The sequence below is a fragment of the Molossus molossus genome, unplaced genomic scaffold, assembly GCF_014108415.1.
Source record: "Molossus molossus isolate mMolMol1 unplaced genomic scaffold, mMolMol1.p scaffold_m16_p_4, whole genome shotgun sequence".
In the NCBI taxonomy this organism is placed as follows: Eukaryota; Metazoa; Chordata; class Mammalia; order Chiroptera; family Molossidae; genus Molossus; species Molossus molossus.
In genome coordinates, this window is record NW_023425377.1 from 67,062,007 (window position 1) to 67,190,190 (window position 128,184).

Below are 128,184 nucleotides of genomic sequence, written 5' to 3' on the forward strand. Positions count from 1 at the left end.
CACCTATCTTTTGTTGCCCAGTGCCCTGGTACTCGGCCCTTCCCCTGTCTATGGGGAAAGACAAATACAATTGCCTCCATTTTTCTCTTTCAGTTGTGAAATCGTTCATAAGTCTACATCACTGGATTAAACAAAACCCTAACAGCCCCCACCCCATGTACCACAAGAGGGGATCAAACCCAAAACCTGGGTATGTGTCCTGACCAGGATTGGAACCTGTGACCCTTTGTGACCTCAGTTGGGTGGTGCTTCAACCAACTGAGCTGCACCAGCCAGGGCTGTGTTGATGTTTTTATTGATTTCATAATACATGTAGGGAACTGTAGGGGGCTGCAGATTGTTATAACAAGCCTTCCAGAACAATCTGGCTCTTTAAACTTAATATTGTGTGATAGAAAGCAACGACAAAAGCCACATTTTAAACAATCGAGATAAATAAGATTTATAATTACTACCCAGGAAACATTTCTATGATTTACTCTTAATGAAAAAATTAAATTTCAGAGCAATGTGAATAGTAATTTTTTAAAAAAGAAAATCTTTCCCTCTCTAGATCCTTTTTCTTATTTCATGATGTGGGGACGCTGCATTACTGGGCCAACCATGGGTTTGACCTACTCTTTGCATGACCCATTGCCAGGATTGGAGAAAGAGATGTGGATGATGCAGAGAGGGGCAGTGACTGGCGGCAGGACACAGTTTTCCATCGGGAGTCTGTACTGCCTGAGAGGGTGGTTGTAGGGGAGGTGCCTCCTGAGGGAACCCCAGATCCCAGCCCCAGTCTGAGACCAGGCTGCAATGAGGACAGGATGTAGGCTAGATCCTTCCTTCTTGCACCTCAGTGCCCCTGGAGCCACTGGAGCCTGAAGCTGACACAAGCTGTGAACCTGGGGAGAGGCAGTTGGGGGGTACCAGTGCAAAGTGTCCTGCTTCCTGCCAAGTCCTGTGCTCTGCTCAGTCTGGCTCCTTGACAACTGTCCCACAGAATCAAAAGGAACAAGAATTTGTGGGCCGTGGCTGGGTAGCTCAGGAGGCTAGAGCATCATCCCAATACTCCAAGATTGTGGGTCTGATCCCCAGTCAGGGCATATACAAGAATCAACCAATGAATGCATGTTCTCTCTTCTCTCTCTCTCTCTCTCTCTCTCTCGCTCTCGCTCTCTCTCTATTTCTCTCCTTCCTGCCCTATCTGAAGATAAATGCAAAACTGTCCTTGGGTGAGGGTAAAAAAAGAAAAGACAAAACTAACAAAATGGATTGAAGTAATTTAGGGGTTGAAGGCAAGACCAATATAGGTGTAACACGGGATTTTTAAGGCAGTAAAACTATTCCGTATGAGAGTATAATCGGTGGACAGTATGCATTTGTCAAAATCCACAGAATGTACAACACACAGTGATTTCTAATATAAACTGTGGACTTCAGTTAATACTAATGTATCTCCCGGCTGGTGTGGGTCAGTGAATTGAGTGCTGTCCCATGGCCTGAGAGGTCTCGGTTTGATTCCTGGTCAGAGCACAGGCCCAGGTTCAGGCTTGATCCCCAGTAGGGTGAGTGCAGGAGGCAGCCAATCTCATGGATGTTTCTAGCTCTCTCTAAAAAGTCAATAAAAACATCTTTAAAATAATGTATCAATATTAACTCATCAATTATAACAAATGTATCACTCTAATGGACATGTTAATGAGAGGGAAACTGGTGCCCTGGCTGTTTTGGCTCAGCAGTAGAGCGTCGGCCCGCCGACCAATGAGTCGTCGGTTCGATTCCAGCCAAGGGCAGGAACCTCAGTTGCAGTTTGTCTCCCGCTCTGGTTGGGGTCGTGCAGGAGGCAACCAGTCGTTGTGTCCCTCTCACATCAATGCTTCTCTCTCTCTCCCTTCCTCTCCCTCTCTCTCTACCTGAAGATAAATAGAAAAATATTTTCCTGTGAGGATTAAAAGCTTTTAAAAAAAGCCCTAGCATGTGTGGTCGAGAGAGAACTGTGTTCAGTTCCCGCTAAGGCCACGTACCTTCGTTAAAGTCTGTCCCTGGCGCTGGTTGGGTTGTGCGGGTGGCAGCCACTCAATGTGTCCCTTTCACATCGATGTTTCTCTCTCTCTCTCTCCCTCCCACTCTATCTGAACAAAATATAGATAAGTGTCCGTGGGTGAGGATAAAAAAAAATAAAAAAATAAAAAAACCCTGGCCTCTTTGGCTCAGCAGTTAGAGCGTCGGCCTGCTGTCCAGAGAGACCCAGATTCGGTTCCCGCTAAGGGCACGTACCTCGGTTGCAGTTTGTCCCCAGCCCTAGTTAGTCCTGTGGGTGGCAGCCACTCATTGTGTCCCTTTCACATCGATGTTTTTTTTTCTCTCTCTCTCTTCCTCTCTCTCCCTCCCACTCTACCTGAACAAAAAATGGAAAAAAGTCCTCGGGTGAGGATAAAAAAAAAAAAAAAATGGCTCAGAATTCCTGGTCTTTGGTAATGCTGAGAAGTTTACTATAAACATATGGGAGTCGAGACAGGTTGGTACTTGTATAGGCATAGTCCAGTGGTCCTTGCCCAGGGGCAGTTTTGCCCCCAGAGGACATTGGACAAAATCTGGAGACATTTTTGGTCGTCACACAGGCAGGGTACTACTGTCTTCTAGTGAGTTGAGGTCTAAAATCAAGAATGTTCAGCCCTGGCCAATTTTCTCAGTGGGTAGAACATTGGCCCATAAACTGAAGGGTCTTGGGTTTGATTCCCAGTCAATGGCACATACCTGGTTTGCAGGTTTGATCCCTAGCCTGGTTGGGGTCAAGTGGGAGATGTGTCTCTCTCACATTGATGTTTCTCTCTCTCTCTCTCCCCCCCTACCCTCTCTGTCCCTCCTTCCACTCTTTCTAAAACTCAATGGAAAAAATATCCTGAGGTGAGGATTACATAAAAAAGAATGTCTGCTTCTTTTTTTTTTTTCCTTTCTTGATTTTAGAGAGAGAGGAAGGGAGAGGGAGAGAGAGAAACATCAACGAGAGAGAACATCGATTGGCCACCTCCTGCATGGCCCCCACCGGGGATCTGACCCACAACCTGGGCATGTGCCCTGATTGGGAATTGCACCAGCGACCTCTTGGTGCATGGGTCGACACTCAACTCCTGAACCACACAGGCTGGGCAAAGCACCAGGTAATTAAATATGTGGAGACTGCTGGTGTCTGCAACTTCAAACTACCTTTCTAACCAACTGAAAGGGGCAGGAAAGAATATTAGAATTAATAGAAAATATTTGAAGACTAAGAAAACTAATCATAGTGGGGCACTAGCCACAGTTAGAAAACTGTTAGTCATCCTTTCCAGTGTTGGTTGTGATTGCTTTGTTCTGATTGAGGTAAAGCCCGTTCTGACCTGGCTGGGACGTGGGCGCCTCGGCCGGTTACCCCGGGAATGCTGTCCATTCTCCTAATCTGAGAACAAGGGGGCCACCTGACATCATGGAAAGAGTAACAACCTGATTATTGGAACACTGGACCCATGACTGCGACTCACTGGTGACCAGCCCTGCAGCCCCCAGCTCCCCCCTTGCCTGTAACCATTTTATCCATTTCTTTCTCTTCCTTTTTGCCTAACTGCCCTTCCTCATGTAGTCACTGTCTCTTCACCCTTTGAAAGCAGCTGGCAAGCTCGGCAGGTGTGGCTCAGTGGTTGAGCGTCGACCCAGGCATCAAGAGGTCACAGGTTGATTCCCAGTCGGAGCACATGCCCAGTTTGTGCGCCAAATCCCCAGTGGGGTGCACGCAGGAGGGGGCCAGTCCATGTTCTCTCTCATTGATGTTTCTATCTCTCTCTCTCAAACCAATATAGAAAAATAAATAAAGAAAAGCAGCTGGCAAGTGAGGGGAGCAGAGCAGATGTATCGGGATGACCCACTGCTGTCCCATACTGCTGGCAAGACTGGAATAAACGCTCTAAGATTCAATCTGGTTTCTGCTTAATTGACTCAAGTAGTGACAGGCAGTCCAGGCCATTCATTCGCTGTCCAGTTTCACAACCAGTGAAATAGATAAGGCTGGGCCCTTTCCCCACTGTTTTTAGCCTCTTTTGAATTCTTTGCAACCCTTTCAGGTGAAAGTCTTTCTTCCCAAGCATACTTTGCAGGCTGAAGAAGATATGATAAGAAATCCCCAGATGTGTGGGCCAGACTGACTCTGGAAGAGTCCACAAACCGAAACTCCTCAAGGCCACCAACCCTTGGCATCTGTGTGACTTAAAATATGGCCCTTCCAATAAAAGGGCGACGCACCTATCTTTTGTTGCCCAGTGCCCTGGTACTCGGCCCTTCCCCTGTCTATGGGGAAAGACAAATACAATTGCCTCCATTTTTCTCTTTCAGTTGTGAAATCTTTCATAAGTCCACATCACTGGATTAAATAAAACCCTAACAGCCCCCACCCCATGTACCACAAGAGGGGATCAAACCCAAAACCTGGGTATGTGTCCTGACCAGGATTGGAACCTGTGACCCTTTGTGACCTCAGTTGGGTGGTGCTTCAACCAACTGAGCTGCACCAGCCAGGGCTGTGTTGATGTTTTTATTGATTTCATAATACATGTAGGGAACTGTAGGGGGCTGCAGATTGTTATAACAAGCCTTCCAGAACAATCTGGCTCTTTAAACTTAATATTGTGTGATAGAAAGCAACGACAAAAGCCACATTTTAAACAATCAAGAGATAAATAAGATTTATAATTACTACCCAGGAAACATTTCTATGATTTACTCTTAATGAAAAAATTAAATTTCAGAGCAATGTGAATAGTAATTTTTTGAAAAAGAAAACCTTTCCCTCTCTAGATCCTTTTTCTATTTTCATGATGTGGGGACGCTGCATCACTGGGCCAACCATGGGTTTGACCTACTCTTTGCATGACCCATTGCCAGGATTGGAGAAAGAGATGTGGATGATGCAGAGAGGGGCAGTGACTGGCGGCAGGACACAGTTTTCCATCGGGAGTCTGTACTGCCTGATAGGGTGGTGGTAGGGGAGGTGCCTCCTGAGGGAACCCCAGATCCCAGCCCCAGTCTGAGACCAGGCTGCAATGAGGACAGGATGTAGGCTAGATCCTTCCTTCTTGCACCTCAGTGCCCCTGGAGCCAGTGGAGCCTGAAGCTGACACAAGCTGTGAACCTGGGGAGAGGCAGTTGGGGGGTACCAGTGCAAAGTGTCCTGCTTCCTGCCAAGTTCTATGCTCTGCTCAGTCTGGCTCCTTGACAACTGTCCCACAGAATCAAAAGGAACAGGAATTTGTGGGCCGTGGCTGGGTAGCTCAGGAGGCTAGAGCATCATCCCAATACTCCAAGATTGTGGGTTTGATCCCCAGTCAGGGCATATACAAGAATCAACCAATGAATGCATGTTCTCCTCTTCTCTTCTCTTCTCTTCTCTTCTCTTCTCTTCTCTTCTCTTCTCTTCTCTTCTCTTCTCTTCTCTTCTCTTCTCTTCTCTCCTCTCCTCTCCTCTCCTCTCCTCTCCTCTCCTCTCCTCCTCTCCTCTCCTCTCCTCTCCTCCTCCTCTCCTCTCCTCTCCTCTCCTCTTCTCTTCTCTTCTCTTCTCTTCTCTTCTCTTTTCTCTCTCTCTCTCTCTCTCTCTCTCTCTCTCTCTCCTCCTCCTCTTCCTCCTCCTCCTCCTCCCCCCTCCCTGTATCTAAATCAATCAATCAATAAATAAATAAAATTAAGAGAAAAGAATTTGTGGACTTTGTCTTGGCTTCAGCTAAGGATACCAAGATCAGCAGGGGAGACTGGACAAGTCACTGCCCCAGGGTGTGTGTGTGTGTGAGGGCAGCTATGTGGCTGACTCCTTCCCCCATCTAGGAGAATGAGCCAATAGGACTGGGGATGTGGTGTAGAGGACCAGTGAAATAAGAAGGCGAGGAGGCAGCCCAGGGTGCGGGGTGAGCCAGCAGAGTCTCCTGGAGGAGAAGCAGTTCTGGGAAGGGTCATGCAGTGTTTTATTCCAAGGAAGCAGGAAAAGTTCAGCATCAGAAAGCCTCCTGTACCCAATGAAGAGATAAAAGAAGAAAAATACCATTTGATTATCTCACTGTGCTAGAAAACATCAAATAACATTCAGCAACCACTCCTGATTTCTAAGTTCTTAGTAAAAGGGGAATAGGAAGAAATTAGTCTGGTCAAAGACTGTGCTGAGCCCTGGCCGGTTTGGCTCAGCGGTTAGAGCGTCGGCCTGCGGTTCGGAGAGACCCGGGTTCGGTTCCCGCTAAGGGCACGTACCTCGGTTGCAGTTTGTCCCCGGCCCTGGTTGGTCGTGCGGGTGGCAGCCGCTCGATGTGTCCCTTCACGTCGATGTTTCTCTCTCTCCCTTCCTCTCTCTCCCTCCCTCTCTATCTGTACAAAAAATGGAAAAATATCCTCGGGTGAGGATAAAAAATAAAAATTAAAAAAAAAGACTGTGCTGAATAAGGAACCATCTGGCCCCGTCGGTGTGGCTCAGTGGTTGAGCATCAACCCATGCACCAAGAGGTCACCAGTTCGATTCCCGGTGAGGCCACATGCCCAGGTTGTGGGCCAAATCCCCAGTGGGGTGCATGCAGGAGGTGGCCAGTTGATGTTTTCTCTCATCAATGTTTCTATCTCTCTCTCCCTCTCCCTTTCTCTCTCTCTCAAAAACAATAAAGAAGAACAAAAATTTTTTTTATTATTATTTATTTTATTTATTATGATTTTTTTTTTTTTATCCTCACCCGAGGATATTTTTCAATTTTTTTTGTACAAAAATTTTTTTTTAAAGGAACTATCTGACCCTGGTGGGTTTGACTCAATGGTTAGAGCACCAGCCCTCAGATTGAAGGGTCTCAGGTTCAATTCCTGGTTAAGGGCATGTACCTGGGTTGCAGGTTTGATCCTCTGCCTGGTTGGGCTTGCAGGAGGCAACCAATCAATGTGTCTCTCACATTAACTTTTCTCCTCTCTCTCTCTCTCTCTCTCTCTGTCCCACTCTCTCCCTTTCACTCTCTCTAAAATAAATAAATGGGAAAAAATATATTCGGGTGAGGATTAACAACAACAACAATAAAGGAAACATCTGCATTGCATTGGATGTTAAAACAAGAGAGAACATATTCCAGGATGGGGCAGGAATGCCAACAATCATAGCTCATACTCAATGCTTAATATTTAAGTGCTGCCCAATGAAATAAGATAAGAAAAAGAATTATTACCTGCCCTGGCTTGGTAGCTCACTTGATTAGAGTATCAGCCGAATACCTCAAGGTTTCAGGTTCGATCCTGGTCAGGGCACATACAAGAAGCAACCAATGGGTACATGGATAGGTGGAACGACAAATTCAGGACACAACTCTCTCTCAAATCAATATATAAAATAAAATTTAAGAAAATAAAATAAAATGTAAAGAATTGACACCAGATACTATCATCAATAGAAAATCAAAAAGAGCCCTGGCCAGTCTGGCTCAGTGGTTAGAGCATTGGCCGCAGACCAGAGAGTCCTAGGTTCGGTTCCCACTAAGGGCATGTACCTCGGTTGCAGTTCATCCCTGGCCCTGGTTGGGGTCCCGTGGGTGGCAACAAGTAGATCTCTCTCTCTCTCTCTCTCTCTCTCTCTCTCTCTCTCTCTCTCTCTCTCCTTCCTGCCCTATCTGAAGATAAATGCAAAATTTTCTTTGGGTGAGGGAAAAAAAAGAAAGGACAAAACTAACAAAATGGATTGAAGTGATTTAGGGGTTGAAGGCAAGACCAATATAGGTGTAACATGGGATTTTTAAGGCAGTAAAACTATTCCGTATGAGAGTGTAATGGGTGGAGAGTATGCATTTGTCAAAATGCACAGAATGTACAACACAGAGTGATTTCTAATATAAACTGTGGACTTCGGTTAATACTAATGTATCTCCCGGCTGGTGTGGGTCAGTGAATTGAGTGTTGTCCCATGGCCTGAGAGGTCTCGGTTTGATTCCTGGTCAGAGCACAGGCCCAGGTTCAGGCTTGATCCCCAGTAGGGTGAGTGCAGGAGGCAGCCAATCTCATGGATGTTTCTAGCTCTCTCTAAAAAGTCAATAAAAACATCTTTAAAATAATGTATCAATATTAACTCATCAATTATAACAAATGTATCACTCTAATGGAGATGTTAATGAGAGGGAAACTGGTGCCCTGGCTGTTTTGGCTCAGCAGTAGAGCGTCGGCCCGCCGACCAGTGAGTACTCGGTTTGATTCCAGCCAAGGGCACATACCTCAGTTGCAGTTTGTCTCCCACTCTGGTTGGGGTCGTGCAGGAGGCAACCAGTCGTTGTGTCCCTCTCACATCGATGCTTCTCTCTCTCTCCCTTCCTCTCCCTCTCTCCCTACCTGAGGATTAATAGCAAAATATTTTCGGGTAAGGATTAAAAAATTTTTTCAAAAAAGTGGGAAAGTGGGTTGAGGGAAGAACGGTGCCTATGGGAGCTCTCTGAACTTTCTGCTCAATTCTTCTGTAACCCCAAAACTGCTCTAAAATGTATATTAATTACAAATTAACCAAAATAATTACCAAAAGTGCTTGCTACTGAGTCATATCTTAATAAACATCAATACTTCTATATGAGTCAGCCACTTGACCCATAGTATATGATCAATAAATGTCAAACATTTCATAATATTTTCCTGATTATAAAAATCACTTAAAAAATGAAATAACACTATGGAAAAGGGAACCGTACTCTTTTTGCACATAGAAGAGTGGTGCTCAACTGGGGATGACTCTGCCCTGCCCCCCTTACCCCCAGTCCCCACACTGGTCATTAATGCTGGAGACATTTCTGATGGTCATAACTGGGGAAGGGGAGAGTGCTCAGTATTGAGTGAGTACTGGTGCGTGGAGGCCAGGGATGCTGCTCAACACTCTACAATCCACAGACTAGCCCTCACAAAAGAGGAGTATTCAGCCCAAAATGTCAAACCAAGGCTGAGAAATTCTGGCATGAACGTGACTATAGGTATTACTGAGCAACTTGCTTTTACACCTTGTCCCTTAGAGTCTTCTGAAGCCCCCCCCCCCACAGAATTTTTTTTTTAATCACCATCCTGGTTTGCTGTCCTATATCCCAGGCTCTCAAGATGGACCTAAGGATTTTTCCCCCCTCCAGTCCTTTGCTTCTCTGAACTCCAGTGTGTTCCATGTATACATCAGCCCATTTCCTTGGACCAGGGTCAGGCAGCATCATTCAAAGGCTCAGAATTCCTGGTCTTTGGTAATGCTGAGAAGTCTTAGTATAAACATATGGGAGTCGAGACAGGTTGGTACTTGTATAGGCATAGTCTAGTGGTTCTTGCCCAGGGGCAGTTTTGCCCCCAGAGGACATTGGACAAAATCTGGAGACATTTTTTTTTTTTTTTATCCTCATCCGAGGACATTTTTCTATTTTTTATTCAGATAGAGCGGGAGGAAGAGAGAGAGAGAGAAACATCGATGTGAAAGGGACACATCGAGTGGCTGCCTCCCGCATGACCCAACCAGGCCCGGGGACAAACTGCAACCAAGGTACATGCCCTTAGCGGGAACCGAATCCGAGTCTCTCTGGACCGCAGGCCGACGCTCTAACCGCTGAGCCAAACCGGCCAGGGCTGGAGACATTTTTGGTCGTCACACAGGCAGGGTGCTACTGGCATCTAGTGAGTTGAGGTCTAAAATCAAGAATGTTCAGCCCTGGCCAGTTTTCTCAGTGGTTAGAGCATTGGCCCATAAACTGAAGGGTCTTGGGTTTGATTCCCAGTCAATGGCACATACCTGGTTTGCAGGTTTGATCCCTAGCCCTGGTTGGGGTCAAGTGGGAGATGTGTCTCTCTCACATTGATGTTTCTTTCTCTCTCTCTCCTCCTCCCCTCTCTGTCCCTTCTTCCACTCTTTCTAAAACTCAATGGAAAAAATATCCTGAGGTAAGGATTACAAGAAAAAGAATGTCTGCTTTTTTTTTTCTTTATTGATTTTAGAGAGAGGAAGGAAGAGGGAGAGAGAGATAGAAACATCGACGAGAGAGAACATCGATTGGCCACCTCCTGCATACCCCCCATGGGGATCGGGCCCACCTCCTGGGCATGTGTTCTGACAGGGGAATCAAACCAGTGACCTCTTGTGGGTCAGTACTCAACACCTGAGCCACACCGGCTGGGCAAAGAATGGCTGCTTTTTAAAATTTTCAATCAACATAGCATTGGAAGTTCCAGCCAAAGCAATTAGGCATGAAAAAGAACTTAACAGATATTCAAATTAGATATATATGCATAGCCAATGAACACAGACAATAATGTGGCAAAGGTGGGGGTGGGCAGGGGCAAATGCAGGGGCAAAAGGGGGAAAATGGAGGACATCTGTAACAGTGTCAACAATAAAAAAATATATATATTAATTTTTTAAAAGATATCTAAATTGGATGGCCAAGTTCAGACCAAGCAGGACAGCAGATATCTCATAATGCTACTCAAAACTGTGTGTAATTTAAAACTTATAAATTGTTTATTTCTGAAATTTTCCATGTAACATTTTCAGACCTCAGTTGACCATGGGTAACTGAAACCTTGGAAGTAAAACTGTGGATAAGGGGGGACCATTGTATTAGTTTGCTGTTGCTGCCATAGCTTAAAATCAATAAAAATGTATTCTCTCACAGTCCTGGAGGTCAGAAATTCAAAATCAAGGGGTCGGCATGCCATGTTCCCTCTGAAGGCTCTAGAGGAGGATTCTTTCTTGCCTCTTTCCTTTCTGGTGCCCCAGGTGTTCTGAGGCTTGTGGTAGCATCACTTCAATCTCTGCGTCCATATCCACACAACTTTCTCCTTATCTATCTATGTCCCTGAGCCTCTTTTCCTCTTCTTATAAGGACACAGTCATTGGCCTGGCCGGTGTGTCTCAGTGGTTGAGTGTTGACCCATGCACCAGGAGGTCATCAGTTTGATTCCTGGTCAGGGCACATGCCCAGGTTATGGGCCCAATCCCCAGTAGGGGGCATGCAGGAGGCACCCAATTGATGTTCTCTCTCATTGAAGTTTCTATCTCTCTCTCTAAAAGCAATAAAGAAGGAAAAATAAATAAGTAAAAAAAAAAAAAAAAAGACACAGTCATTGCATTCAGGGCCCATCCTAATTCAGTATGACCTTATCTTAATTTAACTAAGTACACCTGCCAAGACTTTATTTATTTATTTAATCCTCACCCAATAACATTTTTCCATTGATTTTGAGAGAGAGAGAGAGAGAGAGAAACATTGATGTGAGAGAGACACATCAATTGGTTGCCTCCCTCATGACCCTGACCAGGGCAGGGAATCCAACTGCAACCAAGGTAGGTGCCCTTGACCAGAATTGAACCTGCAAATCTTTAGTCCTCAGGCTGATGCTTTAACTGCTGAGCCAAACAGGCCAGGGAAGACATTATTTCTAAATAAACATACATTCTGCCTTGTCCAGTTTGGCTCAGCTGTTGGAGCATCAGCCCACAGATCCATGGATTTTATTCCCAGTCAAGGATAGGTAACTGGGTTGCAGGTTCAATCCCAGGCCCAGGTTGGGGTCATATGGGAGGCAACCAATTGATGTTTCTCTCTCTCACCCACTACCCCCCACCTCCCTCCCTTCCACTCTATCTAAAAAATGAATGGAAAAATATCCTTGGGTGAGGATTAACAAAAAATTTAAAAAATAGTACAGCCAGTGTGGCTCAGTGGATTGAGCGTTGTCCCAGGGACTGAGAGGTCTCAGTTCAATTCCTGGTCAGGGCATATGCCTGGGTTTTAGGCTTAATCCCCAGTAGGGGGTGTGCAGGAGGCAGCCAATCAATGTTTCTTACATGGATGTTTCTATCTCTCTCTCCCTAAAAATTCAATAAAAACATAATTTAAAAAAATAAACTCACATTCTGAGATTCCAGGTGGACATGAATTGGCATGGGGTGGGGGCGGGGGGGCTCTACTGAACCTGGCAGCCCTGTGAAGTGAGCAGGGGGCCATGGGAGCCATGGAAGGTGTGTGGGCAGAGGCAAGTGCAGCCAGCTTTCATGGTCACAGAGAACCCAGGGGCTGGTGCAGGAACATTGTGGAAGCTATCCAGGTGCAAAGGGCAGCAAGGAGGGAGTGCTTCAGGAGAAAGTTTAGGAGGGGCAACAAGTTGCGTGTCTGGGAGGGCATTACAATCACCTTGATGTGGGAGTGGTCACCTCTCTCTGATTATTTAAATACTCAGGTTTATTCACTTGTAGGCTTGGACAAGAGACACAGAAATTTGTACTCAGATCTCACTGAGGCCAGAATAATTTTTCAGAGAGCCAAGGATATCAAGCTTCAGAGTCCATTTATTTGATGTGTGTGGATGAATTCTCTAGCCAAGAGTCAGGAATGTGCACCTGGTTGATTGGACCCTGTACACCACTGATGTGTCCTCAATAGAGCCCCAGCATCATGTAGCACCCAGGCCCATCCCTGATCGACCAGACTTGCTGAATGACCTCAGGCAACCTCATTGAGCTTCAGTTTCTTCCTCTGCAAAATGGGCTCACAGTCCTTAATGAATGAGATGGGGAAAGTGTCCAGACACAGGAGGAAAGCTGAAACGTTATTTCTCCTTCCTCCTCCCAACCTGCTTCCAATGTCAGAGGCCATGTACTGTCTGACTCTTCAAAGAGATGAAAACAAGGAAGGGGTGAAGGAGGAAAAGCTGGTGTCCAACTCTCAATGCACCTCTGGTTTGTTCTGTGACCTCGGCAAAATCCCTGCCCCTCTCTAGTTCTCAGTTTTCCCGCGTGTGAAGTGAGGTACAGGGGACTGGGCCTGAGAACCTCCAAAATCCTTGCTAAGATTCAGACGCCTCTCAGAAAGAGCTGGGGTCTTTCTCAGACCCTAACATTGAACCTGGAGGTTTCCCATGTTGTGCAAAGAGGACTCCAACATCTTTTTATTGTAGGTATGGAAAAATCCGGCCTCATTTTGGGGATGCTGACGGGGGTGCAGCAGCTAAGAGTAGCAGCTGGCTGGTTGGAAGCAGGAATCTGGAAAAAAAACCTCCCGGAGGCGGGGCTTCACCTCTTCCCATAGAGCGGGGACATGCAGTCTGAGCTCATTTGCATATGACATCATCCAGCCGATCAGAGCCGAGGCCGTCTTCCCCTTGCCTGGGATTGGCTCGTAGCCTAGGATTGCCACACCCTGAAGTTCCATTCCAGGTGGTCAGTCCCAGGCTGGCTCAGAGGTCTGTCTCTCGCAGGTCAAGACCACCCTCATGTCCACTGCTGGGGTTCCAGGACCCAGAGCCTGTTCCATTCACCTCCTTCTGCCTCAGGAAGAGCAGCTGGTCCTCGTTGGTGGGCAGGATATTAGAAGGCCTCTTGGCTCTGGGGGGCAGTTCCTCAGCCCCCTGGGGGGAGGAGAGAAGAAAGACTCTTCAGAGACCACTTTTTCTGTGTTAGCTCATCTCCCAGATGGCGACACTGAGGGCCTGGGAGGACAGAACCCTGGGCAGGGTTGCACAATATCCTCTTGTCCAGTGCATCAGCCAGTCCCTTCTGTTTCCAAAAATCTCCATTCACTTCTCTTCCCCATGCCCATGTCACCTACAGTCCAGGCCATCAGAGCTTGAAGGTATGCCTGCCTCCATTCTCTCTCTGACTCTCTGCCTGTTCCCCTTCAAGAAAATAAGTATTTCCCCACAGCTTCTGGAGGGAGCTTTAAAACATTTCAGCCAAATCAATTTCCACCCCCAGGCACCCCCAACCCCAGTCAAACCTGTTCCAGCCTCAGGGCCTTTACACCTGCTGTCCCCTCCACCGAGACTGCCCTTCTTCTTCTGGGAATTCTGGGACTCTATCAATGTCCCTTCTTCCAGGGGGACACCCCCATCATAGTATCCTGTTTTACTGTCTTCCTAACACTCACCCCCTGCCAAGATCCTACTCATTTCTCAGTTTAGTTTTTATCTGCTCGTACTAGACTGTGGGCTTGGACCCCAGCCCAGAGCAGTGCTAGGTATACAGTAAGTGCTTAATAAATGAGAAAACAGCCAGTCCGGTGTGGCTCAGTGGTTGAGTTTCTACCCATGCACCAAGAGGTCACTGGTTCAATTCCTGGTCAGGGCACATGCCCAGGTTGTGGGCCAAATCCCCAGTGGGGGGCATGCAGGAGGCGGCCAGTCAATGTTCTCTCTCATCAATGTTTCTATCTCTCTTTCCCTCTCCCTCCTCTCTCTCTTAAATCAATAAAGAAGAAAAATAAATAAATAAATGAGGAAACAAAAGAAGGAGTCCAAAGCAGGGGCAGGCCTGAATTAGACCCCTCAGGGACAGCATTCCCCAAACTCAAGGCATTCACATAGCAACCACAAGGCTTTGAACAAAACCTGTCTAGCCTGTCACATTTCTTACATAAGATTATCTCTATGTTGATTCACTTTTTTTGTTTGTTAATCCTCACTAGTAGATACTTTTTCCATTGATTTTTTTTTTAGAAAGAGTGGAAGGGAGGGAGGAAGGGGAGAGAGTGAGAGAGAGAAACATCGATGTGAGAGAGACACACTGATTGGTTGCCTCCCACAAGCACCCTAACCAGGGCTGGGGATGAAACCTGCAACCCAGGTATGCGCTGACAGGGAATCTAACCCATGACGCTTTAGTGTGCAGGCCAATGCTCTAACCACTGAGCTGGTGCAATGACTCACTTTTGAATTAAGTAATTCTATTTTCAGGAGAAACTTTTTATTATAATAATAATAATTATTATTATTATTTGTTCAGATAGAGTGGGAGGGGGAGAGAGAGAGAAACATCGACGTGAAAGGGACACATCGAGCGGGCCACACACATGACCCAACCAGGGCCGGGGACAAACTGCAACGGAGGTATATGCCCTTAGCGGGAACCGAACCTGGGTCTCTCTGGACCGCAGGCCGACACTCTTACCACTGAGCCAAACCAGCTAGGGCTCAGGAGAGACTTTAAATCAACACCCTAAAGGCAAACCAGTTTCACCTACCATAGATTGGAAGTAAGTGTAAAAACAGATACAATGAAAATGAAAATATCAACTTCTGCTTAATCTTTGTTAAAGGGGATAATAAAAAGTGTTGAAGACACATCAGCTCCCAACTGAGTCTTTCCACTGGACGTAACAAGAAGCTGAGAAAGACAGTGACTCATCATGTCATTTCTTAAGTTGTGGCCATGCCCAGAGCATCCCAAACTACTTTATAGCTACTTTACTGTCCCTTCTCCCACTCTGGGAGCCCAGCCCTGAGACTGACCTTCACCAAGCTGTCATCCTGGGAGGACATTTCTTCCTTGGGCACCACTGATGCTGTCTGCCATGTGAGGTCCCACCACAGCAGACCAGGACCCAGGGCACTGCGCTTGGTCGGCCCTGGGGGTCAGAGAGAATGGAAGTAATTTAGTGAGGGATGGTGGAAACTGGAGATTGGGAAGGCAAGGGAGAGCTCAAATAGGTTTCAATCCCAGATCTGATAGTGACCCACTGGGGGAATGCTGGCAAGCCTCTGCCCCACTCTGGGAGGTTTCAGTATGTGATTTTGTTCAAAACACAGAGACAGATTCAATAAAGGCCTGTTAAATGTAAAGTCTACACTCAGAAAGCGAGGACAGGTGCTGTTATTCTATTGATTTCTCTTGATCTCTTTCTGCTTCTTTGTGGGGTTCACAATTCCCTGAGGGATGTGGAGTGGTCAAGGCCCTGATGAGAAGCTATTTCAGCACCGTGGACAGCACCCGTGACACACTCCCCCCTTACATTCTCTAGCAAGGACTTAATCTTTGGGGATGTTTCAGTTTCTGTCTTTGTGAAATAGAACAAGCCCTGCAAGGTGCAGGATTCTCCTGAAGGTGATACAGCATAAAGGGAGAAAGATGTGTCCACTGTACAGTGGCTGCTTGACCAATGGGAGCATCCTTTCTCTTCTTCCTGCCCAGTGGGTCTTGGAGGCAGAGGGAGGCACAGGGTAACCTCTGAGGAAGACACAAGCCCTGCTTACCTGTCAGGTAGCTGATAAGAGCTCCACACAGCACAGTGCTCAGTGTGCCCAGGGCACCATAATAAAGATAAGAAATGGCATAGAAGCTATCAGCCAAGGTGGGTCGATCAGGGTCCATTCTGGGGGTGGGAGAGGTGAATATGAATCTAGGAGTCACTCTCAATCCATTCCCTTCCTTTCAATTTCACTGCCATGGCCTAGCCTGGTCCTCCATTAATGGTCACCCAGATGTGTGCAGTAACCAATACTCCTCTCTTGCTATCCTTCCCTCACCCCCAGGTTTTCTCCATACAACCAGAGGGGGTTTTACTAAAATGTAACTCAGATAACCTCCTGCCTCTGCTTATTATCCTTCATGGCTCACTACTGTTCTCAGAATAAAACCAAACTGAACTCGTAGAAGAAAACATAGGTGTGAATCTTTATGACTTTGGGCTTGGCAATCGTTACTTAAATATAACACCAAAAGCACAAGCAACCAAAGAAAACAGATAAATTGGACGTCATCAAAATTAAAAATTCCACTCCTAGGTATAGACAGAGAGAAATGAAACATATGTCCACACCAAAACTTGTACATAAATGTTCATAGCAGCACTAGTCACAATCACCAAATAAGTAGAAACAACGAAAATATCCATCTACTGTTAAATGGACAAACAGAACGTGGTCAGTCCACACAAGAAAATGTTACTCAGCCATAAAGAGAAATGCAGCACTGACAGCACTACAATATGGATGAACCTGGAAAACACCAAGCTGAGTGAGAAGTCAAACAGAAGGCCACACACTGTATGATTCCATTTATATAAAGTGTCTAGAACAGGCAAACACATAGTGACAGAAAGATTAGTGTTTGTTAGGAGCTGGGGGATGTGCAATGGGGAGTGACTGCCAATTAATACAGGGTTTCCTTTTGAAGTGATGAAAATTTTCTAAAGTTAGATAGTGATGATGGTTGTATAACCATGTGAATATACTAAAATCTACTTTTAAAAGACTAATTTATGGTCTGAAAATTATATCACAATTAAAAACAAAACAAAAACAGACCAAATTCCTCTGGTTGGACCTCATCTCCCATCTTTTCTTCTTCCTTTAAATCCACCCCAACCTCATCATAGCCAGCGCACTAATTTGAACCTGGCCTTCGCATTTTCCTATCCCTCCATCCCTCAGCTAGAAATGCCCTTCCCTCACCTCTTCCCAAACCCTGCTCCTCCTCCTCATCTGGGACTCAGTTTAAGAGTCCTGTCCTGATCACATTCCCTCATGCCAAGACTCTCACGCTCACCTGGTGGGCCCACTGGAGTCGTTGGCAATGAGGAGCGGGCCCAGGAAGCCAGAGGCATTGGCTGAGGGCCCTGCACAGCCGGCAGCTGAGGATGGCAGGACCCCCATGGACTTTGCTTTGGGCGGGTACAGAGTGGCGCCCACGGCCACCCACAGTGAGAACAACAAGCCTGCTAACAGCCCAGAGAGGACGCCCTGGGAGAGGAGCCAGAGTCAGCCCACTGGAGAGTCTGGCCACGCCCCCAGCCCCTCGGCAGCCTGCCCCCACTCACCGGTGTGTTGCAGGCCGGGAGGAATATTCCCAGAGTGAAGGCTCCAAGGAGGGGGCCACTGAGGACACCCATGACAGTGAAGGAGCCCTGAGGGAGGGGGTGGGGCTGTGACTGAAGGCAGAGCCACCCCACCTCTCTAGGCCTCAGTTTATCCACTGGGAAAGCAAGACCTGAGGAATCCTACTGTGGACCTGAGACTCCTCCATGCCTCAGCTTCCCTAAAGCAGATAGGATGCCCTGTTTCTGTCTCTCTCCCCTGGGTTGGAGGCAAAGATGTCCATTCTCTCTCCTAACTGATGCGATTCCATATCCCACATCCATGATTCTCTTCCTGCTCTCAGGCCACCCTCCCCCACCTCCCCTCACCTTTACCTAGATGGCTGCAGGAAGTATCCATTCGCTGGTGGCAGACGGAACCCAGAGAGTATATGAACCTCTCTAACCTCAGTGCAAGGTAGAAGATGCCCCACCTCTTGGGGAGATGGAGCAGGGTTGGGGAGAGGGCTCACCTGGAGAACACCGCCCCCCAACAGTGAGGACAGAGCTGCCACGGTGATACAGGCCAAGCCATATATGAGCGCTGTAGTGATGGGGACGGCACTGTCAGTGAGGAGAGGCTGCTCTGGCCCTCCACCCAGGTCCCCCAAACTCACAGAGGCCCTTGGAGATGATTATGAGTCTCCGGGGCGCCAGGCTGGGCAGCCATGGTTTGATGAGGTCCTCCACAGTGACCGCAGCCATGGCATTGATGCTGGTGGAGGCGGTGCTGGGGGGCACGAGGGGGTGGGAGAGGGGTGTGGTCAGGCCACATCCAGAGATTGGCCACAACATCTCTGGGGCCCACCTGCTGGGGAGGCCCCCAGCTGCCCACACCATCTGACCTGCCAAGACTCACCTAGTCCAAGGGCAGAGGCATGGGTGTCAAACTCCCTCAAGAGTGGAGGAAATGACCACACCCCCATCCCTACATCAGACTCGAGACCCCCCCCCCTCACACACACACACACACACACACAGGAGTAGGGATACCCACAACCAGGGACACGAATGACAAAAGTCTTGCTACAGAGCAATAATGGGGTGCAGAGAACTGCCACATGGGACCCTGGTCACCCTATGGCCAGAAGTCATGGGAGATTTGAAACCACCAGAATGTGCGGCCCATGAGGGCAGGAGTAGGGGATCACTTGGTCACAGCTGTGCTTCAGGATTTAAAACAGCAGGTTTAGAACATAGTAAGTGCTCAATAAACATTTGTTTGGGGAAGAAGGACAGAGAGAAGGAAGAAAGAAAGAGGGGCCTGGAGTGGCTGCCAGGTGCTAAGAAGCTGAAGACCCCACAGTTGAGGTCTTTGTGCCCAGAGTGTGCCCTTTGACAGAACCACCTGAGCTGCCTGCTAGGAACCAAGCAGGAACTGCAAATGGTAGACACGTCCAGAGCATTGTATCCTTAAGGGGTAGGGGTGAGGAGGCTGGTAGGGACAAGACCCTGAGGGGCTGGGACATGACTGAGTGAACAATCAGGGCCACTCACCTAAGGGTGCCACTGTAGGCACAGGCCAGAAAGAGCCCAGGGACCCCAGGCAGGTTCCTGAAGATGTCCAGCACGAGCAGGGGCATGTACTGAGGGGAGGTGGGGATCAGACATCAGGACAAGAGCTGGAGGCTGGGGCTTCTGTCTGTCCTCACCCTGCCTGTACCCAGCGCCCAGACTGGGCTCACAGTGGGCATTTTGTGTGTTTGTTGATGAGCTGCATGCACCTGTGATTGTCGCTGAGCCCCACCATGCATAAAGCCCTGGGATCCACCTGAGGCAGGGTCCTGTGTCACCTCCATTTATTGACAAGGACAGTGAGGCTGAGAGGTGCAACCCTGCCTGAGGTTGCATCAGGTGGTTGGGATTCTGATCCCAGAGGACAGTAGATGTAATAGCCTTGCAGCCTCTGCCCACTCCGAACCCCATGGCTAGAGAGCTCCAGCTGGGGTGTGACCCAGGCAGGGGTCCTGGCCCTGGCACTGCCCTTGACTTGCCTGTAGACCTTAGGCAGTGCCTTCTACCCCCCACCTCAGTCTCAGTTTGCTTATCTGTAAAGAAGGCACCATGACATCCTTGGCCTCATTGTATGCTGAAGGCTTTGATGGGAAACTGTTTGCGAAGGGAACAGCATGAGGCATAGAGTCGGGTTTGGGACATGGGAGCTGGTCATTATTATTAATTTTAACACCATCACTGTGTGCTGGACCATGGTTTCATCTTCTCCATGATACCCCTCAGAGAGTCTGACTCTACATCTGAGTGTGCTCCTCTCCTGCTCACATCCACCATGGCTCCTCATTGACTCTCAACTTCATCTTCCCCATTCCTCCTAGATTCTCCTCTGAGCCTAGTTCTCTCCTGCCTCTGGACCTTTGCATAGGCTGCTAGGAAGGCTTTTCAACCTCATCCATATTGAGGTTCAGAGTGTGGATGGGTCAGGAGTGGCCTAGAAGGCTGGACCAAACTCACCTGGTCGGGGGCTGAAATACGCCCTGTGAGGATTGGGTCGCAGTCCATATAGAATGTGAACATGACAATGCCACAGCCAGCAGCAGTGGATACAATCAGGAACAGGCCCACCTGGTTGATGAGCAGGGCCCTGTGGGGAGGTGTGCCTCAGGCTAGGGGTGGAGGACAGCTCATGCTAGAGGCCCCCACCCTGCCTCCTCAAACACTCACAGCTTGGCTTGCTTCTCTGTGTGGCAGGCCACGTAGCGCTGAACCTGTGCTTGGTTCACGCCATACATTGAGAGCCACACCAATGTGCCGCCCACCACGAAAGTCCAGAATGTGTAGCGACTCCGTGGGTCTGGGTCAAAGCTGAATGAAGACAGGGCAAGTCATCCATGTGGGGATGCCACACTGAATTCTTTCTCCCAAGGGCCCAAGATGGTCATTTTCCTTAAGGGCCTTAGGGGACATTTGGGGTGGGTTTAGAAGTGTGATTAGGAGTTTGACAGATTGAAAATTCATTTGTTTGTTCACTGAGTCATCTCTGTATGCATTTTAAAACCATTCTTTCTGTGCCCAGCTGGAACCTCAGAGAGACTTCAGTTCCCAGTCTGGCCTGGAGGGTAGGATAGGGCAGAGGTCTGGGCCAGGTGAAGGGGTAGGGAGTAGGGGAGTACAGAGAGAAGAGCCAGGGTACTATCTGTGGGGAGTCTGTGGAAGAAATCAGGGAGGGTTTCCTGGAGCCAGAGGCATTGGCTGGCTTGTCCTAGGGCAGAGGGATGCCAGCTCCATCATTTTACAGTATGCCCCTCTACATTTTTACTCACTCCATCAGGTTGATCCTTGAGTGGTTCTGGGCAAGCTTGAATACCTGCCTAGGCCCACCCACAAGCATGGTTCCACGAACCAGGACAACACAAAAACCAGCCAGCATCACCACAACCTGGAACACATCAGTCCAGATCACAGCCTTCATGCCACCCTGCAGGATGTAACAGAGAGGAAGGGGATGGAGTCAGACAGGGACCTGTCTGGGGCCGGCAGAACAGGACAGAATGAGGCAAAAAGGGGTCAGACGGGAGACCTGGCTGGGGCCAATCTGGCCTGGCCTCCAGCAGTAGCTAGGACCAATGCCCCTCTCTGCCTCAGTTTCCTTATCTGTAAAGTAGGGTTAATAACAGTATTCTCAAAAAAATAAAATAACAGTATTTTCCTGCCCTCACCGGTGTGGCTCATTTGGTTGGAGCCTTGCCCTGTACACGGAAAGGTGGCAGGTTTAATTCCAAGTCGGGTCACATACCCAGGTTAAGGGTTTGAGTCCCTGTCAGGGCAAGTGTAGGAGGCAACTGAATGATGTTTCTCTCTCACATCAGTGTTTCTCCCCCTTTCTTTCTCTTTCTCTCTCTCTCTCTCTCTCTCTCTCTCTCTCTTTCCCTCTCTAGAATCAATTAAAAAAATAACAGTACTCCCCTTATTATGATGTAAGAATTCAAAGAGTTAATATGAGAAAATATTTGGAATGGCACATAGCACATATAAGTGTTCAATGAGTGATAAATGCTACTATTATTATTACTACCATTATTATCAGCTGCTGTTTTTACCCTTCCAGCCTCCATGCCTTTACATTTGCATGGCAGCCCCTGGATTTTCTTTTGGAGAAGCCCCTTCTCCGCTCACAGGCTGTTCAGGTGAAACCAATAAGCTCCCAACTCCAGGAATAGTCAATTAGAATATCCCAACCCAAAAAGGTGAAGGGATTAAGCAAGAAACAAAATACAAACAAACAAACAAACTCAGACACAGAAAACAGCATGGTAATTACCAGAGAGGATGGGGGATTGAAGTGGTAGAAGAGGGTATAGGGAAGATAAATGGTGATGGAAGGAGACAACTTGGGGTGGTGAACACACAATACAACATATAGATGATTTATTATAGAACTGTACACTTGAAACCTATATTATTCTATTAACCAATATCACCCCAATAAATTCAATTTAAAAAATTCCAACCCCCCCAAAATCCCAGTCCCCCATACTTCTGCTCATTCTGCACACAAGACCAGAGCCAGCCAAACAGAGCCCTCCTGGACTTTAGCCAGCCCATCCTGAGATAGGAACTCACTTTCTGCCCAAAGGGGTGGATGCATGAAGCAGATGGAACCCCTAGAGATGGGAGAAGTACACAGAGGACACTCTGGATCCAGCCAGGCCTGAAGCTACCTTATCCCTGGACTCTAACCAATAAGTCTTTAAATATTCTTTCATTATGAAGATGAGGAAACAGGCCCAGCTGGGACGGGGCTTCCTCAGGAGGAAGGAAATGTAGAGAGTGTGGACAGCCAGACCAGGGTCTTCCCTACCCAGCGGGCATGGAGCCCCAAGTGGGGTGAGGAGGGTCACTCACCACAGTGGTGTAGAAGGTGCAGATGGCTCCAGTGGACAGGAGTGATGCCCAGATATCCAGCCCGGTCACTGTCCAAGGAGACCCCCCCACCCCGCATTAGGCCACCGAGTGGGATGCAAACTTGGCCTTCAGTGTCTTGGGCTCTCCTCTCTCCAGGAGGAGCCTTCCCTCCCATGTGTCTCTTGGGACAGCCCCTGCCCCCTTCTCTGGTATAGCCTGTAAGCCTTTGCTCCCTCACAGACACCCTCCCCTGATCTCCCAGAGTCAAACCTTGGTTCAGGATGAGCGCAGGGGCGTAGATCACGATGCCAGTGTATAGCACCTGCAGGTGGGAAGGGGAGGTAGGGTAGTGGTATCGGTGACTGGGTGAGGAATAAATCCAGAGATGGGAGAAGGGTGTTTGCGGTAGGGAGGAGGCAGGTGCGTGGGGCCATGCATGTGGGTGCTGGGTAAGGTTGGGCATAAGAGGGAGGCTAGTTGGCCAAACCTGTAGACCTGACTGCAATGGGAGGGCCTTGCAGGGTAAAAGCGGGGTCATGAAGGATGGGGTAGGGTTGTGGGTGGGGCAGATGAAAGCAGGACCCTGCAGGAGAGGGTAGGGCCCAGGCCACTTACTGTGGCCACCAGGTACTGCAAGGTTCCACAGAGCTGCACAGTGCGGCTGAAACGCAGCTCCAAGTACTGCAAAGAGGAGCCGAGGGCTTGTAGTTACCTAGACAGATCCTACCCAGGGGCTGGAGATCTCTGGGTTCCTTTACCTGCTCTCTTAGTTTCTGCCCTCCCTCGGGAGGCCAACTTTGCTCTCTGTACTCTTGCCTGTGGAAGCATCTGCCAAGCACACACACTCTGACCAGTCTTCACACACCTGTGTACACACACTATCCCCATGCCTGTCCTCACAGCGTGTGCCCAGGAGGACTGTCAATAAATGTGTACATGTCTCCCCTCACTCATGTCTGATTGCTGGGGCTTTGGACTGCTGTGCAGGGGTACACAAACGGGCTTCTTCGTGCTTTCGTGCCCCCCCCCCGCCGCCGCCCCAGGGCATACAAGTGGGCAGAGTTCTGGGAAGAAGCCCCAGGCATTGAGGCGAGGGACAGGAAGGAGCCGAGGAGCCCTGTAGCCACAGTTTTAGTCACTTCACCCACGGACTGAAGGATGGTCCTGTGATTAGCAGTGATGGACATTTGGGACATCTGAGCAGAGGCCTGCCCCTTGCCAAAAGTAGAAGAGGGGAAGTCGGGTTTGGAATCACAAGCCTACAGCCCCTCAAGCACTCAGGTGTCCCTACGCTGAGGCATATGAGGGAGGAGGACAGGTGTGAGCCTGTCCACACATGAGTGCAAACCTGGTGGCCCCACACCCTGCGGGCTTCCACCAAGAGAACCAAGACACCTGCTCCTCTTCCTCCTTCCTGTCCCTCGCCTCAATGCCTGGGTCTTCTTCCCAGAACTCTGCCCACTTGTATGCCCTGGGGCGGCGGGGGGGTGGGGGCGGGCAGCACGAAGAAGCCCGTTTGTGTACCCCTGCACAGCAGTCCAAAGCCCCAGGCTCCCCCCATCGCGTCCCTACGTTCCCAGCCAGGCTGGTCCCACTCCCGGCCCCTTCCCGTTACCTGGTAGGTGCTGGTGAGGCCCAGGCGGTAGAAAACTGGCAGGTAGAAGGCGGCGGTCAGTAGGGAGTTGAGCAGCTGGCCCAGGCACATCCAGAGGAACTTGAGGCCATAGCGGTAGGCCTCAGAGGGTACGCCCAGCACTTGCACGGCTGACATGAAGCTGGCGGACAGTGAGAGGCCAACTGGCAGGGCCGTCAGGCGCCGGCCCCCTGTAAAGAAGTCCTCAGCGCTGCGCTGCCCGCCCCGCGCCAGCCCCACCCACAGCCCGATGCCCGTGGACACGAGGAGCATGAGCGCAAAGACCCCATAATCCCAGGCTCCAAACGTGGCGGGTGCCCCTGCCCCAGCGGAAGCCATGAAGCGCAGGTGCAGGGGCCAGGTGCGACCCCGCCCACCCCGTGCGCCCGGCCTGGGGAGGTTGGTGGTGGAGGAGAAGGCAAGGACCGAGAGAGGTAGGAGGATGCTCAGCCTCCGCACGAGGCGCACGCCTGTTCCCTTTGGTTCCCGGCGGCCCTAGCTGAGGCTGCCTGCTTCCCTGTCTCTCCTCTCTGTCTACACGGTTGCCTCCGCTGTCAGTCTGTCCACGTCGCTTCCCTCTCCGTCGGCTGCCCCTTGAAGTCGTGTGTCTGCCACCCGGGCTCTGTCCCTCTCCCTGGGAACCGCGTTCCGCGCTGACTCAGAAGGTCTCGGTGGGGCTTAAAGAGGTGGCCCAAGGCGGCGGGCTGCGGCTTTATTGGGCTTCCGCGGGGTCAGCGAAACTCCTCCCCCAGACTTGCCCGCACTCTTTTCCTCCCTGGACTGGATTGGTCACGTGAATGGCTGCTGGAGGTTGTGTCGAGGAGGCTTCGTGTGGCACTTTCCCCTGACCACGGGCTGTTAATGTCTCCCTTTAGCTGGTGGGGAAACTGAGGCTCAGAGAGGGCATGTCACTCACCCAGGCCACACAAGCTGGCAGCTGTGGCTCCAGCATTGAACTCCGGCTGTGCTATAGTACCTTGGAGCCACCAGGAGTTCACTCTCCCACAGGGCTGAAGTTCACTTTCAAGTGTGCGGGGTCCTCTAAGGAAAACTGGACCCTCCTTTCTCTAGACCCTAGTGGGAGTGCATCACCAAACCCCTCACTCTGGCTAAACCGGATGGAAGACATTGGGGTTCAAGTCCTTAGTGCATATGTACTAGAGAAGGTGTGCTTTCTGGGCCTCAGTTTCCCCATCTGTAAATAGGGAAAAAAGAGCTCTGGTCTCAGAGGAATAAATTGAACACTCCTAACACAAACCTGGCACAGACAAAGTAACTTTCATTCTTTTCTTCATTTATTCGTTGGCTCCTTGTCAAACATGCACAGAGCATCTGCCCTGTGCTGGGCATACTGTACAATGAAGGTCATGGGGAGGGGCTGTCAGTGGCAATGAACCCGAATAAATGGTGGACCCATGAGTACCTGGGGAGGTAGCATCTAGCACATGACTATCACACAAATGAGGAGACTGAGAGGGGAAGTCGCTTGTCTGGGATCATGCGATCAAAGGACCCAGACACTGTCATCTTGAGGCCCTTTGATGGGGGACCCGGAGGGATTTTGGCCTCTGGAGGCTCTAACCTCTGGTGCGCCCTCCAAAAGCTGGGTACCCTCCTCTGTAAGCGGGCGGGATCTGAGCATCCGCTAGAGCACTGTCTCGTCCTCTCCAGCCTCTGTCGCCCCCTGGTGGTCCCCTCTAGCATACACGCGCTGCCCCAGCTGAGTCCCGTGTACCCCGGGCCTTCACGAGTGTCCCCGAGACTCTCTTCTTTATATATGCAATGTGTAGGCCGTCCTCCTAGGGCTCCGACACCACTACTGTCACAGAGCCCTATCTGTTGCCCGCTGGCTTGCACCCTCCACCCACACCAGGAGGGTGTAGAAGACACCAACTTCCTCTTTCTTCCACCTCTATTATTTTTCCGGGTTCGGGTTCGGGCGCCGCACCCTCCTGTAAAACCTACTGGGGCAGGGGAAATCCCGGCGGGGGATCTCTTCCTGCAAAGCCATGAAAACACATGCAAATTGCTATCAGCAAACCTGCTCTGTCTCCCCAGGGAGGTTCTTGGAGGGAGTACTGTTTAGTGCCAGCACCGGTCTTCCTCTACTCTACCCTGGAGTGGGGGTCCAGGTCACAGACTGACACCTGGGTTGAGGTCCGTTCATTGAACACCTACTGTGGGAGATGCCCTGCACCAAGTGCTGGGGACAAAAGTGGGCCCCTTGGGCACACAGAATCATGATACTGACCCAGCCAGCAGATGAATACCTACCTCAGAAGCTGATAGATGACAGGAGTGATGATCTGGGGACAACCATATGTAGGGCTTCTGATTAGGGTACTCCCCTGGGGTGGAGATTTACAAGAGAATGAGCAGAGGATGAGCTACATGGGAAGGGCCCTGAGGTGGAAAGGAGCTGGGCAGGGAGGGCCGCCAGGGGAACTTGAGCCTTGGTGATGGATGTGGATTTTATTCCAAGGGCACTGGGGAGCCACTGGAGAGTCTGGAAGGAAGGAGGGATCTAATTAGTGAGGCCTAATGAAGTGGACCTAATAATAGGCCTAATGAGATGGGGAGAAATGCGTGGATTCACATTCCAGAATTCTGGGATGTGAGAGGAGGCGAGTTGGGAGCCCTGAGGGATAGGCAAGACCATCTCCTGTGCCTGCTGGGGAGTGGGGGCCAGGAAGTAGGGTGGGATGAAGTAGCACCTTAATGGGAAGGGAAAAGGGGGCAAGACAATCCTGAAGACCCAGCTGCTGCAGTCTGAGAAGGGGCAGGAATGTTGGGGTGACACTTGTGTATCTGCCACCCTCATCGCTGCCCAGTGCTTGGGCATCCCCAGTGCTCCCATGGCTCCCTGGAGACATGGCAAGGGTCAGGGATGAGAGGTTGTGAGCTACTCTGGCTCCAGCATGGTCTACTGGGTCCCTAAACTTGTATCCTGCACTCAGTAAAAGCAAAACTTTATTACCCCTGGTGCCATCACTGTGAGATTCCAGGAGTCTAGTCTTTTTCTTTTTAAATGTATTCGTTTTAGATACAGAGAAGGGGAGAGAAACATCAATTTGTTCCACTTATTTATGCATTCACTAGTTGATCCTTTCGTGCCAGCAGAGAATTGAACCTGCAACCTTATATACTGGGAATGCTCTAACCATCTAAGCTACCTGGCCAGGACCCAGGAGTCTAGTCTTGAGGACTCTATGATCCTGAATCTTAAGTCTCTCTGGGTTTCAGGATGTGTTGGGTCTACTGGGGCCCCCACTCTTCTTGCTTTGGTACCTGCTCTGAAGGTTCTAAGAAGCTGGGTGCAGGGTGGGTCAAGGAGGAGAGGTGTGTGTCTCTCCTCCAGGGATCCCTGTCTTGCCCAGGTGTGTCACCTAGACATGCCCAGCAATGGGTCCTGGGATGCCTCAGCACCTGAGGCAGTGGGAAAGGTGCCCTGGGTTCCTGCCCTATCATTTCTGGGCGGACCAGAGTGGCATCAGCAATCTAAGTGCCACTCTGTCTCACATGCCCCACCTCCTAATTCTGGCCTTCACTCTGGGCGGTCCCAGCACACACAGTGGAGACTGGGCTCAGTTCAGTGGCCTCCAGCCCCAGCCAGTGTCCCACCAGCTGCTCTCTGCAGGGTTTGTAGGGAATTGCCAGGTGGGTGGTTACATGGTAGAGGAGTCTGGGCAAAGTGGTAATGAGGATGAGCAGATGGCAGGGTGGGTGGCTGAAGAGGGTGAAATTAGAGCTGAGCTTACTATTCTCAGTTTAAGGACCCTCAATAATGGGAATGACCCCACGCCTTGCCTGGCAGGGCCAGAGTTCTCCCAACTGGCTTCCAGGCTGGAATATGGATGACGCCTCAATGGAGCCCTAAAGGGATGAGGTGCCTGGGCCTTTGTGGGGTCTTGGACTTGCACATTCCTGGTAGTACATCCTGGACTCCCTGTCTCTAGCCTATCTGAAGCTTCCCCACCCCCAGAACTAAGCAATCACTACTCCCACTTTACATAAAAGAAACTAGAGCGGTGACTTGCCCCAGAGACAGCCATCAGGGCCCACCTCCAGGCCACATCATGACTTTGCAGCCACACAGGGTTAAGAACCCAAACTCTTTCCACCTCTTTGCTGGTGTGTGGCTTTTCATGGCCTAGGATGGTCGCTGGAGCACTGGCCATTATGGCTATATTCCAAATAACGGATATTCCCTGGAAATGAAACACATCACTACTGTGATCACATGGCCACCCCTAATTGCAAGGTAGGCTGGGAAACTTTCTGGGTGGTATTTAGACATGTAGATCCTATTACTGAGGAAAAACATTATTTGGGGGAACTAGTTTCTGCCAGAAACCACAATAGATTAACAAAATCCACAAGCACTTATTTGCAACATGGGGGAAATTTTCTCCCAAGTTTTTACAAATCAATAGAGACAACCAGCAGCTAGGCAATCAACCAAAGTCATACAAATAATCTTAATTTGGGCTGGGGGAGAAAAAGCACCAGCTTCATAAAAGCAAATCCAAAATGTTTTTTTTCAGTGCCAAAAATCAATTACCTGACACTGTAACACGGACTTTAGCATAGTTGCCCATTAAGACACAGATGGCGGGATATCCACTGGCCATCACTGCCCTTTTCTGGGTCCCACAAACTTACCAAAGTTCTGCTGGGGACAGTGACATATGTAGTCCCAGCCCTCAGTCTGGTGAGGGACAGAAAACCTAGTGATATGAATAGATGTATGGTTCAGAAACATTAGAGGCAAAACTAGTGGTGACCTGAGGAGAGCAGCCCAGGTAGTAGGCTCAGCTAGTGCACAAGCCCAGAGGCTAGGAGTCAACTGTGCTGGAACAGCAGCCAAAGCAGCTACGAGAGCCCTGGAAACCTGGGGACCCACTCGAGCATCTTTCCTGTGAGAATGGCTGGCTGTGCACAAGTTGTGCTCTGGGCCACTGGCCTCTCCAAACACAGGTGGGTTTGAAGTTGTTTTTTTTTGGTAAACCAGGGATGTCATACTATATCCCTCCCTGTGGGGTAGCTGTTTTCCCTACTCAGGACACCCCAGGCCTGGCTGTATGCTTTTTGTGACTGGTCTTCCTGATCCATGGTGGGTCCTGCACAGCCTGTGCCCCCCAGTGCATGCACCCCAAGCACTGTTGACTGAGTAAATGTGGTAGGTAGCCTGGACACCAATGCTCAGAGGAGCAGGTACTCCCAAGGCCTGTGCCTCAATCTCCTTGTTGAAGGCTCAGCCAAGGTAGGATTAACTTCTTGAAGTGGTTTTCTGGAAACAGATGACCTCAAACACCTTGGACAGAATCAGAGCAGCTTCATTCAAGGTGCCCTAAGTGGGGAAGCAGCAGAACCTTAGCACAGCAGGCTCATGTCCCTCTTGAGCACCACCTCCTGTCTACTCTGAGGACCTTGGAACCAGAAACCAAGTTTTAGGCCAGGAGAGGCCCCAGGCAGAATGAATCAGTCCCAGTATCCTGATTCCCTGAGTGTCCAGCTGCCACATCTCACCACCAGAAGAATGGGGGGGGGGGGGGGATGGAGGCCTGTGTTTAATGAGGCAGAAGGCACAGATTTGGGGGCCAGACCTGTGGCCTACAATGCACCTCCAAGCTCACAGCAGAGGGCTGCCTGATAGGGCTGCAAATGCAGCTCTCCCAGGACCCCACCCATGACAGTGTCTCACTAAACAAAGCCTCAGAGAACTGAGTGGGCAGGAGAGATTGGGGGTGAGACCCTCAACATTCCTGCCCCTCACCCCACCCCACCTCTACAGATCTCACTGTCTGAGCCCTACTTGAGGAATAAGACTCCTCTCAGAGCAGAGAACTCATAACTTGGCTGCACCCTTTTGAGTTCTGCAGGGTGTGCAAACAAAATAAGTGAGTACCCAAGTTTTCCCAAGGAGTTTATTTGGACAGACCAGGGGATGGGGGCACCCTGTGTCTAAAAGAAGGTGTTGGGCCTCTTGGTGGTGAAGCGTGGTTTGTGCTGGCGACGAAGAACCCGGTGGGGCAACGGAAACTTGATCTTGGAGTCCTATGACAAAGAGAGGCAGGTGAGGGGGGTGGAAGCCTCTTAACCTTATCATTCAAAAGGTCTACACAGGTGTGGACTCGCCCCACTGGGCTCCTGCGTCAGACCCAAGGCTGGAGGGAGCCCCCCCCCAGACCAGCCTGCCCAGCAGGGGCCCCAGCGCACTCACATGGAACTGCTTGACTGCTGGTCGGCGGCACTTGCTGGCTGCAATCTCTTCCACCTTCATGATCTGGATTGAGTGGGCGCGGGCACGGTGCCGGGCCCCCATGTCTCGGTCTGCAGGAGGGAGCAGGGTGAACATGCACTAGGGTTTCTGGGTGTTCACCCAAACCCCCATTAGGTGCCTGCCTAGGAATCTCAGTCTCTGGCCACCAGGAATGTAGAACCTCCTAATTCACTTTGAGGGGCACAGCCACAGCCCCCAAAGGCGACAAGGTTCACTTGTTGTCAGCACCTGTTTAAACTACTGCTATGAGAAACAGCAGTTTTGGGTTTAGGTGCTTAGGTTTTGGCCCTGGTAGGTGGCCCATCCTGGGAGCACTTTGGGCCCCTACAGGTCCCAACATTGGGCTGGGGCTAGACTTGGCTTTGGGTGGGAAGCTACTTCTACACTAGAGGTTGACCCCAAAGGTCCACTTGCTGCCAGGTCTCGGAAAAAAGGTGTTCCCAGAATATCCTCTCCAATTCTGCCCCCTAAGCAAACACCTCCCTTGCACCAAACACCCCCATAAGCCTCTTGCACTTGTCCTTCGTTGTTGGCAGATTGGGAAGGGGGGTGACAAACTGAGCTGCAGATGTCAATGTCAACTATAAGAGGAAGGATCTGGCTGTGGGACACTGTAGCTTACAACATTGGGTGACGGCGCCCGCGGTGGTCAGGTCCCGATACTCCCGGTACATGTTGTGGGTGCCACTGCGGGAATCATAGCGCAGCCAGATGCCGAAGTTCTTTACCCGAAGTGGGGATTTTTCGAACACCTGCCAAAAAAAGAGAATGGCTGAGGGGAGAACAGAAAGTGGGCCCCCACCAGGCCCCTACCCTCTTCTACCCTTGCTGCTCCATGGACAGTCCCTGAACCATCAGGCACCTGAGGGCAATCTGCCACCCACAGAAATTTCCATGGCAAAAGTGGGAGTGCAATAGCCCAGGCAACTTCCCTTATGGAGACCAGCCTAGGCCCTGACTCCAATAGCTGGGCTGAAAACTAGCTGCTGCCCAGTGGAGCCTCATGGTGCAGTCTAGTACCCATCATGGCAATGTACCCAGATGACAGCACCTCTTCCCCTTTCACAGATGAGTCCCAGGTTAAGGTGATGGCCTCAGCCAAGGTGTCCCAGTGCACCAGACACACCATCCCCAGACCTTTAAGAGAAGAGCACTGAGCCCTGGCCAGTGTAGTACCGTGGTTAGAGTGGTGTGTGTGTGTGGGGTGTGTGTGTGTGTGTGTGTGTGTGTGTCCTGCTCCCTTCCTTCCTTCCACTCTCCCTACAAAAAAAAAAAAAAAAAAAATCAATGGAAAAAATATCCTTTGGTGAGGATTAAAAAAAAGAGAGAGAAAAGAGCACTGAGACACCCATTCATCCTGATCTAGGGCCTGAACTACACCTGTGAACAGAACCAGGGGCTCTGAAGAATGGTAACCCTGTGCGGCCAGGCCTGCCCCTTGGAAGATGTAAACCTACTCCAGACCCCACCCTGTCTTGGACACTCCATACCTGCCCACAGTAGACGATTTCCCCTGAAGATTTCTTCATCTTCTTCAGTTGAGACACAAAGTACCAGAAGCGGGACTTGGCAACAACATGGTTAGGTGCAAAGATGCGCATGCGATAGAGGGGTGGTGTGCGACACTTGGGGGTGGGTAGGCAGCGCCCCACCACCTTGTACTCTCGAAGCTGAAACAGAATCAAGGGTGAGGAGGGACTGGCACCCAGGCAACTGTGGAGATTCCCCGCTCTCTTTCCCAAGCCTGGTGAGGACGATTAAGGGATAGAGGAAAAAGTCCCACCCCTGGGCTTCCATGTGAAATCCAGTTGATCATGGGTCACACAACTGTCCAGCCTTCCCTGTAAATGTAAGGGCAGTGTCCCCTTTGCCCTGACTCTGGAAAGCTGGGCAGGGCTATCACCCCACACTGTTCCTCCCCCTCCCTTTATGCTTGTGGGATAAGTGGAGGCCTAGATTTGCAGCCTCAAGCTCCAGTCAGGCAACCTTCTCAAGTCCTTTTACTCTGGAGTTCAGAAACAGTGACCAGCCTGGGATCTCACATCCCACTCCAGGCAGCACTAGGGCAAGAATCCAGTTCCCACTCTAGCCCTGGGCTCCCTGTACTGCTGCCAGGCAACTTGCCGCTGCCTGAATTTTCCTGCCTGAATTTTCCCAGGTGCCCAAAGAAATTTGGGTTACCGAGCAGATAGATGCTCCCTGTTCACACGGATGTGAAAGTGAGGATGTCTGCCAAATCTAAGCCCTGCGATATAGTGGGAAAGAGCCACCTACCTAAATGATTCGCAATCATTTTATCAAAACCAGTAAGAGACAGCCTCAGATAACGCAAACTCGGCTCCTATTTCCACATCTGAGTCGAAATCATTGACCTCGCGAATCACCCGTTCTGAAAGGAACCAATGGGGTCCCTTTCCCAGCGTGGAAACTGAGGCGGGAGAGCTGTACCTGACACTTCCCGCCCTGTATTCCCCCAGGGCTCACTCTTCCATCTATGCATCAGTGTGCTGTGATGCCCAGCACTTGTCTCAGCGATAAGGCTCGCAATCTCTTCGTCAACTCACATTTATAACTTTCTTCTACTTCTCACAGCCATACTGGGGAAAATGGGAATACCATTGCCTCCCCTCACCAAGTTCATTGGGCAATTGAAATTCGGAGACTCAACAAAGTCTGATAGCACGAGCTTACACATCGTGCAACGTGTCCCTTCCCCTGAAAAGGAGACCCGGCTTCCCCGATCCCGCGATCCCCGAGTGGTCCCGGATCAAGAACCGGCCTCCCCACGAGGCTCCCACAGTGGCCGCCATGTTGGCTGCACTTCGAAGCAGCCGCACACGACAGCACGGGTCCCATCCAGCAGTGCGCACCACCGACTCGGCCCACAAACCCTCCTGAGTCTCCCACTTGACCCGCGCCGCATTCTCCGGTCCCCTTTCCTGTCGCGGGCACCTTACCGTGCCCGAAGCCTTCATAGCGTTCTCTCCGCGTTCGCCACTACCCACAAAAGGAAGTGTCTGCCCTTGCGCAGCCGCTCACCACGACTTCGATGCCGGAAGTCCCGCCCTCTCTAAGCCGCGCGTCCATTGGCTCCTTGGCCCTGCGCTCAACCAGATCTGTTTCTTTATTGGTTCTAGATACACCCAACCTCTTTACAGCCTCACCTTCCTTCGAGGCTAGACTACAACCCCCAACAGGCAACGCGGATAGTCCCTCCTGTTCCGCCACGGCCGTAGAGGTGCGTCGGCGCGCGCGGCACGTCGGGAGTAGTAGGCACCCGGAGAGACCTCAATGGCTGGTTCGAGCGTTCTCGCTTTGCCTCAAGCCTATATATAAATAGAACCAGATCTCCAGTGGGCGCGGTTTTTAAAATGCGATCGGGGTGCTTTGAGGTGTTTCGGGGGTCTCGAGCCACGGACCTGAAAGGTCTTATCTGTAAAATGGGAGTAATACTACTGTTTTTCTCCTAGAAATGTGACAATTATTAGATGTCAAAACCCATGTAAAACGCCAGACACAGCGCAATTAACAGGTGATAACATTCGTTAAGCGCTAGAATGCTAGTTATTATTATAGAGATAAGGTTTGTATTTTGTAGTAGCAGAGAGTCAAACCCCATCCACTTGCCTACAGTATAGCTCTTGGGGCTTAGCGTACGGGGTGTGGGAGGGCACGCTAGAACTAATTTAGATGCAGCCCCCATCTTTGTGGGGCTCAGGCAAGATGCTCCTCTGGAGGAGGGACCGAAGATGAAAAAAGAAAGAACCACAAACAGTTCACGATTTCAGTCTGTGAAGAAAAACAAAGAGGATAAATTGGAGGGTTTATTTGGTGTGGGGGAGAGTGGGGGGGGGGGGCACTTAACCCCAGTTAGCATTTTTCTTTTAAATTAAATAATTAATACCTTCATTCACACCCCTTATAATTCACTCATTTAAATTGTACAGGTCGCCCTGGCCAGTTTGGCTCAGCGGTTAGAGCGTGGCTGCGGTCCAGAGAGACACAGGTTCGGTTCCCTCTAAGGGCAGTTTGCCCCTGGCCCTGGTTGGGTCCTGTGGGCCCTGGTTCAGTCAAGCAGGTGGCAGCCACTCGATATGTCCCTTTCACATGGATGTTTATCTTTCACATCGATGTTTCTCTTTCTCTCTCTCCCTCCCACTCTATCTGAACAAAAAATGAAACCCTACCAGGTGTTTTGGGCCAGGGTTTTATTTTGGGAACTGTGAGCCTTGGCATTGCCAATTCCAGTGTTTCAGGGGGAGACAGCTCACTGGTTAACTGGTTGTGACACATTAGGGTTTCACTGGCAAATGCCAGTGTTGGATCTGACCAGTCTCACTTGTACAGGGATTAAATATGGAGGATGCTCCTATTTTTCCCTAGCTACTGGGAACTGATTCAGTCCAACCTGAACCTTTTCTAGTAATGGGACGCCTCCTAGAATCAGTTTCGGCACAAAGAAAGAGGCAGTAACAAGGTTGGGATGCCAGGTCTTGGTTTCTCCCTCTCACAAGGTATTTGCTACTCTCCCCTCTGTAATCGCCTTTTTCATAATACCACCATGGGCAACTCAATGTCTACCCCTCCCAAGAACTCACCTCTGGCCTGCCTTTTAAAACAATACAGCATGAAAAACCTACAGCCAACATCATACTCAATGGGCAAAAACTAAAAGCATTTCTCTTAAGAACGGGAACAAGACATGCCCACTTTCGCCACTCTTATTTAACATAGTACTAGAAGTCTTAGCTACAGCAATTAGACATGAAGAGAAAATAAAAGGGATCCAATTTGGAAAAGAGGAAGTGAAACTGTCATTATTTTTTAATCCTCACCGGAGGACATTTTTACATTTATCTTCAGATAGATCAGGAGGGAGAGAGAGAGAGAAACATCGATGTGAGAGAGACACATCGAGTGGTTGCCATCCACACGACCCCAACCAGGGCCAGGGACAAACTGCAACTGAGGTACATGCCCTTAGCGGGAACTGAACCTGGGACTCTTAGGTCCGTGGGCCAACGCTCTAGCCGCTGAGCCAAACCAGCCAGGGTGAAACTGTCATTATTTGCAGATGACATGATATTGTACATAGAAAACCCTAAAGACTCCATCAAAAATCTACTAGACTTAATAAGTGAATTTAGCAAAGTAGCAGGATACACAATTAACATAAAAAAATCAACAGCATTCCTTTTTTGTTTGTTTTTGTTTTTTGGTACATGCCCCTAGCAGGAACCAAACCCGGGACTCTCTGGTCCACAGGCCAATGTTCCAACCACTGAGCTAAATGCCAGTGCTCAATGGCATTCTTATACAACAATGATGATGAACTCACAGAAAGAGAAACTGAAAAAACAATCCCATTTACTATCACAGCAAAAAAAAAATTAAGATACGTAGGAATAAACTTAACCAAAGAAGTAAAGGACCTCTTCCCAGAAAACTACAGGTAATTGAAAAAAGAAATAGAGGAAGATATAAAAAAGTGGAAGCACACACCATGTTCATGGATTGGAAGAATTAACATCATTAAAATGTCCATACTACCCAAAGCAATCTATAGATTCAATGCAATCCCCATCAAAATACCAGCGACATATTTCACAGAACTAGAACAAACACTCCAAAAGTTCACATGGAACCAAAAAACACCCCAAATAGCCACAGCAATGTTGAAAAAGAAGAACAAAATAGGAGGGTTCACAATACCAGATATCAGGTTATACTGCAAAGCCACTGTAATCAAAACAGCCTGGTACTGGTATAAGAACAGGCAGATAGATCAATGGAACAGAACAGAGAACCCAAAAATTGACCCAAGACAATATGCTCAATTAATATTTGACAAAGGTGGCAAGAGCATACAGTGGAGTTAAGACAGCCTCTTCAATAAATGGTGTTGGGAAAACTGGACAGCTACATGCCAAAAAAAAAATCAAGTTAGACCACCAACTTACACCATACACAAGAATAAACTCAAAATGGATAAAAGACTTAAATGTGACTCGTGAATCCATAAAAATCCTAAAGAAAATGTAGGCAACAAAATTTCAGACATCATACACAGCAGAATTTTCACTGATACAACACCTAAGGCAAGAGAAACAAAGGAAAAAATGAACACATGGGACTACATCAAACTAAAAAGCTTCTGCACAGCAAAAGAAACAACCAGCAAAATGGAAAGGGAATCCACTATATGGGAGATCATAATTGTCAATGATACATCAAATAAGGGGTTAATTATTCCAAAATATATACAGCACTCATACAACTCAATAAAAAGAAGACAAAGAACCCAATTAAAAAATGGGCAGAGGATCTAAAGAAACACCTCTCCAAACAGGACATACAAATGGCCAAGAGACATATGAAAAAATGCTCAATATTACTAATCATCAGAGAGATGCAAATTAAAATAACAATGAGGTATCACCTCACACCTGTCAGAATGGTCGCCATCAACAAATCATCAAACAACAAGCGCTGGCGAGGGTGTGGAGAAAAGAGGACTCCAGTACACTGCTGGTGGGAATGCAGACTGGTGCAGTCACTATGGAAAACACTATGGTGTTATGTACCTCAAAAAATTAAAAATTGAACTGCCATTTGACCCAGTGATCCCACTTCTAGGAATATACCCTAAGAAGCCTGAAGCACCAATCAGAAAGAATGTATGTACTTCTATGTTTCATAGCAGCACTATTTACAATAGTTAAGATCTGGAAACAGCCCAAGTGTCCACCAGTAGATGAGTGGATAAAAAAGCTGTGGTACATATACATAATGGAATACTACGCAGCTGTAAGAAAGATCTCTTATTCTTTGAGATGACATGGAGGGAACTGGAGAGTATTAGGCTAAGTGAAACAAGCCAAGCAGAGAAAGACAAATATCACATGATCTCACTTATTTGTGAAATAAACTGACGAACAAAACAGACCCAGAGACACAGAACTAGGGTACAGACTGACAAACCTCAGAAGGGGGATGGGGAGATAAACCACAGAACTTATATGCATATATGCATAACCAATGGACATAGACAACAAAGCTGGGGATGGGGTGGGGGGGATGGGGAGGAGGGTGTCAATGGTGGAAAAAGGAGAAACATCTGTAACAAAAATAAATTAATAAAACAATACAGCATGGCCACAATGTAATTTAGACAATCAGGAGATCTGGCCCCAAAATGGTACTCTCAAATATAACACCATTCTCCATTTGGATTTATACTGCCACCACCTAGCCAAATGGACCAAGATTCCCTGTGTTCAGGCCTTCTCTGAAGTCTGCCATCACCCTGAACTTTGTTCCTCCTGTCACATCCTCTATGCCTCCACCCCTTGGCCTCCAAAACCAAGAGAAACTCACCTCTAACCCCTCACCACTCTTGGCCCCTTTACCTCCATATCCCACCCTTTCATCTCCAGCTTAAATCTCAGGCATTCTTAGGTAACTGCTGAATCTTTGTGGAGTCGGGGAGGGAAGACCAAGACATGAGGGAAGTTTTGAAATGATTTGGAGCTCAGCACACAGGCTGTGCGCTTTACCTTGGTACACAGTATATCTGGAGGTTTTTCAAACTCTGCAGATCTCAAAATAAAACTAAAATCAACATGGGAAATTGTGCCTCCAAGTCCAGAAACTCCCAGGCCCTAGCCTCATTAACATTCCAGACTTACAAAGATGGGATGATTTAACTTGAAGTGATATCAACTTAAGATGGCTAAAATGTAACTTTTGATGCCTAAATCAATTTTTTTTTTTGCATGCAAATTAGAAAAAGTGGCTTTCGAATGAAAACTTAATGCATAGGAAACTTATCTTGATTGCAAATTAGAAGCTCCTGGGTGGAACACTGGTCAATTAGATTTAAAAAAAAGAAAGAAGGGCTGGTTTCAGGCAAGAGAGGAACAATGATTGTATCCATTTCTTTCTCCAGGACCCTGATGGGTTTGCAAATGAATTTTCTTTTCTGTTAAACAATACAGTGCTGGTTATTCTGACCTATTCCAATTGATATATCTACTGGTTTCTGGGAGCAAGGCAACAGGATTGCTAAATGAAGTCTGCTGAAAAACTATAGTCTGTTTCTATTGCAGAAAGCCAGGTGACATTAAAAAGGATTGTAGAGCCCTGGCCAGTTTGGCTCAGCAGTTAGAGCGTTGGCCCGTGGACCAAAGAGTCACGGGTTTGATTCCAGTCAAGGGCACGTACCTCAGTTGCGGTTTGGTCCCTGGCCCTGGTCGAGGTTGTGCAGGAGGCACCCAGTCAATGTGTCTCTCACATCAATGTGTTTTTTTTTTTTCTCTCTCCTCTCCCCCTCCTTCCCACTCTATCTGAGGATAAAAGGAAAAATATCCTCGGGTGAGGATTTAAAAAAAAAAAAAAGGGCCCTGGCCAGTTTGGCTCAGCAGTTAGAGCGTCGGCCTGCGGTCCGGAGAGACCCGGGTTCGGTTCCCACTAGGGGCATGTACTTCGGTTGCAGTTTGTCCCCGGCCCTGGTTGGTCGTGCAGGTGGCAGCCACTGGATGTGTCCCTTCACATCGATGTTTCTCTCTCTCTCTCCCTTCCTCTCTCTCCCTCCCACTCTATCTGTACAAAAAATGGAAAAATATCCTCGGGTGAGGATAAAAAATAAAAAAGGATTGTAGAAAACCAAAATTGGACTTAGAGAAGAAACCAAAAGTAAGCATAGGGTTGTTCCAAGGGTGTTTTGCCTCCTTCTCACTGATTGGGAGGAATTGAAATTATCATAAAAAGGGAAACCACGAATGCCCCTATGAGTACCTGGGGCTACTTGATTTGTTCTTAACCACACTCAACTAAGTTGTCTCTTCCCTGGGAGTAAAGCTTCTGAAAAAATGTCAAGAATTGCTAATCACTGTGGTACATATACACAATGGAGTACTATGCAGCTGTAAGAAAGAAAGATCTCTTATCCTTTGAGGTGACATGGAGGGACCTAGAAAGTATTATCCTAAGCGAAACAAGCCAAGCAGAAAAAGACAAATACCACATGATCTCACTTATATACGAAATATAATGAACATTACAGTCTGAGGAATTCGGTAGACCCAGAGACATGGAAGTAGGGTACAGACTGACAACCTTCAGAAGAGAGGGTGGTGGGAGTAGGAAGAGATAAACCACAGAACTTATATGCATGTACGCATAACCAATGGACATGGACAACAAAGCCAGGGAGGGGCGGGGGAAATGGGGAGGAGAGTGCCAATGGGGTAAAAAAGGAGAAACATCTGTAACAAAAATAAAATAAAATAAAAAGAATTGCTAATCAATGTCCTTTTTTTTTTTTTTTTTTTTTGGTATGTGCCCCTAGCGGGAACTGAACCCAGGACTCTCTGATCCACATGCCAATACTCCAACCGCTGAGCCAAACCAGAAAGGGCGCTAATCATTGTCTTAAAATCAGAACCTGTCCCCTTCCAACTAGGGAATGTTATAGGACAATATATATCTTTGATAATCAAATCTGCCCCAGTTCACCTGATAGGGTGAGGTTTTGTTTGTTTTATTTTCATTTCATTTCATTTTATTTATTTTTTTGGTACAAGCCCTTAGTGGGAACCAAACTCGAGACTCTATGGTCCGCAGGCCTTCGCTCCAACCGCTGAGCCAAACCAGCCAGAGCTTGTTTGTTTGTTTTAAATCAGTGATGCCCACATATGGTTTTTCCAGAAGAATAATATGAATTTAGAGCTAAATGAATCAGATTGAACCAAAGGGGAAAATGATGATTTAAAGAAACCTCCCAGCCCAGCTGGTGTGGCTCAGTGGTTGAGAGTTGACCTATGAACCAAGAGGTCACCAGTTCAATTCCTGGTCAGGGTATATGCACAGGTTGTGGACCTGATCCCCAGTGGAGGGCATGCAGGAGGCGACTGGTTGATGTTCTCTCTCATTGATGTTTCTATTTCTCTCTCCCTCTCCCTTCTTCTCTCTCTAAAAATCAATAAAGAAAAAAAAAATTTTTTTTAATAAATTAATTTAATTTAATTTAAAAATCTCCCAAAGAGGAAACTAATCTTGAGACTGACTGAATGTTTGCTAACCATCTTTTCTTCATTAATTACTTCCATGAGAGCTTCAGGGACGGCTTAACAGGGCCTGCTCAGAATGACCCAAAACAGCTCAGAGACTTGCAGAGATGCCTCTAACTCTCTGCTTGCTACATATCTGTTTCTCCATAGATGCCGAACCAGTCCACAGTGCTTTGAGAATACCTCTTTGGGATACATGCTCACCTTCTGGGAGAAATTTGAACCTGAGTCCCTCAAGAAAAAGGCTAATCTTTTGTAATACCATTGATTTTATTTTATTTATTTTCTTATCCTCACCCAAGGACATTTTTTTTTTTGCATTTATCTTCAAATAAAGCCGGAGGGAGACAGGGAGGAATAGAGAAATATCGATGTGAGAGGGAAACATCGACTGGCTGCCACCCACACAACCTCATCAGAGGTCAGGGACAAACTGCAACCAAGGTACATGCCCTTAGTGGGAACCAAACCCAGGACTTTCTGGTCCTCGGGCTGACGCTCTAACCACTGAGCAACACTGGCCAGGGCAATACCATTCATTTTAATACTATCTTGCAGCTAGGACCTGTTTTGCCATTCCCAAGGGGAATGGGCAGAGGTTCCATATATCCACACCTTTATGACTCTCAGGTAACCCTAAGCCGTATGCTGCCTAGAAAAACTAGAAAAATGTACCTAAATGTGAAGAAACATTTGAAAAATGGATAGACTTGTCAGTTCGTTACCAACACTTGGGTAGCAACCTAGTCCCTGAGGTATTGGAAATGACTGTCCTGGCCCTGGCCAGTTTGGCTCAGTGGTTGAGCGTCGACCTGTAGACCAGAGAGTCCCGGGTTCGGTTCCCGCTAGGGGCACATACCACCAAAAAAAAAAAAAAAAAAGAAAGAAAGAAAAGAAAAGAAAATGACTGTCTTTGCCTGCCTGGTTTGCTCAGTGGTTAGAGCGACAGCCATCAACCAAAGAGTCGTGGGCCCTGGAATACCTCAAGGATTTATTCTCTCTCTTTTTTTATCCTCACCCGAGGACATTTTTGCATTCATCTTCAGAGCAGGAGGGAAAGAGAGAGAGAGAAACATTGATGTGAGAGAGACACATCGAGTGGTTGCCACCCACATGACCCCAGCCAGGGCCGGGGACAAACTGCAACCGAAGTACGTGCCCTTAGCGGGAACCCGAGACACTCCGGTCCGCAGGCCGATGCACTAACTGCTGAGCCAAACTGGCCAGGGCTATTCTCTGTCATTATAGGTTTTTCAAACTAATACACTGAAATTACAATGGAAGCTTTGCCAATCTAATCCCTACTTTTATGTCTCTGGGTCTATTTTGTTCATCAGCTTATTTTGTTCATTATTTGTTCTTTATATATTGAAATTGTGTATTGAATCTGAAAATGTAAGCTTTATATTGTTCTTTTTATATCATTTCATAATTATTATTTACCAAAAAATTGTTATCTTGGAATGTTATATCTCATACAAAAGCAAAGTTCTTTACCAATTGTATTAACCATGTCATTTTAAGTTTTGTCATTTATAGGCAGTCATTGTTTTACTGTGATGCATTGACAAATATGTTACATCTTTTAAAAGGTTCGTGAAAAGGACTTTGACTTACTCTAAATTACAAGTTCTAAGCAGGTCATCTCTTTGAAATAAATAAATATTTATAAAACTTTAAGAAATGACTATTGCCCTGGCCAGTTTGGCTCAGCGGTTAGAGCGTCCGCCTGCGGTCCGGAGAGACCCAGGTTCGGTTCCTGCTAAGGGCATGTACCTCGGTTGCAGTTTGTCCCCGGCCCTGGTTGGTCGTGCGGGTGGCAGCCACTCGATGTGTCCCTTTCACATCGATGTTTCCCTCTCTCTCTCTTCCTCTCTCTCCCTCCCACACTGTCTGTACAAAAAATGGAAAAATGTCCTTGGATGAGGATTAAAAAAAAAAAAAAAAATGACTGTATTGCCTGGCTGGTGTGGCTCAGTGGACTGGCCAGACAAGAAATGCTGGACACCAGGAATCGAACCATATAAAGAACTAAAACTGTCAAAGAAACACCCAGTTGCACATCCAAATTACTATAGACCCAACCCCGTGCCAAACCCATCTACCAAGATCCCACAACCCACTGATTACAAAGGCTTCCTGCCAGTGGATGCATATAAGGACAAAACTCCAGCCCAGCCAGTGTGGCTCAGTGGTTGAACATCAACCCATGCACCAAGAGGTTGCCAGTTTGATTCCAGGTCAGGGCACATGCCCAGGTTGTGGGCCAAATTCCCAGTGTGGGGCATGCAGGAGGTGACCAGTAGATGTTCTCTTTCCTCGATGTTTCTCTCTCTCCCTCTCCCTTCCTCACTCTCTAAAATCAATAAAGAAAAAAAAATTTACCCTGGCCAGTTTGGCTCAGCGGTTGGAACGTCGGCCTGCGGACCAGAGAGTCCCGGGTTTGGTTCCTGCTAGGGGCACATATCAAAAAGAAAAAAAAATTTAAGGACAAAACTCTAGGTCCTAGGTGCTGCCATCATTGACCTAGTACCCCATGGCTCTGTGCTGTGTAGCACTTTTTTCTTGCATATCCCCATTCCCCATCCCCTTTTCTTTAAAAAATTTTAAAATTTTTTATCTGTATTGTTGAATGTATTACAGATGTTCCTCATTTTCCCCCCATTGACCCCCTCCTCCCCACTCCTGCCCCTCTCCTGCCTTTTCCCACACTGTTGTCTGTGTCCATTGGTTATACATATATACATATAAGTTCTTTGGTTTATTTCTTCCCTCCCGCCAACCCCCTTCCTTTTGAGGTTTGTCAGTTTAGCAACCAATTTGTACTTCTTAATCCCTTCACCTTTTTCACCCATTCCCCCAACTCCCCTCCCATCTGGCAACCAACAAAATGTTCTCTGTATCTATGAGAATGTTTCTGTTCTGACTGTTCATTTTGTTTATAGATTCCCTTGTTAATAGATATGTATTCATTGACATTTTGTTTGTTCATATATTTTATCTTTTTCTTCAAAAAGACCCTTCAACATTTCATATAATAATGGTTTGGTGGTGATGAACTCCTTTAATTTCTTCTTGTCTGGGAAACTCTTTATATGGCCATCGATTCTAAATGACAGCTTTGCAGGGTAGAGTAATCTTGGTTGCAGGTTCTTGCTTTTCATCATTCTGAATATTTCTTGCCACTCCCTTCTGGCCTGCAAAGTTTCTTTTGAGAAATCAGCTGACAGTCTTATGGGAACTCCCTTGTAGGTAACCAACTGCTTTTCTCTTGCTGCTTTAAGATTCTCTCTTTGTCTTGAACCTTTTGCATTTTGATGATGATGTGTCTTGGTGTGGGCCTCTTGGGGTTCATCTTGTTTGGGACTCTCTGTGCTTCCTGGACTTGTATGTCTGTTTCCTTCACCAAGTTAGGGAAGTTTTCTGCCATTATTGTTTCAAATAGGTTTTCCATTTCTTGTTCTCTCTCTTCTCCTTCTGGCACCCCGAAGATGCGAATTTTGGCACGCTTGAAGTTGTCCCAGAGGCTCCTTACACTATCCTCATTTTTTTGAAAATTTTTTTTTCTTTTTGCTGTTATGATTGGGCGTTTTTTGCTTCCTTATATTCCAAATTGATGGTTTGCTTCTTGGCTTTACCTACTCTACTATTGAATCTGTGTAAATTATTCTTTATTTCAGTTAGTGCCTCCTTCATTTCTGACTGTGCATCCATCCTTTCTGACTGGTCCTTTTTTATGTTCTTGAGGCCCTCACTAAGTTCACTGAGGTTCTCACTAAGTTCATTGAGCATCCTCATAAGCAGTATTTTGAACTCAGCATCTGTTAGGTTGCTTATCTCCATTTCGCTTAGTTCTTTTCTTGGGGTTTTGTTCTGTTCTTTCATTTGGGACCTGTTTCTTTGTCTCCTCATTTTGGCTGCCTCCCTGTGTTTGTTTCTATGTATTACTTAACGAGAGATATGGGGCTAGCTGAGACCAGATGCTGCTTGTTTGAAAGAATTTAGGAAAACCTGAAGCAGGATCCAAGACAGGCCAATTCTATGGTAAAGCAACTGGCAACAGCTTGGGTGGACCTGAAAGTTGGGTGGGGCGGGGCCTCAGGGAATCACTAGAGCGGGGCAAACAGTGTGAGCCAGGTTGCTGGAGTCCCAGATAAGGCGGCTGTCTGCTGCCCCAGGGAAGGGCTCACCAAAGGAACAAAGGCCTCTGACAACACGTGTGTTCCGGAGAAAGCCCCCTCTCCAGCCCTCGCTCCAATGCCAAACAGCTCAGTTCTTCCCTGTATGTCTCTGGCGCCTCTCAAGCTGCCTCCCCTCTGAGCTTAGAGGGAGCAAGTCCAAGTAAGCCCATGCACAGGCCTTTTAAGAGGAGCTGCCTGGGGCTCCAGCCGCCTCAGCCTCCCTCCCTGAGCCTCAGTTCCCGCTGTTTTTTTTAGCCAGAAATTATGGGACTTCTCTTCCTGGCACTGGAACCCTGAGTGGAGTGCCTGGTGTGGGACAGGGACCCCCCAGTCCTCAGGGAGGACCTTCCCAGCCGAGGTGTCCTCCTGATTTTTATCTGCCACACGTGGGTCCGCCCCTCCTACCAGTCTTCATGCAGCTGCTTCTTTAATTCCGTAGTTGTAGGACTTCCATTCAGCTTGATGTCAGGCAGTTTTGAATGATGGTTGTTCTGTAGTTTAGTTGTAACTTTGACGTGGTTGTGGGAGGACGCGATACCGTGTTTACCTACCCGCCATCTTGACCAGAAGTCCAAAAAATTTTTTTTCTTTATTGATTTTAGAGAGAGAGGAAGGAGAGGGAGAGAGAGATGGAAACATCATTGAGAGAGAACACCGATTGGCCGCCTCCTGCATGTCCCTCACTGGGGATTTGGCCCACAACCTGGGCATGTGCCCTGACAGGGAATTGAACTGGCGGCGACCTCCTGGTGTATGGGTTGCCACTCAGCCACTGAGCCACACGGGCAGGGGCCCATTCCCTTTTCTTTTTTTTGGTACGTGCCCCTAGCGGGAACTAAACCCGGGACTCTCTGGTCCGCAGGCCAACACTACAACCGCTGAGCCAAACCGGCCAGGGCCCATCCCCTTTTTTAAAAATAAATTCAGTTTTGCCCTGACCCGTTTGGCTCAGTGGTTAGAGCGTCGAGCGTCAACCTGCGGTCCGGAGAGTGCCGGGTTCAGTTCCCGCCAAGGGCACATACCTCGGCTGCAGTTTGTCCCTGGCCCTGCAGGAAGCAGCCACTCAATGTGTTCCTTTCACAGTGAGTTTTTTTCTCTCTCTCTCTTTCTCTCTCTCCTTCCCACTCTATCTGAACAAAAAAATGGAAATGTGTCCTCAGGTGAAATTAAGAAAAAAAAGGAAAAATAAATAAATTCAGTTTTGCTTTTTTTAAATATGTGCTTTTATTGTTTTGTTTTTTTTGAGAGAGTGATACACTGAAGGGCTGCCTCCTGCATGCCCCCCATTGGGGATTGAGCCCACAACCTGGACGTGTACCCCGACACGGAATTGAACTGGGACCTCTCAGTCCATGGGACGAGGCTCAATCCCCTGAGCCACACTGACCAAGCTAAATAAAGTTTTTAAAAATTATTGACTTGGCCTGGCCAGTGTGGCTCAGCGGTTAGAGCGCTGGCCCGCAGACGAGAGAGTCCCGGGTTTGGTTCTCGCTAAGGGCATGTACCTCAGTTACAGTTTGTCCCTGCCCCAGTTGATGTTGTGTGGGTGGCAGCCACTCGATGTGTCTCTTTCGCATCGATGTTTCTCTCTCTCTCTCTTCCCCCCCTCTCCCTCCCGCTCTATATGAAGATAAATGCAAAAATGTCCTTGAACCGTGGCTTGTTTGGCTCAGCCGTTGGAGCGTCGGGGACCAGAGAGTTCTGGGTTCGGCTCCCACTAGGCGCATGTACAAAAAAAAAAAAAATGTCCTCAGGTGAGGAAAAAAAAAAATTATTGACTTGTGAGTTCTTTATTTTACATAGGTACATAGTTCCTTATCAGAGAAATGATTTGCAAACTATTTTCATTCTGTGATAACCTTTTTACTTTCTTTTTAAAAAATTAATTAACTAATTTATTTTCCTTTATTGATTTTATTTTATTATTATTTTTTATTTAATTAATTCATTAATTTTTTTACAAATGTTTCTCCTTTTCCCCCCACTGATATCCTCCTCCATCCCCCTCCCCGCCCTGTCTGCAGCTTTGTTGTCCATGTCCATTGTTCATGCATACAAGCATATAAGTTCTGTGGTTTATCTCCCCCCCCTTCCTTTATTGATTTTAGAGAGAGAGGAAGGGAGAGGGAGAGGGAGATAGAAACATCAATGAGAGAGAACATCAACTGGCTGTCTCCACTGGGGATCTGGCCCACAATCTGGGCATGTGTCCTGACCGGGAATCAAACCAGTGACCTCTTGGTGCATGGGCCAACATTCAATCACTGAGCCACACTGGCCAGGGCTATTTCTGAATATTTAATTCTATTATATTGATCTGTATGTATCGATTTATGCCAATACCACTCTGTTTTGATTACTGCGGCTTTGTAGTCAGGTTTAAATTGAAAAGTGTGAATTCTCCAATTTTGATCTTCTTTTTTAAGATCAAAGAGGCTCGTCTGTGTCCCTTGAATTTTCGTATGAATTTTAGGATCAGCTTGTCAGTTTTTACAAAGAAGCCAGCTGGGATTCTGATAAGGACTGCATTAAATCTTTAGGTCAATTTGGGGAAGGCTGTCATTTTAACAACATGATATCTGCCATTTTACTTTTGTTTTTCTACATCTCATGTCTTTTTGTTGTTTCTCTATTCTTTCTTTGCTGCTTGTATTGCATGAAGTGACTGTTTTCTAGTGTAACATTTTAATTCCTTTAATGATTTTTCAGTACATTTTTTTTGTTATTTCCTTAGTGGTTCCTCTAGGACTAAACATAGATATATTAACTTAGAATCTACTTGGGATTTAGGCAGCCTTAATTTTAATGACATATAGAAATGTGACTCCTATATAGCTCATTTCCTCTTCCTCTTTTGTGCAATTATTGTTATTGTTGTCCTATTATTGTTATATATTCTTCATATGTTATAATACCCACAATACATTGCTATAATTATTACTCCATACAATTATATGTCTGGTGAAGAAGCAGACAATATAAGAGGGCAAGTATGTATTTATAGAGTTTGTTATATTAATTTTCTCCTTTTGAATTTCTGGTTTCCTTCATTCGTTTTTGTGGATTAGTTACTACCTGGTGTCATTTCCTTATCCAATATAGCTTTGCTCCCCCCACTTCCTTTGTGCTGTTATTGTCAAATATACACAGTATAAGCCCAATAATACAATTAATAATACTTATATATGTTTATACAACTGCTTTTTGAATAAGTTAAGAGACAAAAGGAGAAGCAATGCATTTATGCTCTTTTTTATAATTACAGAATTACCGTTATTTGTGGTCTTGCTCTGGTCCCCTCCCTGCACCCAATGCCAGGCGAGAGACTATTGTGAGGATCCACTAGGTGGCAGAGGATCCCTTTCCTGTCTCTGCCCAGCCCAGGCAGGTAGCCTGGACACTGACTAATGTGAATCCTACTAATAGTTTTGTGGTACATCGACGCTCTAGGCCTCAGTCTCCTCGCCTGTAAGATGAGGCTAATAATAGTTCCCAGCTGGTAGGGTTGTGGTGAGATTTAAATGGGGTATAACTGTTAGGACTTGGGGGGGCCGGAGTACTGCTCTTGCTGGTTGTGCCCCTCCCTTTGTGTGTGAAGTCAGGGCTCTGGGCCTCAGTTTCCTCAGAGTATTTGGAGTAAAGGGCAGGTCTAAGGAGGTCCTGAAAAACTCAGGTCTGGGCCTGGGGCACAAATTAAGTGCCCTAGAGAGGGCAGGAGAGGGGCCAAAGGAGGGTAAGTAGTGAGGACAGGAAAGTAGAAAGGAGAGGGGAGGAGGAGGAGGAAGTGGGAAGGGAGGGAAGCAGCCTAGGGGCCTCGTGCTTTTATCTCCAAGGTCTCGCTTAAGGTGACTTGACTTGCCAAGTCACTGGACGTGTTTGTGTTTTGCCTAATGTTTGTTTTAAAAGCTTTGTTTTTCTAGCCCAGCTGGTGTGGCTCAGTGGTTGAGCATTGACCCGTGTACCAGGAGGTCACCAGTTCGATTCCCGGTCAGAGCACATGCCCAGGTTGTGGGCCTGATCCCCAGTGGGGGCATGCAGGAGGCGGCCAATCAATGTCCTCTCTCATTGATATTTCTGTCTCTCTCTCCCTCTCTCTCTAAAAATCAATAAGGAAAAGAAGAATTAAAAGCTTTTTAAAAATTCCTCACCTGAGGATATTTCTCTACTTATTATCAGATAGAGTGGGAGGGAGGGAGAGAGAAAGACAGAGAGAAACATGGTCTCTCTGTGATAGAGCCACTCTGCTGGTTGCCTCCTACAGGGCCCAACCAGGGCTGGGGACAAATCGCAACCGAGGTATGTACCCTTGACCAGAATCGAACCCAAGACTCATTGATCCACAGGCCAATGCTCTAACTGCTGAGCCAAACCAGCCAGGGTTTACAAGCTTTTTAAAAAAATATTTATCTTCCTGCTGTACTTCTGACCCACTGTGTTGCTCCTTTCTGCTCCACCCAGCCTCCAGCCCCATAGGAATCCAAGCTCAGGAAGCTGATCCTGGGCCTTAGACCACAGGCCAAGCCCTCCTATTCTGCTCACCCCCCTTTTCCATTGTGGCACCTCCATCCTCCCAGGGCTCACCTGGCTGGAGTTGTGCGCCAGTCCATTTGTCCTCAAAATGCCCCCAAGCCACCCACTCCCCTGTGCCCTAGATTCCAACCCACCTAGACTCTGGTCTCTTGTTCTCAATTGTCTTTGCTCCCAACCCTCCCAAATTCATTCAAGTCATTCATTACTTTATTCATTTATTCAATAGCTACCTTGTGCCATGCACTGAAAACACAGCCCTGATCAGGACAACCAAAAACTCCAGCTTCAGGGGAACTGACAAATGAATGGGGTAGATGAACAGAAACAAGATAAATAAGAAAAATATATATCAGGGCAGAGTGATATGTGTCAGGGAGAAAAATAAAGTAAAGAAAGGGTTCATGAGAGCTCCAAACAGTGTTTCTCCCCACCCCAGCCAGGGGCCAGACCTCTTTCCCCTTTGCTCAGTCTAATCAGAGGTGTCCCAGGCCATTGTCAGAAGGGAGAGCAAAGCATGCTGGAACCTCTTCTTTCCTGTCACTTTATCTTCCAGCCTCAATTTCCCCCTCTGTAAATGGGGATCACAGCACACTCCTCTGAGATCGTTTCAGAATTATATGAATTGCTACATGTAAGTAAAAGGTCTGAGCAGGCGGGAGATCATGTCCACAACATAAGGCCAATGTAGAGCAAAACGGCTTTATTACATGCACCCGGGTGCAGGCAGGCTGAGCTGAAAAGGGTTCAGCATCAAATAACTGTTGGGGTGTAGGTTATATACTCCACTTTTAGCTTCCGGCAGTTCCTGCAATGTACGCTGCCTGGCCCATTGTCCACTTTGCAGTTGGACTGGTCTGGTATCTCATCCTGCATTTGTTGGGTGATTCATTGTCTTTTGAACAATCCAGATAATCCTTATCCGGACTCAAAAGAAGGCTGAGCAAAGGTCATGCAAGCAACACATTTTTCACAGTTTCTGCTTTTTGCAAGCTTTTACTTTTACCCTTTAAAATGTTACTAGCCCGTTCAGTAAGAACTTGTAGGGGCTGCCTGGTGCTCTGCTGAGCACTTGATACATGTTTGCTGTTGTCATTAACAACAATACAATTGTTTTGGTTCATGGTCAGCCTCCAAACAACAGCTCCAATAGTTCCTATTTTCTCTCCCATCTGATGTGGTTACATATATTTTCTTTTTTGATGAAACACTTACCTTTAAACACTATTAATAAATAAAGAATTCAACAGGCACAAAAGGTAAAAGATATAAACTAAGCTTCCTTTTTTTTGCTGATCATGGCTCCCCAGTACCTCTTCCCAGTGGCCACGAGAAGAACAAGTTATTCGTGTTTTGATGCAATGAGAGTACACAGGAAATTGTAATCAACTCTTCTTCAATACAAACTAAACCTTCCTGCCCAGGTTGGATTTGCACCTTGCTTTTTCCTTCACAAAGTCTTCCCACTTTGTCAGCATGGTGCTGCCTTATTCTTTTGCACAGCTACCTACTATTTCATGCTGAGAATGGCCATAGTTTATCCAGCAAATCCCCAGCTAGGCATTTAGGTCATTTCCAGCTGGTTGCTGTTACAGAGTGCCAAGGTGAATAAACAACCCAGTATAGGTGACATTCCTAGGACTTGCTGGGTCCTAAGGCAATTTCTTCAGCTCCCAACTGACTGATCCACTCTGTAGAGCTGAGCCATTTCCACTCCTGACAACAGCAAATGAGAATTTGTTTCTACACGCCCTTGAGAATACATTGAGTTCTCACACTTTTTATCTGTGTCAATGTGACAGGTAGAAAATAGTCCCTTGTTATTTCCTCTCCCTCCTACCCATCTTTTCAACTTTACTGAAGTATAATTGGAGTACACTAAATTGCACATTAGAGTTTTAAATTTATTTTTCAATTTCAGTTGACATACAATATTATATTAGTTTCATCAGTTCAGCACAGTGATTAGACATTTATATAACTTATGAAGTGATCCCCCAGACACCATACATAGTTATGACAATATTATTATTATTATTTATTAATTAATTAAAGAATCCAACAACTGTCCGGTCAGTATGGCTCAGTAGTTGAGTGTTGACCCATGCACCAAGAGGTTGCCAGTTCGATTCCTGGTCGGGTCACATGCCCAGGTTGTGGGCCTAATCCCCAGTGTGGGGCATGCAGGAGGTGGCCAGTCTATGTTCTCTCTCATCGATGTTTCTGTCTCTCTCTCCTTCTCACTTTCTGTCTCTCTAAAATCAATAAAAGAACCCTGGCCGGTTTTTCTCAGTGGTTAGAGCGTTGGCCTGTGGTCCAGAGAGACCCAGGTTCGGTTCCCACTAAGGGCATGTACCACGGTTGCAGTTTGTCCCCGGCTCTGGATGGGTCGTGTAGGTGGCAGCCATTCCATGTGTCCCCTTCATGTCGATGTTTCTCTCTCTCTCTCTTCCTCTCTCTCCCTCCCACTCTATCTGAACAAAAAACAAAAAAAAATGTCCTGGGGTGAGGATAAAAATAAATTAATTAATTGCCCTGGCCAATTTGGCTCAGCGGTTGAGTGTTAGCCTGCGGACCAGAGAGCCCCGGGTTCAGTTCCTGCTAGGGGCATGTACCACACACACACACAAAAATATGAATCCAACAACTTCCTGTGGCCTTTTTTTTCTTTATTGATTTGAGAGCAAGAAAAGGGTGAGGGAGAGAGAGATAGAAACATTGATGAAAGAGAACATCGATTGGCCACCACCTGCACACCCCCTACTGGGAATCAGTCTCACAACCAGGGCATATGCTCTGACTGGGAATTGAACTGGCAACCTTTTGGTGTATGGGATGATGCTCAACCAACTGAGCCACTCTGCCTGGAGATATATATATATATATATATATACATATATATATGTATATATATATGTATATATATATATAATATACACACACATATAATATATATACACATGTGTATATATATTATATATGAATATATGTATATATGTGCATATATATATGAATATAAAATTTTCTTTCCTTGGATGAGCCAAGCATTTTATTTAATTACAACAAGGAAGCGCTCACCTATTCTCTACTTAAAACAACATTCAGGCCTATACTGAAAACACTGCCTCGATGGTTTCCGGATCATTTGCACCCAATCCTGGAGCTGCCGAGCTCTGAAATCACGGCTGTCCCCTCACTGCAGGAAGCTAAAGGAGACTCCACCTGACCTGGGCCCCGAGGCTAAGGCGACTAGATTCCATTGTCATGTAGGCCTCTTGGCTACAGCGACTAAATAACTCCATTTTTATCATCAATGGACCTTCAATATTTTTCCATCAATAGGTTAATTACCCCCAGAAGTAAAGGAATTTTGCCTAAGATTATAGTTGCCCTATGTGTTGGGAGGCATTTGCAGTTTCCAGTATTGGTAATTGCAGGCGTTTGCAGGTATTGGTGAGCCTGGTGATTATTGCTAATTTTGACTTCTGTAATCGCTGTCACGCCCACTATTGTACCAGTCCTGGGGTGGGTGAGGAGGATGGGGCTTCTGTCTTTAAAATCCGACAAGCAAGAAGAATCCTGGCTGCTCATCTGAGGGGAGACTATGCCCTCTGCAGTCCGCCGGCGAGAATAAAGCGCTCCTTTACAATTTGGCTGTGCGTCTCTGGTTATCTCGCTGACACATTGTAACACACCCACGTCACTGCATTTCTTGATCCCTGTTTTCCATCATCACCCATCGGGACAGTGAGTCCAACTTCGCAGACAAACATTTGAAAAATCAACCTTTGTCCAACAACCCAGCACCCTCCAGGGTTTTAAGAGTGAAGAATGTTATTTGTGCAAGTCAGAATCTGATACCAATTAAATGGTGACCGCTTTGCCAATAAACAAGAAAATGCTCTTCCATGGCTAGGAAGGGAGACTGCCACAGTTGGCAGGTCCCAAAGACACATGGAGTATAAATATAATTTTTTTTTTAATCCTCACCCGAAGACATTTTTTTTTTTGCATTCATCTTCAGATAGAGCAGGACGAAAGGGAGAGAGAGAAAAACATCGACGTGAAAGAGACACATCGACTGGTCGCTACCCACACGACTCCAACCAGAGCCGGGGACAAACCGCAACCGAGGTTCGTGCCCTTAGCAGGAATTCGGGTCTCTCTGGACCGAAGGCCGATGCTCTAACCGTTGAGCCAAACCAACCAGAGCTATATAAATATAAATTTTAAAGTCAGTGCCAGTTTCTTTTAAAAAAAGTCCTGCTGAATTTAGATGTGAATTTCATTGACTGTAGATCAGTTTGGGGAGAACTGACATCTTAACAGTGAATTTTCCAATCCATGAATGTGATATATCTTTTAATTTATTTAGGTCTTCATGAATTTATCTCAGCAGTATCTGTAGTTCTTAATGTAGGAGTCCTAGACTTATTTTTTTTTTTTTTATCCTCACCAGAGGACATTTTTCCATTTTTTGTTCAGGTAGAGTGGGAGGTGTAAGGAATCGGAGGCGCCGCAGAATAAAACAGAGAAAGACTGGAGAGCCCATCAGCCGAATAAACAGGGATCAGGCTTTATTGGGTGCACTCCGGGCGGGTTCACAGACTCCGGGGGTCGAGTCCTAGAAGCCGCGCTCAATGTAGGGGCTTGTGTCTTTTATATCTGCCTGTTGCAGCTGGAATTTGTCCCTTAGGGTTTGGCCCTGCGGGGGCTATGCATGGAGCCTCTGGAATGTGAATAGATAAGATGGGAGTTAATCTATAGCCTAGAGGCAGGCCGTTCAGGGTGGGAGACAAGGCTGACCAAGGAGACAATGGTCGAGCACTTTGCCTGGTGCCAGTCCCCAGGCCATGGGACATTCCCGACTCTGTGATAATGACAAAGGGGCGCAGGTATCTTTCTGGCTACTTCGAGCTGGACAGGGGCGGCGTAAGGGGAGGGGGCCCATGTCGGCATGATCCGGGCCTGGGGATCTGGTGAGAGGTTGATAATGGCTTAGCATCATGATCTCGTGCACCGTCTGGCTGGTGAAGGCCTTCAGTCGGTTTTGTAGTAGGGAGGAGAGTAGTCGCAGGAGACAGGGTCCGAAGGCTAGGGCTAGAAAAAGGAGAGTTAGGGGACCCATAAGCGGCAAAACCCAGTGTGCCCAGTTGGAATTGAGCCAGGTGCTCCAAGATTGATCTCGCCTTTCCCGAATGCGTTGTGCTATTAATCAGGGTGATGTCGGGAACAGGCAGGGAGGCGTCCTGGGGGACTATATTGATGTTGGGGGTGATATACCAAGGTGCAGGTGCCGGTCCAGTTAGTGGGGAGACACATATAGGTGGTGGACCCACACGTATGGCAGAGTAGGCTGAGGAGGACAGGGATAGGCAGACCCAACAGTCAGGCGCAAATGTGGAGTTGGTCTTATAGAGGAGGCATTGGGTCAAATTCAGGGTACGGAACAGATGGGAGGATTCCAGAAGCGAAGGAGAGAAGGCGGCAAGAATGAGTGGGCAACCAGGGGCAAGGCCCAGAGTCAGAAAGATGTATAGCAGAATCATGACTTATCGTGGATGATCCAATTAGGGCGTCTGGAAGAATTAGGAGGTCGTCTTGAAAGGCCCATCCATCCTTGAAGTGGACCCTGGGAGAAGACTGGAGAGACTTTAATTCTGTGGCTGAGTATTGGGGAGTATAGGAGCCTGAAAGAAAACAGATAGCAGGAGCCCGCCCCAGGCGAGCGGTGGATCGGGCCGTTTTATCAGCGAAAGCATTTCCCTTAGCTACAGGAGAGTTCGAAGTCTGGTGGCCCTGGCAGTGAATAACAGCTACCTGCAGGGGGAGCTGGATGGCTCGGATGAGTTTTTCGATGAGTTTTCCATTTAGGACCGGGGTGCCTTTGGTGGTGAGGAAGCCTCGTTCCTTCCAGATCATACAGTGGGAATGTGTGATCAGAAAGGAAAATTTGGAGTCAGTGTAGATGTTGACTATTTTATCTTTAGCCCATATGAGAGCACGGGTTAAAGCAATCAGTTCAGCCTGCTGTGAGGTGGTCCCCGTGGGGAGCTGTCGGGCTTCAATGATGTTAGAGTCAGTAACTACAGCATAGGCCGCCTGTCTGGTCCCGGAGGGGTCCAGGATGGAGCTGCCATCAATATAGAGAATGTGGTGGGCGTTAGGTAAGGGATGGTCAGCCAGGTCAGGCCGGGGAGACTGATGATGTTCCAGGATTTCTAAGCAGGAGTGTGTGGGGACTTGCTGGTCTGAGGCAGGCAGAAGGGTTGCTGGGTTGAGGGAGCCACAGCTTGAAAGAGAGATTGAAGGGTTTTCTATAAAGAGGAGATGGTATAATTGAAGTCTAGAGGGCCCAAGGTGGGCCAAGGCCTGATGCGAGAGGAGGTCGGTAAGGCGGTGGGGGGAGAAAACCTGGAGAGGCTGTTGCAGGTTGATCTTCAGAGCCTCCGTGGTGAGTTCTGCCGCTGCTGCGAGGGCCCGGAGGCAAGGCTGCCATCCACGAACAGTGGGGTCCAGCTGCTTTGAGAGGTAAGCAACAGGGACCAGGGTGGGGCCAAGTGGCTGAACCAGGACCCCTATGGCTAAGTGATGTTTTTCGTCTGTATAGAGGAGAAAAGGTCGTTGGGGATTGGGGAGAGCAAGAGCTGAGGCAGAGCACAAACCTCAAGGAGGGTCTGGAAAACCCGGCAGACCTCCTTAGGGGAGGTCAGGGGTCCCTCGGGGGTGTCTCTGGCTGCCTGGTAGAGTGGTCTGGCTAGGAGGGCAAAATTGGGGATCCAGTGCCTGAAGAACCCCATAAGCCCAAGAAAGGACTGAATTTCTATTGCTGAGGTCGGGGGTTGTAAGTCCCTAAGTGCCTGCAACCTGTCAGAGGTGATTGCCCGGTGTGTCGGAGTGACAAGGAGCCCTAGATAGGTCACCAAGGGAGTCGCGATCTGGGCTTTCTGTGCAGAAACCCGGTAACCCTTGGTGTAAAGAAAATTGAGGAGAGCGGTGGTGGCTGAGATATTATCTCCTTCAGAGGGGGAGCAGATGAGAAGATCGTCTACATATTGGAGAAGAGTGGATGGGGACAGATCACATTCCCTTAAGTCCTGAGCAAGAGCCTGACCAAAGAGGTGCGGACTGTCTCGGAATCCTTGAGGGAGGACAGTCCATGTTAACTGTTGGGAAATATTGGAGACCGGATCTTCCCAGGTGAAAGCAAAGAGAAAATAGGAATCAGGATGTAGCGGGATGGTAAAGAAAGCATCCTTTAGGTCAAGAACCGAGAAATGAGTAGTATGGGGGGGAATATGAGAGAGAAGGGTGTAGGGGTTTGGGACTACAGGGGAGATGGGTATGACCACTGAATTAATTATGCGAAGGTCTTGGACAAGGCGGTACTGCCCCGGGGGTTTCTTAACAGGCAGAATGGGGGAGTTACAGGGGGAGTTGGTAGGAATGAGGAGGCCCTGGCTTCTGAGTTTAGATACAATGGGGTGGAGTCCTAGTCGGTGAGCCTGAGAGATGGGAAATTGGGGGCGATTGGGGTAAGATGATGGGTTTTTTAATTTGATGAGGATGGGGGCGTGATGTGAGGCAACCGAGGGGGTGTTTGTGTCCCAGAACCCAGGGTGGACTGCCGGTAAGAGCTGGACCGCGGAAGCTGAGACAGTAGCCTGGGTAGGGCCAGAGAGTAAAGCTATTAGATGCGGCTGCTGGGGGAGGAAAGAGATGGTAGTATGGAGTTTAGATAAGATATCTCTCCCCAAGAGTGGAACTGGGCAGGCAGGCATTACTAAAAAGGAATGGGAGAATGGGTGGCCTTTGAAGATGCAGTTAAGTAGGGCCGTTCGATTGGGGGTTGTAGGGAGCCCATCAATTCCCATAACCGAGACCTGGGAAGGAAAAGTGAGGCCCAAATGGGAGGGGAGGACAGAGTAGGTAGCCCCCGTGTCTATTAAGAAGGAAATAGACTTACCCGCTACCTGGAGCGTGACCCTGGGCTCGGCGAGGGTGACTGGAGTCGCAGAACCAGGGCCGCCTCAGTCGTCCATGAGCCCTAGTAGCTCCAATGCTGGGAAATCCTGGGTCTCATTTCCCCAGCATCGAGGTGCTGAGGATTGAGGCAGGGTCGGGTAGTCTGACTTCCAGTGTCCCATTTGTTTGCATTGGGGGCAGGGCTTGGTAGGTGGCCTGGGCTGTGGGCAGGCTCTGGCCCAGTGGCCTTCCTTGCCGCATTTGAAACAGGCGCCTGGAGGCAAGCGAGGTCCCCCTTTTGGGGCCTGGTGTCTTTTCGGGTCCCCTGCCCGCCTTAGGACAGCTACCAGAGCCTGGGTTTGGAGGCTTACCTTCTGCTGGAGCCTCGCCTGGCGGGCTGCTTCAGCCGTCTCCTCCCGGGCATTAAAAACTTTAAAGGCCATTTTTACCAGGTCTTGGATGGGAGTTTCAGGGCTCTCCTCAACCTTCTGGAGCTTCTTTCTGATATCAGGGGCGGACTGGGAAATGAAGTGGGAGGCAAGGACAGTGGCCCCGTGGGTGTGTGGGACTGGGTGTGGGCAGCGACAGGGGAATTGAGGGGATTATCTGGGGGGGGGGGCGGGCAGAGTGTATCCAACAAAGCCTGAATATAAGGGACTTCAGAATCTTTTCTGGTGCCTTGTGTAGACTCTGAGAATATCCCAATTTGGAAAAATTTTCGAGGAGACACCCGAGGGGGGTCTTACGGTCGAGTCTGGATTCGGAATTGCCCATGGTGACAGATTAGAGGGGCTTTGAGTGTCGGGAGAGCGGACATCCGAAAGGCGTCCCTTTTGAATGCCCGTCCCCGGACGGATGTCTGTCCTGGATGGACAGGGTGGTCGTGAAGGAGCCTCAGGCGTCCCTTGAAGCAGCTTCAGACCGGGAGTTCCTGGAACTCCGGCGGAGAGGCGGGGGCGTCCCGACTTGGCCAAGGTTTGGACGGGAGACCCGAGCCCCGGACGGACGACAGATCAAAACCCCAGAAAAAAGCAAAACGGTTTTAGAGAAACGACTTACGGTTTGGGAGCCTGGCTCCGAAGTCGGTGCTGGGTCGAGGGAGATTCTGAATCCAGAAGACGGGTGGCAGCGCAGGGAGAGGAGGGGGACTCTCGTCCCGACCAGAAAGGCCGGGCGCGGTCACAAAACCCTCCTCCCGGGTTTCGGCACCAGATGTAAGGAATCGGGGGCGCCGCCGAATAAAACAGAGAAGAGACTGGAGAGCCAATCAGCCGAATAAAGAGGGATCAGGCTTTATTGGGTGCACTCCGGGCGGGTTCACAGACTCCGGGGGTCGGGTTCACAGACTCCGGGGGTCGAGTCCTAGAAACCGCGCTCAATGTAGGGGCTTGTGTCTTTTATATCTGCCTGTTGCAGCTGGAATTTGTCCCTTAGGGTTTGGCCCTGCGGGGGCTATGCATGGAGCCTCTGGAATGTGAATAGATAAGATGGAAGTTAATCTATAGCCTAGAGGCAGGCCGTTCAGGGTGGGAGACAAGGCTGACCAAGGAGACAATGGTCGAGCACTTTGCCTGGTGCCAGTCCCCAGGCCATGGGACAGGAGGGAGAGAGAGGAAGAGAGAGAGAGAAACATCGATGTGAAAGGAACACATCGAGTGGCCGCCACCCGCACGACCGACCAGGGCCGGGGACAAACTGCAACCGAGGTACGCGCCCCTAGTGGGAACCGAACCCGGGTCTCTCCGGACCGCAGGCCGACGCTCCAACCGCTGAGCCAAACCGGCCAGGGCATTAGACTTATTTTGTTAGATTTATCCCTAGGTATTTTATCTTTTTTGCTGCTGCTGAAAATGAGCTTTTATTTTATTTATTTATTTTTTAATTTTTAAAATATGTTTTTATTGATTTTTAGGGAGAATAAAAGATAGAAACATCGATGAGAGAGAAACATCGATAGGCTGCCTCCTGCATGACCCCTACTGAGGGTTGAGCTTGCAATTTGGGCATGTGTCCTGACCAGGAATTAACCAGTGACCTCTTGGTGCATGGGACGACGCTCAATCCACTGAGCCATATTGGCCAAGCATGAAAATGAAATTTAAAAAATATTTTTTCAGTCATTCACTGTTAGTACACGGGGAGGGGGGGGGGGAATGCAAAAGTAGGTTTACAGTGAAACAGAGTTTATTCCTGTATTATTATTGATTATTGTATTATTTTCCATATAAACAACTTAAACCTACTTTTACCCTGTATAAGAATTTAAAGTGTAACCCTGGCCAGTGTGGCTCATTTGGTTGGGCGTCGTTCCATGCACTGAAAGATTGCTGGTTTGATTCCTGGTCAGGGCATGTGCCCAGGTTGCAGGCTTGATCGCTGGTGGTCTCATATTGATGTTTCTCCCTTCTTCCTTCCTCTTTCTCTAAAAATCAATAAACTATTCTTGAAAAAAATATAAAGAATATAGAGTGTATAAGAATGCACTAGATATGCATAACCAATGGACACAGACAACAATGCTGGGGGGGTGGGGGGAAGAAACATCTGTAACAAAAATAAATTAATAAAAATTGGAAACAAATAGAATGCACTAGAATTTTGTATATTAACTTTTTAACCTGTGAACTTGCTAAATTCATTTATTAGTTCTAGTACTTGTCAAAGATTTCCTGGGTTTTTTAGATCTGCAAATAGTCACAGTTTTCCTTCCTCTTTGTCAACCTTTATGTCTTTTATTTATTTTTCTTGCCTTATGACAATGGCAATGACCTCCAAAACAATGTTGAATACAGGAGGTGAGAATGAATATCTTTGTCTTATTATTAGTCTCAGGACACAATTTAGCATTCCACATTAAGTGTAATATTACCTGTATATTTTTTTGGTAGATGTTCCTTATCAGTTTGATAAAGTTCCCATTTATATCTAGTTTGCTAAGAATTTTTTTTTCATAAATTGAATTTTGTCAGATCTTTCCTGCATCCATTGAAATTATCATATGGTTTCCTGATACTTTTTGTAAGGACAGAAAACAGGCCTCTCCTTTTCTTTGCTGTAGCCTTTCCACAATTTATGAGAAGCACCTGGTAATTAACCACTGAGACTGTTGGCTCCTCTTATTCAAATAGCTCCTCTGTTCAAAGAGAACAGTGGGACCACATAAGAAAACACTTAAGGCTGTACTCTTCTTCCACCCCCTCCTCCCTGTAGTTTTTTTTATTTATTTTTATCCTAACCCAAGGACAGTTTTCCATTTTTGGTTCAGACAGAGTGGGAGGGAGAAAGAGAGAGAGAGAGAGAGAGAGAGAGAGAGAGAGAAACATTGATGTGAAAGGGACACATAAAGTGGCTGCCACCCGCATTACCAACCAGGGCTGGGGACAAACCACAACCTAGGTATGTGCCCTTTTTTTTTTTTTTTTTCCATTTTTTGTTCCGATAGAGCGGGAGGGAGAGAGAGGAAGAGAGAGAGAGAGAGAAACATCGATGTGAAAGGGACACATCGAGTGGTTGCCACCCTCACGACCAACCAGGGCCAGGGACAAACTGCAACGGAGGTACGTGCCCTTAGCGGGAACCGAACCCGGGTCTCTCTGTACCGCAGGCCGACGCTACAACCACTGAGCCAAACCGGCCAGGGCAGTATGTGCCCTTAATAGGAACCATGTCTCTTTGGACCGCAGGCCGACGCTCTAACCACTGAGCCAAACCAGCAAGGGCTTTATAGGCTTTTTTGCTAGGAGAATTGGGATGTTTTATTTTATTTTATTTTTATCCTTACCTGAGGACATTTTTTGCATTTATCTTGAGAGAGAGAGGAGGGAGAGAGAGAGAGAAACATCGACATGTGAGAGACAATGCACATCAAGTGGTTGACACCCACACAACCCCAACCAGGGCCAGGGACAAACTGCAACCGAGGTACATGCCCTTAGCGGGAACCAAACCCGGGTCTCTCTGGTCCATGGGCCTACGATTCAACTGCTGAGCCAAACCGGCCAGGGCAAAAAAAACTGGGATGTTTGTATCACTGGTTTTCAAGTTGTTCTTGGACGAGTCCTGGGCTTTGCCTCCTCAGAAAGTCCTCATGGAGCCTTCATGTGCCCGTCTCTGGAACTGAGGGTGCCACCTTTGTCTTGACCCTGTTCCCTTCCTGATCATTTAAAAAATTGCAGTTGCCCTTCCAGTGTGGCTCAGGGGATTGAGCGTGGTCCCATGGACTCAGAGGTCCTGGTTGGATTCCCCTTCAGGGCACATGCCCAGGTTGTGGGCTTAATCTCCAGTAGGGGCCGCAGAGGAGGCAGCCCATTGATGTTTCTCTCGCCCTTCCTCTCTAAAAAAAAGTCAATAAAAGTATATTAAAATAACAAAAAATAATAATAATAAATAAAAATATCGCAGTGACCATCACATCAGAGTTGTCAGGGGCCTAAAGACTCCCTCTCAGGGCATGGGATGGGAATATGTATATATTTGCATGCCTCTCTGCTGAAGCCACTCAGGAAGTGAAAGCAAAATACTAAGCCCCCACATAGCACTTCCTGCCACAAATCTGCTGTGGCTCCCATTGTGCTAAGGACAAAATCCAAACCACTTTCTTCACCACGAGCCCCACTGATGCCACTAAACACGTCTTAACACATTGTGTCTCTGCCACCCTGCCCTCCTCAGAAGCACTGTGACCTTACCCAGCCTCCCTGACTCCCTGTTGCGCACAAGAGAACCAAGAGACCACCAGAGCCAAATTAAAGCCAAATAGAGAGCAAAGCCGGCCGGTGACTGATCCCGAGTTCTTGGAGACCAGCCTGGGGACTCCAAATGTTGTGGTGCGACAGAGTCAAAGAAAGGCCACTAGAGAATTGAAGTCCAAATAAGAGCCATTTATTAGCCGGCTGGCGTCTGATTCTGAGCACCCCTGTGACAGAGTCTTCGGAATCAGCCCCAATGTGCTTTATTACATGCCGTTTATACCTTACAGAAAATAGGATCTTCTTGATATAATGCCCAGGGCCACAGCAATGCTGTATAGAATTAGTTTGCCTTACGGATAACAGGAACACCCAGGCATTTCAAGGTCCACTGGGTCACACTTAGCCCCAAGCTGCACAAACACAATGCAAGCCTAATTCCTTGAGATTTGGGAGGAGGTCGAGTCTCTGACTCAAGACCTCCAGGCTCCGTGGACTCTGTCAGACACCTAGCCAGCTCCCAACAATTTCTTGGTTCAGGGGGTCTTTACAAAACAGGTTAAGCTAGAGGGCATACAATGACTTTCCCAATCATCAATTATGGAGCAGCACAATAATTTACCTATCATCAATTATGGGGTTATAAACATGCCAGCACATCCCCACTTCTCCACATCACTCTCTGGATAGTCTTACCTGTCCTTGGATTTTAGTATCAAAGTCGCTTCCTCCAGAAAGCCCTCCCAGACTCAGGGGTCTCTCCCAGCAGCCTGCCACTGCAACAATCCAGGGGTAATGGACTGTCAGCTCACCAGTCAGAGGGTGTGTCTGCTATGCTCCCTGCTATGTCCTCACAGCACACAGGTACCTTGCACACAGGAGGTGCCCAATAAGTGTCTGTGGATGGTTGAATTCAAGTCAACAAAATACATAACCAAGCCATTTTTGGGCCAGGACTTGTGATGGAATTAGAGAGATAAAAGAATCCTCTAAAATATCTCCCCAAATTTCTTTCTGGGGTTCATATCCTATTAAGGACAATGGCCCAGGTCTCACCTGGATGCTGCCCTGGTCTCCGGCTTTCTTCACTCAAGACAATATCAGGGGTGTTAAACAAACAAACAAACACCCTGGCCGGTTTGGCTCAGCTGTTAGAGCATCGTCCCGTGGACCAGAGAGACCCGGGTTCGGTTCCCGTTAAGGGCATGTACCTCGGTTGCAGTTTGTCCCTGGTCCTGGTTGGGGTCATGTGGGTGGCAACCAGTCTCTCTCACGTTGATGTTTCTCTCTCTTCCCCCCTCTCTCCCTCCCGCTTTATCTGAAGATAAATGCAAAAAAAAAAAAAATGTCCTCGGGTGAGGATAAAAAAACAAAACCAAATGATCAGAACTGCCCCTGCTGCCCACCCTCTGTCCCCCTCCCTCCTCATCTCCTCCTGCCTTATGGGCCTCCTCTGCTCCTTAAACTGCTCAGCTCATTCCCATCTCAGGGCTTTGACCTTGAGGTGCCCTCTGCAGAGAGCTATTTTGTCCTGCCTCAGCTGGGTGGATCCTGGCCTTTGCACCGAGTCCCACTGAGCCCTGGCCTGGCCCAGTCCTGTCAGCTAGTTTTCTTTGCTCTCCATACTGATTAATTACCTCCCTGCCAGACAGATGGTGAGGTGTGCCCTCCGGCAGGGCCAGTTGCCTGGTTTACACGTTGCTAAGACAGGGCACAGGCACCATGCACTGAGTGGGGCAGAGGCAGGGTCTCCTGGGAGAAAGACCTGGAAGGAGAACTTAACCTTTGTCGGGAAGTTAAACTTCCTGGGAAGATCCAGCCCAGTTCCCTTCCCTGGATGTAAAATTAGTTCCTCTGGGTGCTCAACCCACACATGCCACTGATGAGGAAACAGAGAGTGGGTCTGGGGCCTGCTAAGAGCCCTGTGTGACCTGAGCCCTCCCCTCTGCTCTCAGCCCTTAGGTCTGGAGCCTCCAGCAGCCCTGCTCTGTGCAGGCTTCCGGAGGAACGTTCTGGCCCTCCCCTACTGGGCTCTCTCACCTCCCCGCCCCATCCCCCACAAGGCCATGACTTTCGGTAAGTGACAGCCACTCAGGAAGCAGAGGGGCCCACACAGGAAAGAGCCCAGTGGGACTTTCCTTCCACTGCCACTAGGCTCTGCCCTCCTATCATTGGCCCAGGATCCCCACCTGTCAGGTAAGATCTGGTGGTGCCACACGACTCTGGCCAGGCACAGGGAGGGTGGACCAAGGTGTCTGGGAATGTCAGGGCAGGTAAAGGGTAGGGTGACAGCAAAGGCAAGTTTGCCTTTCAGACCTCCAAGGAAAGCTGCTAGGCTGATGGGAGCTTGGAGTGCTGGCTGTGTGGTCTCTGGGCCTCAGCTTCGGTCCGGCATAAAGTGAGGCCTTCACATTCTCAGCTCTGGGGACCTGAATGAATCACTGTGCATTTGCCTGCGGGGAGTTCAGCACCCCTGGGGAAACAGTTTCCACCTTCCCAGCGCCCCTCGCCCCCCCCATCCTAGGGTGACCAACCATTCCAGGATGTGGGAATTTTGGTGTTAAAACAGAGGCATTTTCCAGGCCCCAAACTGGGTTTTCACCTCTGATTTTTCCTTTTTTTACTTTCGATATTTAAACAATCGTGTTTTCTCTTTTTTTATTAATTTATTTTTGTTACAGATGTTTTTCCGTTTCCCCAACAGACACCCTCCTCCTTATCCTGCCTCCCCCCTCCCCGCCCCAGCATTGTTGTCTATGTTCATGGGTTACCCATACATGCATATAAGTTCTTCAGTTTATCTCATCCCTACCCCCACCCTCTTCCTCTGAGGTTTGTCTGTCTGAACCATACTTCTTTCTGTGTCTCTGGGTCTGTTTTGTTCAGCTCTTTTTGTTCATTATATTCCACAAATAAGTGAGAGCATGTGGTTTTTGTCTCTCTCTGACTGGCTTATTTTGCTTAGCATAATACTCTCCAGGTCCCTCCATGTCATCTCAAAGGATAAGATCTTTTCTTTCTTACAGCTGCATAGTATTATTCTATTATGTATATATACCACAGCTTTTTTATCCATTCATCTATTGATGGAAACTCAGGCTGTTTCCAGATCTTAGCTAATGTAAATAGTGCTGCTATGAACATGGGGGTACATATATTCTTTCTGATTGGTGTTTCAGGCTTCTTAGGATATATTCCTAGAAGTGGGATCACTGGGTCAAATGGCAGTTCAATTTTTAATTTTTTGAGGAAACACTATATTGTTTTCCACTGTGGCTGCACCAGTCTGCATTCCCACCAGCAGTGTAGTAGAGTCCCCTTTTTTCTGCACCCTTGCCAGCACTTGTTTGATGATTTGTTGATGGGACAATAATGTTTTTCTGAACGATTTATTTTAAAGAGAAGACATGCTGTGTGATTCTATTTTTATAAAAGTGCAAAGATGGACAAGGCCAGGTTGGCTGTTAGAAATAGGACAGTGGTCCCCTCTGTGGGGAGTAACAGGGGTCCCAGGACTCTTGAGGCTGTGAATGTTCCCATTATTGGTCTGGGAGCTAGTGACAGAGGTGGCCCTAGGGAAATGTTCTCTCTCTACCACACCCTTCCTCCCTGACAGTAACCACTAAACCACCTTGTCAGGGGACCTTCCTGTCTGGTTTAGCTGGCATCTGTTGAGTGCTCACTCGCTAAGGACTGGGTCAGTTACTGCAGATTAAATGCGTTGACAGCTCTGGCTGGTCTCAGGAGACCACCTCACTGAGGTGGTGGGGAGCTAGCCCATTTTACAACTGACAGAGCGAGGACATGATGGGGCTGGGATTTGAACCCAAAGCCTGGGGTCTTCACCTAGCCCAGCCCCAGGCTTATATTCTGGGTGCGTTAAAAATGCATTAATGTTGTCATCTTCCACTCCCATCTACTATTACTTTGTAACGCAGTTTTTTACCCAACATTCTCTTTGTATCTTCTTAATTTAAGTCAGTTTAAGTGAATCTTGTCCAATTCCCCGGCTTTTCCTTTTTGGGTTCAAAGGCCAACCCAGCCAGTGGCCCTGAGCCCTGGGGTTTCCCAGGGGGTGACTCTGAGAGAGAGAACTGGAGGTTGGCATGTATCAAACACTGTGAATAAAGTGGGTATTTTCCTCCTGGGCTTCCTGTTCTGGAGCCTGAGATGGTCTGAGGGGCTCCATGATGGGAGTGGTAGAGACAGAGATGGTGGTGGTGGGCGGGAGTGGGGGAGACAGACACAGAGCTCCCTGTGGGCAGAGTCATCAGACTGGGTCCACCTCCGGAGCATGAATCACATCAGATGCAGAAGCTTCCAGCGGAAGTGCTTGAGTGACGGACACGCTTACTCCTGCAAACCCTGTGCAAAAGCCAGGACCAATCTGCTTCCTGGCTGGCAAGTCTATACATCTGTTATTAATTGCTCCTGCCTTCCAGGGGCAGGGGCTGGGCTGGAGGGGTAAGTGAAGAAGTTGCAGATTGACTGGAGATGTCTACCTTGGGCACTAACAAGAGTGTTTGGTGTGAGTTCACACAAATCTGGGTGTAGTGCATCTTCCAGCCGCTGGCACAGCCCTCAACTGGGGACTTATGGCTCCTCACCCACCTTGCACACTCAGAACCTTCTCTTTCTTCCTCTCTTTGTCTCTTCTCATCTCTTTCTCTTTCTCTCTGTGTATCTCTGTCCCTCTCTTCTCTCTCTTTCTTCAGCTGAATCCTTACCTCACCCAACAGTGTCCCTGTTCCTCCCCACACCTTCCCAATCCAGGAGCTTTGTACAGTAAATGCTTCATTTTTTGGACCTCGATTTAATGGACTTCAAATTTAATGAACAAAATTTCAAGTCGTATGTGAAAATTAACACCCTGTTAATTTTAAAATGCTTTTAACCAAGATTTGCTTATAATTAAATTAGCAGGTTATTTTTTTTGTTATTAATTCCCTGTTATTTTTAGCAAATTTTAGCGAATAGGCCTTATGTTGGAAAAAACACTGTAATAATTTCGCCGACATAAATAAATATTACATATCTACAACTATAGTCTACATATTTATTTATTTACTACTATTTTTTTTAACCTCGCCGGAGGACATTTTGCTATTTTTTGTTCAGATATAGTGGGAGTGAGAGAGAAGAAGAGAGAGAAACATTGATGTGAAAGGGACACACGCATGCCACACGCATGACCAACCAGGGCCAGGGACAAACTGCAACTGAGGTATATGCCCCTAGCGGGAACCGAACCCAGGTCTCTCTGGACTGCAGGTTGACGTTCTAACCGCTGAGCCAAACTGGCCAGGCCTATAGTCTACATATTTAAATCCAAGAGTCACTGCTCACAAACAGTGTTTGGGAATGATTAGCACATGATCACACCATATTGCTGCCACAGGAATTGATTCCATTGTCACATGGTTGACTTTCTGCAGCAGTTTTAACAGGTGCCTGCCGATGTTCTGATGTGTGCCATGCCACGCCCCAGCCGTGTGCCTTTGTTTACTCATGGTGATTGGTGATTGCACACATTCAGTAGACCTATTCAGTATAAATTTAAAATTACAGTAATACAGCCCTGACCGTTTTGCTCAGTGGTTAGAGTGTCGGCCAGTGGTCCAGAGAGACCCTCTAAGGGTGCGTAACTCGGTTGCAATTTGTCCCAGGCTCCGGTTGGGGTTGTATGGGTGGCAGCCAGTTAATATGTCTCTTTCACATCAATGTTTCTCTCTCTCTCTCTCTCCTTTCCTTCCCACTCTATCTAAAGATAAATGCAAAAAAAAAAAAAAATGTCCTCGGGTGAGGATAAAAAATAAATAAAATAAAAAAATATAATTACAGTAATACATATAAAACTTTTCTGTGAAATTAAACTTTTCATACATACTTAATTTTAATGACACAAACGTGTCTACAAAAGTAAAAACAGGTAAACTAACTAATTTGTCAATTTTTTTAAAGAAGCAAAGTTCGTCCAGTCAGTGTGGCTCAGTGGTTGAGCATCGACCCATGCACCAGGAGGTCACCAGTTCGATTCCCGGTCAGGGCACATGCCCAGGTTGTGGGCCAAATCCCTAGTGGGAGACAGGTAGGGGGCAGCCAATTGATATTCTCTCTCGTTGATGTTTCCATCTCTTTCTCCCTTTCCCTTCCTCTCTCTCTAAAATCAGTAAAGAAAAAAAAAAGGAACAAAGGTCGATTTTAATGTTTTGTTGTTGCTAATCCTCATCAGAGGATATTTTTCCACTGATTTTTAGAGAGTGAAAGGGAGGGAGCGAGAGAGAGAGAGAGAGAGAAAGAGAAACATCGATGTGAGAGAGACACACAATTGGTTGCCTCCTGCACGTGCCCTGACTGGGGTTGGGGATTGAACCTGCAACCTAGGTATGTGCCCTTGACCAAGAATTGAACCTGAGACCCTTTGGTCTATGGGCTGATGCGCTAATTACTGAGCCACACTGGTCAGGGCTTAATATCTTGTTTTGTTTTTGTTTTTTTAATTGATTTTTAGAGCTCTGGCCAGTTTTGCCCAGTGGTTAGAGCATTGGCCTGCAGCCCCGAGAGACCCAGGTTTGGTTCCCGCTAAGGGCGTGTACCTTGGTTGCAGTTTGTCCCCGGCCCTTGTTGGTCGTGCGGGTGGCAGCCACTCGATGTGTCCCTTTCACATCGATGTTTCTCTCTCCCTCTCTCTCTTCCTCTATCTCCCTCCCACTCTACCTGAACAAAAAATGGAAAAATGTTCTCCAGTGAGGATAAAAAAAATGATTTTTAGAGAGAGATAGAAACATCAATGTGAGAGAGATACATTGATCGTCTGCCTCCTGCACACCCCCTACTGGGGATTGAGCCTACATCCTGGGTATGTGCCCTGACTGGGAATCAAACATGAGACCTGTTGGTGCATGGGTTTACACTCAGCCACTGAGCCACACAATTTGTCAAATTTTTAACATACTTATTTGGAAAACCCACTATATTATATAAGGGACCGTTGGCTTTAATGGACCCCACCCCCCTTGCCTGAATTAGTCAGTTATATTCAGGTTTTACTGTAGTCTTGTCCCCTCTGCCCTATACTCAGGGGCTGCCTCTCTCTGTCCAGGCAGGCTGCACTGATGGCACCTCCCAGTGAAGAGATGCCCCTGATCCCTCAGCGCTCTTGCAGCCTCTCGTCTTCAGAGGCTGGTGCTTTGCATGTGCTGCTGCCCTCTCGGGGCCCTGGGCCCCCTCAACGCCTATCCTTCTCCTTTGGGGACCACTCGGCCGAAGAGCTGTGTGTTCGGGCTGCAAAGGCCAGTGGTGAGTGGGTCCTAAAAATGCTGGGCCAGAGGGATGGGTAGGAGTGGGGCCTGGGTTGGGAGCTAGAATAGCATTGGAGCTGGGGCTTTGAGGGATGAGTAGGAGTTTGGTAAGGGAGGAGGGTGCAGAGAGAATGGCATGTGCAGAGACTCAGAATTGTGATAGCACAGGAGGGAAAGCAGGTAATCATCCCTTCAGGTAAAGTGTACAGTGGGAAGAGGTATTCTGGGAAGAGGGGTATGGAGTCCTGAGAAGATGGTGAGTGTGTAGCTTCTCTCCTGAGGGCAATGGGGAGCCCTGGAGTGTGTGTGAGCAGGGGTGGGACACAGTGTTGTAGCTAAAGGTGACAAAGAGCCCTGTGTACTGTGTGGGGGCTGCAGAGGACAGACAAAGACCAGGAGGGAGCTGATGGGGGCATCTTCTCAGGCATCCTGCCCGTGTACCACTCCCTCTTTGCTCTGGCCATGGAGGACCTGTCCTGCTGGTTTCCCCCAAGCCACATCTTCTCTGTGGAGGATGCAGGCACCCAGGTCCTCGTCTACAGGCTCCGGTAGGAAGCACTTCCCTCCCTACCCCTGCAGGTGTGGGTTAGAGGATACCAGAGGGGGATGCCTCTTGCTGAGGGCTAGGAAATGGTAGTTTGAAACAGTGATCCTACAATATATCATTTCCCTGTACCTCCCAGTGAGTGCCCCAAGGAGGGTGTGATCACTGCCATTTCACAGATAAGGAAACTGAGGGTAGGTTGCTTGCCCAAGGTCATAGAGCAATTCATTGGCACACCCTGGGCTCTGGGAGGTCTTGGCACGGTCATCTTCCCCCTATAACCCACACTCCAGGGTTCTCTCCTCCCTTACACAGATTTTACTTCCCCAACTGGTTTGGGCTAGAGAATTGTCACCGCTTCGGGCTTCGAAAGGACTTGGCCAGTGCCATCCTTGACCTGCCAGTGCTGGAGCACCTATTTGCCCAGGTAGTCTGCGTGGGGCTTGGATCAGGACTGGGGGTCCGCAGAGCAACCTCAGGGGTGGCCTTGGCTGACCCTCCTGTGGCAATCCAGGGGTGGGTCAACCCGGGGGTGGGGGTCCACAGGGCAACCTCAGGGCTTACAATTGGGCTATGATCGGCCCCCAGCACCGCACCGACTTGGTGAGTGGCCGCCTCCCCGTGGGCCTTGGCCTCAAGGAGCAGGGCGAATGTCTCAGTCTGGCTGTGCTGGACCTGGCCCGGATGGCCTGTGAGCAGGCTCAGAGGCCGGAGGAGCTGCTAAAGACTGTCAGGTGAGAGACTCCAGGCTGTGAGTGAGCAATCTACCAGGACATCCCAGAGCCCAGGAACCCCATAAGGCTCCCCACCTACAAGCCTGCAGTGTGTCCTTGTGACCCAGGCTTCTCAACCCAGTCCCACACCCCACTGAAGGAAGGCTCCAGGGCCCTGCCTCCTGCCCTATAAGGCCTGCCTGTGTCCCTGTCTGTCCTGTAGGCTCCAATGACCCTCCCCACACTGAGGTCCTGCTTCCAAGCATGCCCTTGAATGTGTCTCCGTGTGCACCCCATTCCCCCCAGGGAGGCCGCATTACAGCTCCTCAATAAAGCCTGGGTTGTTGTGTGTCCCTGTCAGTCCCTGCGGTGACTCCTTCCCACACTGAGAGTCCACTCTCCCCACTTGCAGCTACAAGTCCTGCCTGCCCCCAAGCTTGCGGGACCTGATCCAGGGCCTGAGCTTCGTTACACGGAGGCGCATCCGGAGGAGGGTACGCCAGGCCCTACGCCGTGTGGACGCCTGCCAGGCTGACAGGCACTCACTCATGGCCAAGTACATCATGGACCTGGAGCGACTGGACCTAGCCAGGGCAACTGAGACTTTCCTCGTGGGCCTCCCCGGGTCTGCTGGTGGTCAAGATGCCTCGGGCCTGCTCCATGTGGCTGGTGGCAGCGGCATTGCCTGGAGTTCAGGAGCACAGGAGGTGCAAGCCCATGCTGGGTGGGGCCAACGGTGGGGGCGGGGCATAGGAGGAAGGGGCAGGAAAGTGGGCAGAGCTCTTGGGCGCGGGGCCTAAGGCAGTGCTCAGGCAGTGGCTGGCTGAGTGAGAGGTGGGGCTGAGCGAGGAGGCGGGAATGACAATGGGCAGGACTGAGAGGGAGGGGACTGAGCGGGCGGAGCTCAGGGTACTGAGCTGATGCTACCCGGAGGAGACAGGACTAAGAGAAGGGGCGGGGTTTCCGACTCGACTAAGGTAAGAGTTGAGGATATAAAGTGGAGTTAAGTGAGGGAGGGGCTGAGGGAGGGTACCCGCTGAGAGATGGAGGAGGGTTTTGTCATGTGGGGTGTGGGAGAAATTTGGGGATGGGTAGAGGAGGGGTCGAGAGGGGTGGGATTAATAGAAGAGGTGGGGCTTAGCAAGGGCCAGGTGGGAAAGGAATGGATTGGGCCAGTCTGAGAGGGGTGGGGCTCATCGTCGTGGGTTGGTGGGGTCCAGGCTCCGTGAGGGTTTGGGGACTCTGAGGAAGCAAACTCACACCCTCAAACCTCCGCCTCCCTCCCAGGTCTTCCAGCCATTCTGCGACTTTCCAGAAATTGTGGACATCAGCATCAAGCAGGCCCCACGCGTTGGCCCGGCTGGGGAGCATCGCCTGGTCACTGTCACCAGGACCGACAACCAGATCCTGGTGGGTGTTGAATGCCCCTCCTCTTCCGACTTCGCCGAGGGCAGGGACCACAACGGGCGCTAATGCACCCCCTCACAGGAGGCTGAATTCCCGGGGCTGCCAGCTGCGTTGTCCTTCGTGGCGCTCGTGGACGGCTACTTCCGGCTGACCACGGACTCCCAGCACTACTTCTGCAAGGAGGTGGCGCCGCCGCGGCTGCTGGAGGAGGTGGCACAGCAGTGCCACGGCCCCATCACGTAAGGACTGGCCTCCCTTGCCTGCCCTCCGCAGCCAGATCCCACCAGGTCCAAATCCTGGTCACTCCCCTTCTTGGTGCCTCAGTGTCCTTGCCTCCCAGCACTGGACAAAAGGTCCAGTGCTGGAACAGTGACTGGAGCATAGTCAGCGCTCAAAGAGGCTGGGGTCTCCTATCTGCTGCCCAGGCCAACCGTGTCCCTCCCTCTGACTGCTGGGGTCCCACGGCCATTTCCTCTTGTTTAATCTCCTAGGCAGAAACCCATCTTTTGGCCCATTTTATATATGGGGAAGGGAGGGAATGTTACCTGGTGAGGATCCCAGGGCTTCAGAGAGACCAGGATTAGAACCCAGGCCTGGATTGGTTGCTCTGCCTACATTTCTCTGTCTTGGAATCTTGCTTCCCTTCCACCTTTCCCCAAGCCTGGATTTTGCCATCAACAAGCTCAAGACTGGAGGCTCCCGTCCCGGCTCCTATGTTCTCCGCCGCAGCCCCCAGGATTTCGACAGCTTCCTCCTCACTGTCTGTGTTCAGGTTGGTTTACTACTAGGAGCCAACAGGGCAGAGAGGAGGGCTTCCTGGAGGAGGTGAGATTTGAATTGAGACCTGAAAGATGTGTGAACATTTGTTTCCTGAAGAAGGGAAGGGAAAAGACATTCCCAGTGGAGGGAAACAGCACATGGAAAGGCTTGGAGATCAAAATGAGCCTGTGGTGCTCAAGGAAGAGGGAGTGAGGAGGAGGGTGCTCCCTACTCCCACTCAGGGACCGCTCCTCCTTGCAGACGCCCCTGGGCCCCAATTACAAGGGCTGCCTCATCCGGTGCGACCCAACAGGTACTTTCTCCCTGGCTGGCCTTGGCCGACCACATAGCAGTCTTCGAGAGCTCCTGGCAGCCTGCTGGGATGGTGGGCTGCATGTAGATGGGGTTGCACTGAACCTGAACTTCTGCTGCACCCCTAGATCCAAAGGTGAGCCCACCCTCTCCCCTGAGCTGAGCAATTGATCTGGGGCCCGGCTGTTCTGTTTGTCACAGCTCTTGTATGGCACGTGGTAGAAAATAACAGGTCAAAGTATCTTAGGGAAGAAAAGTTAATTTATTGGCTTGTGGGATAGATTACTACCTTCAGGCATGGCTGAATCCAGAATCTGAATTGAGGGATGCCACTAGCACTTAGTCTCTCTTCATCTCTTGCCTTTTCCTCTGGGTGAATTTCACTCTCAGATAAACCTCTGGGATGGGACAACTCTGAGGTGTGAGTTCTGAGTCTTACAGCAATACTGAGACTAGGTAGCCCATAGTGCTAGTTGCTCATTGGCAACCCTGCAGGGTCTCTTCCCTCTCTGTCTCACTACCCCACCCCCAAACCCAGAGGCTACCTGGAGTCTCCTTTCAAGGAACCATGTGCCCTGGAGTCCTCATCTCAGGGATGGCTTCCAGTGAGACCCCAAACTAAGACTGGAAGAGAGCAAATTTTGAGGGCCCTTTACCTCTGACCTCTGGTTTTTCCTCTTCACTCTCTCCTTGTAGAAAAGTCCAACTTGATTGTGGTCCGGAGAGGTTGCAGTCCACCCACATCGTCCCCTGTTCAGCCCCACATGGGTTGTCAGCTGAGTCAGATGACATTTCACAAGATCCCCGTTGATAGCCTGGAGTGGGTGAGGGGCCTCAGGGAACGGGGGTGGGTGGGGATCTCAGTCGGAATCCATAGACCCAGTCTACATCTACCTCTGCTGTGTGGTCTCAGGCATGTGAGGTAACCTCTTTGTGCTTCTGCTGCATCATCTGTAAAATGGGACCAGTGTGCTCTGGCCAGTTTGGCTCAGTAGTTAGAGCGTCAGCCCGCGGACCAATGAATCGCGGGTTCGATTCTGGTCAGGGGCGAGTACCTCGGCCCTGGTTGGGGCCGTGCAGGAAGCAGCCACTCAGTGTGTTCTTTTCATGTTGATGTTTCTCTCTCTCTCTCTTCCTCTCTCTCCCTCCCACTCTATCTGAACAAAAATGGAAAAATGTCTTCAGGTGAGGATAAAATAAAATAAAATGGGATCAGTGCCAGTGCCTTGCTCAGGCTAGGGTCGGGGGTCAGAATCCCACAGGAGTCCCCTTACTGGCCTCTCCTGTCCATCACCCTCCAGCATGAGAACCTGGGTCATGGATCCTTCACCAAGATTTACCGGGGCTGTCGCCACGAGGCCGTGGATGGGGAGCCTCGGGAGACGGAGGTGCTGCTCAAAGTATTGGATGCTAAACATAAGAACTGCATGGAGGTGAGTAGGTGGGGCCAGGCCTTTGGGGTCAGGCCTGGCTAGAGAGAGGGTCGTGGAGTCAGAGGCATTTAAAAACACAGAAATGTAGTCACAGCATCTCCAAATGATGAAGTACAGAAGGGCTGGGAAATATAGATGCAAATGGAAAGAGTACATCAGACTGTAGGAATAGCCAGTGCAAGGGTCCTGAGGCAGGACTGAGCATGACACATTTAAGGAACAGTGAGGAGGCCAGTGGGCTAGAGAGGAGTGTGCAAAGAATAGGGAGTAGTGTAGATGGAGGCATCAAAGGGGCTGGGCCACACAGGGGAAGGTTTGGGCCTTGCTCAACTCCCAAATCTTCCGTTTATCTGTGAGAGACCAGGTAGACTACAGTAAGCACTTCTAGCCACCATCAAAAAATTATGATACAAAGTGCTGTGTGCACTCATGGTGGGATCCAGAGCCAAAGGAAGTTGGGGCCAGGCCTCCTCCTGAGGCAGGTTTGTGAGATTCAAGTTTGGGGTCTCCGGTAGGACCCTGGAGTGAGAGGAACCCATGCATCTTCTCTCCTTCCTGGCCTCCCCAGTCATTCCTGGAAGCGGCGAGCTTGATGAGCCAAGTGTCGTACCAGCATCTCGTGTTGCTTCATGGCGTGTGCATGGCCGGAGAGAGTAAGAGATCCCCCATGCGCACCCCTGCTCTGCCTCACTGAGCCTATCCATGGCAGCATTAGAAATACACATACAAGATCCATTGCTGTACATGTGCCCCTCAGTTGTCACTCCAGGCTCCCACAAATACCCAGCCCCCAGAACTGTCTCAAGCCAGACTGGGTTCCAATGTCACTTCACTGTGTACACCCTCTGCAACTTTGTAAGGGCCACAGTGCTCCTCCAAGCCTCTATTCCATCCATTTAGTTCAGCCCAATATATGCCTGGAGTTGGGCACACAGCAGAGAATGTAACAGGCTGTCAAGGTGATATATGATCGTGTGTGATGGGGACAGTGCAGGGTACCAGGGGTGGTCAGAGGCTACTGACACAGCTTGGAGGTCAGGCAATGGTTCTGGGGCGGTGAGATAAGTAGGAATTAGGGAAGAGAAAGAAGAAGGGTGTTCTAGGCAGAAGACAAAATACGCAAATGGGCTGGAAGTGAGATACAGAGAGAGATCAGAACCTTCCAGGCATTTCAAGTAGATAGTTCTGAGATGGGAGGTGGGGAGGTGGAGAGGTGAGTAGGGTAATGATGGAGGAGCAGGGGAGGGAACAGTCAGAGCAGAGACTTCAAGGGACTCCTGAGGGTGGAGTGGGGGCAGAGCCTGATGCACACAAGGCAGTCCTGTCTCCCAAGCCTGCTCTTCCCTGTGCTTCCACCAGGCATCATGGTGCAGGAATTTGTACACCTGGGAGCACTGGACACGTATCTGCGCAAGTGTGGCCATCTGGTGCCAGCCAGCTGGAAGCTGCAGGTGATCAAACAGCTGGCCTATGCCCTCAACTATCTGGTGAGTGCTCCTCTGCTTGCTCCATCCTCCATTCACACAGAGGAGGGGGAATTGAGGACGGGCTCTGTAGTATGGATAGCAGTTTGGCAAGGGTTCAAGTGGAGGGCATTTTAGGCTGAGGGAATAGCATATGTACAGGCTCAGAGATGTAAGAGCAGAAGAAGGGAACAGCTGATCACCTGTGGATTTGGGGGAATAGTGAGCAATGAGGCTGGACAGGGGGAAGTCTTCTCAACAAGCTGGGGCCTTGTAGGTTGAGTAGGAGTTCATCATGAGGAGAAAGGAAGGAGGACATGTCAGGCTGAGAGAGCAGTCTGGGCAAAGGCCTTACAGCTGAGAGGCTATGTTCCATGTCTGGGGTGCATCAGGCAGTTCACTTGGCAGGAGACCAGGGTAGGGGTGTGGAGGAGAACTCATGGGAAGAATGAACAAGGGCTGGATTTCAAGAGCCCTTGAGCCCTGGCCAGTTTGGCTCAGCAGTTAAAGTGTTGGCCTGCTGTCTGGAGAGACCTGGGTTCGGTTCACGCCAAGGGCACGTACCTCGGTTGCAATTTGTCCCCGGCCCTGGTTGGGTCGTGTGGGTGGCAACCACTCAATGTGCCCCTTTCACGTCGATGTTTCTCTCTCTCTCTCTCTCTTCCTCTCTCTTCATCCCATTCTATCTGAATAAAAAACAAAAAAATGTCCTCAGGTGAGGATAAAAAAAACAAACAAAAGACCTTGAATGCCAGGCTGAGGACTTTAGACTTTATCCGGAAGCCAATGGGGAGCCATAGGGTAGGAGAGCAGTATTTGAAAAGAGGAGAGACATAGTCAGGTCACAGCGGATGGACTACAGGTGGCCAGACAGGCTTCTAGTGATCTAGAGAAGATTCCTCAGTATGGTCTGGGTGGTGCCAAGTGGGCTTTGAATGATGTGTAACAGTTTACCTGCCAGCATATTTACTCATCAAACCCTCCCTGGCATGTCCTTATGTCCGGCCCACTTAGGAGGACAAAGGCCTCCCCCATGGCAACGTCTCAGCACGTAAGGTGCTCCTGGCTCGAGAGGGGGCTGACGGGAGCCCGCCCTTTATCAAGCTGAGTGATCCTGGTGTCAGTCCCACTGTGCTAAGCCTGGAGAGTAAGTGCAGAGGGCTGGAGGAAGGAGGGGCCTTGTAGGGCAAGGAAGTGATCCCTGATGCCATCTCCACCCCCACCCCCCAGTGCTCACGGACAGGATTCCCTGGGTGGCCCCCGAATGTCTCCAGGAGTCCCGGACACTTGGCTTGGAAGCTGACAAGTGGGGCTTTGGTGCCACAGTCTGGGAGGTGTTTAGCGGTGTCACAATGCCAATCAGTACTCTGGATCCTGCCAAGGTCAGAGTTCCCCTTTGACAGAAGGGATGGACTGAGGTCCAGCTTGGGGAGGATGAGTGGGTCTCGGAAGGGTGCACCGGCAGTGACTAGCTCCTCTTCCTGCCCTTAGAAGCTCCAGTTTTATGAAGAACGGCAGCAGCTGCCTGCCCCCAAGTGGATGGAGCTGGCCCTGCTGATCCAACAGTGCATGGCCTATGAGCCAGGCCACAGGCCCTCCTTTCGCGCTGTCATCCGTGATCTGAACAACCTCATTACGTCAGGTGCTCCCTGGGCCAGGCAGGGTGGGCAGGACCTGCATGTGGTATTGGGCCCAGTGGGAGCAGAGCCCTACCTGTGTGCCTGACATGACTGGAATGTTGGTCAGTGTAACAGTTGACAGCAACTGTAACAGGCACCTGAGCTCAAGGTTGAACATGATGGGTGTTTAGCTCTCATTCAATGCTGGTGTCCAGATCAACAGGCACCTCTCCCTCTGTGGCTCTATCCATCCCATGGCCTCAGGTCTCTGTTGGATCCTCTGCAGTCAAGAGAAAGAGTGTGGAGGGTCCCATGCTAGATTTCCATGGGCCAGTCCTGAAGGGGTACCCAGGGCATCTCCCCATCAGCCTGAGCTCAGTCATGTGACCGCAGCTCACAGCAGTGGAGTAAGGGAAGGCCCTTTGGTCTCCATAGCCATGTGTGGTTGCAGAGTGTGAACTGCCTAAGGGACCCGCCTTGACCTCAGGGGCATAGTTTACAGCCCTGCAAAGTACCTTTTGGCTTGCAGTGGCTCTGCCATAATGCCTAGAGAGGGTTAGCATGCAGATCGGGGTCATATAGCAAGTCAGCTTAAGACCAATGTGCTGCACACTCACTGCCTATGGCCCCCAGATTATGAGCTCCTATCGGACCCCACACCTGGTGCCCAGGCGCCCCATGATGGGCTGTGGAATGGTGCCCAGCTTTATGCCTGCCAGGACCCTACCATCTTTGAAGAGAGACACCTCAAGTACATTTCACAGCTGGGCAAGGTGAGGTGGACTGGGCTGGGGTGGGCGGGGTGGGCAGGGTGGCACCCAGGTACATGGACACCAGCCTTGCTGTCCCTCAGGGCAACTTTGGCAGCGTGGAACTGTGCCGCTATGACCCGCTGGGAGACAACACAGGAGCCCTGGTGGCTGTGAAGCAGCTGCAGCACAGTGGGCCAGACCAGCAGAGGGACTTCCAGCGGGAGATCCAGATCCTCAAAGCCCTGCACAGCGACTTCATTGTCAAGTACCGCGGTGTCAGCTATGGCCCAGGTGCACACCCTCCCAAATCTCGCATCTTCATCTTCCTACAGTACCACTTTGGGGTGGTCTGCAAACACCAGTAGGAGATATGGACACTCTTATTTATGAAGCTTTCTCACTTTGAATTCCAGCTCTACCCCTTAGGAGTAGGCTGACCTTGGATGGGTGATTTCTCTCTGACATTCAATTTTCCCACCTGAAAAATGGGTCATTATGAAGTATCAATGAATCAGTGTATATCATAGAAAGTACTCAAGAGACAGCAATAGTGTTGTTGTTGTCTTCCAGTTTTATAGAAAATAATACTGAGTCCAGGAAGAACCCAAGGTCCCACTCTGAATAGGAGGAAAAATGGGAAAGGAAGTAGACAGAGTTGGGCCTGTGGTGATTCCTCCCGCTTCCCCTGTCTCCTAGGCCGCCAGAGCCTGCGGCTGGTCATGGAATACCTGCCCAGCGGCTGCCTGCGTGACTTCCTGCAACGGCACCGTGCGCGCCTCGATGCAGGCCGCCTGCTCCTCTACGCCTCGCAGATATGCAAGGTGCCAGGCATAAGCCCCTGGACCTGCGGGCCTGAGCTGGCTAGCCTTGGGTGGGAGTCTATATGGAGTCGTGGGGAAAGCTGAAAGTTGATGTTTGGGGTCCAGGTCAGGTTGGAGGTGGGGTTGAGTTAGAGCTAAGATCAGGACTCGTGTACAGGATGGGGCAGGGGTGGGGTTAGGCTTGGGGTCTGAGTTGGATTCCAGGTCAGGTTCAGGGCCCCTGCTGAGTCACCCAGGGGTCTGTACCTCATGTCCTACAGGGCATGGAGTACCTGGGCTCCCGCCGCTGTGTGCACCGTGACCTGGCAGCGCGTAACATCCTGGTGGAGAGCGAGACGCATGTCAAGATCGCTGACTTCGGCCTCGCCAAGCTGCTGCCACTCGACAAAGACTATTACGTTGTCCGGGAGCCCGGCCAAAGCCCCATCTTCTGGTGGGAACCCAGTCTCGGCCCCGCCCCTCTTCCCCACGGCCTCTCTCCTCCCGGGCCACATCCCTCCCCCCACTATACTGGCTCCACCCCTCGGCCCTGGCTCCGCCCCACAGCTGCAGGTGCCACCTGAACCCCACCCTTCTCCCCGCTTCTCTTCACTAGCTTGGCCCCTCCCTTGCTCCCCACTGTTCTGCTCTGACCCCTCCTCCTTACTGTCCTGGGCCCACCCTAGCTCCATCCCTCCCACAGCCCTGGCCCCTCCCCAGCCATACTCTTCTCAGTGTAATGGCTGCGACCCTACCCTTCAGTGCTGGCCCCCTCCCCTCCTCACAGCTACGGCCAGAGTTGACCACACCCCGGACTCCAGGTCCAGTCCCAACTAGTCATATTATCACCCCCATCACAAGTCAGGGAATTGAGACCCTGGAGCTGTAATCTGACCTCACAGCCCCACCTGCCCTGGACAGCTTCCCTAGCCCAAGGCTGCTCCTTTCCTGTCCTCTGCCCAGCGCTTGCACCCCAAGGCCGCCCTGTCCCCTTCAGGTACGCTCCGGAATCCCTCTCGGACAACATCTTCTCGCGCCAGTCGGATGTCTGGAGCTTTGGGGTCGTTCTGTACGAGCTATTCACCTACAGCGACAAGAGCTGCAGCCCCTCCGCTGTAAGCGTCCTGGGTTCCTAGCAGCTTGGGCCCCTAGCACCCTTCTCTCCCCACGGCTTCGGCTTCGATATGGCTGATCTCCTCCCCACCAGGCAGCCCCTCCGTCACAGAGGACCTTCCCCTCCCCTGACTTCTGATGAACCCCTTCCTCCCTTCACAATGGCTTATCCCCCTAATCACCTGCTGGCCCCTTCACCTCATCTGGGAATGTTCCCCTCCCACCATGGGTGTTCCCTTTGGCCCCAGGAGTTCCTGCGGATGATGGGATGTGAGCGGGATGTCCCTGCTCTCTGCCGCCTTCTGGACCTGCTGGCAGAGGGCCAGAGGCTGCCTGCACCTCCAGCCTGCCCTGGTGAGGTGAGTGCTTGGAAGGACTGACTCAGTTTCCCACACTAGGGTCTTGGGCCCTGATGTGGGAATGAGCTTGGTGCATTTAAATAATGATGTGGCTGCATGGAACAAGGGAGGAGGTGATGAAGGGAAGGAAACAGAGGAAGGGGTGAGATTTTGTTCTAAGACCCATAGGGAGCCATGGAAGGCTTTGGAGCAGGGGAGGGATGGAGTCTAAGTATATTTTAAAACTGTGAACAAGAGCCATGTCCTTCTTATCACTCCCATGTAACTCTGTTGTCTCCTCCCACCCCCTCAGGTTCATGAGCTCATGAAGCTGTGCTGGGCTCCTAGCCCACAAGACCGACCATCCTTCAGCACCCTGGGCCCGCAACTGGATGCTCTATGGAGTGGAAGTCGGGGGTAGTGTCCAGAGGCATGAGATGCACACCTTCCCTGCTTGTTTGGAGGGATAATCTCACTCACTGTCATTTTTATATCTACTGCACACAGACCTCTGGGTTCTTGTTTCAATGGACTGGCTTTGTGAGTTTGAGCAGGATGCTGTTCCTCTCTGGGTCACCTGCTTCACAAAGACCCCCATGAGTCAAATGGCATTGCATTTGGGGGGCATCCAAAGCAGCTTCCTGGCCTTTGGAGCTTGTAAAGATTCAAGACAGATGCCTCAATAGGGCCCGCTGAGCCCCGCCCCCAGAAGCAAGGGACGGCATTTAAGCTCCTCCCATCTTCCCATCCTCTCAGAGGATGTCTTCCTGTCTCATTTCCAGCAAGGACATTGTGTAGATTTAAATGTATAATCTCAGGCTTCTGTTCACTTATCCTACTCTCACTGGAGGAAGCCAAGGACAAGAGCAGCTGCTCTGGTTGGAAATTCACTTTTTAGGGGAGCAAGTGTGACTGGGACTGTGTGAAGAGCCAGGAGAGGCTGGGGTCCCAGTCCATCCTAACTGTACCTCGGGCTTGTTTCCCTGCCTGTACACTGGGGCCCTTTCTGTCTTGACCAGAGGGTTACACACTGATGACCCTGGAGCCTGACAGGAGCTTTTCAGTAGTTGAGGGAGGGAAAGGCATTCTTGGCAGAAGGAGCAGCATGGCAAGAGCGAGGAGGCTCAGAGTACAGAGTTTGTTGGAGACCATAGCTCTGCTACTTATTTGCTGTGTGACAGTGAGCAAGTTGTTTCCCCTCTCCAGGTCCCAGTTCCGTATGCTGGCCCCTCAGCTATGTAGGTAGAGTCAACTTCTGGAGGCTCATGCAGGTTAAGGCCCATCAACCCTTCTCACCTGCCCACAAGGCTTTTCTGCCACTTAGCCTCCCTGGAAAACTTGTATTCATCTCTCAAAACCCCAGCTATCAATCCCTGCAGCCTTCCTTGATGTGCTCTCACCATTCCCAGTAAGCCCTATACTTCCTTCTGACCCTAGGGCTGCGGTGGTGACTATGTCCAGCTCTGTCTCTTCCTACCTGGAGGCTCCATGGGGGCTGGGTGGGGTGGACATAGAGGGGACTCTGGGGGTGTTTGTTGAATGAGTAAAGGAGTTCAGTGGGCCCGGTTGGTGTGGCTCAGTGGACTGAGTGTTGTCCCATGGACTGAGAGGTCCTAGTTCCATTCCCAGTCAGGGCACATGCCCAGGTTGTGGGCTTGATCCCCAGTAGGGGGCATGCAGGAGGCAGCCAATCGATACTTCTCTCTCACATCAATGTTTCCATCTCTTTCTCCCTTCCTCTCTAAAAAGTCAATAAAAACTTATTGTTTTAAAATTAAAAGTTCAGTGGAAGGGATGGTTTGTTGCTGGACTTGGGCAATGGGGAACCTTGAGGGGGTGCCATCTGGGAAGAAATGTGGTTAGAGCTGGGAGATAGAGACCCCTGAGGGGCACAATGGGGGCCTTAGGATAGGTTGCAGGAGCAGAAACAGCAGGGTAGGGCATTGGCTAGGGTCCTGGAGGACAGAAGCCCTTCCCCCAGCCCCAGCTGCTGGCCTCGGTTCTGTCCTGGGGAGCTGATTACAGACTTTTGGTGGGTGGAGGGAACAGGCTGTTCTGCGTGGGTCAGAGGGCAAGGCCCAGTTGGGAAGGCTAGGCTGTGGGGAGGGGTTCAACATCAGGAGGGCCAAGCTAGTCCCCTGTGTGCTCCTCAGGACTGCTGGAAAAATATGGAGAGAGAGAGAGAGAGACAGGGAGGGAGGGAAAGAGAGAAAGAGAGAGAGCAAGTGAGAGACAAAGACAGATCGCTCAGGCCAGGAAAAGCCACCTGCTTTGGTAAAAAGTGCAGAGTGAGTCGGGGTTGCAGGCTGCTCTAAGCTTGAGCAAGACCAGTTTTTCAGCTCAGGCTCTCTCTGTCTTACTTTCTGTTCTTGGTCAAACAGGGTCAGAAGACCTCCTGGGCATCAGGATGGCACCCAGTAGGTGCTGAGCAAATGAAACCACATTTGTTCTGGGCCCTTCAGTCTGCCCAGCCCTAGGGGACCTTGGTGTGAGAGAGGCAGAGCAAGCCAGGACCCCAGCCTCCTGCAACCCTGGGCAAGTGTGGGATCCCCTCTCTGAGCCACAGTTTCCTTATGTGTACCCTAATAACAACAAGATTCTGGATGTCCCTGGTCTCAGTTGGCTGAGTGCTATCACCCCAACCCATGAAATTATTTCTCAGTTTATCTATTTCACTTCTTTAAAATGGTTAAAAATAATAATAAAGACTCCTTAACCAGCAGTCCACCCAAGAGAGGTACACCCAAGGCCCTGCCCAGGGAAAGAGACCTTTACTATTTTGTGCCTGTCTCAGCCTATCAATAACCACGCTGTGGCTGGACCAGCCCCTGTGTTTATTATGATTACAAGACACCATCAGTAACCATCAAGGAACTTTGAAAAAAAAATCAAGGTTTACTACTTATAGAACCTGGAAAAGACACAACACATCTCAGGGCCACACAGCAAAGTGGTGGGTAGAGAAAGAAAGAACCTGCTCAGGTCTGGGCTTCTGCTTTAAAAAAAAGTTTATTGATATTTTTGGAGAGAGAGGAAGGGCGAGGGAGAGAGATAGAAACGTCAATAATTGGCTGCCTCCTGCACTCTCCCTACTGGTGATCGAGCCTGCAACCGGGCATGTACCCCAGCCAGGAATGGAACCCGGGACCTCGGACTGGAGACCTCTCAATGCATGGGTTGACACTCAGTTATTGAGCCACACTGGCCAGGCTGGGTTCTGCTTTTAATGGCACTGAGGATGGGTGGGGAACGAGGGGGTTGGGGAAGGCTAGAGTTTTGCAGATATCCTTTATTGGTGAATTTAAAACATGAGAGTAGTAATTTAAAGTGCAAAAGAGAAAAAGCAAGTGGCCCAAATGGTCAGTTATCAAAATCAACCCAGATCTCTAAAACAGGAGTCTCAGGGAGGAAGGTCGCCTGGTACTTCATCCAGTTGCTGGCATGTGCTTTTTGGAGATTGCCACCAATGAGGTGGTTGCCTCCATAATCAAAGCTTGATTAAGTCAGGCACTAGCATTATAAAAAAGAGAAAACAGTGTCAGAGCTTACACTGAACTCACCCTGCCCCTGCCCTTGACCCTCTCCCTGGGCCCTCTCACATGCTTCCTCCTTCCTCCAAGGTCCCCAGCTGGGGCAGGCTGGGCGCCTATAAGGGGGGGTGCCCGCTGGGTTTGGGCGCCTCCCGCCACTATGGACTCCCGCCTGCTCCCCTGGGCACTGGTGCTGCTGAGTCCGGCCCTGGTACTGGCGCTGGACCGCGTGCCCGCCCCGGTGGCGCCAGAGAAACTGTGTGGCCACCACTTCGTTCGGGCGCTGGTGCGAGTGTGCGGTGGCCCGCGCTGGTCCCCCGAGGCCGGGCGGCCAGTGGCTGGCGGCGACCGTGAGTGGGGCGGGTGGGGAGTGTGTTCTTGGGTCTCTGTAGGCACGGGGCTCATGTGGGTGTCAGGGCCGCGGGTGGGTTTGCACGGGGGAACCGGGGTCCACCTGCTGGCTGCGCGGTGTGTGAAGTCCGGAGAGGATGCTTTCCCCAACTGGCGGGAACCTGTGCGGGGCCTTGCGGAAAGAGACAGAGTCTTGCAAGTGCACAGTCAGATCCGTCTTTACCATTTCAGTATTTTGATCTCCATGCATTTTTGTATTAATTTTGATTTTTTAAAAATATGATTTTTATTGTTGAGTTTGGGTGCTACCTTAAATTGTGCTCCAGGAGGCCATTGCTCACTCTCCTCATCCTAGTCCTAGCCCTGGTGCAGAGGGCATAATACAGGTTTGTGTGCACGTGTTTGTGTGACACGGTGCAGATAGGTGTATAGAGGTGCACATGGCAGGTGGGGGCACTGGGAGGGGGTTTGAGGGTATGTGCCTGTGTATGCTCATCCAGGAGTGTACATGTCCAGGTGTACCCACTGTCTGCACACCCATGCACGTAAATGTGTCACGTCACCTCTGCTGTCTTCTACTCTGTGAAGTGTATGTGTGTCCATGTGATAGGTAGCACATGTGAGTGTGCACTGCAAGGGACTTGAGTGTGGGTGTGGGTCAAGTGTGCACACACCTGGATGGGTGATTAAATCTGTGCCCAGTATATAGTAGGCACTTATAAGTGCTCACTGTTTGTATGCATGATGAGTGTTTGGTGGACAATTCAGTGGGATGTGAACATGCAGGGGTGTGTACACAGAATGGGTGGGGGTCTTCTGAGGTCCCCTATCTATGCTGAACTCTATCTCCAGGTGAGCTGCTGCAATGGCTGGAAGGACGACATCATGGCCTGGTGGCCGAGGACTCTATGCTGGTACTTGACCCACAGCCCCTGCCCCAGGCCTCTCACCATCACTACCACCGCCGGGCAGCTGCAACCAACCCTGTCCGCCACTGCTGCCTCAGTGGCTGCACTTGGCAAGACCTGCTGACCCTCTGTCCCCACTAAGCTCTCCTGGGGCATGGCCTCAGGAGAGCCAGAGACTCAGAAGGTCTGGTCTGAAACTCCTGAAGCCATACAACACCATAAAGCCCCATATCTGGGGGTACATTGTTGATTACCTCCTGAGACAGGGAACTCACCACCTACCCTAGGTCACTTGTTTTCTGTGGGGCCAACTTGGGGGAAAAACACCCCCAATACCCTGGCTTAGAGGATCCTTGATTTTACAGAGATGTCAGACACTGAGGGCCAAATGTCCTCACCTCTGAGGAGCCCCAGGTACCACCCTCTCTGCATTTGTGATACCCCCTCTTGCTGTGTTTCCCCAGTAGTAAATAAATAAAATTCCTGCAGAATTCAAAGTAGCTTTTTGTATTTTCTTAAAAAATAGGACAAGCCTGGGCCAGACCTCATGTGGGCTTGGCTCCTGGCAGCCATGGACCCACCATCACTTCTAGGAGCTTGACAATTTGAGAGTCATCACAAATCAAAATTGGAAAACTAAGGCCCAGGGAGATGGCTGCTTGCCAAGACCAGACAAGGAGGGAATGGTCAAGTGCAGGATTCCAATCCTGGGAGGGCCTTAATGTCATTTAATGCCCACTTAATAGTGTATACACACACAAATATCCAAATGAGTCACAGTGGATATTTATTGATCTAACTCTAACCATTCTTCTCACTTGCACCCTCTCTTCGTCCTGAGATGGGGATTGTATGATAGAACCTCATGGCTATAAGGTGGGTCTGTATGTGCTGACCCTTCCCATGGGCCTAGGAGAAAGAGTACAGGGCAAGGTGTGCAACATACAGTAGGTGCACAATAAATACTTAAAGAAGGGAGAGAAGGACAGCAGAGTCACACCTAGCAGGAGGAGGTGAGCCAGGGAGGAGAAAGGAGGTTGGGTGGGATTGGGAAGGGGCCTTGCCAAACACCTGTTCAAGGCCTACAGGGTTGGGGTCCACTGGTTCACTTAGATCTCCCTAATCAGAAAGATACACTGCTTTGGGGGCCAGTCCTGGGTTTCAAGAGCTCAGGGCCCCTCTAGGACCTAAACCCCCTCCTTCTCTGGGCACTGGGGTGTGTTTGTGCTGGCTTTGGGCTCAGTGAAGATCCCTCTGGTCCCAATACTGTCCCCTGAGTTCTTGGGGAGCCCAGGTGAGGGGGCTGGGTCCTACCAGGTACTCCAGACACCGAGTCTTCGTAACCCGAGACAGAGAGCTGCCTCCATCCTCTACCCAATATTTCTACCACTAGAGCACTTGATACCACCGGCAGGGAGGGGCAGTCCTATTCATGGCCTCTCTGGCCCCTCCTGCATCTGAGGGTTTCAAGACCCATGAAGAGGTCAGTATCTGAACCCCTCTCCCTTGCTGAAAAATGCTTCCCTTCAGCTGCATGTGAACCCAGAAATTCCCAAGTGACCTTGAACCATGGCCAGAACTCACCCACAATTAAACCACTGCAGGTCCACTACCAAGGAGAGGCTGGCCACTATTTAGGGTCCAGCCCATGGTCAAGGTCGGGGCTGAGATGTGGGACTTTGACTCAAATGGGCTGGAAGCAGCAGCAGCAGCTGGAACCCTGGCAGAAGTGCTTCTGCCAGTAGCTGCCATTGAAAGAGAAGGTCCCTCCAGCTGAGAGTCTAGGAAGGATGATGAACATGGTCTAAGCAGTATTGGGTGAGTTTTGAAGGATGTGTAGGTATTTGCCACAAAACTATTCACTCATCAGGCCCGGCCAGTGTGGCTTAGTTGAGCATCCTCCCATGCACCGAGAGGTCACTGGTTCGATTCCTGGTTGCGGCACATGCAGGATTGCAGGGCTCAAGCCCCAGTAGGGGGTGTGCGAGAGGCAGCCAATTGATGTTTCTCTCTCATTGATGATTCTCTCTCTCCCCCTCTCCCTTCCTTTCTCTCTCTAAAGTCAATGAAAACATATTAAAAAACAAAAACAAAAAAACCCTATTCACTCAGCAGACCCTCCCTGGCACTCCCCTATGCCCTAGGAGGACAAAGGTCTCATCTTCCTGGGAGGAAAATGTTACCCCTTCCTGTGAGGGTGGAGAAAGGAGCCTAGAGGCTAGAGGCCCTGACACCACCTCAATAGATCTGCATTCGCTTGCCACAGGTGAGGTTGGGCTGGCTCAGTGCATCCCACATGAGCCACATCTCATACGGCAAGAAGCGGTGCACCAGCAGCAGCTCCCGGTAGAAGCAGGGGTCAAAGGAGGACAAACGTCCCGAGGGGGCCCAAATGCCGGCAGTGCGGATACCACTGTGTGAGGTGGGCTTCAGGCCCGCCTGCTTCAGGCACATGCCCAGGAAGACATCATCAATGGGGAAGAGGTCTAGGGTGCGGGCAGCCAGACGCAGGGCAGCAGCTGTGAAGCGGGAGAGCAGGAAGCCACCACCTCCACAGTAGGGTGGGTAGTGCTCCTCCTGTGTCACTATTTTTGGCACGTAATACTTGCTCCCTGGGACCCGGATGGGGCCCACAGATTGGATCAGATGCCCCACAAAGAGATGGTGATCAGGGTTGTTGCCCTGCAGGTAGGAGACCATGTTGTCTGTGTGTGCAAAGACATCGTCGTCCCCATTAAGTATGAAGCTGGCGTTGGTGCACCGAGTCTCCTGCCATTGTAGGAAGAGTACCTGCAGGTGGGTGGATAAGGTATGTGGGCTTAAGGGCTAGGATGGCCGCCCCAGCCCATCAAGCCCAGGGGAGGATGTATCCCCAGTCAACCCAGCCTGGGTTCAAGGCTGTGGGGTGACCTCAGCAACCAACTGCTCCTCTCTGTGCCTCAGTTTCCAACTTTCCATTCAGGCCTCATCTAAGGACCTGCCTGTAGGATTGCTGGGAATCCATAGAGATAATTTTCTGTAAAGCACCAACAAAATTGTCGCATTTACATTTATTGTGATTCCCACTTTGCACGGCCAAGTGCTTCTGTTATATAATTACTTGTGTGTTTATCACTGAACCTACCCCCCTCCCTCACCAGACTCTGAGCTCCCCCTGGGTGGAGTCTGTGTCTCCTACCCATGCCAAGTTCCCAGCACACATTGTGGGCTCAATGCTCATAGGGGCTAGATTCATTTGTTAAATTAATGTTTACCATGTGCTTTGGTGTTTTGTGTTAAGAACATGGTATATAGCGTCAGCCTGCGGTCTAGAGAGACCCGGGTTCAGTTCCCACTAAGGGCACGTATCTCGGTTGCAATTTGTCCCCAGCCCTGGTTGGGTGGTGCGGGTGGCAACCACTCGATATGTCCCTTCATGTCAATGTTTTTCTCTCTCTCTCCCTCCCACTCTAACTGAACAACAACAAAAAAAAATGTCCTCAGGTGAGGATTAAAAAGAACATGGTATATTGACAGTTCCTGGCCCTCTGCTTGCTTTGTCTTCAGATTCCTCCATAATAACCTTTGCTGCCTGCCAGGTACTGTCCTCAGGGCCTGACCTGCTTTGAATCCCTAATGCAAACATAGGAAGCGGTCTTCAATCCCATTTACAGATGAGGAAATAGAAGCTGTCCAGACATAGTGCCTTGAGCAAGGTCACATAACACAGAAGCAACACCTTGAGGTCTTGAATCTAGACCAGTCTGTACCTACTAGGAGCAGGAAACTGCATTGGGTCTCTACTCAGCTGGCCCCAACCTGCATGGATCCTTGAGTCTCCAGTTCCTCCTCTGCATGTGGATTCTTTATACCTGTCATGGGTTCTTGTCCATCAAAAACATCTTTATTGCCCAGCCAAAATGGCTCAGTTGGTTGAGCGTTATCCTGTGCACTAAAAGGTTGCCAGTTCGATTCCCAGTCAGGGCACGTACCTGGGTTGTGGGTTTGATCCCCAATCAGAAGCATACAGAAGGCAACTGATGAATGTTTCTCTCTCCCTCTCTTCTCTCTCTCTCTCTTTTCCTCTCTCTAAGCATGTCCTCAGGTGAGGATTTCTTTTTAAGTTTTTATTGAGTATCCACTGCACAGACTGGGCCTCATGGGGAGACAGAACCAGACCAAATAAACAAGGTGTGTTCTGTTCAGTACCTGCCTCCCTCCACCCCATTGCCAATGTTATTTGAGAGCCTGCCACTGGTCCAGATGCCTTCTAAATATCATCTCATAATCCTTACAGCAGCCCTCAGAGGTGAATGAGTCCAATTAATATCCCAATTTCCCTGATGAGGAAACTGAGGCACAGAGAGGTGAACCATTAGCAAGAGCAACACAGAACCTGAATTTCATCCTGGGTCATCAGGCCCCTATAGCCAGGCTTGTAAACTCTGGTCAGCCTGTGCTTTCTCCCTGCCTCCCCTAGAGAAAAAGGACTTCAGATGTCATGAGGACAGTAGAGGGGGTGGGGAGGGGGGAGGGGTCTGCTGGTCCCCTTGGGCTCCTCAGAGATGGTGGCTATCTGGGCAGGAAGGACAGGTGGCCCTGATCAGGTGACTTCCCACAGCCTACCTGCTTGAGTGTGAGGTTGAAGAAGGAGTCATAGAAGTCCCATTGCAGGATGTCGCCATGGATCCTGGCCTCCATTGCTAGCAGCTGGTTGACCTTGCGGGCCTCCTGCGGTTGTGGGGCTGTACCCACCAGGAAGAGACGGCGCAACTGGACGCCGCGCACCTTCCGCTCACGGCCCCAAGTGCGCCGCACCAGCTCCCTGCGCTCGTAATTCCTGGGAGATGTCTTGATGACCAATAACAGGAAAACTGGCTGCCTGCACTTGCTCAGTGGGGGGTCCTGCATCAGAGGGAAGTCCCGGCAGTGTTTGTGCAGCAGGAAGTCACGCACACGCTGTGGCAGCCGGCTGAAGTCGGCCAGTTTGGCCATAGAAGTGTTGGCCCGGCAGGGGGTGGATGGGGGGAAGGTGAGCGGAGGGGGCCAGGTCAGAGCTTTGGGGGTGCCCAGCGGCTCTTTCAGACACCTGCTAGGGCATGGTGACATGTGCAGACTGAGGAGGAGGAAGAGGAGAGTGAGGGTGCAGAGGACCACAGCCAGGACCACCATTGTCCGAGGGGTCTGGAAACGTCTCATCATGGTCTCCAGGTTTGGGATTGGTCCAAGGGCTTTCCAAGGGCATTCCCAGGGCGGCTCCTCTGGAGAATAACATTCACTGAAGATCCAGGATGGTCCAAGTACTTTTCCTGAGCCACCTGTGGACCCCAACACCTAGTTGCAGCATACAGGTTGCTCAGGTTGGTAAAATATTGGAATTCACTCCCACCTAGTCCCCTATGGCCCATCTCCTCTAGCACCCCAACCCAGCTTGACTCTGACAGTTGTTCAGGCCCTGCTAGAGATTCCATATTTACAAAGAAAACCAAGGCACATGCCTGGCCGGCGTGGCTCAGTGGTTGAGCATTGACCCAGGCACCAAGAGGTCGCCAGTTCAATTCCCATTCAGGGCACATGCCCAGGTTGTGGGCCTGATCCGCAGTGGGGGGCATGCAGGAGGCGGCCAGTTGATGTTCTCACTCATCGATGTTTCTATCTTTCTCTCTGTCTCCCTTCCTCTCTCTCTAAAATCAATAAAGAAAAAAAAATAAAAATAAAAAAGAAAGAAAGAAAACCAAGGCACAGGAATGCCCCCCAGACTCAGTATGCCCAGAATCCCCTCCCTCCATGTCCAGCCTGGTCCTCCTTATGTCCCTGCTTCAGAAATAGCCCAGGAGCTGCCCAGAGGGAGGCAGAGAACTCCCCTTTTACCAACTGAGAGCTGCTGGCATCTTTCCTGCTTCCCTTTCACCTGCCCATCTAGGAAGCTCTGAGCTCTGGGATTCTGAAAAACCATCACCCATTCTTCTTGACCACAGTAAAAGCTCGATATAATGGACTGATTCAGACCAGGGGGTGTCCCATTAAAGCTGAAAGTCCATTATATAATAAAGTAGCTTTTCTAAATGTGTATGTAAAAGAATTGACAAATTAGTTAGTTTGCCTGTTTTTACTTATGTAGGTACGTTTGTGCAATTAAAATTAAGTATATTTGAAAAGTTTAATTTCACAGAAAAGTTTTCTATATGTATTACAGTAATTTTATTTTATTTATTTATTTATTTATTTATTTATCCTCACCCAAGGATATATTTTCATTTTTTGTTCAGATAGAGCAGGAGGGAGAGAGAGGAAGAGAGAGATAGGAACATCGATGTGAAAGGGACACATCGAGTGGCTGCCACCCGCATGACCCAACCAGGGTCAGAGACAAACTGCAACCGAGGCACATGCCCTTAGCGGGAACCGAACCCGGGTCTCTCTGGACCGCAGGCCGACACTCTAACCGCTGAGCCAAATTGGCCAGGGCTGTATTACAGTAATTTTAAATTTATACTGAATAGGTCTAGTAAATTCGTGCATTCACTAGTCACTGGGAGTAAACAAAGGCACGGGCCTGGGGCGTGGCGTAGCACACATGGGAACATCAGCAGGCAGGTGTTAAAACTGCTGCAGAGCCCTGGCTGGTTTGGCTCAGCAGTTGGAGCATCGGCCTGCGGATCAGAGAGTCCCAGGTTCGGTTCCCGCTAGGGGCACATACCAAAAAAAAGCCCTGGCCGGTTTGGCTCAGCGGTTAGAGCGTCGGCCTGCAGTCCTGAGAGACCCAGGTTCAGTTCCCGCTAAGGGCGCGTACCTCGGTTGCAGTTTGTCCCCGGCCCTGGTCGGTTGTGCGGGTGGCAGCCACTCGATGTGTCCCTTCACGTCGATATTTCTCTCTCTCTCTCTGTTCCTCTCTCTCCCTCCCATTCTACCTGAACAAAAAATGGGAAAATGTCCTCGGGTGAGGATTAAAAAAAAACTGCTGCAGAGCCTTGGCCTGTGCTGCTCAATGGTTAGAGCACTGGCCCGAGCATTGAAGGGTCGAGGGTTTGATTCCCTGGTCCTGGCCCTGGTTGGGGCACGTGCAGGAGGCAACTAATGGGTGTGTCTCTCTCACATTGATGTTTCTCTCTCTCTCTCCCCCCACCCTTTCCTTCTAGTCTCTCTTTAAAAAAAAAAATACATTTTTATTGATTTTAGAGAGAGAGGAAGGACGAGGGAAAGAGAGAGAGAAACATAAATTGGCTGCCTCCTGTGGGTCCCCCACCAGGGATCAAGCTCGAAATCCAGGCATGTGTTCTGACCGGTAATCGAACTGGCAATCCCCTGGTACACAGGATGACATTCAATCCACTGAGCCACACCAGCCAGGCTCCTTCCACTCTCTCTAAAAGTCAATGGAAAAAATATTTTCAGGTGAGGTGGTTGGGTCATGCGGGAGGCAGCCACTAGATGTGTCCCTTTCACGTTGATGTTTCTCTCTCTCTTCCTCTCTCTCCCTCTCACTCTATCTGAACAAAAAATGGAAATATGTCCTCGGGTGATGATTAAAAAAAAATTAATCTCAAAAATTGATTTTCTAGGAAGTTCTCTTTGACCCCTCAGGAAGAATCCTGGTTCCCTATTTGGTACCTTTAGCTCTGTCTTCTGCTCTGGCTCAGTCCTGATCCCATGGGGGTGTCTGTGTCTGGCACTGTCTTCCTAAGACTAGGGGTCCTGGTATCAGCCAGCATGAGGTAGACACATGGGGGAAGCAAGGAGTGTTTGAATGAATACATTTATGAATGAAAGTAAATTCATTAAGTTGCTCTCTGGCAAACTCTTATTCAAACTTCAAAACCCCAGCTCTAATGTCTCCTCCTGGGAGTTCTTCCTCCCCATATCTAGGCAGAACCCTCAGTCTCCCTTCTAGGTCCCTTTCCCAGGCTCTCCTAGACTCCTTGAATGTCCTTTCGTCTAGGAAGGTGGTGTCTGTGCTATTTTCAGCCCTAAATTTGAGGATCTATTTTTCCAGTGCATCATGAAAGTGCTGGATTAGACCCAAGGCAGATTTTAGCCATTCAGCCAACACTTACTGGCTTATCGCAGGGCTGTGCAGACTCTGGAGCCTAAATCCTGGGTTTAAATACTGACTCCATCACTTCCTGGCGGTGTGCTTTTCATACCCTGGACCTCAGTCTCCTCAGCTGTAAAGGGGGCATCTGAACAATCCCCTACTCACAGGGCTGTGCAGGTGTGAAGGGAACTCTCAGCACCAGGCCCCTAAGTAGTCATTCAACGAGCATTATGTGAACCTCAGCACTTACCTCAGCCTACCTCAGGATGTTCGTGCCAGTCTGGGGTCTTCTCGTTCTCCCCACTGATACCTGGAACAGTGTAGGGCAGTCAGGGGGTTCTGGTGGGACCTTCCTCCCCCAAGTGACCCCACGCAGCTATTGCCCAGAGGGCAAGCAAGAGAGTGATTTCCTGGTTCCATATAGAGCCAAAAATGGGTGCTGTACTGGGGACAGTGTCAGCTTCCCCAATGTACCCATCTCTGTCCCTGCACACGGTCTGACTGAGACCTCTCCAGCTAGATGTCTTCCAGAAATGGGATTCAGTTCCCATCCCACAGGTCCCACTGTGTGACCTTGGGAAAGAAGCTACACCTCTCAGAGCCTCCATGTAAAATGAGGGGAATGAACCTTATGTAAAAGTGTTGTGGGGATCTTAGCCCCAAACATGATGGGCACAGTCCTGCCTCAGGACCGTCGCACAGGCATTTCCTCTGCCCGGCATGCTTCCCCCAGATTTTCGCGCAGATCTTCCACTTCCTTCCTGTTTTTGTTCAGATGTCCCCTTCTCAGGGAGGTCTCCTGAGGACACACCATCTCATTGATCCCCACCCATTCTACCCGTTCTTTCTTCCACAGAACTTTCCACCTCCCAAAATATATAATAAAACTTTTTAAAGGTGGTGTTTCTTATCCATTTCCTCTACCAGAACATAAGCTCCATGTGACTTGTTGTGTTCATCATTTTATCCCCAGCTCCCAGACAGTGCTCGTTATATAGTAGGTGCTTGGTGGGTCCTCAGGCATGTAGAGTGAATGATGAATGAATGCTATCTTGCCACAGCATCTGAAAAGATACTGACTCTCAGAATGAATTTACACATTCATTCATAGAAGTCGATATTTATTGTGTCTGTACACCACCTCCTGGGAGCTGGGGACACAATGGTGAACAGGCACAAAGTACCTAAATGTCTCTGCCACTATGGAACCCATACTCACAAGGGGGACAAAAACCTCAATGAGATGATACAAGATGACAAAAGACAAGGGAGCAAATGGAGTCCGGTGGCAGGCGTGGATTTTGAGATCTGGAAGACATTTAAGCTGGGATGTGATGGTGCGGAGGAGCCAGCATGACTGAGGTTTGGGGGAAGGTGTCCCAGGGGAGGGAACAACTAATGCAAACGCCCTTCGCCCTTCGGTGGGAATGAGCTGGTAGAGCCTGAGCTGTTGCCGGACCCTGCCTGCAGGTGGCACAGAATCTGTCTTATTGCTGTGGCATCCCTTATTGCTGTGGCTGCCAGTCCCCGGGGAGTCCACTCTGGCAGACAGGTCTGGGAGATCCAAAAAGGCAAATTATCTTGGGATGAGATTGTGAACTGATGAATGTGACACAAGAATGAACTGAATCCCTAGAAGGACATCTTTCTGAGCTGAAGAGCAGCCTAAGTCCAGGGAGGCAATGACAAAGAAGCCCTCTGGTCAAACTTGGCAGATCCCTCACCTCGAAGGATGGGAAAGACCTCATGAGCTATGGTAAAATGACTGAGTCACCAAAGAGTAAATCAGATTAGAGATGCCAGAGCATTCTCCTGGCTACATGGGTGGCTGGAGACCCACCCACCTCCCAAGCCATTAAGGACCCATGAAAATGAGAGATTTTGCCCTCAGGAACACTTGGCAATGTCTGGAGACATTTTTGGTTATCATGACTTGGGTGGGGCGGAGGTGTGGCACAGTGAATGCGATGGAGTGGGTGGAGGCCAGGGATGCTGCTTAACATTATGTGGCCCCACCACAGAGGATGACAGCCCCAACTGTCAGCATTGTTAGGATTGAGAAATCCTGCTCTAAACTAACAGAAACCAGAACAGAGAACTTGAAATGAAGAATGGTCAGAAAAGTTGAATCAGGGAGTGAGCAAAGAATCTTAACATAGGTTTATATAAATTCACCATATGGAATATTTATGAGATTTACTATTGCTTATTTATATTTTATTTATACATTTATTACATTAAAAAATAAAATCTAAATGGCTAAGGATCAGTTCACTGGGAATGTTTTGTAAGTTCTAAACAAGGACTCCAAAACAAAGGAAGACACCTCAGCAAATACAAATATTTACAACTCAGCCAAATTTAGGGGCTGGAGAGGGGAAAGGCATGAGAGGAGGTAAAACAACCAAGTAATGGCTCATATTATTGAGCTCATAGTGTCTGGGCAAAATAGAACCTTTTGGGGTGGCAGTTTAGTTTTTTACTTTACTTTTCTTTTTTTATCCTCATCCGAGGACATTTTTCCATTTTTTGTTCAGATAGAGTGGGAGGGAGAGAGGGAGAGAGAAACATCAATGTGAAAGGTTCACATCGAGTGGCTGCCACCTGCATGACCCAACGAGGGCAGGGGACAAACTGCAACTGAGATACGTGCCCTTAGCGGGAACCAAACGCGGGTCTCTCTGGACCGCGGGTCTCTCTGGACCGCGGGCCGATGTTCTTTTTTTTTTTTTTTTTTTTTTTTTATCCTCACCCGAGGACATTTTTCCATTTTTTGTTCAGATAGAGCCGGAGGGAGAGAGAGGAAGAGAGAGAGAGAGAGAAACATCGATGTGAAGGGACACATCGAGTGGCTGCCACCCGCATGACCAACCAGGGCCGGGGACAAACTGCAACCGAGGTACGTGCCCTTAGCGGGAACCGAACCCGGGTCTCTCTGTACCGCGGGCCGACGCTCCAACTGCTGAGCCAAACTGGCCAGGGCTGAGCCAAACTGGCCAGGGCTGATGTTCTAACTGCTGAGCCAAACAGGCCAGGGCAGTTTTAATTAATTCCATTAATGCTTGTTTTTCTTCTTGTATTTTTCTTTTTTTTTTTTTTTTTTACTTGTCAGAACTCTTTGTATATGAAACACCCTTTGTTGGCTACCTGCATCTCAACTTTTTCTCACCACAGTCTATGGTGTCCCTAAAAGGAGGGATCCTGGAGCTATTCCACCCTCCCAGCCCTTAGGAGGTTCTTGGTAGAGTTAAGAACTCAAGTCAGGGATGGGGCTCACTTCCCCTCCTCCTTACACTAAATCTCCATTAATGCATCAAAGATCTGCTTCCCTTTTCTGTCCACCAAAGCTCTCTGCTAACTCATGGTCCTTTGAAACCTCAGTCAGGAAATGTTGCCAACCTCACAATATCCCACATCTGGACTGGCATGAGAAAGAATCCCCGGGCCTCCCTTTCGGCAGGCCTGAGAGTGCTGAGGATTCACTGGCTCAGTAAACCTTGCTGGGTGCCTTTGTGGGCTGTGCCCCAGGCAGTCACTAACCTGTCCTCATGGGTCTCACAGTCTGAAGGGGCTGGGACCCCACACCTGCTGTGGGAGACCTTGGGATTAGAACCTTGGCTTCACCCCCTGCAGCTCACCCAGTGACAGCGCATTCATCCAGCTGGGGGGTGGGGGAGGGGGCGGGACAGGGACGGACCCTAGACCCAGCTCTCTGGGGTGGGGAGGGAGCCCAGAGAAACAAAGGAAAGTGAAACTATTCCGAAAGGAGCCAGAGTTCCTGCTATAACCTAGTCATGACTATGGAAGGACAGATGGACCCCCAGAAAGCACATTCCACGAGGCTTTGGGTGTGTGTGTGCCATACTTTTTGAGTGCACTTTTGGAAGTCAAGTTTAAGTTTTTCATGTCTCTGATCAATCTCGTCTGTCTCAACCAAGTTTTATCTTTGTACCTTCAATAACAACAACAGCAAAAATAGAGCCTTGGCTTCACCAAGGAAGGGATGACTCTTGGTATTACTTCCTCCAAATGACTGGACAGCAACTCTAGGGCCACAAGGAGCTCTTCTCAGACTTGATCCCCACACAAGATCCTGCTGTCCATCCTCTCTAGGTCTCATTGTAAAACAAAACAACTGGACTTGTTGAAGCCCAAACAGCTGCTTACTCCAAAGTTCATAGGGTCTAAACTCTGGGGGAACCTCCACCCCACTTTATAAATGGGGAACGGGGAAATGGAACTCAGGTAATTGTCCCAAGTGGATGCCTCACATTACCACAGAAGCAACTTGTTTTGTCTCCAGGCTCTTCAGCCCTAAGAAGGGTCTCAGCAGCTCTTGTCGCAAAACATACATATGAAAACTGTTCATTCATTCATTTATTTAACAAATAGGTTCTGAGGAACCTAAGAAGCCTCAACCCTAGGCCTGGCCCTTTGAAAGCTCCTAATTTGAGGGAGACAAATCCAGACACCTGTGGGATCAGAGTTGGGCCAAAGAAAGTAGCAGGTTATTGAAACTGAGGCTTTTAAAGATGAGTAGGAGTTCACCAAGGGCATTCAGGTGGAGGAAAAGGCAAATGCAAAAGCATAGCAAAGAAAGAAAGGCATATTTAAAGAATTATAAACAGTTTATTTTGCTGAAAAGTAGAATTCAGAGGCAGGTAATTTCTGAGGCTAGGGGATGTGTGGTCAGACCTTGTAAAGACCTTGAATGCCATGCTGAGAAGTGAGACTGTCTCCTGGGGGACAAGGGGGAGCCCTGGCAGGTGTGAGAACAGGGAGCAGAGAGGTCAGAATCAAATTCATTGTTGTGTGGTCTCTCTTTTCTCTGACTTCCCTTTGAGAGCCTGATTCCTCATCAGGGCACGGGAGTGCTGAGACACCCCCACCCACATCAGAGTCACTTGCAATTGTTCATCAAAGTGTGTGGCTAGAACAGGCCATCCTGTTCTGGGCTGTTTGCCCTCAATGCACAGGTAGGATTTCACCATCACCCAGAACTCACTTCCTCCAACGTGCACAAAAAAAGCCATGTTTTCATTGGCCAAGAGCCCCTTGGGGTGCATCTGCCAGGTGTGGGTTCTCTCAGGCACTCCCTATTCCTGTCTCCCCGTCACCAGGGACTTCGGCCCCTCTCATTTGGTCCAGCCACACTAACCTCTTCACAGTTCCTAAACTGAAAGGGGTGGGAGAGAATAAAATAATAGAGAACTAATCATAATGGGGTACTAGCCATAGTTATAAGAAATACTAATCATCCTTTACAATGTTAATTGTGATCGCTATGTTCTGATTAAAGAAAAGCCCACTCTGACCTGGCTGGGAGGTGTGTGGCTCAGGAGCTTACTTCAGGAATGCTGTCCCTTCTCCTAATCTGAGGACAAGGGGGACTGCCTGACATCGTGGAAAGATTAACAACCTGATTATGGGAACACTAGATCCCTGCCATCGATTCACTGGCGACCAGCCCTGCAGCCCCCAGCCCATATTCCTCCCCTCTTGCCTGTAATCATTTTACCCGTTGTTATTTTTTTCTTGCCTAACTACTGCCTTTTCTCTTTCTCACATAGTCATTGTTTCTCTACCCTTTAAAAGCAGTTGGCAAGTGGGGATGGGGCAGAGCAGGTTTTTTTTTTTTTTTTTTGGTATGTGCCCTTAGTGGGAACCGAACCCAGGACTCTCTGGTCCGCAGGCCAATGCTCCAACCGCTGAGCCAAACCGGCCAGGGCATAATATTCAATATTTATAAGTGTGCACAGCAGGCGAATGAAAGCTATATGGCCAGTGCCCCACTTCAGAGTGAAGGGGGAATAAATGGTACTTTTAAATGCAAGCCGCTGGTCCTGGCCAATGGGTCTCGGGTTCAATTCTGGTCAACGGCACATACCTCGATTGCGGTTCATCCCCGGCCCTGGCCGGTCATGCAGGAGGCAACCAGTCAATGTGGCTCTATCACATCGATGTCTCTCTCTGTGTCTCTCTCTATCCCTCCCTCCCACTCTATCTGATGATAAATAGAAAAATATCCTCAGGTGAGGAATAAAAAAAAAATTAATAAAAGATAAATGCAAGCTGCTGGAGGCCTGGGAGCTGCTGCATCCCCAGGAACAAGCCACAGGACCTGCTATCTCCCCTCCCCCATGCCTCTTCTCCAGGGTCCTAGAAGCAGCCAAGGACACTAGATAATTAAACAGCTCACTTGTGAGCACACTAAAGGAATACAGTAATCACCAAGAATCATATGAGTAATTCAAGTTTAATTGATACTTTTTAAAGTTATTAACATAGCCCAGCTGGTGTGGTTCAGTAGTTGAGCATCATCCCATGCACCAAGAGGTCACAGGTTTGATTCCCAGTCAGGGCATATGCCCAGGTTGTGGGCCAAATTCCCAATGGGGAGCATGCAGGAGGTGGCCAGTCGATGTTCTCTCTCATCGATGTTTCTATCTCTCTCTCCCTCTCCCTTCCTCTCTCTCTCAAATTAATAAAGAAAAATAAATAAATAAATGTAGCTAAAATGAAGAGTTTTTGATAAAGTTTTTCAGATATATATACACACACAGTTTTTCAAAGTCTTTGGTAACTTAAGCTTTGAAAGTTTGCTGGGTTAAATGATTAAAATGTCAAATACCTAGGTATTTTAAAATAACAGGATACTAAAATTATAATTAATCTGAGTTTGCCTACTTTTGGCTTCTTATTACAGAGAAGCTAGAGGATGGATTTAGATCTGCTAATGAATATTTTATATTTTATTTGAAAAACGTCTCTTGAAAGACTGAATGTATTTGCCAATCTGAAGAATGTTAATCACTTACTTGTCACACACAACAGAAGATCAAGGTTTCTTTTTTTTTATCCTCACCTGAGGACATTTTTCCATTTTTTTGTTCAGATAGAGCAGGAGGGAGAGAGAGGAAGAGAGAGAGAGAGAGAGAAACATCGACGTGAAAGGGACACATCGAGTGGCTGCTACCCACACAACCCAACCAGGGCCGGGAACAAACTGCAACCGAGGTACGCGCCCCTAGCAGGAACCGAACCCGGGTCTCTCCGGACCGCAGGCCAATGCTCTAACCGTGGAGCCAAACTGGCCAGGGCAGATCAAGGTTTCTAAGAGTTAAAAGTTCAAATTAATTAGAAAGAAATAGTATAACTGGTGATAGAAAATATAAGGTATGAAAATACTTTTTGGAAAAAAAGTTCTTCTAAAACAGGTTATTTCTTTTTAAAAAATTTTTCTTTATTGATTTTAGAGAGATAAGAAGGGAGAGGGAGAGAGAGATAGAAACACTGATGAGAGAGAACATCAGTTGGTTGCCTCCTGCATGCCCCCCACTGGGAATTGGGCCCACAACCTGGGCATATGCCCTGACTGGGAATCAAACCTGTGACCTCTTGGTGCATGGGATGATGCTCAATTACTGAACCACACCGGCTGGACAATAGGTTATTTCTGAATGGGTAAAAAAGGATTGTAAAAGTTGTAGAAAGGTTTGTGAAGAAAAATCTTAAAAGAAAATTATAAGTAAACTAAATAGTACATTTACTTTCATAAACAAATCTAAAATGAACCAATATAGAATTTGTTTTGTCATTTTCTAGTCATCAAAAGGGAAAAAGATTTTCCTGTGTTTGCCTAGGAAGCAAAGGTTCTATATATTACTGAAATAGTTATATGTTATGCTATGCTAATCAGATATTTGATTACTTAAAAATCCATTTTCTACTGAACCCAGGTCCAGCCCCAGTTGGAGCGCCGGCAAGTGGTCTAGAGAGACCCGGGTTCAGTTCCGGCTAAGGGCATGTACCTCGGTTGCAGTTTGTCCCTGGCCCTGGTTGGGTCGTATGGGTGGCAGTCACTTGATGTGTCCCTTTCAGGTCGATGTTTCTCTCTCTCTCTTCCTCTCTCTCCCTCCCACTCTAGCTGAACAAAAAATGGAAAAATGTCCTCGGGTGAGGATTACAAAAAAAAAAAAAAGCAATGGAGTTTTACTAACTATGTTTTTTTTTAATTTTATCCTCACCCGAGGACATTTTTCCATTTTTTGTTCAGGTAGAGTGGGAGGGAGAGAGAGGAACAGATATATAGAGAGAAACATCAACGTGAAAGGAACACACCGAGTGGCTGCCACCCGCACAACCTACCAGGGCCGGGGACAAACTGCAACCGAGGTACGCGCCCTTAGCGGGAACCGAACCCGGGTCTCTCAGGACCACAGACCGACGCTCTAACCGCTGAGCCAAACCGGCCAGGGCCTAACTATGTTTGTGTTTAATATCTTTTGTTGTCACTTTGAATGAATAAATAATACTGTTTCATAATAATAATATATAATTTTCTGGTCAAATATGTATAACAACCTTCCCAGGGTTTAAATTTTGTCATTGTCACTGGGGAGGCCAAGAAGGCAGAGAGAGAGGCTAAGATACATGGGCGGGGGTGGGTGGGGGGGTGAAAAACACCAGGTGCCAAGGTCCCACCTGCTTACACCCTCAGGGCCTGGACCTACTCCCTCTTCACCCTGTGCTGTTTCAGAACCATGGGGACCTGCCTGACACTGACTTGGAGGCCTCAAAGAGATTCTGCACAAGACACTCTCACTTTTTAAATGCGGAAACTGAGGCTTCAAGGAGATGAGTCCTGAATCCCTCTCCGGGCCCATAACACATATGCCCTCCCCGCCCTAGCTCCGGGTCCATGGACCCACAGGCCTGAGTGCCTCCAGCTTCCAAATCAGGAAAACAACAGCTCGTTCCCCCCCTTGTCCAGCAGCTAGGAGGACTGAGAGGGCTGATGCCCTTGAAGTAGCCCTGTGGGAAGGATGTATTGACCTGGCTACTGACCATCCTGGGACTCCTGGACTTTGGCATCCTTGCCTGCAACGTTGGATGGTGTCAGCTGCCAACTCATGGTTAGCTCCCAGAAGGTGCTAAATATCAGCATCACTGTGGTCATCATTACTCCTGCGCTATCACCAACAGTCCCCTGGGATCTGGATGGGGGCATGGAACATTCCTGGTCTGCCAAAAGGAAATACGAAGGGTGGGGGTGACAGAAGCATCTGGAAGAACCCTATTTGTGTGCTGAGGATGAAAAGGGGCCACATGCTAACCTGACAAACTCAGGGAAGGCCTGCATGGCGTCCTTGCAAACTCAAAGACCTAAAATAACCACAAAGGATGGTCTGAAATTAAAAGGTTTAATAACTAGAAGCAGTTTATGGCAGGTAGTCATGTCCTAGGTCAGCATCTTCCCTGAAAAAGGTCAATCTTTACCTTAACTGAGACTGTCTATCGTCTTTTTGCATCCACGATAACATATCTGTGCAACATCAAAGTAACTGACATTTTCCCAGACCCCTCAAAGCACAGGCACTGCTCTCCCTGTGCGGAGACCACAAACCCCCATGGTTATTGCGTTCACTGTTGAGGTGTTGACTGGTAACTATTCTATACCCACCTCGGTAAAAGAAGTGTATGTCTATCATTTTATTTTTCATTTGACCCCAGAAGTTTCCCCACTTTGCTTTCTCCCACTTCCCTAATCTATCACCAGTGGATTTCATGTAACCCACTTATATCTTCTCTTTCGGTTGTAATGTATTCAATAAGGTACAAAACTGCTATTCTCCAGAGCATTATCTCAATCTATTGAGGTTTTCTTCCCGGCAATTGTGGACAGTTTTGCTCAAATAAACTCACAAAAATTCTTCGCAGGTTTGAATGTTTCTTAGGTTGACATTTACTTGGCATAGTCGGCAGGATTCCAAAGACACTCACCCAGGACCACCCTGCAGATCTGGACCCGGTGGTGAAATCCAGCAAAGGGCCCACTGAGCCTGCCGGTTCCCCATCCATCAGGTGAACTTGAGTGAGTTGTCTCTTCAACCCAGGACCTTCCCTTGCTTATGGTAAAGGGTCTGACTTTATTTGAATTATATTTTTAAATCCTCAAGGTTAAGGGTTGACAGAACCCAGGCTAAGGCGAAAGGAGAAAAAATGCATGCCTGGTTTTTAACTTAGGCTTTTCAATTGGAATTACTTTCTGAGAGTCTGAACAAAAACCAAAAACCTTCGCTGTATAAATGAGAGTTGAGCTTGTTCAGTTCTGAAGATAAGGGGCACACCCTCCCTCCAGCCCTAATCTCAGGTGTTCTTAAGCAAATAAGAATCTTTGTGGAGCTCTGGCAGGTTTGGCTTAGCGGTTAGAGCATCGTCCCGCAAACAGAGGTTCCTGGGTTCGGTTCCGGCGAAGGGCACATACCTTGGTTGCAGTTTGTCCCTGGCCCTGGTTGGGGTCATGTGGGTGGCAGCCACTCAATGTGTCTCTCTCACATTGATGTTTCCCTTTCTCTCTCTTCCTCCCTCTCTCCCTCCTGCTTGGGTGAGGGTTAAAAAAAGAATCTTTGTGGAGGTGTCAGAGGTAATTAATTCGTCACAACCTGCAGGAGCTCCACAAGAAAATTGCAACTCACCTGTAATTAACTGACTGGCTCTTCCAGTCAAGCACCCATAAGGTTTGTTCAACCCATGCCCTGAGCCCCTCTGGTTGTTTAGAACGCTGGGAGAGAAACTGAGACATATAAGAGGGTTGAATGTGACTCGAGGGGTTGAGAACCTCATGGAGCTTAACCCATAAGCATCACACTTCAACGCATTACATAACATCCCTCGAAAATTTGCTCTGACTCTGCAGGTTAAAACACAAACAAAACTTCCTAAAATTGACATGGGAAGTTGTGCCTTTAAGGCTAGAAACTCTCAGACCCCAGCCCTCATTAATACTCCTGATAGGAAGACTTTACTTGCAAGTGATTTACAGAAATGTGAAGATTTAACTAGAAACGGTATCAACTTTAAATGGTCAAAAATGCAGTTGTCTTGGTGCCTAAATTAATTTTTTTTATGCAAAAATTAGAAAAATGCCAGCTCTAAAATTAGAAGCTTCTAAGGAGAAGCACAGACACATTCTTAAAGAAATTTTAGAGACTGTCTCTGAACTATTTTGAAGCTAATAAATGCCTACATCCCCATTTTCCTCCCTCTATTGCTCCTCCACTCTATTCTTCGTGTAGGGTTGGGGGTTTGGTGGATGAACAAAATGTAACCTTGAGGTATGCATTCTCCCAGCCTGGCCAGCCAAGAATCAAAGTATGCATGTGAATAGATAAGGTATGCGTGATGGGCTGGAATGCCACCCTGAATGTATAGTATGCATGTGAATAGATAAGGTATGCGTGATGGGCTGGAACACCACCCTGAATGTATAGTATGCATGTGAATGGATAAGGTTTGCATGCTGGGTTTGGAAAGCCACCCTGAAAGTGCCCAAGCATGAGTGTGTTTGTTCTGTATCTCCGCTGAAAACAGTGAGAGACAGCTGAAACAGGAAGTATGCTGGGCTTGGCTGTAAGGTCAGCAGAGATCAGATCTCAAGGACTTCATTACCTAAAACACCAAGTAACCTAGGGAACCACTTTGCAAATAAATTGGGCGGCACCCAGAGATCTGAAGCATTTGCTCACTCCAAGCAGTGTCTGCTTGTAGTTCCTTGCATTGTGACGACCCCTGGCAGGCCAAGAGAGTCGGCACCTTTACTCTCTGAGCTTTCTTGTCTGGACTTGCCTTCCCCTCACTTCTTTCTTCCCCTTCTATCTCCTTCACTACCACTCCCCACTGACTTAAGGGAAAACGAGAATAGGAATTCTAACAGCTCCCTTTGGAGAAAAGCTCATCTCAGCCAGAGAGGAACCAGTAATTATTCCTGATTTTATCCAGGACCCTGATGGGTTCACCAATAAATTTAACTGTTAGAACATATAATGTTGGCTACTCTAACCTATACCAGTTGGTTTCTGGAAGCAAAAGCAACAGAATTGTTAGATAATGTTCACAAAAAAATTTCTATAGAGAAGTCTGTCCACTTTAAGGATTATAGGAAACTAAACTTGGATTAAAACACACACACACATACAAGCATAGGGCTGCTCTGAGTACTACGAGAAGACATTTCCCTTTCTCCTTATTAATAGTTTAAGAGAAATTAAAATTATCATAAAAAGGGGGAGCTTATATAATTCTATATATGAGCCCCAGTAATTCTCCTATCTTTCCAGTAAAGAAACCAAAAGGGAAAAAATGGTGATTTGTACAAAATCTCAAAGTTATAAATAAGCTACTTATTCCCAGACATTCTGTGGTTCCAAATCCGCATACTTTATTATCAGCCATGCCTGTGACTGCCAATATTTTTCAGTAATAGATTTATGTAGTGCCTTTTCGGCATTCCAGTAGAAAAAGACAGTTGATATCTCTTTGCCTTCACCTGGGAAGACTGAAAATTTACTTGGACTGTAATGTCCCAGGGATACACAGAAAGTTTGACCTATTTCCCCCAGATATTAAAAGCTAATATAGCCCTGGCCGGTTTGGCTCAGCGGTTAGAGCATCAGCCTGCGGTCCGGAGAGACCCGGGTTCGGTTCCCGCTAAGGGCATGTACCTCGGTTGCAGTTTGTCCCCGGCCCTGGTTGGTGGTGCAGGTGGCAGCCACTCGATGTGTCCCTTTCACGTCGATGTTTCTCTCTATCTCCCTCTCTCTCCCTCTCTCTCCCTCCCACTCTACCTGAACAAAAAAATGGAAAAATGTCCTCGAGTGAGGATAAAAAAAAAAAAAAAAAAGCTGATATAAATGATGGTAAATTTCCTATAGACTCTACACTAATCCAATATGTGGATGACTTACTTTTAAGCTGTAGGACATTACTAGACTCCCAAATAAACACAACTTGTCTGTTCCAGTAGCTAGCTATAAAAGGGACACACGGTTCAAAAGGATATGCATCAATTTCGCTTACCTCAAGTAAAACTCCTTGGCCATCTCATATCCAAAGATGGGCTACTGATTAACCCTGAAAGACTTAGGGGAATCTTTTTTTTTTTAATTTTTTTTTTTTTATTATTGACTTGAGAGAGAGAGAAAGAGAGAGATCAGTTTGTTGTTCCACTTGTTAATGCATTCATTGTCGATTCTTTTGTTTTTGTTTTCCTCACCCGAGGACATTCTTCCATTTTTTGTTCAGATAGAGTGGGAGGGAGAGAGAGAGAAATATTGACGTGAAAGGGACACATTGAGTGGTTGCCACCGCATGACCCAACCAGGGCCGGAGACAAACTGCAACCGAGGTACATGCCCTTAGCGGGAACCGAACCCGGGTCTCTCCAGACTGCTGGCAGATGCTCCAACCGCTGAGCCAAACTTGCCAGGGCGACTTAGGGGAATCTTATCTTTCCCTCTTCTAAGAAGAAGAAAGCAGTTTAGAGGATTCCTGGGTTTGACTGGATATTTTCAATATGGGTTCCAAACTTTTCATTAATAGCCCACCCTCTATATGCCCTATTAAAGTCAGATAAACTGGATCCAATTCAATGGAACCCCAAAGGGAAAGAAGCTATAGAGGCTCTAAAGAAAGTACTGTCTAAAGCTCCTGCTCAAGGACATCCAAATAAACACTGACTTTGAAAAACCTCCTTGGAGACATGGCCTGGTACCTTGCTTGGTCAAGTGGTTCATAGTAAGCTTTCCAGATAAAGAACAAAGGTTGCTCTCCTGAAAGATGACAAAAAAGAACCTCAGAATCTTTGGGAACCTCAAGGACTTGAGGACATGGCCCAAATCTGCAGATATTCCAGGCACCACCTGAAGGTAATTGTGGCTTTGACTTCTCTGCCGTGAGGGGCTGACTGTTGACTGCTTGCTAGAGCTCAGCCTAAAGATTCCTTATGAATGAGTAACATTCTAGCAAAGTAAATTGGAGAAAGCTTGTGCAATAATTTGATACAGTGATTCTCTTGGGTTTATGCAAATAATTAAACCAGACTTAAACTAGACTTGATGCAATCTCTTTAACAGGAGGTTACTCTTAAGGAGAGAAAAATTATGTCTCAATGAAAACCACAGTGCCCAATCATGGGTACTGAACTCCAGTGCAGTTAACTGTCTTCAAAGTTTTAAGGCTGTGTCTGTGTATGTCATACATGACTCAGCACCTGATGGCATCACCAGAGGTGTTCTGACTGCAGACAATCTATCAGATTGTACTGTGTGATTTCATTCCAACAGAAGCCTTACATCTGGAAATATTCTCAATTGGTTTGTAATTTACTGTATACATTAACCTATATGTTTATGTTCTGTTTCATAGAATGTAAAACTATGTCCCTGTTTATCTAATTGCTTACTCACACAGTATAGGCCTCATTATAGAGATCATCTACACCACCATCTCCTGAAATATGAGACTCAATGGTTTGAACTTATGATTGAGTCAGTGAAACATGGGTGGTCTATAGAAGAGACCCGATGCCCTTTTCCTTGAAAAAAATCAAAGCCAAAATCCATAAGGGGAAAATATAATAGCCAGGAATATATAGTTCAACAAGACATTTTCCATTTAAGACTAATCTCATGGATATGAAATGATAAAATCAACAGAAGGGAATGAAAGGGGCAGGAGAAACCCAGCTGGTATGGTTCAGTGGATTCAGCATCATCCCATGGACTGAGAGGTCCTGGTTCGACTCCCGGTCAGGGCACATGTCCAGGTTGCGGACTCCGTCCCCAGTTGGGGGGCATGCTGGAGGCAATTGATGTTTCTCCCTCACATCGATGTTTCTATTTTTCTCACTGTTGTGGCACAAGAGAACTGAGAGACCACCAGAGCCAAATTAAAGCCAAATAGAGAGCAAAGCCGGCCCTGAGGGGCTGACTGACCCCGAGTTCTCGGAGACCAGCCTGGGGCCTCCAAATGTTGTGGTGCGACAGAGTCAAAGAAAGGCCACTAGAGAATTGAAGTCCGAATAAGAGCCATTTATTAACCAGCCGGCGTCTGATTCTGAACACCCCTGTGACAGAGTCTTCGGAATCAGCCCCAATGTGCTTTATTACATGCCTTTTATACCTTACAGAAAATAAGATCTTCTTTTTTTTTTTTTTTTTTTTTTTGTGGTATGTGCCCCTAGTGGGAACTGAACTGGGGACTCTCTGGTCCGCAGGTTGACGCTCAACCGCTGAGCCAAACTGGCCAGGGTGAAAATAGGAAAATAGGATCTTCTTGATATAATGCCCAGGGCCACAGCAATGCTGTATAGAATTAGTCTGCCTTACAGATAACAGGAACACCCAGGCGCACCCAGGTATTTCAAGGTACATGGGGTCACACTTAGCCCCGAGCTGCACAAACACAATGCAAGTCCAATTCCTTGAGACTGTGGGGGAGATCCAGTCTCTGACTCAAGACCTCCAGGCTCCATGGTCTCTGTTAGACACGTAGCCGGCTCCCAACAATTTCTTGGTTCAGGGAGTATTCCAATTTACTGAGGTTATTTTGACTAAACAGGTTCAGCTAGGGGGCATACAGTGACTTTCCCAATCATCAATTATGGAGCAGCACAATAATTTACCAATCCTCAATTATGGGGTTATAAACATGCCAGCACATCACCCTTCCTCTCTCTAAAAAATCAATAAAAACATATTTTAAAAAAGAAAGGGACAGGGTAGAATAATAGAATAACAGAGAACTAATCATAGTGGGATCCAAACATAGTTATAAGAAATGTTAAACATGCTTGCCCCGTTAATCATGATTGCTTTGTTTTGATTAAAGAAAGTCCATTCTGAGTTGTACACCCTGGGAGTTTACCTCAGAAATGCTGTCCATTCTCCTTATTTGAGAACAAGGGTCAACTACCTAACATCATGGAAAGACTAACAACCTTGGAGCCCTGAAGGCGGACAACCCTTCTTAGCCCTCAGCCCACATTCCCCAGTCGGAATTACTTCCCCACACCTGTAACCTATAACTGTTTTACCCATTATTATTCCTTTTTTGCCTACCTACCCTTCTCCACATAGCTACCCAATATAGGTGACCAGCTATCAAGGGAGTTCAGAGCAGATTTTTACAGGATGACCTGCCGGCTCTCCCATACTGCCATCAGTATTGGAATCAACGCTCACATACGATTCAACCTTGTCTCTGCTTAATTGGCTCAAATAAGTGGCAGGCAGCCCAGACCCATTGTCCAGGTTCATTCCCATAAAATATGTGTTTATTTTTACCTAGATTTACAAAAAGTTTATGATATAATCTTTTGGTTAAATATATTTGACATCCTTCCCAAAGTTTAAATTTTAAGAGACTTTTTAACTGAAAGATAACTTTTAGTTATTCCTATGGGCCCTGGAAGACCTCAATGATGTATTCTCTCCCCTATAATTATAACTAATTAAACCTATTTAAAATTCTTGAAATTATATGGGAAGCTTTGCCAAATAAAAATAACAACTTCTAAAAAAATAAAATAAAATAACTTCTATTTTTTTACATATACTTCTATTAAAATGGACATTCTAAAGGTTTCAGTCTGCCCTAGGGAGAAACTTGCAAAGATTGAAAGCCAAGTTCAAACAGGGAGCTCCCAGGGGAACCAGGTGTCCTGTCAGCGACATCAGGCAAGCCAAAAGTAATAGCTCCTGTTAGCTCTTAACTTCCATATTACTGCCCCAAGCCTCTTAAATCTTTTACTTTAATATTGATGCCTCGCCCTGGCCAGTTTGGCTCAGCGGTTAGAGCGTCGGCCTGCGGTCTGGAGAGACCCGGGTTCGGTTCCCGCTAGGGGCACGTGCCTCGGTTGCAGTTTGTCCCCGGCCCTGGTTGGTCGTGCGGGTGGCAGCCACTCGATGTGTCCCTTCACATCGATGTTTCTCTCTCTCTCCCTTCCTCTCTCTCCCTCCCACTCTATCTGTACAAAAAATGGAAAAAAAATATCCTCGGGTGAGGATAAAAAAAAAAAAAAATTGATGCCTCAAGCCCTGGCCGGTTTGGCTCAGCGGTTGGAGTGTTGGCCTGTGGACCAGAGAGTCCTGGATTCGGTTCCCGCTAAGGGCATGTACAAAAAATGGAAAAATGTCCTCGAGTGAGGATTTAAAAAAAAAAAAAGTTTCAGGAGACCCCCCCCAATCAAGAACTCAAGAGACCCCAGCCCTGACCAATCAAGGACAACCTTGACTTTTTGGCTGAATGACCACCCACCCCAGACCTAAGCTTAAAAATCCTTAGTCTAGACGAGCTGGTTGCTATGTTCTCCTTAGAGGTAGCCCAGCAGGTCTTTCCCTCAGTAAACCTGCGCTCCTCTGGTTACTCAGCACCGCCTCGTTCTCACAGTTCCTTGTGAGGGCGTCTGGCAGTGGGACTCCAGATGTTTTTGGTCCACACATTCGAAGTTTATTAATTATTTCCAGTGTTCGATGCACACTTCCAAGAAGCGTTGTGCAACATTTTAAACTCTTGCATATATTTGTTCTTTATATATTAACATTTTGTATTAATTTAAAAATATGCATATATAAACTTTATATTATTCTGTCATTTTACAATAATTATCATTTCCCAAGAAATTGTCTTGGAATGTTATAGCTTATGAAAAAGCAAAGGTTTTTGTTTTTGTTTTTAAACTGTTTTATCTTCAGATAAAGTGGGACAGGGAAAGAGAGAGAGAGAGAGAGGGGGAGAGAGAAACATCAATGCAAGAGACACATTGATTGGCTGCCTCCTGCACAACCCCAACTGAGGCTGGGGACTGAATCCAGGTGTATGCCCTTGACCAGAATCAAACCTGTAACTCTTCTGTCTATGGGCCAACACTCTAACCACTGAGCCAAACTGGCCAGGGCGCAAAGTTTGTTTTTTTTTAAAATCAACTGATTATAATCAAATCTATCACCATGCCACTTTAAGTTTTGTCATTTATAGACAGTCTGTAAAGGACAAACGCATGACCTTGCCCCCTGGATTTTAAGGGAATGGCAAGAACTAGCTGCCAACAGATAACCACTGCATTGTATAGATAACCATTGCTTTGTGTACACTGAAACTGCTTGCTCCCTCAGGCATAACAGCTAACTGCAAATATCTGCTTCTGTACGTGCTTGCTTGCTCGCATACCCTTAACCCAAATTCCTTAACAGGGGCTAAGAAAACTGTATAAGCGACCCACCCCCTGAGCTCGGGGCTGCTCTCTCCTCTACGTAGGATGGGACAGTCGCCGCATGGCTAATAAAGCTCTCTTAATTTGAACCCAGTTCGAAGTCTGAGTCTGGTCTGTCTCGTTGGTCTACAACATTTGGAGGCCCCAGAGAGATAGACAAACAAGGTCCCCCACATTGGTGGGTTGACCTCCTCAGACTCTGGGAGACAGGTCCATCCCAGGATTGGACAGGCGGTCTAGGGAAAGGCCTCGGAAAAGACGTTCCTCTGCCCCAGACGCTATTCTGCCCTGGAATTGTCTCCACTCCAAAATTCCATCTAGAGAGCATCTGGAAACCCTGGGCTCAGGTTCGGTTTGGCAGACGGGATGTCCCTCGGTAAGTCTGTTTCTGAAAACTCTGCAGAGTGAGGGGAAGTGGGTCTGCTGGACGCAGCACAGAGATCCTGCCCCAGGGCCATAGCGAGACATCGCTTTTGGCCCTGGTTTGGTTGGTCTCGTTTTTTGTCTGTCTTATTTGTTTGTCCTTTTGTGTTTTGTGTTTTATGTTTCTGTGCTGTGCCGGCCTGTGTTCTTCAAAATGGGTCAGGGACCTTCAGGACCTGGGACCCCTCTTCAATGTCTCCTTAATAACTTCTCAGACTTTTCCAAGCGCGCCTCAGGTTACAGCATCTCAGCAGACCCTGGATTCTTGCGCACATTGTGCGAATGGGAGTGGCCCACTTTCCGGGTCGATTGGCTCTCCCAGGACACTTTTCACTTAAGCTCTTTGTTTGCAGTTCGAGGTGTCATCTACGGGACTCCCGGACACCCAGACCAAACTCCTTACATCGATGTTTGGATTGACGTAGCTACTGACAAGCCTAATTATATTAAGAAATGTTTGTGTCCTAATAGGGAGAAGATTTTAATTGCCCAGCTTCTGTGGAAGCCTCAGAAGCCCTCGGCTCCTGCTCCCTCCCAAAGGCTGTACCCTGTTCTTTCAGGTCCCCAGAAGACCCCCTCACTGACCCCGTGGGGCCACCCCCTTATCGGTCTCCGCCACCTGCTGCTGCCCTGGCCAGAGAGGCTGAAGCCCTTCAGCCGCTCAGTCCTTCCCATACACGTGGCGGCACCTTTCTAACCCTCCTCCGCAGGCGCCAGACTCCTCAGCTGCCGTCCTGCCCCTCCGTCAGGTTGCTCCACCACCGGGTGGAGACCAGACTCGGCCCTTCATGGTTTATGTCCCCTTCTCAACTAGCGACCTGTCTAATTGGAAACAGAACCCTTCCTTCTCTGATAAACCCCAAGGTTTAATCTCTCTCCTAGAGACAGTCTTCCACACCCATCAGCCCACTTGGGATGACTGTCAGCAATTGTTGCAGGTCCTGTTGACCTCCGAGGAGAGGGACAGGATCCACAGAGAAGCAGCAAAATTCATCCTCGGGCCAGACGGCCAACCCCTCACAGATCCGGCCCAAATAGGAGCCTACCTCCCAACTACCTGACCCAATTGGGACCCGAACACTAGTCAAGGTAAGGAGGCTTTAACCCAGTATCGCCGATCTCTACTTCAGGGCCTCCGCGGAGCAGCCAAAAAGCCAACTAGTCTGAGGTAAGCGAGACTGTTCAAACCGCAGGGGAATCCCCAGGGGCCCTTCTTGACCGTCTCATGGAGGCTCATTGCCTCTTTACTCCCATAGACCCGGAGGCCCTGAGAATAGACGGGCAATTAATATTGCTTTTATCTCCCAGTCGGCCCCAGACATTAGGAGGAAACTCCAGAAATTAGAGGGTTTTGAAGGAAAGAATCTTAGTGAGTTAGTTGAAATAGCTCAGAGAATATTTAACAACCGGGACGACCCAGAAACAGCCAATACTAAAAAAGTCTCAAGAGTAATCATAGCCACTCTTCAAGAGAATCAAAAAGGGCAACGGGGAAATAGGCCTAAAAACATAGGGCCGCCCTGGCCGGTTTGGCTCAGCGGTTAGAGCCTCGGCCTGCGGTCCTGAGAGGCCCGGGTTCGGTTCCCGCTAAGGGCGTGTACCTCGGTTGCAGTCTGTCCCCGGCCCTGGTCGGTCGTGCGGGTGGCAGCCACTCGATGTGTCCCTTTCACATTGATGCTTCTCTCTCTCTCTCTGTTCCTCTCTCTCCCTCCCACTCCATCTGTACAAAAAATGGAAAAATGTCCTCGGGTGAGGATAAAAAAACAAACAAAACAAAAAAAACATAGGGCCAACCCCACGGAGACCTAGGCAACGATCGCGACTGCTTCTTGACCCTAACCAATGTGCCTACTGCAAAGAATATGGTCATTGGAAAAAGGACTGCCCTAAAGGGGGGGGCCCAACAGAAACCTAAGGACCTCATCCGCCAATACCCGATCTCCATAAAGGCCAAACTAGGAATAACTATGCACATTAATAGACTCAGAGAAGCTGGCATTTTAAAGCCTTGCCAGTCGGCCTGGAACACTCCCCTCTTGCCGGTTAAGAAGCCTGGGACTGAGGATTTTAGGCCGGTCCAAGATTTAAGGGAAGTAAACACTCGGATGGAAACCATCCACCCCACGGTTCCAAACCCTTACATGCTTCTCAGCCTGATCCCGCCTAACCGTGTTTACTATACTGTCTTGGACCTCAAGGACGCCTTCTTTTCAATTCCTTTATTGCCTCTCAGCCAACCCATCTTCGCCTTCGAATGGGTTGATCCGGAAGGGGGATTCTCAGGACAACTGACCTGGACCTGACTGCCTCAAGGATTCAAGAACTCTCCTCCATCTTCGATGAGGCCTTAAGCAAGGACCTCCAACTGTTCTGGGAAAGGTACCAACATGTCACCCTGCTACAGTATGTAGATGATTTGCTTCTAGCAGCCGCTTCTCTTCCTGAATGTGAGGAGGCCTCAAAGGCACACCTACTAGAGCTAGAACACTTAGGATATGGGGTCTCAGCCAAGAAAGCTCAATTATGCACCACCACCGCGACCTACCTAGGTTATGAACTCAAAGAAAGAAAACAGTGGCTCTCCAATAGCAGGATAGAGGCGGTCATGAAAATCCCTACCCCCATGACCAAGAGACAGGTTCAGGAATTTCTTGGGCTGTAGGGTACTGCCCCCTCCGGATCCCTAGCTTTGCCGAGATCACTAAGCCTCTCTACACCAGCACAGGGGGAAAGGACAATACCTCAATCTGGACTGAGATAGAACAACAGGCCTTTGAGAAACTAAAAATGGCCTTAATGTCTGCGCCGGCCCTAGCTCGGCCTGATATCACTAAGCCCTTTCAGCTCTTGTCTCTGAGACTTGAGGCATTGCCAAAGGGGTCCTAACCCAATCATTAGGGCCCTGGAAGAGACCAGTTGCCTACTTATCTAAGAGATTAGACTCGGTAGCCTCCGGCTGGCCCAGCTGCCTGCGAGCCATAGCAGCTACTGCTATTTTAGTTAAAGAAGCATCCAAGCAGACTCTAGGGCAAGACCTCCGGATTATTGGGGCACACTCTGTTGAGGCTCTCCTCAGGAGCCCTCCGGACCGGTGGATGTCTAACATCCGGATCACCCAATACCAGGTACTCCTCTTAGACTCCTCCTGAATCCAGTTCCTGAAGACCTCTGCCCTCAACCCAGGTACCCTGCTGCCTGACGATGACCCTCAGGCTCCCCTTCATGATTGCTCAGACATTCCTGAGACTCTAACTAACCTGAGGTCTGACCTAACTGACAACCCTCTCCCAACTCCAGAGCATGCTCTCTATACAGATGGGAGCAGCTTCATCCGGGAAGGAGTCCGATATGTGGGAGCGGCGGTGGTCACACAAGATAAGGTCATCTGGGCCCAGGCACTAGGGCCCGGGACTTCAGCTCAGAGGGCTGAACTAATTGCCCTAACTCAGGCTTTAAGATGGGTGAAAGGCAAGTCAGTAAACATTTATACTGACAGCCGCTATGCCTTCGCCACAGCCCATGTCCATGGGGCCATCTACCAAGAAAGGGAACTCCTAACTTCATGGAAGGAAACAGATCAAAAATAAAGAAGAAATTCTTGCCCTCTTAGAGGCCATTTGGCTACCAACAAAAGTGACCATTATCACTGCCGGGGCCACCAGAACTCCGACACCCCTGAAGCTAAGGGGAACGCCTTCGCCGATCAGACCGCCAAGGAGGCTGCCCTAAGACCAGTGGGGCCACCGGAGATCCTTCCGGTCCTTCCAGGGAAAAGCCTCCCCAAAGAGCCCTCCTATACCCAAGAGGAGGAAGAACTTGGATGGAGGCTCAACTGTAACCAGGGGCCTCGAGGCTGGAGGCTTCTCCCCAACGGGAGGATCCTCTTGCCTGCGGCTCTAGGCCGAGAGCTGATCTCTCAGCTGCATCAGGGCACCCACCTGGGCAAGACTAAACTCTCCAGTCTCATAGCCCGGGACTTTTATGTCCCAAACCTCAACAGATGGACAGAATCTGAAATAAGAAGATGCCCTGCCTGTGCCCAAGTCAACTCTCACCCTCAGGAAACAACAGACCTTGGGACCCGAGAACGAGGCACAGCTCCTGGTGACCACTGGGAAATTGACTTTACTGAGGTCGCTCCTGGCCAATATGACTTATAAATATCTGCTTTTTTTCATAGATACCTACTCCGGCTGGAGTGAGGCTTTTCCTACCAAGACTGAAACTGCAACCATGGTAGCCCGGTTACTGCTCTCTGAGACAGTCCCCCAATTTGGCATCCTTCTAGCTCTGGGGTCCGACAATGGCTCGGCATTCATTGCTCAAACCACAACATTGTTAGCTAAAGCTTTAGGGATTACTTGGAAATTGCATGGTGCCTACAGGCCTCAGAGTTCAGGATAGGCAGAAAGAATGAATAGGACATTAAAGGAAACTTTAAGCTCCACCTTGAGACGGACGATAACTGGGTAAGGCTCCCTCCTTTTGCCCTCCTTCGTGTGCGCTGTACCCCTTATCTTAAGGGTTTCACCCCATTTGAAATCATGTTTGGCCGACCTCCCCCTATTCTACCCAAAATTGGGGACGAGGTCTTAGCCAACCTAGGTAACCATAACCTCCTCAGCTCTTTGCAGGCAATCCAGAGGCTGAGAGAACAGACCTGACAGCTAATCGAGGACACCAGACCCCAACCGGGGACACCCTAGATGCCACCGCACGACTTCACCCCTGGTGACTGGGTCTGGGTCAAGGCGTCGCTGGACTGGCCCTTTTCCTGTTATCCTGACTACGCCCACCGCTCTGAAGGTAGCAGGATGGAAATTTTGGATTCACCACACTCAGGTAAAGGAAGCACACCCTGAGCAAATGCCTGAACAATGGGCCTTACAGCGGACCGAGGATCCCCTGAAGATAAAGCTCTCCAGGGTTTCCTCCTAGTCTCTTTCCTGACTCTGATTGCCAGTAAAGCACCTACCCAATTTAGATGCACTCAAGGGCGGCCACTGCTATGAAGGTACGGGCCCCCGCCTGACCCTCGGAGACCTACAAGGACAGGGGACATGCTTCATTATCGGCAACTACAACCTAAGCTGTTCCCCTTATGCAGACTCATGCGGGGACGCTACCACCCTAACCCCATTAAGCCCCTCATCACAAGAGACTTGGGTCCCAACTGCACCCCCTGGGACTTGGTTTGCTTGCGCCTCAGGACTGACTCCCTGTGTCTTTCCCGTTGGAACCAAAGACTTATGTATTCTTGCTAACATTATTCCACAGGTTTATTTCTTCTCTGTTTGGCCTTAGGAGAAACCTGCTGCTTTTATGCTAACCTATCTGGTATTATTAGAGAAAGCATAAAATTAGTTAGATAGTGACTAGATGAACGAGAACAGGCTCTATTCACCTCTAAGAATTGGTATGAGAACCTCTTTAATTGGTCCCCATGGTTCACTACTCTTAACACTGGCCTTGCAAGCCCCTTACTCCTCCTATTAATATTAACTTGTGCCCTGGCCGGTTTGGCTCAGCGGTTAGAACATCGGCCTGCGGTCCGGAGAGACCCGGAATCGGTTCCCGCTAAGGGCACGTACTTCGGTTGCAGTTTGTCCCCGGCCCTGGTTGGTCGTGCGGGTGGCAGCCACTCGATGTGTCCCTTTCACATCGATGTTTCTCTCTCTCTCTCTTCCTATCTCTGCCTCCCACTCTATCTGTACAAAAAATGGAAAAATGTCCTCGGGTGAGGATAAAAAAAAAAAAAAAAAAAAGAAAATATATTAACTTGTGGCCCAATCCTGATTAATCGCTTAATGCAATTAAGCATAACAGCTAACTGCAAATATCTGCTTTTGTACGTGCTTGCTAGCTCGCATACCCTTAATCCAAATTCCTTAACAGGGGCTAAGACAACTATATAAGCAACCCTCCCCCTGAGCTCGGGGCTGCTCTCTCCTCTGTGTAGGATGGGACAGTCGCCGCGCGGCTAATAAAGCTCTCTTAATTTGAACCCAGTTCGGAGTCTGAGTCTGGTCTGTCTCATTGGTCTACAACAAGTCATTGTTTTACTCTAATGCATTTGCAGATATGTTATATCTGTAGAAAAATCCATAAAAAGGACTCTGAGTTACTCTAAATTACAGGTTTCTAATCAGGTCATGTCTTTGAACTGGATGAAGATTTATAGAACTGTAAGAAATAACTGAATTCATGAAAATACTGGCAAATAATCAGGTTAAACAAAAAATGGTTATGGGACTCAATGAACTGAGGATAATTATTATTCTTATGACTCTGTTTTAAATACTGCTGACTTTTAAATCTTTTTGTTTTCCAAATATAAGAAAAACTAAAAGGAGACATTCTGCATTATTGTCAATGGTTCATTAACAAAGTTATGGGGGGAGGGCGGTTAGGATGGCGGCATAAAACACAGCATTCGCCTTCTCCCACACCACACCAAAATTACAACTAAACTACAGCATAACTGTAAGGTATCTTGCTGAGGAAGAAAGAGAAACGGAGTCGCAAAAGCAGGCAAGAAAATTTTATGGAAGCATTCCCGAGGGTCGGTTTACTGGTCCAGGTGGTGGGGGCCAGGGAAGTTGCGCTGCTACTTTGGCCAGACGAAGATTTATTGGGATGTTAGGGACCTGGGTGGGGTGATTAGGTGACTGGCTAGCTGCTGGGGAGATTTCAGGTGTGGCATATGTTGATTGGCTGGGAAGGGTGGTGGGATGTGACCAGGAGTGTCACCTCAGCCACATTCGGGTGAGGTGGAGCTTCCTGAGTTAAGTTTTGATTTCTCCTCTGGCTGTCCATCTCCCCAGTTATGTGACTGCCTGGAGCCCACTGACCTTACAACAACCATCATTCAGAATTGCCTGACATCGAGCTGACTGGAAGTCCTACAACTATGAACTTAAAGAAGCAGCCACATCTAGACTGGTAGGAGGGGCGGAGGCATGAATGGGCTGGTCCCACACCCATGTGTGGCAGATAAAAATCAGGAGGGACACCTCAGCTGTGAAGGTCCTCCCTGAGGAGTGAGGGGTCCCTGTCTCACACCAGGCTCCCAGCTTAGGGTCCCAGTGCCAGGAAGAAAAGTCCCCATAACTTTTGGCTATAAAAACCAGTGGGAACTGAGGCTGAGACTTCTGGAGCCCCAGGCAGCTCCTCTTAAAGGGCCAAGGCATGGACTTACTCGGACTTGCTTCCTCCAAGCTTGGAGGGGAGGCAGCTTGAAAGGCACCAGAGACATACAGGGAACAACTGAGCTGTTTGGCCTTGGGCTGGAGAGGCAGCTTTCTCCCTAACAGACATGCCTTTGTTCTTTTGGTGAGCCATTCCCCCATAGGCCTGCAGGCACTGCCATACCTGAAATTCCAGGAACCTGGCTCACACTGTTTGCCCCGCCCTGGTGATTCCTTGAGACCCTGCCCCACCCAACTTTCGGGCCCACCCAAGCTGTTTCCAGCAGCTTTACCACAGGATTGGTCTGTCTTGGATCCTGCTTCAGATTTTCCTGAAATCTCTCAAACAGGCAGCATATGGTCTCAGCAAGCCCCATACCTCTCGTTACATGGCCCCAGGCCTGGCACTACACGCAGCCAGCCTTGGTTCACAACTTGGCTTTTCCTGGGCACCTCCAAGCCCAGCACAAGAAGCAGCCATCGGCATATCACTTTGTAGCTTATGCCGGGTGGCCCCGGATAGAACACAGGCAGTGGCTAACCTTGCCCCAGAGCCAATACACCCAGTGGACAGCTTTAGATCACATTAAAACACCACCACCTAACAACCTCCACAAGTGACACACTCAATGAGTGGACTCAGTGGGTACCAGAACCCTGATGAAGTAAGTCTTGCTCTGTGTGGTGGGCCCCTACACAGCTGATTCTCCAAGATAGTCAGAGGCCAGTGGTCAGTGGGCACAGCCAGTCCTTGCAGCTGATCAAATCCCTCCATTGACGTGCCAACAGCAATCAAAACTCAATTACAACAGAAGTGTGTACAGTCCACACACTAGGGGTGCACCTCGAGGCCCAGGTGGGGTGATCAGGGAGGTTGTGCCACTGGACCATACAGGATACCTACTACAACAGGCCACCCTACAAAACCTAGGAGACATAGAAACTGCCTAATACATAGAAACAATCATGGAGAGCTGCCAAAATGAGACAAAGAAACATGTCCCAAATGAAAAAAAAAGAGCAAAACTCCAGGAAAAGAACTAAACAAAATGGAGATAAACAATCAATCAGATGCAGAGTTCAAAACACTGGTTATAAGGTTGCTCAAGGAACTTAGTGAGACATTCAAGGAACTTGAGAACTCCAAGAAACTTGGTGAGAACATCAACAACATAAAAAAGACCAGTCAAGCCATGGCCAATTTGGCTCAGCGGTTAGAGCATTGGCCTGTGGACCAGAGAGTCCTGGGTTCGGTTCCCGCTAAGGGCACATACCTCGGTTGCAGTTTGTCCCTGGCGGTTGGGGTTGTGTGGGTGGTAACCACTTGACGTGTCTCTTTCACATCAATGTTTCTCTCTCTCTTCCCCCTCTCTCCCTCCTGCCCTATCTGAAGATAAATGCAAAAAAGAGACCAGTCGGAAATGAAAGATGTACTAATTGAAATAAAGAATAATTTGCAGGGAATCAATAGTAGAGTAGGTAAAGCCAAGAAGCAAACCATCGATTTGGAATATAAGGAAGCAGAAAATACCCAATCAGAGCAGCAAAAAGAAAAAAAAAAATCCAGCCTGGCTTATGTGACTCAGTGGCTGAGTGTCGACCCATGCACCAAGAGGTCACCAGTTTGATTCCCGGTCAAGGCACATGCCCAGGTTGTGGGCCTGATCCCCTGGGGGGGGGGGGCATGCAGGAGGTAGCCAATCGATGATGTTCTCTCTCATATATGTTTCTATCTCTTTCCCTCTCTCACTAAAATCAATAAAGAAAAAAATAATAATAAAAGAAAAAAGAATCCAAAAAAATTAGGACAGTGTAAGGAGCCGCTGGGACAACTTCAAGTGTGCCAACATTTGCATCGTAGGGGTGCCAGAAGGAGAAGAGAGAGAACAAGAAATTGAAAACCGATTTGAAACAATACTGATAGAAAACTTCCCTAACTTGGTGAAGGAAACAGACATACAAGTCCAGGAAGCACAGAGAGTCCCAAACAAGATGAACCCTAAGAGGCCCACACCAAGACACACCATCATCAAAATGCCAAAGGTTAAAGACAAAGAAAGAATCTTCAAAGCAGCAAGAGAAAAGCAGTTTGTTACTTACAAAGGAGCTCCCATAAGACTGTCAGCTGATTTCTCAAAAGAAACTTTGCAGGCCAGAAGGGAGTGGCAAGAAATATTCAGAATGATGAAAAGCAAGAACCTGCAACCAAGATTACTCTATCCTGCAAAGCTGTCATTTAGAATCAATGGCCATATAAAGAGTTTCCCAGACAAGAAGAAGTTAAAGGAGTTCATCACCACCAAACTGTTATTATATGAAATGCCGAAGGGTCTTTTTGAAGAAAAAGATAAAATATATGAACAAACAAAATGGCAATGAATACACATCTATCGATAATTGAATCTACAAACAAAATGAACAGGCAGAACAGAAACATTCCCACAGATACAGAGAACATTTTGTTGGTTGCCAGGTGGCAGGGGGTTTGGGGGTATGGGTGAAAAAGGTGAAGGGATTAAGAAGTACAAATTGGTTGCTAGACTGACAAACCTCAAAGGGAAGGGGGTTGGGAGGTGGGAAGAAATAAACCCAAAAACTTATATGTAATTAATGGACACAGACAACAGTGTGGGAAAAGGCAGGAGGGGGGTTGGAGTGGGGAGGAGGGTGGGTCAATGGGGGAAAAATGAGGAACATCTGTAATACAGTCAACAATAAAGATCCAAAAAAAAAAAAAAAGCGCAGTTTATGGAGACAGTCATGTCTTAGGCCAACACCTTCCCTGAGAAAGGTTAATCTTTACCTTAACAGAGCCTATCTATTGTCTTTTTGCATCTATGATAACATATCTTTGCAATGTTAAAGTAATTTTTCTTTTTCCTGACCCCTCAAAGCACAGGCACTGCTGTGCCTGTGTGGAGACCATAAATCCCCTCATTGTTATTAAGTTAATTGTTAAATTGTTGACTGTTGCCCTGGCCGGTTTGGCTCAGCAGTTAGAGCGTTGGCCTGCGGTCTGGAGAGACCCGGGTTCGGTTCCCGCTAAGGGAGTGTGCCTTGGTTTCAGTTTGTCCCCGGCCCTGGTTGGGTTGTGCAGATGGCAGCCACCCGATGTGTCCCTTTCACATCGATGTTTCTCTCTCTCTCTCTCTCTCTCTCTCTCTCTCTCTCTCTCTCTCTCTCTCTCTCCTTTCCACTCTACCTGAACAAAAAAAAAGGAAAAATGTCCTTGGGTGAGAATAAAAAATAAAAAAAAATTGTTGACTGTTAACCCACTTATGCAAAAGAAATACATGTCTATCATTTTACTCTCTATCTGATCTCAGAAGTCTCCTCTCTTTGCTTTCTCCCACCTCCCTAAATTATAACCAATGTATGTCATGTAATCCACTTACATATCTTCTTTTTTCTTATGAGTGTAATGTATGAAATAAGGTGCAAAACTGCCATTCTCCAGAGCATTATCTCAATCCATTGAGGTTTTCTTCCTGGCAACTGTGGTCAGATTTGTCTCAAATTAACTCACAAAAATTCTTCAAAGGTTTGAATGTTTCTTACGTTGACAGGGCATAATGGCCTATGTCCTGAGAAACGCTGGATGACCAAGCAGTAGGCTTTTCTCCAAGTCATTCATTTATGAAGTGCCAACAATGACAATATTAATATCATCATCAGCCACCATTATCACTTGTACACTCATGACTGCTCTGAGCATCTGGTCTGTGCCATGACCTAGTCAAGGTTCTGGGCACATAGACAACTTGACAGAGAAACCCCTGTGCTCATTGAGTTGATATGCTAATGGGAGCAGAGAGGCAGTGAACAAGACAATTTTCTGGAGACTCAATAATGGGAATCTGGGTACTTGCAGGAGAGTGTTTAACACCTTGCCTGTGGATGAGTCCCTGTGACTCTCACTGAGCCATCTGGGGGGCCCTAGGTTCCAGTTCCCAGGTGGGTGAGCTGGGCACAGAGAGGGTGCCCACCTACCAGAGGTCACATGCCAACCAAGGTCGAGGAGGGTTGGTGGGATTTGGACCCTGACCTGCTGAAGCTGAGGGTGATCTTGCTGGCATGGCCTCCTAGTCCATGAGTGGCTTTTTTTTTTTGAGAGAGAGAGAGAGAGAGTGGAAGGGGGAAAGAGAGAAACATTGATGTGAGAGAGACACATCGACTGGTTGCCTCACACATGACCCTGACTGGGGCCAGGGACCAAACCTGTAACCCAGGAACATGCCCTTGACCAGAATCAAACCCATGACCCTTCAGTCTGCAGGCTGACACTCTAACCGCTGAGCCAAAGCAGCCAGGGCTCATGAGTGGCTTTTATAAACAGGAAAAAAGAAAAGAAAAAACCCAGTAAAGATAATTCATTAAAAAGGTGTGCTATGCAGACTCTGCTTTAGTAAAACCATATGTGCAGGTGGATTTATACTAACATACACGTGACATTCACACCAATGAACACTTGGGTGTGGAAGAAGGGTGGCATGCACCCTTTAGATCTTAATATCCTATGTTTCTAGTCACAGGGCTTAACACAAGTGACTCACCGGATGAGTTGGCCCCCCTCCCCTATGGCAGAAGTTACTGTTTTGGGGAAGAGTCCAGAAAGGAACCTGAGACTGGACTGAGGCTCCCTGCCCTAGGTGTCCCAAAGGGCTTCTCTGGGATTATTTCCTAGTTGAGAAAACTGAGGTCTCATAGTTCCTTCATGTGGGAACCTCCTGAAGGACCCCCACACCTTCAGGCTGATCAGGACCCTCCTCCAGGCCTTGTGCAAAGAGCCCTGCAATCTTCACATGATTTAAAAAAAATTTTTTTTTTATCCTCACCCGAGGATATTTTTCCATTTTTTGTACAGATAGAGTGGGAGGGAGAGAGAGGAAGAGAGAGAGAGAGAAACATCGACGTGGAAGGGACACATCGAGTGGCTGCCACCCGCTCGACCAACCAGGGCCGGGGACAAACTACAACCGAAGTACGTGCCCTTAGCGGGAACCGAACCCGGGTCTCTCCGGACCGCAGGCCGTCGCTCTAACCGCTGAGCCAAACTGGCCAGGGCTCTTCACATGATTTTTTTGTCACGCAGAGATCAATGTCACAAATGAGAACACAGTGAGCAGTCTGATCAGGATTAGAGTTAACTCACCAGGTCCTGTGTGTGGCCTCTCCACCATGTGCTCATCTATACTCCACACCTGCACTGAAAGGTAAGGCCAAGGCAGCCTTTTTTTTTTTTTTTTAATGGATAGGGAAACTGAGGTCAGAGAGGTCAAATAACTCATTTAAGGAAGGTCAAGTGGAAACCCAATTCCTGCCTTTAACCACTGCCTGGTGGAACTTCCTTTAGTTTGCTATGTTGGTGGTGAGCTACTCATGGAGAGGGGTGGGCAATCAAGCCCAGCTAGACTCCCATCAGGAGGGATAAAAATGGGCATCCTTCCTGGTTCACAGGGTGTGAGAGTGGGGACATGTTGCTGCTCCAATCTGGACCTTAGAGGGTACAGCAGGAAGTCACCCAGAGGTATCTTACATCCTGGGGTCAAGCTGGCTTATCTGGGTTCCCTGAGCTTTGGCCTAGAGCAGAGAATCTCTGAGGTCCCTTCTTGGTTTCCCCACACCTTTGGGGCCACCATGCCCTTGGGATAAGGGGAAGGGAAAAACAGGGGTCAGGCTGGGCTGGGTAAACATCAGCCACACACTTAGGTCACATTGGGGCCTAACTGGTTGACATAGGAGGCACACTTGTTTCTTTGGACCCCTCACCCTGCCAGGTGTGGCAGCAGCCTTGCCTCCTGGGAAGCTCCCAGGGCTGGCTCCAAATCTGGTCAACTCCCCCTAGACCCTGACTCGCAGATCTGGACGACAGGAGGCCCTGGCCTGGGTCGGGTGGAGTATTTTCCGTTTCCCCATCTGAAAAGTGGCCATGAAAAAAAAAGTCTGATCCAGAGGAAAAGTTGATTGAGTACCTAACTAATGATGTAATTGTAATAATACTAATAATAGTTATTGTTCACATAGTTATGGTGATGGCCGAAGTTCCCGGGACACCCACTGAACAGCTATAGGTCTTACTGATTAATTTCATCTTTACCACTTTCACTCACACCATGAGCTCTGCTTGAAATCCTAGGGAAAGTGAGGTTCAGAGACCCAAAGTCACTCACTCGAGGTCCCCCAGTGGCCAGAAGTACCCTAATCATGAAAGTTTCTACCTGATGAACACCTTGTACATCCTAAAGGGAGCTGGGCCATTGTCCTACCTCACAGAGGGGAAACAGAGGCATGTCTAGAGACCAGGAACAACCTGCTCAAGACACACAGTTAGGTACTGGCTGAGCAGGGATCTGAACCCCAGCGGAAGGGGTGAGCTGGGGTCCTCAGGCCTAAATGTGGCCAATGCCTGGCAGGGCTGGGGGCAATGGAAGAGGCTGGAGGTCAGCAGCAGTTTCTTCAAGTAACAGTAATAAACCCCACCTGGGGCCCTAGGTGTTACACCTGCCCAGAACCTCCCAATCAGTGTCCCTACAAACCAACAAGAAGACAACAGTAATAGCAGTGGCCAGAGCATACAGGAAGCTCTCCACTCCTCTTTCTGATCCCGCTCCATCTTGGGAGGAGGGCAGGGTGGGGGCAGGGGTCCAGGGTCACCTCACTGTGTCTATCCGGACAGTGCAGGGGTCATGGATGCCGGAGTCCCAGGTGGCCTCGGTTTCCCTCCTCCCCCAGGCGTGGGGGACTTCCTTCCCAGCTAGGTCCGAGTAAGCCTTGGAAAAGCCAGGGTTATATTAGGGATGAGTGAGGGCCACGGCTACTTTGAGACGGGTAAGGGGGGTGGGCTTCAGGATCTCCTTGCAGGTTCTCGGTTAAAGCTCTAGGAGACCTGACCCAGACCCTGCCGGGGTACCCCTGGAGCCCCCACTTCCTCCCTCCCACCACGGGGATCCACCAGGTCCTCGAGAAACCCCAACACTCACCCCCAGACACGGCCCAGTCTCCAACACCTGCTCCTCTTAGCTGGAGACCAGGAGGGAAAGTTTCACCTGAGCATGAGCCAGGGTCCCCGGCCTGGATCTTTCCTGCCTCACTTCCAGCCTCGCCTCTTGCCGGCACCCCACCTTCCCCCGCCACCAGCTGGGCTGTTTCCCTGCTGACTGGTCGGTTGCCCCAGCTGGCTCCTCCTTCCCTCCCCGGCCCCGCCCCTTTCCCCTTCCAGGCCCAGTTCTCTCTGCCGTCTATCCTCTTCTGGCCTCCCTTGTCCTCTGGGCTCACAATCCCACCTGAGTCCAACCCACAGTCAGATAGTGAGCTCCCCACCGCTGGTGGTGTGCAAGCTGCACCTTCTCAGCCCTGGCACAGGGCCCCACCCAGAGCTGGTCCAACGTGGAAAATGGATAGAAAGGGGCAGGAGGCAGTTTGAACCTAGTGGTTCTTCAGGTCTCTGCAAGGGGTTGGAAGTTTGCAAACCCTAAAAACCGAGAACCCAGACAGAGGCCACGGCATTTGGAAAGATTCCGGAAGTTGCAAGCCCCATTTGAAGATTCAACACCCCTCCACTCCTCCACCCCCGACCCAACCCACTCAGTGCAATGTCTCTCTGAGTCTCTAGAAATTTCTATTCTTGGCAGGTTGGGGTCAGGAGGTCTGGGTCCAGGGATCTAATCCTGCATTCAGGGCGGAGGAAGTGAGTTCTGTACCCAGACCTGCTGGCCTTAGGAAACAGGTTTACCTTGTTAGGGTTCCAGGAAAAGAGACCCTCCCACCCCCAGAGTGGCTCCAGAGATCCCAGGGCAGATTCTGACACTGAAGGGCCCCAGTTCAAATCTGAACTATTATTATCAGATTACTCAGCAATTACATTCCTAGGTAGCCATGAAAAATAATCCAAAACAAGTGTTCGCACCAATCCCTGCACACATATGTTCATAGCAGTGCTAGTCATGATCACCAAAAGGTAGAAAAAACCCAAGTGTCCATCAGCTGATGAAGAATGAACAAAATGTAGCTCAAACACGCAGTGGTATATTACTCAGTCAAAGAGGAGTGACAATGTGGATGGACCTGAAAACATGCTGAGTGAAAGAAGCCAGGCGCAAAAGGCCACGTGGTGTGTGATTCTGTTTATATGAAATGTCCAGAACAGCAAATCCATTGAGATAGAAAGCAGATCAGTGGTTGCCAGGGGTGGGAGGATAGGGAGTGACTGCTCATGGGAATGGGGTCGTCTTTGAGGGTGATGGAATGTTTTGATTTTTTTTTTATCCTCACCCAAGGACATTTTTTGATATTTTGTTCAGATAGAGTGGGAGGGAGAGAGAGAGAGAAACAGTGACATAAAAGGGACACATCGAGTGATTGCCACCCACAGGACCCAACCAGGGCCGGGGACAAACTGTAACTGAGGTATGTGCCCTTAGCGGGAACCGAACCCGGGTCTCTCCAGACCGCAGGCTGATGCTCTAACTGCTGAACCAAACCGGCCAGGGCGGAATGTTTTGAAACTAGAGGTTGTCAACTGACAAATAGTATCAACTAGGTGTTTCATCACCAAAGGATTTATTTGGGAAAATAAGGGGTTGCAACCCAGTGCGTGCAGGTATGGCAAGCCTAGTGCACACTCTGGCCCGTGTGCCGAGATGGCGGAATATTTATACAAGGGAAAAGGAAGTTAAGAGAAGGGGACTTTAGAACCATAGAGCTTTATTATAAACACAGAGTTCTTCCTGCAGGATTCCAGTATGCGAGATTCTCATGATTTACAAGAACTTTCATAAGCCCCAGTTCCTTCCATAGACCTTCAGACTGATTGTTTACTTACGGTTCCAGTTAGTCTTTTTTTTTTAATCCTCACCCAAAGACATTTTTTCGTTTTTTGTTCAGATAGAGTGGGAGGGAGAGAGAGGAAGAGAGAGAGAGAGAAACATCAACGTGAAAGGGACACATCAAGTGGTTGCCACCTGCATGACCCAACCAGGGTGGGAGACAAACTGCAACCGAGGTACATGCCCTTAGCGGGAACCGAACCCCGGTCTGTCTGGACTGCAGGCCGACGCTCAAACCACTGAGCCAAACCGGCCAGGGCCCAGTTAGTCTTTATCAAGGCGGTGGTTGCACAACATTGTGAATATGCAAAATGCTACTCAATTGGTCACTATAAATGATTAATTTTGTTATGTGAATTTCACCTTCATTTAAAAAAAAGTCCCAACTACACCACTCACCAACTGGGGTGGCTCCTGGCAAGTGACCTAATCACTTTGTGTCCCTCTGCGAGGTTTTGGGCTTCCCAGGCATGGGAGACTGGGGTATCATAAAATGCCAGCCTCCCCACCCTGGGTTAGCGAGTTCAATAGGCATCCCA

At 48.7% G+C, this 128,184-nt stretch overlaps 5 protein-coding genes and 2 non-coding genes across 10 annotated transcripts; 2 read left to right on the plus strand and 5 right to left on the minus strand.

The window, feature by feature from the left end:
• Nucleotides 1–12,993: 12,993 nt before the first annotated feature.
• On the minus strand, nt 12,994–24,426 carry SLC5A5 (solute carrier family 5 member 5). Its single transcript, XM_036241122.1, is given in 15 exon segments — nt 12,994–13,374; nt 15,253–15,368; nt 15,994–16,112; nt 17,282–17,481; nt 17,559–17,645; nt 18,068–18,138; nt 18,212–18,324; nt 19,092–19,180; nt 20,064–20,193; nt 20,274–20,414; nt 20,873–21,027; nt 22,455–22,522; nt 22,725–22,776; nt 23,070–23,135; nt 24,070–24,426. Coding segments are annotated over 15 exon segments (1,935 nt in total). The 3' UTR covers nt 12,994–13,203.
• Nucleotides 24,427–29,983: 5,557 nt separating this feature from the next.
• Nucleotides 29,984–33,420, minus strand: RPL18A (ribosomal protein L18a). The gene is made up of 5 exons (XM_036240271.1): nt 33,328–33,420; nt 31,861–32,040; nt 30,993–31,122; nt 30,311–30,420; nt 29,984–30,144 (listed from the first exon to the last, which is right to left on the minus strand). Exons 1-5 carry the CDS (start codon nt 33,343–33,345, stop codon nt 30,052–30,054), a joined length of 531 nt encoding a protein of 176 aa, XP_036096164.1. The 5' UTR covers nt 33,346–33,420; the 3' UTR covers nt 29,984–30,051.
• Nucleotides 30,520–30,648, minus strand: LOC118616669. Its single transcript, XR_004956652.1, has one exon. It is a non-coding gene; the product is annotated as a small nucleolar RNA SNORA68 (small nucleolar RNA).
• Nucleotides 33,421–52,977: 19,557 nt separating the features above from the next.
• Nucleotides 52,978–53,108, minus strand: LOC118616678. The gene has a single exon (XR_004956660.1). It is a non-coding gene; the product is annotated as a small nucleolar RNA SNORA24 (small nucleolar RNA).
• Nucleotides 53,109–63,892: 10,784 nt separating this feature from the next.
• On the plus strand, nt 63,893–81,906 carry JAK3 (Janus kinase 3). Of its 4 annotated transcripts, none has more exons than XM_036240707.1 (24): nt 63,893–63,997; nt 68,904–69,100; nt 69,527–69,650; nt 69,962–70,073; nt 70,235–70,380; nt 70,772–71,066; nt 71,647–71,769; nt 71,848–72,005; nt 72,427–72,538; nt 72,787–72,973; nt 73,534–73,661; nt 74,139–74,270; nt 74,839–74,923; nt 75,630–75,757; nt 76,748–76,880; nt 76,964–77,115; nt 77,225–77,375; nt 77,986–78,125; nt 78,206–78,395; nt 78,801–78,925; nt 79,186–79,358; nt 79,902–80,019; nt 80,266–80,376; nt 80,669–81,906. In XM_036240707.1, the coding sequence occupies exons 2-24, from the start codon at nt 68,917–68,919 to the stop codon at nt 80,774–80,776; spliced, it is 3,315 nt and encodes a 1,104-aa protein (XP_036096600.1). In that variant the 5' UTR covers nt 63,893–63,997; nt 68,904–68,916; the 3' UTR covers nt 80,777–81,906. The 4 variants fall into 4 exon arrangements, with proteins under 4 accessions (XP_036096600.1, XP_036096602.1, XP_036096601.1 ...); XM_036240709.1 differs by having other exon boundaries at nt 63,918–63,997; nt 68,883–69,100; XM_036240708.1 differs by having other exon boundaries at nt 63,918–63,997; nt 68,908–69,100.
• Nucleotides 81,907–84,045: 2,139 nt separating this feature from the next.
• Nucleotides 84,046–85,580, plus strand: INSL3 (insulin like 3). The gene is made up of 2 exons (XM_036241732.1): nt 84,046–84,235; nt 85,089–85,580. The coding sequence occupies exons 1-2, from the start codon at nt 84,046–84,048 to the stop codon at nt 85,283–85,285; spliced, it is 387 nt and encodes a 128-aa protein (XP_036097625.1). The 3' UTR covers nt 85,286–85,580.
• A 1,802-nt stretch (nt 85,581–87,382) lies between these two features.
• On the minus strand, nt 87,383–90,325 carry B3GNT3 (UDP-GlcNAc:betaGal beta-1,3-N-acetylglucosaminyltransferase 3). Its single transcript, XM_036242081.1, has 2 exons — nt 89,750–90,325; nt 87,383–87,934 (listed from the first exon to the last, which is right to left on the minus strand). Exons 1-2 carry the CDS (start codon nt 90,323–90,325, stop codon nt 87,383–87,385), a joined length of 1,128 nt encoding a protein of 375 aa, XP_036097974.1.
• Nucleotides 90,326–128,184: the final 37,859 nt, after the last annotated feature.

Excerpts from the sequence above, each read along its gene's own strand:
- JAK3 (XM_036240707.1), top strand. The coding sequence starts at position 68,917 with ATGGCACCTCCCAGTGAAGAGATGCCCCTGATCCCTCAGCGCTCTTGC. Across the intron at positions 71,770-71,847 it reads GGACCGACAACCAGATCCTG|GAGGCTGAATTCCCGGGGCT; the intron begins GTGGGTGTTGAA and ends ACCCCCTCACAG. Across the intron at positions 78,396-78,800 it reads CGGTGTCAGCTATGGCCCAG|GCCGCCAGAGCCTGCGGCTG; the intron begins GTGCACACCCTC and ends CCTGTCTCCTAG.
- INSL3 (XM_036241732.1), top strand. The coding sequence starts at position 84,046 with ATGGACTCCCGCCTGCTCCCCTGGGCACTGGTGCTGCTGAGTCCGGCC. Across the intron at positions 84,236-85,088 it reads GCCAGTGGCTGGCGGCGACC|GTGAGCTGCTGCAATGGCTG; the intron begins GTGAGTGGGGCG and ends CTCTATCTCCAG.
- RPL18A (XM_036240271.1), bottom strand. Across the intron at positions 31,123-31,860 it reads AAATCGTCTACTGTGGGCAG|GTGTTCGAAAAATCCCCACT; the intron begins GTATGGAGTGTC and ends TTTTTTTGGCAG. Across the intron at positions 30,421-30,992 it reads GGGCGCCGTCACCCAATGTT|ACCGAGACATGGGGGCCCGG; the intron begins GTAAGCTACAGT and ends TCCCTCCTGCAG.
- B3GNT3 (XM_036242081.1), bottom strand. The coding sequence starts at position 90,325 with ATGATGAGACGTTTCCAGACCCCTCGGACAATGGTGGTCCTGGCTGTG. Across the intron at positions 87,935-89,749 it reads TCAACCTCACACTCAAGCAG|GTACTCTTCCTACAATGGCA; the intron begins GTAGGCTGTGGG and ends ACCCACCTGCAG.